This window comes from Rattus norvegicus, chromosome 7 (assembly GCF_021556685.1).
Source record: "Rattus norvegicus strain SHRSP/BbbUtx chromosome 7, alternate assembly SHRSP_T2T, whole genome shotgun sequence".
Lineage (NCBI taxonomy): Eukaryota > Metazoa > Chordata > Mammalia > Rodentia > Muridae > Rattus > Rattus norvegicus.
This window is the reverse complement of record NC_141540.1, coordinates 21,465,929-21,590,000: the sequence shown is the minus strand read 5'-3', so window position 1 is coordinate 21,590,000 and position 124,072 is coordinate 21,465,929. Positions and strand designations below refer to the sequence as shown.

At 43.6% G+C, this 124,072-nt stretch overlaps 3 pseudogenes across 2 annotated transcripts; 1 reads left to right on the top strand and 2 right to left on the bottom strand.

Moving 5' to 3' along the window:
• Positions 1–38,331: 38,331 nt before the first annotated feature.
• Positions 38,332–56,639, bottom strand: LOC148004503 (putative sperm motility kinase W pseudogene; annotated as a pseudogene). Of its 2 annotated transcripts, XR_015624450.1 has the most exons (13): positions 55,054–56,639; positions 48,503–51,193; positions 48,224–48,364; positions 47,747–47,964; positions 47,390–47,518; positions 47,188–47,302; positions 46,220–46,373; positions 44,900–44,937; positions 44,006–44,299; positions 43,482–43,689; positions 43,208–43,410; positions 39,004–39,192; positions 38,332–38,840 (listed from the first exon to the last, which is right to left on the bottom strand). The product of XR_015624450.1 is annotated as a putative sperm motility kinase W pseudogene, transcript variant X1 (transcript). The 2 variants fall into 2 exon arrangements; XR_015624451.1 differs by lacking the exons at positions 38,332–38,840; positions 39,004–39,192; positions 43,208–43,410; positions 47,747–47,964 and having other exon boundaries at positions 43,586–44,299.
• A 618-nt stretch (positions 56,640–57,257) lies between these two features.
• LOC148004502 (nucleolar RNA helicase 2 pseudogene) lies at positions 57,258–63,321 on the bottom strand (annotated as a pseudogene).
• An 18,291-nt stretch (positions 63,322–81,612) lies between these two features.
• Positions 81,613–103,587, top strand: LOC148004501 (RNA-binding protein MEX3A pseudogene; annotated as a pseudogene).
• The last annotated feature ends 20,485 nt before the right edge of the window (positions 103,588–124,072 follow it).

The window sequence follows — 124,072 nt, the reverse complement described above, 5'->3', positions numbered from 1 at the left end:
TTTGACCCCCCAAAAAATTAATGCTTCCCTGAAAAAGCTGTAGTAGTGTAGATGGAGCCTTCCCCCCTGTAGGGTAACAGGAGGGTAGATTGAAACGTTGTATCCTTTGGGAAAGCTCCTTCAGCAATTTAAAACAATTTTAGGATATCCTTGAAACTGATTCACTAAGCCCCTCCTAACTGCCCTGACCTCCCAACAATTCATCCTGTTTTTTAATTAAAACATTTTCCAGAAGCTCCAAAGAGAGCTGTACCCAAAGGAATCGGAAAATATCCCGCAGGGACGGGGGGGGAGTGGGGCGTGCCTGAATCCCGAGGCTGAAGGTGGATGATGTAGAGCCACCCCAATAGATAACCACGCAGGAGCCTCAGGCCTTAGGAACAGCGGCCCATGGTCTGCCCACAGTACTCCTGATTCCCCAGCCTGGAGTCCAGAGCAGGGGCGGGGCTGTCGTGTCTTGGGGCGGGGCCATGCGGGGGCACGCGCTGGACGGGGAGGGGAGACGGTGCATCCATGCTCTGATTGGGCCTTGGTTAAACAAGGGGCGGCAAGTTAGGCTACTTATGCCTGCTTGTATTGGATCCTGTTGAAGAAGGGCGTGGTTTTGTGAAGTCTGTTGAAGTCGGTTAAAACCCACCAGAGTGGCGGTGAGCAGGCTTCAGAAGGTTTTTGATGCTGGTGGGGAGACGCTCTGGTCCAGCTGTGCATGAGTGTAGGAGAGCCCAGGCCACGGCGACCAGGCCAGGGATGGCGGCCACCGGCAAGCTTCTTGTCTTGCTGCTACTCAGGCTCTGGGCGCCCATTGTTCTTCTGGCTGGCTACATCAAGGTGAGAACCAGGCGAGCTCCGGTGCGAGGTCGCCTCCCATAGTCCGGGAGCACCATCTGTGGGCAAGCATGAGACCGTGGTCGGGGGTGCGGCTTGAAGTTAGGCACAGAGGCACGTGGCCTCTCCTTCAACCTTCCCATGCGCCTCAGCTTTGCACAGAGCTTAGCCCTGAGGTCGGGCTGACTCAGTTGCCTGAGAGGCCAAATGAAAGGCGTGTGGGTGTCAGGGCTGCGAGGCCACCCAAGTCCCCTACCTGTGGCAGCACAGAGGCGCGGCTTCATCCTCTAGGACACCGCACTGCGCGCCCTCCCTCCACGGTGTCCCTGCTCGCCAAGGCCGTGCGCCCTGCGGTCCTGTGGCGCTCTAAGTGGGCGGGTCCGCACAGGGTCCCTCGTGCCTGCAGCGGTCGGGGAGCCTGGGCTTCAGGTTCACCTGACGGTTGGCTCGCAGCCTTCTTTGCCCAGTGGATTTGGCAGCAGGGTTGCAGCTCCAGCCCTGGCGAGTGGCAGAGATGCCAAGGGAGACGGGAGAGGAGGGGCCGCCAGGGCAGCTGGGCACTCTGCACCCTCCTCTGCCTCCCAGCCCTTTGCACAAGTCTGGCAAACTAGGGAACCCGGCTTTCCTGCTCCCGAGGAACGTTCAGCCTTTAGGGAAGCTATGCACCAGTACATTTGGAAAACTTTCAGGGGTATTTTACTTGCGTCAGGATCACAGTGGTTTCTCTGCACCAGAGGTCACGCCCCCCCCATCCAACCCGTGTTAACCTGGTGAAGTTGTCCAGTGTCCCTGGTGGGTGGCAGAAATTCAGGCAACTGGAAGAGGCAGAATGTTGGGTGTTGAACATGTATTGGGGCATACTCTGCACCTAGCCTCCCCTCAAGAACCGTCTGTTGCCTAGGGAGATGTGGGACTTTATTTTCACTTTTCTCGAAATAGTGCTTGAACTGTAGGACTGGAATGTGTGTTTCTGGTATAGTTTATTTCTTCTTGTGCCTGCTCCTATTAAAAAAGAAAAAAAAGCACCGTGGCTTTCTGTAGATTGAGCTTGTTCAGAGATTGCATTTGATTAAATAGACATTACCTGAGAATGATCCCGTTAAAAAAAAATTCCTTGCTTAGAATGAATTAATTTCTACAGAATATGTAAATATTTTTTCTGGTAAGAAGATCTAATGAGGAAAAAAAATCCTCTGGATGGAACAGCTCAAAACAATCTTAGTATTTGTCTTGCTTTAAACTTTTTGACTGAGGTGGGAAAAAAGGTCAGTCCTTAGTAGAAACAGCGAATGTTTATACCTGAACTTTTAGATTCACCTTCCACACAGTCGGTAGGGCAGTGTCTGTGACCCCTGGTAAGATGATGCTGGGAAATAGCTACATTGAGCAGGATAAGAAGAGAAGGGACTGAAGTGGGGAAACTGAGTTTTATTTATTGGGTGGGACTTAATGGGTCAATGTCAAAAACCATTGTTCACACTCAACCTCACTTCCCAGTGGTGTGAGAGAGTTAGGTGCTAGTAAATTCACAACAAAGGATTCTTCAGTTTTGAAGAATCCATTTAACATTTAATGCCTCCAGGTGGGGAACTACCAATATCAGAATTAGTTGTTATGGATTAATTTTGACCGTTTGCCACACTGTACAATTGAAAAGTTTGGCTAAACAACATGAAAAACATTTTTTGCCATATTCTTTTAAAATGGAGTTTTGTGGACACCTCACTTCCTTGGAACATTATTGTTGTTCACATTGTCATTGTCTCAAGTGCTCTTTCCTTTTGCTGAGTGGCAGAAAATTATTCACATGTGTACTCTTTGTTTATTTGCTGTCAAGCAAAGGATCGCTAAAGCCGTAATTCAGATGACAATGGCTTAAATCATGATGTCTTTGAGAAGGCCTTATTGACATTAGCCAAGGGGATTCTGGCGAAATCCCTGATCAAGTTGCTTGGCACAGAATTATTGATTGGTGGATCTTTAGTGTTGACTAAATTAATCTTTTGCACCTTTTTTTTTTAAAACACCTCTCTGCTCTGGGCACTTCCAGGGCCTTTTCTCTTGTGTGCAAGTCCCAAGTGTGTGCCTAAACTGCTCCGTTTCCTAAGGATGTTTAAGCTTCTGAAAGGCAGAACTTGAATCTCCTCTGCTATGTCTGAAAGTGATCTTTTGATGGTCACTATCCAGGAAGCTCAAGAGTGACAACTGAGGTGGAAACTGCTTTCTGAGATCCTTGTGAAAGGTAGAGTTGTGTCGGAGTAATGTTTCTATTACAAGTGCATTTTAAAAGACACTGCTGGCAACAGAGAAACTAAACTAAGTGTTACCAGTCTGGTCCTCTTCTGTAGAAGAATTTCTTTCACTCCCATCTAAACTAAGCAGTCAGCATAATGGGACTTAAATGGTTGAGGAAGAAATTCTTCATTGACGTTTATATTTGAAAGTTGGGGGAAAGCCTTTAAAATATTTTAAAAGATGTATTTTATTATCTATGCATGTGTGTATATCTGTGTTGAGTGTATGGCATGTGTGTGCCCTTGGAGCCATAAGAGGTTTTGGATTCTCTGGAGCTGGAACTGCAAGGGACTGTGAGCCACTAGATGTAAATTATAGGCTCCAGACTCAGGTCTCACTTTGGAAGAGTGGGAAGAGCTTTCAAACACTGAGCCTCTCCAGCTCCCTCTGTAAAATATTTTAAAGATATATTCCTTTATTTATTTGTATGTCGAGGCCACTGTGGTGGTCATGGACAAAATATAAAGCATCGAGTCACTTCTCTCCTTCCACCCTGTAGGCCCTGTAGAGCAAACTCAAGGGGTCAGGCATGGCAACAGTGCCTTTGTACATCCCACCGCTGGGGAAACAAACTCTGAAGTAACTTAAGCTTTTGAATCTGTTTTGTGTGCTTTGTTTTGTTTTGTTTTGTTTTGTTTTGTTTTGTTTTGTTTTGCAGACAGGGTTTCTCTGTAGACCAGGCTGCCTGAAACTCAGAGAGCCACCTGCCTCTGCCTCCTTTGTGCAGGGCCTAAGAGTACATGCCACCAACCAGTCCAGAATCTTTTTTTAAAGTCTATTTTTTTAGATTAAGTGCCAATCAAGTATTGTTCTTTGAAAATGTGGCTTCTGAATTGAGATGTGCTATGAACTGTACCATACAGAGCAGGAGGTGAAGATAGTATGAAAAAATAAAGGATCTTAACTTTTATATTAGTGCACTGGCTACCATGCCTTTATATTATTTTTCAGTCTCTTTGTGCTCTGGTCTGTCTGCTAGAGAATTGAATAAGCACCACCTATGTCAGCCTTTGTATTTCTCGGGCACAAATTTGCTCACTGGCGGTCCTACATGCATCGTTAGCACCATTTTTGAGTATACTCAAGTTATACTGTCATGTTTCCCCCCAATAGTCTGGCTTCAAGTTGTTGACCTGAGGCCTAATTTTGTTTGTGTTATTTTTTAGGTGAGAAGAGGTGAACGGTACCGGAGGCCTCCCCCCCCCCCCTTAAAGCACAGTTTTTAATGTTATTTTTTCCTTGTTAGCTTTTTCTTCAGTTCAAATTGTTTTAGAAATGATTTCAAGCCTACAGAAATGCAAAGCTGTTCAAACGACTCTGGTGGAATCTCCCCGCACTCAGCTTTGACATTTGAATGTTTAGAATTGGCTTCTACGTGTCTGGGGTGTACTCAGTGCAGAGTGCCCAGCACCCTGGAGTGGGGAAAGCATTAATCATTTGCTCCGTTACCATTATTGTATTTGTTGCTGATCTGCCTGGAAGTCAGTTGTGTACACCACCCTCGTTGCCCCTGAAGACCCACAGCAAAGGCATTCTCTTATGTAACATCAGGACAGTTATGATCTGGGAGATTTAATATTGATATATTATTCTGTGTTGTGTCTGTGCATCAGTCTGTTAGTTGATCTGGTCAATTTTGTAAAAAAAAAAGTAATATGTTTTTGAGCTATTGGCATTAGTATGTGAAAGGTTATATAATTTTTCCAAATATAAAGATCAGATTTTTAAATTACCTGATAGTTTCAACTTTAGAAAATGAAAACATAACTTTTCAAGATTCTTAATGTACTGAGTTCTCAGGATGTCACACTTCTTGCGTATTTGAGATGTGGGGTCTTGTATTCCAGGCTGGGCTAATGTCATGATTTTTTCTACCACCCCCCACCCCACTTGGGGCTGCCGAGTGCTGGGACTGCCAGCCTGTAACCACCACAACCGGCTTGCATCTTTTCCCTTTGAAAGAAACACAAGAGAAATTGTGTAGGTAATGCATAGATAGTCATTGTAAGATGTAAAAAACAAAACAAAAATAAATGAGAAATAGCTTGAAATTATATCATTCAAGGAGGCCTGGACAACATTCTGGTGAGGCTTCTATTTCCAGATGTAGGATGTGTAGAAGTTTTGTAAAAGTGGCACACACTGTGTATTGATGCCGATATCAGCACTTGTTAATTCTCTTAAAATGAACTACTCACAGAAAATGACATTTCTGTGTGACTCAAAGCAGGCGAATCTCAGTTCAGATTGCAGTTGCTATGGAGGGACCAGCTGAGAAGAGGATTCTAAATGGCCTCTAATTCCATTTTCATGCTGTTTTTTAGTGAGATAAACTAGATCCCTTCAAAATCTAATTGAGTTTAGTATACTGGACCTTGATTTATAGCTTAAATTGGAAAGTAGACCTTTTAGCTTCAGATAGAAGGGATTCCAGTCCTGTACATCAAGCATAACAAACAATTTCTTTTCTGTCCTTTTGTTTTGAGAAGTGAGGGTTTTTTTTTGTTTGTTTTTGAGGCAGGTTCTCACTATGTACCGTATAGCTTTGGCTAGGCTGGAGCCTTGCTATGTAGACCAGGCTGGCCTTAAACTCCCAGAGCTCTGTCTGAAGGCATGCTACTACAGCCAGCTGAGGAGAATCTTAAGAATATGTAAAAACATACTAAACAAGCATTCTACTCCTCATGTGCATCTCTAGCTGAAGCTGTTTTTAAAATGAGGTTGTCTTAAATACGACTGTAATCTACTGTTTTTATTATTATTACTATTGCCATGTGTGTATGGTAGTGCCTGAATGTATGTCTATACCACATGTGCTCCTGTACCCGAAGATGCCACATTAGGGTGCCAGATCCCTGGGAACTGGGCGGCTGTGCGTCACTCTGTGTGTGCTAGGTATTGAACCTGGGTCCTCCCGAAGAGTGACCAATGCTCTTAGTTAACCTCGAGTCACCTCTCCAGCCCCTGTAACCTATTTTAAAAAGGGAGATTAGGAAGCTGATGGTTCATTTCCTATTTGTCCAGCTAGTGCTAACCTTATTGGTTCAGTACAGAATGCCAAATGGTGCAGCGGTGGAAGCTGCATCGGTTGCTTCCTGCTGCCAGGTGTACTCCATGTGACTAAGGATTTCAGTGGCCGCATCAGGGTTGCTGTTTCCAAAAGCTCCTCAGGCTCCTGAGGAATAGAGAAGAAACTAGGAGAGGAGTGTTGCTCCCACACCAGGGTAGTCTGGTGAAATAGTTGTTCTTACTGCCCCCAAAAAGTGCGGCCAGTAGATGAATCTGTCTTATTCCAAGTTCACTGCTCTTTTCATTCTTCTCAGGGAGTCTCCTGTTGTTATTGGCTGTAGGTTTCTGTAAATTCAATCAATTTATGTTATGGCCTGGTTCACACCAAACTTACCTCTTTGAAGTCATTGTCACAGTACTGAAGACTGTACCCATTACATTTTCCACTGATTATAAAGATCTTTTAGTACAAGCTCCCTTTAATAGTAAGCTTGTTTTATCTTTATTTACTTATCTATCTACGTTCTCTGTTTGCATGTATGCCTGCATGACAAGAGGGCATCAGATCCCATTATAGATGGTTGTGAGCCACTATGTGGTTTCTGGGAATTGCACTCAGGACCTCTAGAAAAGCAGCCAGTGCCCTTAACCACTGAGCTCTGGTTCTAGCCCTTTGTATTCCTTCAGCCCTTATCTTTGTATTCTAACAATAAGAAAATAATTAAGACATAATCCCATGTCGGGGGTTGTAACAGAATTGGGGTTATGCCATTATTCTGAGAAGAGGCTGCCAGATTTTTACAAATCTTCATCATGTGCTGTGTAATTAGTAGACTGAGGTTCAGAAAAAAAGTTACTTAGATTTTGATAAGGGACAGCAGTATGGCTAGCTTATTAACCGAGCAACTCGCCACCAACCTTTTCACTTGGCCTTCCTGAGACTCACTTCTCTGAGGATGGTAATGTCCACAGGAAGAGCACATTGCCTTGTATATCTCCTTTTGTGTTGAGGAAACATTTCCTAGTCGGGTGGCACAAGACTCTGACCAATGCAAGGCTCCTCTGTTGAGGAGGGATAGTCCCACGTCAATGTCTCAGGTCCCTAGGACCTGCCATGGAGGAGAATGGAGCAGCCTTGAATCAAGTTGGCCTTGGTTTGAAGAGATATTGTTGGTAGAAACCCAATGCCTGTCTGTTACTCGAGCTCTCTCCATTGGGAAGCTCTGTACATGAGTTGGCTTAAAGAGAAACAAGCGATTCCTACCTACGGAGTTATTCTGGGTTAAAAGTTACCTGATGAGCTTTACCATGTTCCACTTCCTTCTAAATACATGTGAGTGTGTGTGTGTGTGTGAGTGTGTGCGTGTGTGTGTGTGAGTGTGTGCGTGTGTGTGTGTGTGTGTGTGTGTGTGTGTGTGTGTGTGTAAGCCAGAGGTCAGCATCAGGAATTTTCCTGATGGTGTGGTCTCCAATACCTCAACAAAGAGACATTGCCTTAAAATCTTTTAGAAGCCTGGTTTCTAGGATAAGATTTCCATAAAAATATTATCCCAATTTAGACCTGTTTTCCTAGACTGGCTCATGCCACATGTTGGCTAGAATGATTCTATCCAAATTTACCAGTTTTATGTCAACTTTCTGTTACCAATGTTACATTTTTTAACCATATCCAATAACTTAAAAGTCCATAACCAAGGCATGTAGAGAATATTTATACATTTAAAACCAATCAGAAACAAAATTGAAGTGGCTACACATATCTTAAATATTTAAACCAATCACCATTTTTACTTTTTCTAGCTGTAGTTTTAAGAGAAACACCTCGTCACCTGTTGAGTCCAATAATCACGGTCAAAGATTTTTCTAAGAGAAACAGCCATCAGTTCCATTACCTTAGAAGCTGTGAAACTCCTGGTGTCTTTAGGATCGGCTAGTATAAACATTTAGCCAGCCCCCTGGGGAGCTTGCCCAGGCGACTTAGGCTTCTAGCTACAGATGCAGGCTCCAAAAGCCAGTTGAAACTTTTTATTTATTTGTTCCTTTCTTGAAAGGAGTTAAAGCTGCATCAATGGGTGAATCAACCAGCATTTAAAATTTTAACCTTTTCTTTTAAACATGAAACACAAAACATTCAAGCAATGAGAAGCAAAACCCAGACATAAATTGACATACATGGACAGCTTGGTGCACCAAGGACAGACAATAGACATAGAGGAAAAGAACTAGATGGTGTTCCACCAAAGGGACCCAGACATCCTACCTAAAGAACCCAGAACCAGAAATAAGCACTTCTCCAATAGGAATCAGCAAGGCGGCAAGACGTCTCCCACCTCCTTCTGTTCCCAGGAGAGCTCCAAAAAGTTTAAGCTCATTTCCTTCTTTTGCCAAAGCATCTGTGGAGAGTTCGGGAGGACTGTTTTTCTCAACCCCATTCTCTCTCTTGTCTAGGGTGTAAACTGTCTCTAGTCAGGGTCCAAAGACTAAAAGCATCTATGAGAATCGACTTTGCTTCTCTAGATTTTAACATAATTCTAAGAGAACACATACACAAAAACATTTTACCATTATTACCTTGTCCCCTTTTGACCACTACCACTACCCCAAATCTTTATCTTTGTACATGCTTTCAATTTCTGCGATCCTTCTGAATTCTGCTTACTGGGTCCTTTAAAATCTCTATCCACCACCTGAGTTCCCATTCGATGGGTCAATATGAGTCTGGTGGTGGAACTGAGGTTGAGTCCTGCGCTTCCTTTTGTTGCTCTGCAGGGCGGCCCCAGACCCAATGGTTGTACCTTTAGTTTCACTTTCTCTAAGCTGTTGGCATTGCTTTCTAGATTGTCTGACATTTCTAAGGTCAAGGCTTTTAAAGAAGAATATATCTTATTTGTTTCCTGGTCCTGATTATCCTCTTTTTTACCTCTGCCTTCTCTCTGTTCCTTTTATCTCCTTTTCTTTTCTTTTTTTCTTTTGAGACCTTTTCTCCCTCTGACATACTTTCTTGTTGCTCTGCAAGGACCCTCTGACCTGTCCTAAGGGCTTCCCACACAAAGAAAAAAAATAAACAAAATTACAAGCCTTACCTACAAAGGATCCATTGGAAACAACATTGCCTTAGTTTACAAACCTTTTGGCCTCTATACCAAGACTTTCATCGTCTCTGCTTACCTCCAGAGAACTTTATTCATCGTCTCTGCTTACCTCCAGAGAACTTTATCGTCCCTTACCCGGAACTTTCGGACGTCGCCGTCCTGGAGCTGAAGAGTTCAGAAATACACGAGGATGTCCTCGGGTCTCCGTGCAGGCCACCACTTGTCACGCCCACCTCGGCCGGCAAGGAAGACGCAACACGGTCTGATTCTTCTCAACAGCCTTTACTGCAGGACCACTACATTGTTGACACAGGGACCATGAGCGGCAAAGTCGCTCGCCTTATATACACAACAGTATGCTAATAATCCTTCAGGGATTGGTGTAGCACGAGTCACCCCACTATCATCCCAGCTACTTGTCCTCCAGAGATTGGCGCAGCATGAACCACCCCATTAGCATAGTACCGCCCCAGCCAGACTGACGCCAGGTGCAAAACCCGTGCATGCGCAGTACTGTTGTTCACCATAGGAGGGCGCCAGATCACCTCATTATCCTACGGCTGCCCTAGCAAGGGGACAAGTCTGCGCATGCACGGTAAATTGTTTACAATCAGACAGGGCTGGATGTCGGCACCCTATTTGCTTTACCGCGCCGCTCCCTACACCTACCAAGTGTGTTTTTCTGTGACTGAGTTACCTCACTCAGGATGATATTTTCTAGTTCATTCCATTATCCTATGAATTTCATGATATCATTGTTTTTGATAGCTGAGTAGTACTCCATTGTGTAGCTGTACCACAATGGCAACCCCAACAGTACCCACTGGGTCCTGAGAGAAAGAAGGATAAGCCCAGGTAAGGCAGAAGTTCTCACAGGGACCTGGCATAGAAAGTGAGCAGAGGTGCTCTAGGCAACTCCCTAAAGGCTCTCCCCAGTGACAAGATAGAGGTCACAGCTTCCAGTACAGTGAGAGAAAAGATTAGAAGCAAGCATCACATGGCAGCATTTCCCTGCCTGAATTCATGCCCAGAAGCCAGGGTTACAGGGCCCTGGCCAGATAGTCAGCCTTAACTGGCCAGAGTCCTGCTACTCAAGTTGCCCAAAATGTAGCTGTTTACAGATTCCTAGCTTGTAGATACCAGCCTCCATCACTGTCCACAGGACCAGCAGAGTGGCTGTTGGACCAACTGGAATTATTTCCCAGCCTCCTTCATCGTAGGATAAGAGATTCTAAGTTCGGCATCTTCCTTTCTTTTGCTCCAATAAGACTCCATGACCAAGGCAACAAATTTATAAAACATAGCGTATTCAGACTCATGCTTACAGAACAAGTCCACTGTGGTACAGCAAAGGCAGAGTGAGAGGAACAGCTGAGAGTCTCTAGGGCCACAAGTGGAGACAGATTGGGAATCACTTGGGCTTTTGAAAACTATAAAACCAACCTTAGGAACACGCTCTTCCCCAAGAAGCAGTGCCTTATCCTTCTGAAACAGGTTTACCAACTGAAGCGCCCACCTCGACCAGCAAGAAAGACGCAACCCTGTTGGATTCTTCTCAACAGCCGTTATTGCAGGAATACCTCATTCTTGATACGGGGGACCACAAGGAACAAAGGCACCAGCCTTATATACAAGACAGGCTGTGGCTGTAAACTTGTCCTCTGGGGATTGGTGGAGTATGAAATACCTTATTAGCATGAATATCACTCCAGTCTGATACCTGCCAGAGAAATGCCAACACATGCGCATTGCAGGTGTTTATCACCAACGACCACCAGATGTCGGCGCCATGTTTAGCCGCTCCCTACAACCAACTAGGAACAAATACTGAATCACATAACATAAACATTCTAGACTTCATGGAGCTCTAGACCAATGCACATTTTGGCTAGCCCCTCCACCTTGCACTATATGTCCTTACTGCAAGTCCTGGTTCTACCTGGTAATTTGCTGCTTTGTTAGCTTCTTAGATTCTGGCTTCTTCACTTCTTTCATCTGCATATAAAAAGTCTACCTGGAATAATTCTGTCCCTGATACCTCTGCCTCCACAGTTTTCAGGCTGGAAACTCTGCAGTCTCTACATCTCTTTATTGAATAGAGACTTCCCAGTCTTTCAGAATGCATCAGTACCCACTAACCTCTTGCAGTTTGCACTACACCACACTGCAGTCCCTCTTATTCTGTCATTCCTGTTAGGCCCCAGGAACTCCTGGGATTCCTTTTAGGCCCCTACAGATGAGCATAGTGTCTGGCCTACACCCAAGTAAATCATGAATAAATAACCAGGTATCTCTATCGGTGTTAGTCTGTGTTCCTAGTCTGGCCAGGAAAACGCTCCAAGGTTTCTTCCTTTGCTTCTGGATAGCTGGACATAGAAGACTGCGTAAAAGATCTGAGTCCCAGACCCAAGGCAAGGCAACAGGTCCTCAGGGACCAGCACACAGCAGGTTCAGGGATCCAGTGTAGATCACCAACACCTGCTGTGGTCTCAGTTTTCCAGAGATAGCTGGTGGCCAGACCCAGTGCTCCCATGATTCCTACCTGTTTCTCTACGTTCATCCTTCTGGCTACCCCTGCTCCTCACAGTACAGTTGTTGTTTGTTTCTTTGTTTGATTGATTGATATTTTGAATCTCCATCCGTGCTTGCATCCACTTTCTTGCATTAGTCACCCAATCATTTCTGTTGCTTTGTTCCAAGACCTTGATGGATTCAGGAAACAAAGATTGCCTCATACAATAGCAAATGAACAGTTTAGATCAGGGATCTGTGCACAGGCAAATGCCTACCTGGTAACAGGTGTACACATCCCATCCTCACTCCATAAAAAAATCACACCCCAAAAGATGGTGGTAGCAGTAGCATCTGAAAAGGATAGTTAGAACCTTGAATAGAACCCAGAAACTGTTCGTAATCAGGTCTAAAAAGTGAGCTGGCTCTTTAACAACAAACTATTCCAGACCCGAGCTCTCTAGTGTAAGGTTTACAGCTTGCAAGTATTTCACATTTCATATGCACAGCTTGCAATTGACAGAGCTGTGACTGGAGCCTGGGTTCTAACTCCTAACAGGTCTGGGTTTACTGGGCTATATCGTGGCTTGGCTTGTCAGAAAAGGTAGAATTGTTCTGTTTTCTATACATGGCAAGAGTTTTAAGATGATAGGAAGGTTTTATTTTTCAATATTTATTTTAAAGATCTACCTGACTACAGATGAATTATGGGATGGGGAATTGGGTTAATGAATAGAGCACTTGCATGAGGACTTGGATCAGCATCCTCAGAACTCAGGTAAAATTCAGGCTCGGTAGCACTCCTGCAATCCCAGGTCTTCAAAGGCAAGATGTGAGGTAGAGACAGGAGCAGACCCAGAATCTAGCCTATGTGAAGCAGCAAAAAACAAAGAGACCTTATTCAAACAAGGAAGAAGGAGAATATGGGCCGACACCTTAGGTTATCTCCTGAACTCAATGTGTCCCCCTAACATGCACACTGTAGTATGTGCCCATACCGTCACAGGGAATTAAATAAGACTCATATTGAAAGCTTGGAAAACAGTGAGATTGGGAACAAACTTGGTCGGGATTCTGGGGGATTAGAGTTGCTTTAGCAATTGGAGGGATACAGAAACCAGGAGCTTTGGAGTCTATACAAGGAGGATCAGTGGTGCAAGAACTTTTCAATTCCATCTGCCCCCATGCCTGTTCCACCTGGATAGGTGATTACAGTGTTTCACTTCTGAGCCCTATGAAGCGGAGGGTATAGCAAAGAATCCCAAAGTGTGTGGTTATTTTGTTGAATTTCTGAGTCAAGGCTCCACAATACAATGCTTGAGGCTAAGACTGAGAGAGATTCTGAGCTGAAGACTTGGAGGAGGCTTCTGCTAGCTTGTGTGTCTTGTGGAGTATTTCTGCTGACACTGCAAAGAATTGCCATGGCAACCAGTAAAATAAATTTCTGAGTTCTTTCAGTCTCCCCTCAAGGGAGGCAGATGCCAGTAGGTGTGGCTGTGTCATTAAGGGTGCTAGGAAGTCTCAGATGATCATGTCCCTCTGAAGGTCTAATAAATTGTCCTCCAGGTCTCAGGCAGAAGCAGCTCCAGCATGGTAAATGGGGGAGTCCAAGGCTATGGGACAGGAGATGGAAATAGTTTACCAGAGATTCATTCCCATAGCAGGCTGCACATGTCAACCACCTTCCAGTTTAAAATGCAAGATGCATGGATTACTCATTTCCTTACATACAAATAAATAAACTGACAGGGGTGTGGCCAGGACATCAGCAGGTAGATATTTTATCAGAGTCAGTCACTTTTCTGTTGCTGTGAAGAGACAACACAACCAAGGTAATTTATAGAAGGAAGAGTTATTGGGGAATACAGTTCCATAGGATTAGAGTCCAGGGCCATCATGGTGGAGAGAATCCCAGCAGCACGGCAGACAGAGATGGTGCTGGAGCAGTAGCTGAGGGCTAAAACCTTATCCACAGTTGCAAGGCAGAGGGAGGTCACGGGGAACTGTATGCTCCTTGGGAACCTACAAAGCCCATTGTAAGAAGCAATACTGCCTCCAACAAGGCCACACCTCCTAATCCTTCCCATATAGTTCCACTGATAGGTGAGTGAGTGTTGAAATACATGAGGTTACAGAAGCCATTCTCATTCAATCTACCACAATCAGTATTATGTAATCAATGTTGAGGAACCCCGAGTGAGAGAGTCCATATCCAGAGCATACTGTGTCGCTGTGTCGTCTTGGGCTAACGTTCATCACTTCTCCAGGCTTTGGGTCCTTTACCTGCAAAGTAATGTCCTTGTGATGTGCCATCAGCCTTGTCACCTGACACAACACAGAATCACCCAAGAAGGACAGCATGCCAGTGAGGGACTGGGTCCATTGGTTTATCCTGGAAGCGTGACTTAAGGGGATTGCTTTAATGAAATTAATTGTGTAGGAAGATCCGTCCCGTTGAGAGTAGCAACGTTCTCTAGGCAAGGGCTACTGAACTAGGTAAGTCAAGAGGTTGCACTGAGCACAGTCAATCCAATGCGCAACTGAGCACACACAAATCCATTTGTCTGTTCTTGGCTGTGAATGAGACATGGCCAACTGTCTCGAGCCCTTGCTACTAAGACTTTGCCACAAGGATGGATTTTAACCTAGAATTGTTAGTGAAAACGAACCCTTTCTCTCCCAAGTCTCTTTTTGTCGAGATATTTTATCATAGTAAGACAGAAGGCACTAGGACAATCATCCAACTCACTGTGACTCTTAAGCACAACATTCCACCCACCACCTATCATGCCCTCTGTCAGTTATGCTCTGGATCAACCCACTGTCATGTACAGACCCTACCTCTCAAGACCCACTGCCTGCTTGTATCCTTCCTATTGATGGTGAGTCTGTTTTTGACATCCTGTAATTCTTCTTAGTTCAGACTATTATTTTGCCTCTGTGATCCTTCACTTTCTGTGTCTCTCTTCTGCAACTGGGCATTTCCACTTCACAGGAACCTTCTAATAGCCCTGGGACTTTTATCAAAGGAGTGCTTCTCTCACAGGAGCTCTTAGATCCTGTTGTAGGAATATAAGGCTTATATTTTGAGGTAGGACGAAGGGCACGAATCAAATTAATTTCTTTGTACACAAGCTTATGGCACTTCTGGCATGATTTACAATACCCATCTGTGTTTGTGAATGAGGCATTATTTAACCAAGAAAATATTTTCTCTCATTTCCACTTTGCTAATGACAAGTTTGGCAGGAGAAACCCCAAAGAGATGAGGAGGCACCAAGACCATGTTGAGCCCATGGCAGCCTGGGAAATGCTTGCAGCTCATCCCCCATCTCGTTTATCTCTAGGAGTCTCATTATATGGCAGGGTCAGTGGTGTGCTGAAGTATGTGTGCCTGTGGTAAGGACTTACTTTGTAGCGCTGTTTTAAACCATCTCTGTTCATGGTTGTTAGAATGGATGAGTGGGCAATAGCAGGTCCATGCCTGTGCAGTAATATAGAACTGAAAAGGATGCAGTTGATTTCTATGTACTAATAAGTATTGGCTCATATTGCAGTACATATGGTACATTTTATAAAAAGTAAAGGAAAGTGCTACAAAAGATTGTCCTCAAGGGTAGGAAGGAGAGACTTACTATGTGTGTATTTGCATAGGTGGGTTTCAAAATTCTTTAGCTTTATCCATTACACGTAAGTGATTATGGGATTGTGTCAATTTTATTGATATAATTAAAGTTGACTTCATCTAATCAAAGCTTCAAACTCTTGGATTTTTCTTAATTATGACAGTGAAATATTTATAAACAGAAACCTGAAAATGGTGCAGTGTAGAAGGAACACTAGGTTGAGAGACCTCTGCAATCTTGGTTATCTTCCTGGATTCTCAGTGGCTTCTCTTCGAAATGAGAAGTTATCTGTCCGTATATACAATTCCGTGAGCCTACCCTGAGATAGATCAACGGTCATTGTAATGTGTGTGTGTGAGTGTGTGTGTGTGTGTGTGTGTATGTGTGTGTGTGTGTGTGTGTGTGTGTGTGTTGGTGGGAAGAAGCACTTTGGCAGGACATCTCTAACTTGTCACTCATCCTCTGCACTAACACTTTCTGCCCGATATCCTGTCATATAACTCTCACTGGGATCCCTGTGTTGGACTCTAGAGATATGGATGTTTCCTGTCTTTAGTGTTGAGTAGAACAAACATGAAGAACATTCAGACCACTGATCCTTCTGATCACTTTATGAGGTTTGAGTCCAGTAACTGTCACAGTCACCTTTCCTATCAGCTCCAAAGATGGAGTTTCTTCTTTCGAATCTCATGCCCTTGGCAGAACAGAGCCTGACATCTAATTTCCACAAGCAGACATTTTTCCTCCATTAACAATTTCCATCTGGATATTAGAGCCTGGACCATCCCTTGCATGCCTGGCAAAGTGCTGCTTGGCTGTCAAAGTGTGGTGTAGTTCTGATAGGTCTGTCCCTTACTACTTTTAATATTCTTTATTTGGAGCATTTAATATTCTTTATTTAGTGCATTTGGAGTTTTCAGCAATTTTATGGTCCAATTTATTAGGCGTTCTGTAGGTTTCTTGTATGCTTATGGGCATTTCTTTGTTTTTGGTAGGGAAATTTTTTCTATAATTTTCTCGAGGATATTTACTGGCTCTTTAAGTTGGGAAACTTCACGCTTCTACACCTAATATCCTCAGGTTTGATCTTCTCATTGTGTTCTGAATTACCTGGATGTATTGGCTTAGGATATTTTTGTGTTTTGCATTTTCTTTGACTGCTGTGTTAATGTTTTCTATGGTTTCTTCTGTACCCAAGGTTCTCTATTCTATCTCTCACTTTCTATTGTGATGCTTACGTCTATGACTCCTCATCTCTGTCCTAGGTTTTCTATCTCCAGGGTTGTCTCCCTTTGTGATTTCCTTATTGTTTCTATTTCCATTTTTAGATCCTGGGTGGTTTTGCTCCATTCCTTCACATGTTTGGTTGTGTATTCCTGTCTTGCTTTAAGGAATTTTGGTATTTCCTTTTTAAAGTCTTCTACCTGTTTACCTGTATTGTCCTGTATTTCTTTAAAGGAATTATTTATATCCTTCTTAAAGTCTTCTAACTTCATCATGAGGTGTAACTTGAAATCAGAATCTTGCTTTTCCAATGTGTTTGGGTATCCAGGACTTTCTCTGGTGGGAGAACTGGGTTCTCATGATGCCAAGTGGCCTTGGTTTCTGTTGCTTAGGTCCTTACACTTGTCTGGCCATCTGGTTATCTCTGGTGTTAGCTGGTCTTGCTGTCTGTGACAGTGGCTTGGCCCTCCTCTAAGCCTGTGTGTCAGCACTCCTGGGAGACCAGCTGTTTCCTAGTAGGATCTGGGTACAGAGAGCTCTGGCACAGGGTCAGCTCCAGCTGCAGACCGCAATTTCATTTTGAATAAAACTTGCATTCTGAACAGGTGTCAAAGGTTCACTTCCCAAGCCCTTCCTGAATGAGTGTCATCTTGGTTGGCAAGTTGAGATATGAATGCTGGGCAAACCACTCTCCCGCAGTTGAGCAAGCCAACCAATGAGACAAGCATAAATGTACCAGGAAGAAAAGTTCCTAGTATAGTCCTGATTGACAGACAATGAAACTGCAATGTGGCACAGATGATTACAGCCATTGTTCATATTTGATTAAAAATTCTATAACATTCTGACTCAGGGTCAGAGTTTATCTCCAGATTCCTGTCCACATCTCTGCAGTGGCTCATTACAATAAACTTTTCTGCATTAACTTTATGATTACATTATGTTAGATACAAGGGGCCACCATAACAATACTACTTTGGTAAGTTGGGGCATATGTAGGACCATAGCCTAGCTGGAGAAAACAGGTATCTTGGAGGATAGACTTTGAGTTATAACCTGGCTCTGATGCCAACTTGAGCCTTCTGCTTCCTAAACAAGGCTCAGGTAAACAATCTCCTAAGCTTTGGTTCCCATCACCACAGGCCACATGCTCTAACCACTGTGTCTTCCCTGACACAGTACCGAACCTTTTGAAACTGTAAAGCAAAATAAATCCTTCCTCATTAAGGTGCTTTTGTCATAGGGATAAGAAAAGCAGGCAACACTGACTGAAGGACTCCAGAGTCATTGTATAAGCTGCCTGTTTCTGAAAACACTTCTCGGGAAGTGCCGATATAAAGCATGACTTGATAGGTGCTGGCCTGATGTTGGTGTGCTCTCGCTAAACAGCCATGTGAACTGCTATCACCTCAGTTTTCATCAGTGTAGCATTGACTCTCTTCATGTTAATTCCTAACTCTTGTTCAGCATCGCCTGTCCCACGCTGTATTTAATAATCCACAAATCTATAATCTGTTGACTCAACCCTCAACAGGCCCGAGCAGTAAATACTGTTCAAGAGAGCCCTGGGTCTGGACCGTTTTCAGCTGAACTCCCTGACAGTACTCTACACAGACATTTCTGGACATAGAAGATAATCAGATTTTTCCCCCTGCAGCGGTCTCAAGGGATCTGTACTTACTGCCATTAGAGTTCATATTTTTATCAATGGTGGGAGCATGATGTCAAGTCTCATCAGATTGAAACAGGTCATCTTCTAACCAGCACTTTGCCCCACAGGATATAAAATTCGTGGTGAAATGCCTCCTATGCCTGTCAGGAAACAGCTGAGTATTTGGGTATATTCTCCTTAAATTTTCTTCCTGAAGCTTAAATAAACATTCCTGACCCTTTTGCTGTTTTCTTTCACTAACAGAGGAGAGAGACAAGTGTCTCCATCTCTGTTATCAAGCAAACTGGGCAGATATCCTAAAGGGCACCACACATAAGAATCCCTGAGGAGAGAACCTGAACCAATAGACTCCTCTTGGCTCTTTTTGTTTCTTTTTCTTCTAGAGCTTTCAGGTGTGGCCTTACATTGCTAGTATGAGATCTCTCCATTTTCCTTATGAAGGCACACAGTGCTATTACTGTTCCTCTTACCACACTTCTTACTGTGTGCTGTAAGTTTGGGTATATTGTGCTTTCATTTTCATTGGATTCTGAAAAGTCTTTCATTTTTTAATGTTTTCTCTAACCAAATGATAATTCGATACAAAGTCGTTCAGTTACCCTGGGTGTGTGTTTTTGCTGTTTCTGTTGTTGTTGACGTCCACACTCAGTCTGTGCTGATCTGATAGAATGCATGGGGTTATTTTAATCTTGTGTCTATGGAGGTTCCTTTTATGCTCAATATATTGTTGATTTTGGAAAGGTTCTGTGAGTGCTGAGAAGAAGGTATATTCCATTATGTTCGGGTGAAATGTCCTGTAGATATTTGTTAATCCATTAGGTTTATAGTCTCTGTAATTTTCATTGTTTCTCTGTTTCACTGACCTGTCCATTGATGAGAGTGGTGTGTTGAAGTTCACCGTTATTATTGTGTGCTGTTCAGTGTGTATTTGAGCCTTAGTAAAGTGTCTTTTATGAATCTGGCTGCCCTTGCAATTGGGCATAGATGTTCAGAATTGAGATTTCATCTTGGTAGATTTTTCTTTTGAAGAGTATGGAGTGTATTTCGTCCTCTCCTTTGATTATGTTTGGTTGGAAGTCTATTTTATTACATATTACAATAGTAATTCCATCACATTTCTGAGGTCCACTTGCTTGGAAAATCATCTTATAGCTTTATAGTCTGATATAGTGTCCACTGTTTTGCTGCGTTTTGTTTCATGTATGGAGTAGAATGCTCAATCTTGTTTTAGGTTTCAGTCTGTTAGTCTGTGTCTATTTTTATTGGTGATTTGACATTGAGAGATGTTAAGGACCAATGATGGTTAGTTGCTATTATTTTGATGTTGATGTTGGGGTTGTTACTGTGTGTATGCAATTCTCTTCTCTTCTCTTCTCTCTCTCTCTCTCTCTCTCTCTCTCTCTCTCTCTCTCTCTCTCTCTGGGTGTGTGTGTGTGTGTTTGTGTGTGTATGTGTGTGTGTATGTGTGTGTCTGTGTTCGTTTGTGTGGGTGTGTGTGTCTGTGTGTGTGTGTGATCATTAATCTCTTGTATTTTCTCAGGTGTAGTTATCCTCGTGTGTTGGAGTTTTACTTCTAGTACACTCTTTAGGACTGGAATAGTAGAAAGATATTGTTTAAAATTTGCTTTGTCATGGAATTTCTTGGTTTCTATATCTATGATGATTGAGTGTTTTGCTGAGTATTGTATTTTGGGGTGGCTCCTGCCTTCTCTTAGGATCAGAAGGAATATGTCCAGAATTTTTATCTTTTAGAGTCCCTTTGGAGAACTCAAGTGTAATTCTGATACTGTTATTGCCTACTTGTCCTTTGTCCTTTGCAGCTTTGAGTACTCTTCCTTTGTTCTATCCATTTAGTGTTTTGATTATTATGTGGTGGAAGGACTTTCCTTTCTGGTACAATTTCTTCCTTTAGTTTGGGAATGTTTTTTCTAGGATTTTGTTAAAGATATCTTCTGGCAGTTGGTACTGAGAATCTTCATCTCTTCTACTCCTATGATTCTTTGTTTGATCTTTCCAAAGTGTCCCAAATTTCCTGGATGTTTTGAACTAGGAAATTTTTTTTTACATTTATTTATTTTTTTTAAAAAAAAGAAATTTTTTTATTAACTTGAGTATTTCTTATATACATTTCCAGTGTTATTCCCTTTCCTGGTTTCCGGGCAAACATTCCCCTCCCCCCTCCCCTTCCTAATGGGTGTTCCCCTCCCCACCCTGCACCCATTGCCGCCCTCCCCCCAACAGTCTAGTTCCCTGGGGGTTCAGTCTTAGCAGGACCCATGGCTTCCCCTTCCACTGGTGCTCTTACTAGGATATTCATTGCTACCTATGAGGTCAGAGTCCAAGGTCAGTCCATGTATAGTCTTTAGGTAGTGGCTTAGTCCCTGGAAGCTCTGGTTGCTTGGTATTGTTGTACATATGGGGTCTCGAGCCCCTTCGAGCTCTTCCAGTTCTTTCTCTGATTCCGTCAATGGGGGTCCTATTCTCAGTTCAGTGGTTTGCTGCTGGCATTCGCCTCTGTATTTGCTGTATTCTGGCTGTGTCTCTCAGGAGAGATCTACATCCGGCTCCTGTCGGCCTGCACTTCTTTGCTTCATCCATCTTGTCTAATTGGGTGGCTGTATATGTATGGGCCACATGTGGGGCAGGCTCTGAAGGTGTTCCTTCAGTCTCTGTTTTAATCTTTGCCTCTCTATTCCCTGCCAAGGGTATTCTTGTCCCCCTTTTAAAGAAGGAGTGAAACATTCACATTTTGATCATCCGTCTTGAGTTTCATTTGTTCTAGGCATCTAGGGTAATTCAAGCATTTGGGCTAATAGCCAGTTATCAATGAGTGCATACCATGTGTGTTTTTCTGTGATTGGGTTACCTCACTCAGGATGATATTTTCCAGTTCCAACCATTTGTCTATGAATTTCATAAAGACATTGTTTTTGATAGCTGAGTAATATTCCATTGTGTAGATGTACCACATTTTCTGTATCCATTCCTCTGTTGAAGGGCATGTGGGTTCTTTCCAGCTTCTGGCTATTATAAATAAGGCTGCTATGAACATAGTGGAGCACGTGTCTTTTTTTATATGTTGGGGCATCTTTTGGATATATGCCCAAGAGAGGTATAGCTGGATCCTCAGGCAATTCAGTGTGCAATTTTCTGAGGAATCTCCAAACTGATTTCCAGATTGGTCGTATCAGTCTGCAACCCCACCAACAATGGAGGAGTGTTCCTCTTTCTCCACATCCTCTCCAGCATCTGCTTTCACCTGAGTTTTTGATCTTAGCCATTCTCACTGGTGTGAGGTGAAATCTCAGGGTTGTTTTGATTTGCATTTCCCTTATGACTAAAGATGTTGAACATTTCTTTAGGTGTTTCTCTGCCATTCGGCATTCCTCAGCTGTGAATTCTTTGTTTAGCTCTGAGCCCCATTTTTTAATAGGGTTATTTGTCTCCCTGCGGTCTAACTTCTTGAGTTCTTTGTATATTTTGGATATAAGGCCTCTATCTGTTGTAGGATTGGTAAAGATCTTTTGCCAATCTGTTGGTTGCCGTTTTGTCCTAACCACAGTGTCCTTTGCCTTACAGAAGCTTTGCAGTTTTATGAGATCCCATTTGTCGATTCTTGATCTTAGAGCATAAGCCATTGGTGTTTTGTTCAGGAATTTTTTTCCAGTGCCCATGTGTTCCAGATGCTTCCCTAGTTTTTCTTCTATTAGTTTGAGTGTTTCTGGTTTGATGTGGAGGTCCTTGATCCACTTGCACTTAAGCTTTGTACAGGGTGATAAGCATGGATCGATCTGCATTCTTCTACATGTTGACCTCCAGTTGAACCAGCACCATTTGTTGAAAATGCTATCTTTTTTGCATTGGATGTTTTTGGCTCCTTTGTCAAAAATCAAGTGACCATAGGTTTGTGGGTTCATTTCTAGGTCTTCAATTCTATTCCATTGGTCTATCTGTCTGTCTCCGTACCAATACCATGTAGTTTTTATCACTATTGCTCTGTAATACTGCTTGAGTTCAGGGATAGTGATTCCCCCTAAAGTCCTTTTATTGTTGAGGATAGTTTTAGCTATCCTGGGTTTTTTGTTATTCCAGATGAATTTGCAAATTGTTCTGTCTAACTCTTTGAAGAATTAGATTGGTATGTTGATGGGGATTGCATTGAATCTGTAGATCACTTTTGGTAAAATGGCAATTTTTACTATATTAATCCTGCCAATCCATGAGCATGGGAGATCTTTCCATCTTCTGAGGTCTTCTTCAATTTCTTTCTTCAGAGTCTTGAAGTTCTTATTGTACAGATCTTTTACTTGTTTGGTTAAAGTTACACCAAGGTACTTTATATTGTTTGGGTCTATTATGAAGGTTGTCGTTTCCCTAATTTCTTTTTCGGCTTGTTTCTCTTTTGTGTAGAGGAAGGCTACTGATTCATTTGAGTTAATTTTATACCCAGGCACTTAGCTGAAGTTGTTTATCAGCTTTAGTAGTTCTCTGGTGGAACTTTTGGGATCACTTAAATATACTATCATATCATCTGCAAATAGTGATATTTTGACATCTTCTTTTCTGATCTGTGTCCCCTTGACCTCCTTTTGTTGTCTGATTGCTCTGGCTAGAACTTCAAGAACTATATTGAATAAGTAGGGAGAGAGCAGGCAGCCTTGTCTAATCCCTGATTTTAGTGGGATTGCTTCAAGTTGTTCTCCATTTAGTTTAATGTTAGCAACTGGTTTGCTGTATATGGCTTTTACTATGTTTAGGTATGGGCCTTGAATTCCTATTCTTTCCAGGACTTTTATCATGAAGGGGTGTTGAATTTTGTCAAATGCTTTCTCAGCATCTAGTGAAATGATCATGTGGTTTTGTTCTTTCAGTTTGTTTATATAATGAATCACGTTGATGGTTTTCTGCATATTAAACCATCCCTGCAGGCCTGGGATGAAGCCTACTTGATCATGTTGGATGATTGTTTTGATGTGCTCTTGGATTTGTTTTGCCAGAATTTTATTGAGTATTTTTGCGTCGATATTCATAAGGGAAATTGGTCTGAAGTTCTCTTTCTTTGTTGGGTCTTTGTGTGGTTTAGGTATAAGCGTAATTGTGGCTTCATAGAAGGAATTCGGTAGTGCTCCATCTCTTTCAATTTTGTGGAATAGTTTGGATAATATTGGTATGAGGTCTTCTATGAAGGTCTGATAGAATTCTGCACTAAACCCGTCTGGACCTGGGCTCTTTTGGGTTGGGAGACCTTTAATGACTGCTTCTATTTCCTTAGGAATTATGGGGTTATTTAACTGGTTTATCTGTTCCTGATTTAACTTCAGTACCTGGTATCTGTCTAGGAAATTGTCCATTTCCTGCAGATTTTCAAGTTTTGTTGAATATAGGCTTTTATAGTAAGATCTGATGATTTTTTGAATTTCCTCTGATTCTGTAGTTATGTCTCCCTTTTCATTGCTGATGTTGTTAATTTGGACACACTCTCTGTGTCCTCTCATTAGTCTGGCTAAGGGTTTATCTATCTTGTTGATTTTCTCAAAGAACCAACTTTTGGTTCTGTTGATTCTTTCTATGGTCCTTTTTGTTTCTACTTGGTTGATTTCAGCTCTGAGTTTGATTATTTCCTGCCTTCTACTCCTCCTGGGTGTATTTGCTTCTTTTTGTTCTAGAGCTTTTAGGTGTGCTGTCAAGCTGCTGACATATGCTCTTTCCTGTTTCCTTCTGCAGGCACTCAGCGCTATGAGTTTTCCTCTTAGCACAGCTTTCATTGTGTCCCATAAGTTTGGGTATGTTGTACCTTCATTTTCATTAAATTCTAAGAAGTCTTTAATTTCTTTCTTTATTTCTTCCTTGACCAGGTTATCATTGAGTAGGGCATTGTTCAATTTCCACGTATATGTGGGCATTCTTCCCTTATTGTTATTGAAGACCAGTTTTAGGCCGTGGTGGTCTGATAGCATGCATGGGATTATTTCTATCTTTCTGTACCTGTTGAGGCCCGTTTTTTGACCAATTATATGGTCAGTTTTGGAGAAAGTACCATGAGGAGCTGCCAAGAAGGTATATCCTTTTGCTTTAGGATAGAATGTTCTATAAATATCTGTTAAGTCCATTTGGCTCATGACTTCTCTTAGTCCGTCTACGTCTCTGTTTAATTTCTGTTTCCATGATCTGTCCATTGATGAGAGTGGGGTGTTGAAATCTCCTACTATTATTGTGTGAGGTGCAATGTGTGTTTTGAGCTGTAGTAAGGTTTCTTTTACGTATGAAGGTGCCCTTGTATTTGCGGCATAGATATTTAGGATTGAGAGTTCATCGTGGTGGATTTTTCCTTTGATGAATATGAAGTGTCCTTCCTTATCTTTTTTGATGACTTTTAGGTGAAAATTGATTTTATTTGATATTAGAATGGCTACTCCAGCTTGCTTCTTCCGACCATTTGCTTGGAAATTTGATTTCCAGCCTTTCACTCTGAGGTAGTGTCTGTCTTCGTCTCTGAGGTGTGTTTCCTGTAGGCAGCAGAATACAGGGTCCTAGTTGTGTATCCAGTTTGTTAATCTATGTCTTTTTATTGGGGAGTTGAGGCCATTGATATTCAGAGATATTAAGGAATAGTCATTATTGCTTCCTGTTATATTCATATTTGGATGTGAGGTTATGTTTTTGTGCTTTTCTTCTCTTTGTTTTGTTGCCAAGACGATTAGTTTCTTGCTTCTTCTTGGGTATAGCTTGCCTCCTTATGTTGGCATTTACCATTTATTATCCTTTGTAGTGCTGGATTTGTAGAAAGATATTGTGTAAATTTGGTATTGTCATGGAATATATTGGTTTCTCCATCTATGTTAATTGAGAGTTTTGCAGGATACAGTAACCTGGGCTGGCATTTGTGTTCTCTTAGGGTCTGTATGACATCAGGACAGGATCTTCTGGCCTTCATAGTTTTTGGTGAAAAGTCTGGTGTGATTCTGATAGGTCTGCCTTTATATGTTACTTGACCTTTTTCCCTTACTGCTTTTAATATTCTTTCTTTATTTTGTGCGTTTGGTGTTTTGACTATCATGTGACAGGAGGTGTTTCTTTTCTGGTCCAATCTATTTGGAGTTCTGTAGGCTTCTTTTATGCCTATACGGGTATCTCTTTTTTTAGGTTAGGGAAGTTTTCTTCTATGATTTTGTTGAAGATATTTACTGGTCCTTTGAGCTGGGAGTCTTCACTCTTCTATACCTATTATCCTTAGGTTTGATCTTCTCATTGAGTCCTGGATTTCCAGTATGTTTTGGACCAGTAGCTTTTTCTGCTTTACATTATCTTTGACAGTTGAGTCAATGATTTCTATGGAATCTTCTGCTCCTGAGATTCTCTCTTCCATCTCTTGTATTCTGTTGGTGAAGCTTGTATCTACAGCTCCTTGTCTCTTCTTTTGGTTTTCTATATCCAGGGTTGCTTCCATGTGTTCTTTCTTGATTGCTTCTATTTCCACTTTTAATTCCTTCAACTGTTTGATTGTGTTTTCCTGGAATTCTTTCAGGGATTTTTGTGATTCCTCTCTGTAGGCTTCTTCATGTTCTCTAAGGGAGTTCTTCACGTCTTTCTTGAAATCCTCCAGCATCTTGATCAAATATGATTTTGAAACTAGATCTTGCTTTTCTGGTGTGTTTGGATATTCCATGTTTGTTTTGGTGGGAGAATTGGGCTCCGGTGATGCCATGTAGTCTCGGTTTCTGTTGCTTGGGTTCCTGCGCTTGCCTCTTGCCATCAGATTATCTCTAGTGTTACTTTGTTCTGCTATTACTGACAGTGGCTAGACTGTCCTATAAGCCTGTGTGTCAGGAGTGCTGTAGACCTGTTTTCCTGTTTTCTTTCAGCCAGTTATGGGGACAAAGTGTTCCGCTTTTGGGCGTGTAGTTTTTCCTCTCTACAGGTCTTCAGCTATTCCTGTGGGCCTGTGTCTTGAGTTCACCAGGCAGGTCACTTGCAGCAGAAAAGTTGGTCTTACCTGTGGTCCCGAGGCTCAAGTTTGCTCGTGGGGTGTTGCTTATGAGCTCTCCACGGCGGGAGCAACCAGGAAGATCTGCGCTGCCCTTTCCGGGTGCTTCCGTGCACCAGGGTTCCAGATGGCGTTTGGTGTTGTCCTCTGGAATCAGTAATGTGTGTAGAGTGCAGTCTCTTCTGGTTTCCCAGGCGTGTCTGCCTCTCTGAAGGTTTAGCTCACCCTCCCACGGGATTTGGGTGCAGAGAACTGTTTATCCGGTCTGTTCCTTCAGATTATGGCGGTGTCTCAGGCGAAGCGGTCCTCCTGCTCCTGGGCCCTCCTCTGTGGGAACCCAGTTTCCGTTTGGGCCCGGGATGTGGGCAGGGGTGGGCACTGTTGGTGGTCTCTTCCGCTCTGCAGCCTCAGGAGTGCCCACCTGACCAGGCGGTGAGGTATCTCTCCCATGGTGTCTGGGAGCAGAAAGCTGCTGCCGGCCGGGATCCGCGGGTTTGGGGTTCCCGGTAAACACAGGCAGTGCCCGGTCCTAGAGGAATTCTGCCTCTGTGTGTCCCGAGTTCACCAGGCAGGTCTCTTGTAGCAGAAAAGTTGGTCTTACCTGCTGTCCCGAGGCTCAAGTTCGCTCGCGGGGTGCTGCCCACGAGCTCTCTGTGGCGGGAGCAACCAGGAAGTAAGTTATTTATTTATTTATTTAGTATACATCATACAGCTTTCTGCCTATATGTATGCCTGCAGGCCAGAAGAGGGCACCAGACCTGGTTATAGATGGTTGTGAGCCACCATGTGGTTGATGGGAATTGAACTCAGGACCTCTGGAAGAGCAGACAGTGCTCTTAACCACTGAGCTATCTCTCCAGCCCCAGAGCTAGGAACTTTTTACATTTGGTGTTTTCCTTTACTAATCTATCATTTCTTTTTTTTTTTTTTTTTGCACATCACTCCTTTATTATACTGATCTGGAAAGAGAGTTAGTTGTTATGCCCAAACGAGTTCTGAACCCACACATCCTCCTGGTATGCATAGGAAACTGTGGACTGGGACTTTGTGCACTGCTTATAGCTGCAGGTGCAGAGGTTAGAGGTCATTCACTGGGAATCAGTTCTCTCCTTTTGTCTGAGACCTGGGAATTGAAGTCATGTCTTCAGGCTTTGTAAGAAGTGAATGTCTTTATGTGATGAACCATCTTATTAATCCAAGTATTTTAGGGTTTGGTGATGTTGTTTTCTGGTACTGGAAACTGAATTTAAGGCCTCATATATATTAAGCAAGCCGCCTACCACCAATCTATGTTCCTAGCTCTGTATCCTTTATATTCCTTTGAGTTTGCATAATAAATCTATAAGAAGTGCGACTACAAGTCAAACTCCAAAAATTCTGGACAAATTTTTTTTTTAAAAAAGAAAAAGAAATAAAGAAGAAAAGGTTTATTTTTCTTACAATGCAAGTTAGAAAATATAAAAACTGTCCCCACACTATAGTTTTTAAGTATTGCCTCCTTTGTGTGTGTGTGTGTGTGTGTGTGTGTGTGTGTGTGTGTGTGTGTGTCAGGAGAGCAGTGTGAGCATCACAGAACATAGCCCTCAGACTGCCAGGCCAACAGTGTTCCCCAACCTTCATAGGGCAGCACTGTCTACTTCCATTCCTGTTAGGAGCTTCTTTCATTGTCTACCCTCCTACTCCCTCTTAAAGTTCATCCCAACCGTTATCTAAAACTGTGGTGAGTCATATTGTGTATCTATGCAGGGGAATGATGTCACCAGGGACTGAATGTGTCTCGTTGAATCCTCTGAGGTTGAACTTAGCACATGAAAACGCTGGAAGAGAGTACATGCTTGGGGTGCATGCCCCTGTACTCATGTACTCAGTCTTCTTCCTTGTATCCAGAAAATCTTCCTCTTTCAATAGGACCCTTGTCTACCTCTTTCTTCTCCACGAAATTGCAGGGTTTAATGCATCATTGTAGTGTGGAATAAGAGTATTGACATGATTTTTCCAATGGATATTATCAGAATAGATGGACAATTATACAAGACACCATCTAATAGCAAGTAGATCTACAGAAATGATGCCTCCTTTCGGGAAAATAAAATTTATGCTTTTTTCAATGGTCTGTTTTGGTGCTATTGTATACCAGATAACATTCTAAGCAGTTTTTCTCAACTTCACTTTTAATAAACAAAACCTCCTTGTAAAATTATTTATAATATTCTGGTTCTTCAATGTGGCATTTCAGGCTTGGAGCTCTTACATAACAATTAGTTAATTTTTTAATTGATGTAATAAAATCCCTGACAAAAGAAAACTCAGGGTTTCTTTGGGTTTACAACATTACTATACATTTTATATCTCAGGGAAGGATATGTTGGCCAGACAAGGAGGTAGTTGCTTCTACTGTGTCTGCAGTCAGGAAGCAGAAAGATAAATCTATTCACTTTCCCCTTTCCTTCAGTCTGGGACCCTGTTCCATGGAATGGTGCCTTTGCATTCTATCTAGATGTTTCTATTTCAGGCAAACACTTTTCACGAATTCATGAATATGTTCAGAGGTCAGTCTCTGACTCAGTTACTTTAGCATTGTTATAATATGACACTATGACCTCGGCAATTTAAATAAGAAGGAGTTTCTTTGTGGCTAATAGTTTTGGAGAGTAGTACCTGACCATCTTGTCAGGGTGTATGGCTACAGGAAGGCAGTTATGGCATGTGAACAGTAGCTAACAAATTATTTCTTGAAGCACAAGCTAACTGGGAAAGATTTAGGCTTTAAAAACTTTTCAGGGGAGGGTGGGGAGGGGAACACCCATAAGGAAGGGGATGGGGAGGGGGATGTTTGTCCGGAAACCGGGAAAGGTAATAACACTCGAAATGTATATAAGAAATACTCAAGTTAATAAAAAAAAAACTTTTCAACTGGCTCTTAATGACATACCTCCTCCAACAAGGTCACCCTTCTGATTTAATCCTAAACAGTTCTACTGCCTGGAGACCAACTATTCAAACATGTGAGCCTTTATGGGCTGTTCTCATTCAAATGACTACAGCTACTATTTTATCTGAAACTCAAATAACTCAAATAACTCATCTCAAATAACTTTTCCCAAATGACTCAGATGAGTGTTGGAACTAGAATTTCCATTTAGACCATGAATGAACCTGTCTTATTAACCAGTACAAAATACCTACAGTATTAATCCATGTAGTATATTGATTATATCAAAATAGTGGTTACAATATCTTGTGACTAAGCTGACTCTTTATAATCTAGAAATGATAGCCAAGCAAGACGAGAAACATGGTAGCTGACATATGACAAGAATAGTGCTGAAACCAGATTCCACTCCACATACTTTGATCTTAAACGATAGGAGAGTTAGAGAATTTCATTAAGATGACAAAGAAAATCCTGTCTGCCTATATGGAGATTTCCTTCATTCTTTTTCCCCCCAGAAATAGGTCCAGCTCTCTTAGTTGATTCTCATTTTTAGACTCCCATTATATGACACCACGTAATGTCAAATAGTCTTGTTATCCCTCAAAATGTCTCAGTGAGGTTCCTCAGCATATGAATAGGGTCACCAAAGCTTAGAACTGTCAGTAACTTTTTATGATTATGTAGATAATAGGCATTAGAATCCAAATGATTATTGAAGGGATCTTAGAGAAAACATACATCAAAAGAGAGTGCCTTGGAAAGGCTTACAAGGATTAGTGCCATAAATATGGATGTGCATGATTAAATATATGTCATAACTTTTCTTTTCCAAAGATACCTCTCATGACTGCTTTAATGGGTGTACCAGAGCTGTGAAGCGAATGAAACATTTCCTTCTGTGAACTCTGGGTATTCTTCCCCTAAAATATACCACCCAGACAGGAGGATATCAACCAGATTACACAGGTACACAGAGAATGCTTGACATGCTCACTTTGAGTGAATCACCTTTCTCTGGATGGCAGAATTAGGCAGGATCAAATCCAATAAGCATTGAAAGTCAAGAAAGAATTCTGACGTGTGTAATGAGGTCAGACAGGTTCAATACCTAGGGCAACTTGGATCTGTTTCTCCTTTAATTAACCTTGAGACTTTATCTTATATTACAATGGTAGTAAATTAACAAAAATGCAGGAAGTAGGAAACAATAATAACATGGGGGGAATATATCTCGTAGTAGAGCTTAAATGATTGCCTTATTTCTTCATTTACCCTGTCTTAAGAACTATAACAAAAATGCCATTGTCTTCCAGGTATAGCCAGTGTGTCCCTGCATGATGTCAATCATGCAATCATTTTTCAGGCAGATGAGCTCAAGAACTTGATTCATGGCTTCAAATGTGGCTCTGTGGATGCAATTCTCTCTCATAAACGCTAGCATTTCTGTAGGAAAATGCTTTCTTTTGTTTATCGGTATTCATTTTGTTCATAAGTATAAATTGCTTTGCTAGTTAATAGGCTTATAGATCTCATTGGTCCCTAAATATTTTGATTTGTTTATCTTACTAGTTCCTGCCAGTCATATCGGCATCTTCAGAAACTTGGACAGGCTCCACCAGCCTTAAGAAAGTTTCCTTTTTCCCCTTTAGTGAAAATTGTAAAGATCTGTTTCTTCAAGATATGAAAACAGGGACTGGAGAGGTGGACAAATGCTGAGAGCACTGACTGCTCTTCCAGAGTTCCCTAGTTCAATTGCCAGCAACCACATTGTGGCTCACAACCATCTGTTATGGAACCCGACACCTTATTCTGTTATGTCTTAAAACGTCAGCATACATTGTTCTTTCATGAAACAAATATATATATATATATATATATATATATATATATATATATATATATAGAGAGAGAGAGAGAGAGAGAGAGGTTTTTGTAAAAAAAAATGTAAAGACGCATCTTGTCTCAAGACATACATGCATGTGTGCTCCCCTCACATCAACTTAACAATCAAAAATTCTTAAACAGCGTACCAGAAGTCACCCAAGAAAAGTCCCCAGAACAGGGTCAGGAACCTCCCATATAAACAAGAATTTCCCTAGAGTCACAACATAATTTAACAGATTTAGGACTTGTTCCCATCATGCCACATAATTTCCATGATCTTTTCCCAAACAGTAACAAGATATGTGGACTTCTTCCCATGTGGGTATCCAATGAACAGAACTGTTTCTCCTGCTGTTTCATTATATCAAATGTCTCTCATGTGGATTCCAATAACAAGGCTACTTCCTATACGGGTAGATGTTCATCTACAACATGCAGGAATTTCTGGTATGTGGATTTGTGATATCTAGGAGTATCACAAACACACACACACTCACACACACACACACACACACACACAATATAAACAACTTCTTCCTATTCAAGTAGCAAACATCCAAGACTGCTTTTTATGTGGGTCCCTGATATGCAAGAATTCTTTCCATGTGGGAATATGATATCCAGTGCCTCTTACCATGAAGGTATAGTATTTCCAGGACTTCTTTCACTGTGGGTGAGTGAGATCCAAGACTTAATTTCATGCAAGTAAAATATATACAGGACTTTATCATTTTGGGTTTGAAGTAAACAGGATTGTGCCCCACCTTTTTGGATGATATCTATTGCTTCCGTCCATGAGAGTACCATATCCAGGATTGTTTTTTTACATATGTGGATAATATACACGGCCTTTCCTATGTAGGACTGTGATATCCAGAGTTTTTATCCATAAACGTTCCAAATTTCCAAGACCTCTTTTCCTTCCATTGCAGGTACATGATACATAGTATTGCATGAATTCTTCCCATGCACTCCTTACCATGCATGTACGAATATTGAGGAATGATTCTCACACAGTAACATGATATCTGCAATTACATCCCATGTGAGTGCATAAATTTAAGGACAGCTTGCCTTATTAGTCCAACATATCCAGAGCTGGTTCTTATGAACGTATATGATATCCATGACTGTTTCCAATGCTTATACAAGACATATAGATCATTGTCCTATGCAGTTGTGTAACATCCTGGACTTCTGACCATACACATACACTATAAGCTCTCAGAGGCCAGCCCTGATGATGACCAGGTCCCACAGAGGAGGTAAGGAGTCAGAGAGAAAGAAGTGAGTCAGTCATGGTGGTTTGGAGGAATCTTGCAGCCTGACTGATTGGCAGTCTGGTTGCTTCTTTATTTATAGAGAACTCAGTAGGCAAGGATAGATTCACGTTCCAAAACATAGAAAATATCATTTTTATACCCAAACACGTTTAATCTCTATTGGCCAGAAGTTAGGCAACATTCATAAATCATGACAGAGCAGAGTTATTTTTTACAATTATTGTCCCTCCTTAACCCCAGAACCCAACAGTTAGGATATTGTGGATTCCACAGCACTGGACAGAACAACATCGATGCCGGCCTGGGTGTCATGTCCTGAGCAGTGGAGCAGGGTGCTAATCGTCATTAGGCCCAAGAAAAACTTTGAGCCAAAGCTAATGCAATTATTATTCAATTTCCAACATAGTACGATGTTTATATTTATTTATTTGTAGAATTTATTCATATGTACAATCTTGTTCTTTGGACATAGGACACCACTTCATGAGAAAACTTTTCTAAGAAATGGAGGTCTTGACACCTCAGTATCCTATCATTTTTTTCAAACCATCCTCTGTTTGTCAGAAGAAGCTGGAGATGACTCCAGGCCATCTAACTTTCTTGCTGTATCTTTTCCTGCAGAGTCTTGGTATATGTGGCCACCAATCTTTTATGCCACATGAGTGCCTGAGGGTATAGTAGTGAGAGGCTTTTGCCTGTTCTGCTGTTAAATTTTCTAGTCCACTGAATCTTGTTCACCTTTTTAAGTTTAGTTTGCTCTGATTACCTTGCTGCTGAGTAAGTACAGGGCAGATGTTCCAAGAATATCTATGAGCCAGAGACCCACTACGTGATCTCTGTTGTCTTTGTGTTACAACCTTCAGAGTGCAAGGATATCTTTCGAGTAGGGCCAGAAAGGCTAGCTCCCTAAAAACAGTAGTAATATGCTCAGGACTGTTGTGGGAAATCTTAGAAACAACTGAGATATCCCTCAACAGAGGAATGGATACAGAAAATGCAGTACATTTACACAATGGAGTACTATTCAGCTATTAAAAACAATGACAATGAAAGTTGCAGGCAAATGGAAGGAACCAGAAAATATCATCCTATGTGAGATAAACCAGTCACAAAAGATCAAATGCGTGCACAGTAAGTGTATATTAGGAGAAAAAGCTTAGAATACCAAAGATACAGCTACCAGACCATGTGAAGCTCAAAAGGAAGGGGGATTAAAGTATGGATTCTTCATTCCTACATAGAAGGGATAACAAAATAATCACAGGAGGTAGAGAGAGGTAGACACATGGAAGCGAAAGGGAGGGGGTGGGGAAAAGGGGAGCAGGATCAGGTGTGAGAAGAGACAGAGAAATACAGAGGAACAGAAAATTACAAGAATGTGTGCAGCAATGCGGAGTGGGGAACTAGGGTAGCCACCAGAAAGTTGAGATTCTAGCAAAGCAAGCGGCTCCCAGGACACATGGGGATCACATTAGTTGAAATACCCAACAGTGGGTTTCGAGATCCTGTAGAGATCATATCCAGAGGTTAGGCATGGTTCACCCCTCGGGTATGGGGCCACCCACTCATCTCAAAAATATTAACACGGAATTAATTGTTCCTACCTGAAGGAAATGCAGGGACAAGAATGGAGCAGAACCCTTGTTCCTTAAGTACCTTGCAGGGATCCCTGCCCCTAGTTGAGAACACTGTCCTGTATCAAGGCTGAACTGCAGAAACATGCCACACAGCTATTCCACCTAAGTCTGGGGTACTCATCCAGTGGGTTCACAGGAGCTCCATGCTGAAGTATGCACATGGAGTCAATTATGGGAAGGAGTGACTCAAGGGCTGCTGATGTCCAAATGTCTGACTCAGCTCTGGCTTCACCTTACAAAATCTGTATTTCTGGAGCCTCAGGTAACCCGATATTAGCCATGCTGGTCATTGTTTTGGCTCATAGGCATCTCAGATGGCTGGGACTATGCATCGCCTCTCTCTTCAACTACCTACTGTTCATCAGTCTGAAATGAGATGATAAACTCAACAGCAAAGGACACTGAAGTACCTATAGGCTTTGACTCAATGAGTAAATGTCAGCCTGCTTGATCCATGAAAGCAAGAGCTTCTAGTTCTGCATCTTCCTTTCCTTTGCTCCTTAAGACTCCATGACCAAGGCAACAAATTTATAAAAGATAGTGTGTGATGCAGACTCACGTTTACAGAAAAAGTACATTGTGCACAGCAAGGGCATAGTGATAGGAACAGTTGAGAGCTCTCTGGACCACAAGCGGGAGGCACATTGGGAATCACTGGGAATGACTTGGGCTTTTGAAATCTATAAAACGAACCCTAGGGACACAGCTCTTCCCCAAAAAGCACTGCCTTATCCTTCTGAAACAGGTTTACCCATTAGGAACCAAATACTGTATCACATGGTTCTATGGGCACCAAACCCCTAAAGAGATCCTTAGCATCATCAGAAGGAAGGAAAAGGCCCTGACGCAAAAGTCTAGACCAACACTGTGGAGATGTGCTGAGGGCACTGTCCATTTCATGTTCGCATGGAGCATTTTTGCAGAAGTTATAAGGGAAAAGGAACACCATGTATATAAGTCTGTAGTCTGGGTTGGGGTTTCATCCCTATTGTCCAGGGAGCTGTTTTTTGCATCCAAAGGACTCCTATGTACCAGTCTTGGTTTAATTTCTAGTCTATGTGTCAGAATTTTCCCTGGACCTGTCAGCAGAGGCCAAGGAAAGTACTCAACCTCGCTGCATGGCCAGCCTCTTCAGAAGGACAAACCTCAGGAGTAATCATAGCTCCCTGGGCTTTACATTGTAACATTAGCCTGTCCTGGCCTTGCAGGGACCTGACAGGCATAATCCTACCACCCTGGAAACACAGAGGAGCATCAGTACAACATTTGTCTCGATATTGCTGTTCTCCAAAAGTAAGAGCATCCAAATTTAATGTTCACATTCCACGTCCTGATGACATCTGTGTTTTATGTTAATCTTTGATGGCTCCTCCTGGGAAAACATTCTTGCCACATCTGTGAAGAACATGACCAGAAAGTATCTGAACAGAACCTAACATCAAATAATGCCCCCAAATAAAGCCCAAACCACTTATTAAATGCAGGAAACACTGGACACTTACTAGAGCAGTAAGGAGTGGACCAGTTCTGAGAGGGGAAGACAAGAGATATATTGGCCAAAATCAGTAGGCATAGTGTCTAATGTTTATGACCCAAGGTTAGAGTGAGGAATGGATGGAGACCCACAAATCAGTGTCAGGAAATAAAAAGACCAAGGGTAAGAGAAAGCAAATAAGACACATTGCATGCACAAGTGCATTCACAGAAGCTTGCACATACACGCATACACACACACACACACACACACACAGAGAGAGAGAGAGAGAGAGAGAGAAAGAGAGAGAGAGAGAGAGAGAGAGAGAGAGAGAGAGAGAGAGAGAGAGAGAGAGAGAGAGAGAGAGACTGACTCTACAGGACATGGTGACACTTATGGTGTGTCATCCTGGCTGGTTCCTTTTCTGAGCTATAGTGAACAATGCAACAATGATGCTGGATGTCTGAGGATCCCTGCATCACATCGATGGATCAGACAGCTGTCCTATTTTACTCCTTCTGAGGGACAAAATAGCTGGCAGCCAGTTGGGTGGCCCCAGTTTCATTTCCCACTATCAATGTGTAAGCCACCATGATTCTCCCTGTCCTACCCGTTGTTTGTTGACCTTGGTTTCCTTGTTACCTGTCATGGTGGACAGGGCACAGGTCACATAAAGCACTTTAAATTCCTCTTCCAGGATGATCAGGATGGGGAACACTTGTTTATGTATCTACATTTGAGGGTCTGCTTTGGAGGACCATGTCTTTAGTTTTCTAGCCCCTGTATTCATTTGATGACAGGGTTGGTGTGTGTGTGTGTGTGTGTGTGTGTGTGTGTGTGTGTGTGTGTGTGTGCATGTGTGTGTGTGTGTCCACATGCGCACTCACGTGTGTAGTTTTATGTGGGTCAGTGGTGTCTGCCACAAGACAGAAGAGCTGGCACGGATGAAATAGGTTTAAAAAATTCCAGGAATTCTCCTAATTGAAAAGTGTAGGCATTAGTTACAACTCAGGCCTACTGGTCTCAGAACAAGTGACATGACATTTCACCAGGATGATGATGTCACTTAGGGACAACACCTGAGATCCTCCCCCCTGCAAATGAAGCATCCTAACTTCTCAGATTGAGCCAAAGGGCAGCCTTCTTCCCTGTATCTCACCTCACCTCACCTCACCTCATGATGTTTTGAAGTTCCCTGTTCACAAGGAAAAGGTCCATGAGTTATTTCACCGAGAATCGTGAGAGCATCCATTTACTGGGCTGCAATTCTCCCAGGAAGAGTTTTCTCTTAGGAAGTGTTCCTTACTGGATCTTGGCACCATCCAGCAGGCTGGGTTTGAGGTTTCTCTGCAGGTTCTTAGCTTGCTACCGAAGATTCTGTTGGCTATTAATTGCACACTATATCCTGCCCCTGACGTTGTAACTCTGGCTCTGGTCCTGGGGATCCATATAATGTGTAAAACACTCACTGGACAAGCACTGTCGAGTCAGGAACCAAATTCCTGGCCTATGTCAGCTTTGATAGACTTTTCTTTGTGGTGTAACCCGTGTGGTCCTCTTGAGCAGCTCTCAGGTCAGTCTTAAGTGCATCTCAGGGTGTGAACTCAGCATGCAGGCTTAGGGTGACTTTGAGGTCCATGCTTAGCACCAGGAAATAGGCAGCAGAAGGGTTGAGTAAGAGGCCTGGCTTAGATGAATCCCAGAGTATCATTCTTGATAAGACTCCCGGACTGACAGGTTTATTTTGGCCTCTAAGAGCAGGAAATCCAAGGTTAAATATTTCCCTGATACACTATGGGAATGGTCAGAAGTCCAGGCCTAGGGATCTGGTCTCCTGTCCCTAGTCCAGCACATAGGTAGGAGGAGAATACATTCTTGCATGCTCTGCCTTTAACGTGAACAAAGACCATGTGATTTCGGGAACCAAGGCAGTTGTTTCATGATGCTGTGAGTTGCAAGAGAAAGAAGCAGCTAGAGCCAAGGTACAGGTAGAGGCTGAGGCAGGCCATGCTTTGGTTCTGCTTCAGAGCAAGAAAGCCCATCAGGCCAGCTGTGTAGCTACATACATAGCTCATGATACCTGGCACTTGATCTCAGTGTGTCCTATACTTCTGCTGGCTTGTCAGCCATCCTGTGTGGTACTCAACCTATCCTGTATATTCCAGAGATTTCCCCTATGCCCTTGGTGTGCCAGTTCGTATAAGGACAAGCTATCTTGTGGCTGTTCTGGTGTAGTGCAAGATGTCATGTAAAGCACTTTCCTCTTGTGAGCATTGACCCTTTGTTCCCGGTCACATTCCTGACCTGAATCCTCCATACAAGGGAGATGTGCCCTTCCAGACTGATAGCTGACACCTAGGCTGCTTTGGGCCAAGAATACAATCACACACTCCCTCCCGTGTTCCTCTTCCTTTAATTCTAGATGTAGAGGGTGGTGTCATGTCAATATCTCCTGGAACCACCCATGACACCACCCTATGGCCACTGTACTGCTCTGCTGCCCTGCACTAGTATTCTACTAATGGTGACATCCTATGGAGTTTGACAGAGAGCATGGCAGTCACAGCACTGTGGGTCATGGAGGCCATGATATGTCAATAAGAGTCTCCAGTGGTCATTTCAGTGAATGGCAGCTCCCAAATTCTAATGTTGGAATCCCTGAATGATTCCACGTAGGTGTAGTGTTGGTGAGTCCTGGACCTTTAAATAAATCTGTAAGATTCTCATGTCAGACACCTTGTCCTTGGATTCATTTCTGAGTGTTATCTGTACTGCTTTGAGCTGTGGGTTTCTGAATTTGTAGGGGAGAATCTTGGAAATATCAGGCTCTGAGCCTTGTTCCCAGTCAAACAAGTTTTAAAAGGGCCAATAACCACAAAGGACAGAACTTCAGTTTTAATGGTAACTGTGAGTCCAGTCTATTTCCAGCCCCTTCAAGGGGTAAAAATCTTTCTTGGACTATATGTCAAGTGAGATAGCATAAGGACCCAACACTTCCAAAGTCAGGACTTGCAAAGTTATACCAAGGAATGTATGAAAAAAGGCCTGTGGATACCTGGGCACAAGATTCGTGAATCTGTTATCCACAGACACAAGTTTCACAATCATAGTCCTGGTTGCAACAGCATCAGCCACAGGCTTCTACTGTGGAGTGGGGCCTTCTTCATGATCTAGGCTTCAGACGTAACCTTTGACCTGAGTCTGTCAGAACCTCTGAATGCTGGAAAGTCTGAGGAGACTTTGGTCCTTGCACCTTTATCCTGTGCACACATGCTTTCAAATATTTCTTAAAGATGTGACTTGGCCTTAGATGGGCCAGGCTTCTTGGATGTAGTCCATCTTCTAGGCCTGGGCTCATCAGGTAGAACAATCTCTTCAGTATCAAGAAGCTGAATGTGGAGAACAAAAGGAAGGAGATTGTGTAAATGGAGGGAATATTTTTTTCAGAAGATATGTTCCCAGCTCTTTCCCAATAGTTTTTGAACATACCAGACATTCTACCACTCTACCAATGAATAAGAAAACCCTCATTGCCATTCCTGTCCCTCTAACCTGATGTCTGAAGGATCAGAAGCTCTGAAATGTTAGCCAAGGAGACATGCAGGAGCTGAGGGAGTCCGACAGGGAGCTTGTGTGTGCTCTATCCACTGTGTCATCAGCAGCCTTTTTTTTTTGTTGTTTTTTTTTTTTGGAAAGAGTTGATTTCTGCCATGCTGCCTGTCCAGAGGCTTGCTAGACATCCTGTAGAAAATGACAGGGTTTGAGCACTCAGAAATTCTGCTATTGGTTGCCCAGTTTTCTTCTGTATGGCCTGTACTATGGAACAACATGACATCTCCAGGTCTTTGTTCTCCTCCCTACAATGGGGTAAAAACTGGAAGCAACCTGTCAGGGGTGTCCTCAAGTACACATCAAATGCCTGGTCACTTGTGGACAGACCATCACTGGGGATCAAGTTTTACAAAACTTTGAGAATGGGGTGAGCACAGAGAACATGAAGATCCTGGGTACTGAGGGAGAGAGACACAACTACACCTTCAGGGACCTACGCCGAGTTATAGAAAGCATCACCTGTGCTATCAATGTACAGAAGACAGTCAAGGAGACCCACTGCACATCCTGCAGTAACATAACCAAGATTCCCCCTGGAGACTCAAAAGCTCAAGTTCTGTGACACAAATATAAACACATCCAGAGGTGAAGATGATGGCCAAAGGGTTTTTCTCCATAGCTGAAAAATGTTCAAATGGTATTTCTGAAGAATGACCACTCTACTGTGCACAGCCCAACAGTCATACAACAGAGTTTATATTTTAATGTGATTGTGTGCTCTCTCTTTTTCCTGGTCTCATAGGAGCATCGTGAAGATGTAGGGACACATTGCAGATATGCCACTGTCCAGAGTTTTCTTCGCAGAGCAGTACCTTGCTAAGGACGCAAGCAGGGCTCTAATGACCCAAAAGACTTCTATAGACTTCTTACGCCTTTTGTGCAAATGTGGGTGAGGAGGGTAAAATAAACTTTCTGAGCACTTACTTAACAAACAAAGGGTCTAGATCAACTTAGTACATTTGATAAAAGTCGCCTGGAATCTGCTCATCACGAACCAGAAGAGACTCTTTCCTCCAATGACGGACAGATCTCTATCCTCCACCAGGATTGGCTTATGAGGGCCCAAAGATGTCATTGCCATCCAACAATGATCTACTTTCTGGAAAATGAATTCTCAGAGATGGATGGAAGGTTTATACATGATGATAAATGTTGGGAAGAAGTCTGGAGGGATCACATGACTTGGTGATGCCAAAGGCATGGCTCAAAATGAAGGCACACAATGGTCTACAAAACAGTATCCGTTGAGAATCCTAACTCATCAACCAACCCATAGAGAGAAACTTATAACACACTAGACTGTGCCTTGATCAGAACCAGTGTGGTCCAAGATGAAAACCTGTGAGAGAGTAGTGAGGAGCAAGCCAGCTAAGCGTCCAGTTCTCGTTCTGTACTGCCACCCACAGTAGAGCAGTGTACATATAAAGCTTGACCAGATTCCAGACTGTGGGTACTTGTCCTGCCTCACTCTACTCAGGTACCTTGAACTCAGGAAATCCCCACAACTCAATCAGCTTCTATTTAGGGCATATGCCAGCCGACCCCTCATTGCTACATCATCCAAACTTTGTAATGTTCCAGATTATGGGAAGGCTGGTACTTCAAAGAAGGGAACATGACATAGTCTTAGAGACAGCAAGGACACATGACAGATTAGGTGATAAAACCCTAAAAGATGACAGTTACCTACAATAAAAGGATCATTTGTGACATCCAGTAGGACCATCTGTCTTTACACAGTTCTGGGAATGACAAAGGCTTTTAGTAGATTTGTCTTTCAGTACTGGAGAACAACTGTTTGGACTCTGCCTGGCTATGCCTGAGCCTAGCCTTTTAAAAAGGACTATTTAGGCTCCACACTAACAAATGAGTTCTCCAAATCTTAAGCACCATCTTGAGCATCACACATTTGAACACATCACTGGGAATTTGATAGAATTTCACAGTTTTTTTTTCTTTACTCACGTCGGTCTCATGTCTACGAGTTTCCTTAACAATTAAGCCCATGACACAACATTACAAGTGGTCTTTTCAACTGCTTCTTGCAAGCTATGTTATACTGACTGCACATCAGACAATACAAGTGAGAGGGCCTTCACAACAACCATCTGAGAAAAAGGACATAGTCTGCCTGCCTAAAGCAGCAGGGTCATTGCTAGGAACCAGGAGGAGACATCCCCAGGAAACACTGGCCAGATGCGACAGAGCCAATCTTGGGGGTTTGATAACTCATAGGGATGGAGCAGTGGTTCAGGAGTATAATGGCTTAGAAAAACAGCATTTACTGTTTTTGAATACATCTTGTATGTAGAGTTTTGTGTTGATTTTCATGAATGCTCATATGTACCAAACAATAGTAAAAGCATTTAATGGCATTATGAAGAGCACATGGCATTTCAGGATGCAACCTCCAAAAAAAGTGGTAGTACCAAGCCAGATTGAGTCCACCCTTGAGACTGGGAAAGCTTAGAGTACAGCGTAGCATTCTGTGAACCCAGAGAGCATGGTTGCAATGTAGCCACAATGTCAGCAAATGGAGGCACAGCTACGTTAGAGACCACACTGACCTGTATCCCAGTGGCTGCCTATGTTAAACTCAGAGGATCCTGGGATTTCCAGGGACCAGAAAGAATCAGATATGTGATCCACAATTTCTTCTTGGGACAGAAGAAATTGACAACCCTGCTCACCTCTATAGGAGAAGGAGCCCACCTCTCCCCCGAGTTTTAAATAGACAGAAGCCTCTGCTATGAAGAGTATGGGGCGTTGCCCCTTTAGAGACATCCCAATGTCATTGCTTCATGTCCCGAGAGGATATGTTGCTCACAAAGGTCAGCTTGCAGTCATGGTCTCCCTCTATTTTGGTCTTAATAGCTAAATTCTCTGAGGATCATCATGAGAGGATCTGTCACCTCTGCATTCCCTTCAAGTGCCAGCTCATAATCTGGACCTCAGAGAATTGAGAGATGGATTAAGTGCTCTAAATAGTTTGGAGGTGAGATCTGGGCCATGTCTGGAAAGAATGGGGTATGAGTTACTGCCTTTTGCAATGGATGGAATTGCTGCTTTGGCTCACCTCAAAAGGCCAAGGACATGATGGAGAAGCTGTGAAGACTTACATGGTGGAGGGATATCCTGAGATATCATTCCGTTGTCTACTATACATGGAAACCATACAGAAGGAAGATGATGTCCACACGGCTCACAGTACAGCCTGCTGTGACAGGCCTAGTTGAAGTGAAGTGGGCTCATTCTAGCGTTGTTAGGACACTGGGCATGGCCGACATCTGCCCATGTTACACAAGAACGAAGCCTGCTGTGACAAGTCTAAATGTGCAGTAAAGCAGGCTTACTCTAGAATTGTTAGGACACTGGGCATGACCAAGAACTTTCCCTGTTACACAAAGAGGGTGGTATGAGTTGGAAGATATCGAGACTGTGTCAAAGTGATGGCTGTGAGAATGACTGAAATGGCTGTGTCTGGGGAGGAGACTGTTTTCAAAATAAGCCAGGAGGGAAGGAAAGATCCTGAGTCTGTGGCCTGTCAAGCAGGGACTCAAATGTGGCCCTTTCCTGTGAGACTTGATGAGTTTCACTGTTGTTGGGGCAGTCACTGTCAGGAGAGACCTCAGAAGGGCCTTGGTTTCCCCTTCACACAAGGACACAGTGTATTACTTAACTCAGTCATGGACAGACTTGGGTACATTTACCAAGACACAACCAATACCCTGTCCTTCCATATATCAATAATTTAGAATCATTGAGTTGTTATTCTAGTCAGTATCTAACTCACACCTGCATCACATAGGATAAAGATGTACAGGGAACATCCCTTACAACAGTTGCAGGGAGAGTGGTGGCTCTTGTCATTTGCAACAATGTTTCCAACCTCACTTGCTTAAGATGTGGTACAATCAAAGACTCAGCTCTAATTACAGGGACCTCAGACTGTTCGTAACAGTTTCTTTTTACATGAAATAGATACATGTCCTCCATGCCTCCTGAGAACAGAACCTCAGGACATCAGCTATGTGTGGTATGAGAGGCAGGACTGAGCTCCACTTTGTACCCTCTCCTCTCAGAGTTGTTTGGAATCCCAGTATCTCAGCAGCAAAGACTAGGTTTCCTAAGATGATCATCTTACCTGCATCTAATAGATGAGGTCCATAGTGATGGTCAATTCTGATTGCAAGGGGAGACTATGGAAAGACCATATGAATGGCAATCTCAATCTTGTCCTTCCGATTTGTGGTGAACCTCTGAGAGCCTCATGTCAACAATCATCCTAACTGTAACACCTTCACTCATCTTCTGGGAGGTAGGACTATATAGATTTGTTAGTGATGCCTAGAAGACAGAGTTGGAAGCATTACGGTGTTAGCCCTCAGACCCGTTTCCTTCTGAGGACTCCCTTCTACCTTGTTGTCCTCATGTCAGAGGCACATTGATCCTTGAACAGGTTGTTGGTTATTTACAGGAGATGGAGGTCCCAGCGAGAAGTCATGTGATTTTCAAAGCATCATTTGTCCATCTCAAACTCTCTGTCACAGTCAGAGCTTGGCCTTCACTCTTTTGACACTTGCTCCAACTTCGTCACTGAGTGCAGCACACTAGAATAGGCATGACCTTTGGAGAGATGTGGTATATTAAATGCTAAAGGTGGAGATGGAAGACAGAAAACCCAACATGGGTCAAGATCATGTGAGAAAATCCCGCCCTTTGCTTTCTGGACTCCCAACTTCTACAGAAGTTGTGAATGATACTAACAAGAAAGGAATGAAAACAAGTCCTGTTCTAAGTTTTAAGTTCCTTCTCACCACTGAGTTAAGATTGGGGTTACTGGCTTGGACTTCTCAGGTAAATAAGAGTACATTGTGTATGGGCTCTGGGTACCCTCGTGTGGGCTTACACATCATAAAGTGTTATAGATGGAATAACTTACCCATAGAAAATTCTGGAAAAATAAAGGTAGAAAGAACAGTGGCAAATAAAGTACTATGCTAAGAGTCGACATGACTTAACATTAGAGAACTAAGCTGAGAGATTGAGGATCTCCAAATCTACAACCAAGACAACTCCAGTAGACAGAGAAGATTGTGTTGTTGCGACGGGTATCCAAAGGAGAACAGTACATCTGTGGGCCAATGCCTAGGCTCCTACACCCGAGTCCAGTCAAGTATTTCTCCAGCATGTACTGGCACAGCCTCAGATCCTTCGGGTTCTTCACCTACAAAAGCTTTTCCAATAATAGGTAGTAGAGTTCAGTTACTAGGTCCTTTATGAGTCTGAGAAAGACCTCACTTGAGTTAAACTTTGACCTCCACAGGCTCTCCAGGAAATATACATGCTACCTGCCCCCACATGCATTCACACAGAGAGAGAGAGAGAGAGAGGGGGGGGGGGAGGGAGAGAGAGAGATAGAGAGGGGGTAGGGAGAGGGAGAGGAAGAGAGAGAAAGAGAAAGAGAGACAGAGATAGAGCAAGGGAGAGAGAGATAGACAAAGAGGCAGCTAGGCAGGAAAAAAGAGAACGGAGAGAGTCAGAAACTGATGCCAAGAATGAGAAAAAGACGGAACAAAAGATATAAAAACCAGAGAAGAGAGAGAAGAGACAGACTACAGACAGGATGTAGGGGAGAGTGAATAGGTAAATGAGAAAATATGTAAATAATTTAAAATGCTTTGCAGGGCTACATGTTCTCAGTGCCCACACCATCTGTTTAAATTAGGGTAAGGTGTATAAGCATCATACATACCTAGTAGCACTGATTTGGACTTACTATAAGAAGCACAATCTAGCTGCCATAAATGCCATGAAAGCCCAACAAGTTGCTAACCTTTATTGGTGGGAGGGGCTCCACAACTGTCAAACGACCTGGCAGAGGAAACAGAAAAAGAAAAAGATCAACCTGAAGGCCAACAAGTCTGCTGTGAAATTTTTATCTCTGCCTAGAAAGTACTAGTCAATGACACAGTACATACATCATAGTGTTGAGCTGATGGCTGAATGGAAACACTGTCAGGTATCATATGGGGAGAAACTGAGAGGGCCAGAAAGGACACTCTACAAGATGTCAGCTTTGACCCTAGGTAAAATGAGAAGCTAAAGCCTCTAGTCACAAGTCTGACAGTTTTCAATGTTGAGCGGCGAGGTGGCCACTGGGAGAAATTTATGATCTTTATTTATAACTGTCAATTAGTACAGGAAACGTGACCTGGAGGGAGACTCTTCACAAAGGAATTCTCTAGATGATGTTCTCCTGTGAGCAAGTCTATAGAGAATCAATTTCATGATCTTAAATGACATGGGAAGTAACAAGAACTTTAGCAGTGCCATTCCCTAGGCTTAGGGAAAGACTTCATAAGAGCAGAGGCCTTTAGATGAGCACTAGCAAGCAAGCCTACATGCATGCATTAATTTCTCTACACTCCTGCCTGTGGATAGAACATGGGTAGCCCCTTTGTAGTGCCTTGGCTACACTGTGCTAATGCAGTATACCAGGAAGTGTTAAGTCACTGGATTGAAATGAAACTAAGAATATTTTGTTTCAGATAATCACACTGACACTTAAAAACAACAACTCAGACAACAGTGAAAGTTATCTGGTGGTTCTCTTAGTCAGTCAAATTTATCAAACGGTAGCTCCCAACTCCTGCTCGGTGGGACCAGGTGGGCATGGCTTCTCTCCCTATGAATGTCTGATCTCCATTCATATTCTAAGAACCGCATTCAGGGTGTCCTCTCAAGGGTTAGAGAGACTGTCAGTGCCTGTCATATGTCAGACGACAGCAGAGAGGAGTTGTCAGAACTCTGAACATCTCTCCACTAATGACCTTCTAGGAAGTACCAATAATGTCAAGAGGCATTCTGATACTAAGCTCATTGCTTCCTGTGTGCCACCATGTTGCTGAGAGACAATTAGTGAGCAGCATCCTTCCTAAAGCATGGGGGAAGAGCAAGAGAAGAAGGCACTCTGCAACAGTTGGATACACAGATTTCCCACATTTAAGGAATAACCAAAAACAGAAAACACCATCACATTTGCACTTGGACCTTTCCCAAGCCCTAACCAGCAGAGGAATTCTAAATCTTGGCACTGAAATGGATGACCTATATGACACTTGATGGTGGCAACCAGGGAAGGGAGGGGCCATACCATGTTGATCATATATCCACACTGCAGATGCTTGTGACGATGCAAATGAGGTTGCTTGACACATTGTTGGTGCCCTCCTGTCTGCAGACACAGGCTTATGTTTGTCCTGCCTGGTAGCCACATTGAGCAACTTCTTGTGGGAAAGCACCAGGATCTGCAAGGGACAATTGAGAGTATGGAATACCATGGGATGATAAGGACAGCGTCCCCACTACTTCTTCACATAATGACACTGTACTGAGACTCTGGAGAGAAGATGTGTAAATAGACGAGAGGGTGAGCATCCCAGGAAGACAGTCACAGGGATCAAGTGCCCAGAAGTAGAGGACAGCAGAGGGTGTGTATATGGTAGAACATTAGAGGATATTCCCATGTTCCTACACAATCAGGTCAGTTCTGGTATTGAGTATTTAGTTCTAGTATTTAGAAAAGAATCAGAAAAGATTTAATCAAAGAAAAGTGGTTTTCTGTGCTGATAACTAATCACAAATTCTATGGTGCTGAAGGATACAGGGATGACTGTGTCCAGTGGCCCCATCTTGTGCTGCTTCTAGGCATCACAGAAGACCAGCTAATCAACACACTGTGTTAGTCAGATTCCTGTTTTACAGCACTAAGCACACTCTATAGAAAAGGAAGCTGGATCCCAGAAGTCAATCAGAGTGGGAGAACTTTCCTGAAGTGCTAGGCAGGACTGCAAACTGACCAGTGAATATCGGAGTGTTCAGGGAGAGCATTCATAACCTATGATGTTCAAAGAGTGAGGAGAAATCTGCCCACACCAAAGATCCTGAAGGGTCTGTTCATGGGACACGCCACCCAGGGAGCCCTCAGTCTCTATCAGCACTTCAGGGCTCTATTCATGCTAGGCCTACTAATTTGATGCTGTAACTAAAGGAACTTTGGGAAGTGGGTTGAGATCAATCACATAGTGAGAAATCCACATGGGACCTCCCCATCTTCCTCACCTGGTCTTTCCTTTGAAGTGTAGACACGGTCCTCTCTGAGACAGAATGTTCCAGGAGATTGTAAAGTGTATTTTTCCCATATTGAACTAGATTTTTAAATCAATAGCAGCAGTACCTACAATTGCAGTTCAAAATCAGAGGTCAAGTGGTTTTGCCTTCACTGAGAGATCAGGTCCAGACTTTCAGGTCAGACTCTGCTCACCAGTGACAAACAGGGAAAGACTTTGGTGCACAGCCTCGGGATTTGGGCTCCAGGCTGTGTTGCTTCAGTCAGAAAAGCATCATGGCCCTCGACTGCTTCATTGGATGTCAGAGTCATAGTTGGTGATATCTAAAAAGAGGACAGGGATAGAATGTAAGAGAACAGAGGATTCGGCTAGGTCATTCGACCTGTAACAACCCAGTGTGTTATTTGTAGAGGTAAGAAAATTCCTGGACAGTAAGAGGGTGTGCTGAGGGAGACTGAGTGTCTGCATGGGAGATAAAGCCAACTACAGTGCTGGTGTACAACCAAGGTTCAGGATTACCTCTGGTGACAGTTTTTATCTGCACTCCTTACCGGCTTAGAAACTGACATGCAAAATCAACGATGGTTAGCCACATGCAGCAACATGGGCTGTTGTTTCTGGGATTCCTACACTGTCTCTATCAGGATGGCCTCCTCATCTTCTGACAATCCCACCACCAGCACAGCAGTAGTGCACACTTCAGGCCTTTGGCAGGTAGCAATACCCAACACTCCCAGGGTCTGTGCTCTGCGTGGAGAACATCATTTCACTAAGAGATGAAACACAATAAATTTCCTTTTAGGGTGTCCATAAATATCTATCACAGTATCACAGACACTCGTCAGGTCCAGTCATTCATGATGGCTGCCTGTCACATGGCTGCCATTGCCTTCCTTCTCATGCCTTCTTTCTCTCCAGGCTCAGTTCGACAGAGCTGTCTTCTCAGGGACAGTGTTTCCCAACAACCTGTACAAGGATGGGAACTGACAGTTTTATTACTGTTTTTACCTGTTTTGATGCAGACTTACCTCACCACCTCTGTCTTCCTGGATGTCCTGGACTCTGCCAGAGTGTCAGCAACTTGGGCACAGCTTGTTTGTCACACTAATGCCACTGGGATCTGGCTTCTCCTGAGAGCCTTACACGTCACAATGCTTACTGAATGGCAACTGACAAAAGGACAGATGACACCAATTCACATAGACAGTTTACAAGCTGTGCTCACATCTAGAGTGAATCTACATCCTTACTCCTTGGGGGTAAGAATGACAGGACTGTGGAGAGAGTAATGGCTTCCATGATAGTACCTGAGGACTGGAGCCGGCAAAGTCCAGGATGTGAGGAACAGGTTGCATAGCAAAACGTGGAACCCAGCTTTCTCAGACATCCCACAATTTGAACACCATCCCAAGTAAAAGCAGTGGTAGTGGTCAATGGTCCAGAGCCAGTGACTGACCTACAGAGGCCCTCCTCTGTGCTCTTCAAGTCTCAGGACTGGGAAGCAAGGCTGGGGAAGAGTCAGGGAGAAGTTGTCATTCGCTAGCAGGGCTGTCACTAGGAAGACACCAGAATAGAATGAAGGTCTGAACAGGGCCTCAGGGATTGTACCATGTAGCTTCCAGGTACATTTTTGGCCCCGCATCACTTTTGCCTGCAGCCTCCCACGGTCGCATTCCTCCTCTGCTTTCTGTTTCCTTGGTGACAGAAGGCTAGGTCTCCTACATGCACAACCATCATATGAGCTTGAAGGGCAGAACAACCTTGTCAAGGATACATGGGCTTTAAGAGGAGATGGTGACAACATTGCAGCTTGAACTGAAGGCAAACAGATCCAGCTACACTGTTCATGTCGAAATTCACTCATACAGGCATTAGAGTGTTCAGCAGCCTCCCTTGTCTTCGGGCTCCACATCATGGCACCCTGTGTTCTATATGTACTCGGGCGTTCCTCTTGTATCTTTTTGTCCTAATGAGGACAAACTTCATTCCTTAGACCCCAGAGTCCATCCAACGTACTCACATTCTCGCACACTGAAGTCCTCCAGAGCTGGATTCTGGACAGAATTCCTGGAGAGGCCTCAGAAATCTCTGTACAGTCTTGGCTTCTGATCACCAGAATATTAATTTGATTGGATCAGAGTTCCAAATATCTGTTTTCTTCTCTTGACTCAGTTGAAGAGTACAGGAAACAGAATTAGCAGAGTGTTCCAGGCAGTTTAAGAAGTCTGTAGGAGCTAACCTGTTCAAGCTCCCTTAAAAGACAATGACAATGGGAAGGAGGAGGCCTCCTTGGCTTTCCTGTCTGCAGGGTTTCTCAACAGGGTTTCTCAGGAGTGACCTTCACTGATAAAGGTTATGTTTGGTTTAGCAGGAGGTGACCCTTGGGGCTCCTGATGGGGTTACAGGTCACCAGAACTCCTGTCTCTTTATCCATCATAACTTTTGGCCTCTAGTGGTTTGGCAGTGTCCCTTGCTCTCAGGAAGTGTTCTAGTACTTGCAGACAGCATGTTTCACAGTGATTCAGGCCTTTGATGTTCTCTTTCAAACTGGGTGCCCTTCAAGAGTTCAACATATGTACATGCTCTGGGCCTCTTCCTTCCTGATGAAATTCTCTACTCAGGAAAGATTCTGGTACAGGCAGACATCCTATTTCACAGTCTTTCGAGCTCAGAGGTTCTCTCAGAAAAAGCATGACTTTTAAGTGGTCAGGATATATACACTATTTTTCTCATTTGGGCACCAATGTCCACATGGACAAGACTATTTCATTTCCTGGGTAATTACACAGAGTGAGGGATCTTTCCGTGCATGCCAGAAACTTACTACTCCCCTCTTCCGGTCAGATGCATCGTCTGTCCAATCCTGGTGGATTCCTGCATGCTGGTGTTGACTCATATCCAGAAGGAACACTCAGCTCTCACCCTTGCAGTCCACCTCCTTTGAGGCCTGAGCATCTTAGTCAGTATTAAAGGGAACTCATTGTTTTTTTGCACCCAGCATCCTACTCTCATAGTCCTCATGTCCTTAGTGTTCCCGCAGCGACATTAGCACAGTGTTGAGGTAGGCAGGTTGGTTCACATGGAGACAGGGGAATCCTCACTTCATTGTTAAGGGCAGGATGGCACTGTTAGGTAGTCTATTGGCTCAAGTGCTTCTGCCGTAGATATGGACAAACACAGCTGCTCAGCCCATCCTGCAGCTGTCACAGGATCTTCCAGAGACTGTCCATCCTGAAGGTCCATACGGACAATGAGGACATGGAAGTTCAGATCGACTTTTCAAATGTGTTCCATGAATTGCGGAACAAGATTCGATCAGAGCATGGGAAGGAAAGGTCTTCATGCGGATAGGAGATAGAAGGAATTGGGGAATGAAGATAAACGAGGACCAGCTCATGTATCCTATCAGAATGAGTGTTATTTGGTCTTGAGGTACAGGGATCGAAGGCTACTGCTCACGTCTTCTTGCCTGATTTCAGATGGTTTGGGTGGCTACCAAAGAGGCCCTGTTCTTGTAAATCAAGTTTGTGTGGAGAATCCTCTATCATTATGTACATACCTCATTAGGGGATAGGATGTTGTTTTACTGTTTGGGCGTGCAGAACTAAAGTGTGGGAACCAGTCTCTCCCTGGTCTACTGATGCTGGTGTCCATTCTTGGCAGATGCTCCACAGTGATACAGGAATCACAGAGCTCTGGACATTGGTGTTCTTCTGAGATGCAGGGAGACTTTGAGGGGGCCCATTAGATAGTTGACCATTGTTCCTCTGCCAGGCATAGATCATCACTATAGATTCCATATGGACACTTGTCCCTGAAAACAGCAGTCTCTCATTTTTTCTGCATACCTTGCTCAGGTAGGAGGATTTTAGTTTGTGTTTTCAGTCCAGTGTTGCTAATTTGAGTTGGGATCCTTAGCAACAATGAGCCACTTTCCTTGTACTCAGGAATCCATGAATGTCCTGGCCTCAAATGCACCATTATCTGCAGGAGGGAAGCTGAAGGAGGGAAAGAAATTAGTTGTGAGGGGGACTTAAACCCAGGTGCCCAGGACAATGGCAGAATCATCCTTTCTCAGAACCTCCGACTGAATGAGACCTCCCTTTGTAGATTATAACTAGGGGAACTGTGAAAGCACTCAGGAGGGAAGGACACTAGAGCAAGTACAGAGAATGGAGAAGTTATGGATCCTTTCCCTTTTCCTGAATGACTAAAGACTGCATTTGAGAGGGCCAGTGGCCATTAAGAACTGCTAAGGCCATTGACTGCTGGATGTCAGCATGTTGTGTATCCGGAAGCTAATGGATCAGCATGTCCTTTAGGGTGAGAGGGAAGAGTCCACATGTGTTGTTGAGCTTTGTCTCATGCTGACTCTGGGATACAGAGAGTGCAGACACTCTATGTGCTGTCTGAATTTAGGTTCCAGAGGGACTCTATTGACCATCATCTGTAGATAAACACAGCAGCTACAAATCCTAGAACTTAAACAAATGGAGGATAGAATTGATGAGGAGATGGTGAGTGGCTGAGACACCTAATAGATACCTGAGTGAAAGTGTGACAAAAGACAAATTCAAGTTTTCCACAGATCCAAGTGACAGGACAAGTGCACACTCTGACGTGACTGGCATGCAAGAAAGGGATTGCCCCTCCCCACATGGGTTGGACACTTTCCTGGAAATTTGGTCAACTTTAGGCCATTTGAGATTTAAATGTTTGTTTACATTATGCCACTGTCAGATTGTCCACTGCATTTATAGTACATTTTCATGATTAATAACTAAGTGTTTAGGGAAGTTATGGATGGTAGCTCATCTGGCAATAGGAAAGAAGTCAAGGAAATCATTGTGAAGAAGCCAGTAAAGAGCACAGGTCATGACCTCTATTCTTGTTTCTTCCTCTAAATATCTACTTTCAGTTACTATGTCTTCCCTCATAATAGTTACATACATCAGTTTTAAATTACACAACAGTTTCCTCCACAGCCAAGCAAGACCCACTGCTCTCTCTGTTCCTGGCAGCAATGAAGACAAAAACATTTGGTGAACACTTGTTGGACTGTGGCTCCAGCTTAGGGCAGCCTAATCCCAGAAGACTCATAGTAGCTTCCTAACTTATTGAAAATTCTCAGCTGGAGAAATCTAAGAAGACCAGGGATAGATGGTGAAACATGAGAGAAAAAGCCAAGTCAGTATAGCTGGGCTGCTTTTCAGCTATACTTTAGAGTAGAAAGATATTCCTGTAACACTGAAAATGTTGTCTCGAGGTTATGGAGCCTTTGATTTGGATAGGAAGGGTGCGCGCGCGCGCGCGCGCACACACACACACACACACACACACACACACACACACACACACACACACACACACACACATCCATAGATGTACCTGGTGACACTTTTTACTTAGAACCACCACTGAGTTTGAAACACCTACAGGTGCATGTGAAGGAAGGTTGGGGCCTCTAGACTCTGGGATGCCACCATGAGCCCCATTTCTATTTGACTCTGTTCTTTCCCACTGATCTCTTCACTATCTTGTCCTTTCCAATCCTCAGGACTCAGGAGAGTGCACCCCTCAGGTCTTTTCCATGTGTGGACCTTCAAGACTGTGAGAGCCTGAAAGTCAAGAGGAATTTCAGGAGTTTTCACCTAAAGGAGAAACTTGCAGTTTATTCTTAAGTGACTCAAAACACCGCACTATCAGAAAAAGACACCGTCATATGCATCATATACAGAGATTGATGCTGGCTGTATGTCACACAGCTTCCTCCATGGCCCTCTGTGCCTTCTATTAGTTTCTTCCAGGGTCTCTCCTGCTGTAACTCTCACAAAAGTGTCTCTTCTGATGCCCTGGACTACCATTCATGCTCTTTGGTCTCTTACCAAGTTAGTTGTTTTCATGCAGAACTACACCATCATTTTTGTCTTCCTGATTTTCCTGTACTCTGCCAGGTTGTCTGCTGCTTGGGGACAGATAGGTCGTCAGGCCTAAAGATCCCTGGACTCAGCAGTGAGTGAAGGCTTGGGACAGAGCACGTTTTTATTCAATGACTTCTGACTGGATAACTGATCACAGCATGACACAGAGTAAACCTAGAGCACAGGATTGAATCTCAGATCTCATTTTGACACTGGAAGACTTGTTCCAGTTAGGAAAGAATGACGTGAGGCCTATGAAAGAAGACTTAACTCTAGCAATGAACTGGACACACAGATGCTGTAGGAGAAGAACTTGAACAGGCTCCGCCCAGAATGCAAAGATCAAGCTGGATGGCTAGGACACTGAACCCTAACCATGACGAAGAGCCCACACCCCATGGAGCCAAAATCCCATGGAAATGCAGGGACATATGTCATGAGGCTAACCTCTGACAAATGAGGAGAGTCCCAGCTCCAGGCTCTTCAGATGTGGAAGAGGACTGAGTGTCAGAAAGATGGCAAATGCTTAGGGAGCAACCCTTCTAGTTTCCCAGGCTTAGCCGCTTTGAGGTTTACTCACAAGTTTTGCATCTTTCTTGGACACAGTGAGAGAGATGCGCTGGGTGCCTACTCTTATCCTTCTCACAGGAGAGCAGGTCACACAGGCTGAGTGATCTCCATGATAGAAGCACTGTGTTTTGTTCTCGAAACCTCAGTGTGGCATCCTTCAGCCCAGTACTGAGACTCACACCAGACATGGTAGACAGAAGCCTGGACTTTCCAAAGCTGGAGCATTTTTGGAATGTGGTGCACGATCACATCCTGGAGGCACTTAAGCTCTCACACCTGAAGTCCACTTCCTATGTCCCTCAAGTCTGCTGCTGTATGCTTCATGCAGTGCACCAAGCCTACCACAGTAGATTCTCAAGGGGATGGCTATTTCAAAGAAATTCGAGCTTTAGAGTGAGACCGCAGTGAGCTTGGTTTGTATGAGATACTGGGAAGGTGTGTCCTAGGTATGTAGCACATGTGGGAACGTGAATAGATGTCACTTTGAATGCCCAGTGGCCTGACCAGGAGCTGACCAAGCCAGCACTTGCACTGAATGCCTAGCAAAAGCAGCAAGAACAGAGCTATGGAGGGAAACTTCCCATTTCTGCTCCTTGTGAATTCTGGAGCAGGCATTTGCTGTACTCGCAGGGAACATAGGTCTCCTTGTTGGTAGCATACCAAATGATGGGAGGAAAAGAAACCTAGGAGCCCTCAGGTCTGTGTCCCGGGACATTCAGTTTGAGGTTTAGTTGCCTGGACCCTTGTAGCAAGGAAGATCCCCTACCAGCTATTCAGCCCTGGTTAGCAGATGGTAAGAAAGACTAGCACAACTGTACGACCAGTCTCTGAATGCCAGATTGGAACGTCTGGTGACACTGACCCCTCTCTGCTGCATGCAGGATACATAAGAACTGGGTATCCACAGCTGAATCCCAATGTATTCATTCAAGCAGCATTGTCAGACCTCACAGGACTCAGTACACTCTGCCTGTCCAGTTCAATTGTAGGGAGACATGGAGGTGGCCCCTTAGTACTTTGACCACTGTCACTCTGCCAGGCACTAGGTCCCTAAGCAGAGTCTCTATCTGAATATGTTCCCCATAGAGAACAGGCTAATATGCCCCCTTTCAGACTGGCTGTACCCACAATCACTTGCTGATTATAGCTAGTTCGTTTACATCAGACACCACCTAGGCATTCTCCAAAAATATTTCTTCCTCAGATGGTACGGAAATGAGCAGGGTTTTATCCAGCTGGAGTAGACATACTTCTCCCTAACCCAAGAGACCCCATGTATACTCTCTGATATTTCCAGTGAGAATACATGAATAAAGACAGAGAAAATAAAATTCAGAGTGGAGGTGCACCCTCCCACATTAGCTTACCTTTTATATGGTACTGCTTGCTGCCTTTTTCAGGGGGGCCACTCTCTTGGAGGATCTATGCTGGGGTTTTTTCTTTGGAGCCCGAGGGAGGCAGCAAAGTCTTGAAATGCAGTCTCTGATTCCTTTGCGGAGTCTCTTAAACCATCCCATCGTCTGAGGGGGAGATGACGTATTTATCTCAATGTCCTGCTTAGGTGGCAGGATTATTTCAACTCCCGACATGTTGTTGTAGACACATGGGGAGGCCACAGGTGTTGAGTGGAGGGCACGGGTAGAAGTGCTTCTCTCCTTCTTAGGATAGTATACCGAAATGGGAGGCATGGAGACACACCTGCTCATCTTGAGTCCTGATAGAATCAGGTCAAGAGGATTCTGTTCTCTTGAGGGAGGTCTGTGGTGGCCAAAGATGGGTTCACTGGCCCTTCTCCTGAGAGGAAGGACAAAGACAGAGGGATGTGCTGGTGATGGGGGTGGCGGAGGGCACGGATCCCCAGGCTTGGCTGGAGTGATATATCCAAGATCATACCCTTTGCTTACATGATCTTTTAAGCTCAAATATGCCCCCATTGGTTCATCGTATCTTTTCTTTTGGAGGGATTCCAAGATGTCATTGGCATTATACCCCATCGCACAGAGCATTTCTATAATTTTGTAATCTGGGTCAGTCATTGTCGGGATTTTAAACTCGCATTTCTTGATCCATGGGTGATTTTCAATTTCCTCTATAGAGGGCCTCATCTCTGGGGAAACCGTGAGGATTTGATGTATCAGGTTTTCGAGTTGCCCAGACAGGTGATGTGGAACGGTATAGGTCCCCGTTGTAATCTTTTGCTCAATCTCATTGATGGTGTTTCCTCTGAAGGGAAAGTAGCCAGTGGTGATGAAATATAGGAGTACGCCCAAACTCCACACATCAGAACTCTTGCCATCATATGGCTGCTGTAATACCAGTTCAGGGGCATTAAAGCCCCTGGTTCCACAGTGCCTACTCAGTAATGTACCAGGTCTGCATTTGACTGCCAGGCCAAAGTCGATCAGCTTAACATTGCCCTCTCCATCTATCAGTATATTCTGTGGCTTGATGTCACGATGGACAATGTCCAGACTATGGCAATATCTTATGGCAGATACGATCTGTCCGAACATTTTCTTCGCCTTTTCTTCTGGCAGCGGGCCCTCCTCACTTATTAGTTCTACTAAGTTGCCTCCTGGAGCATATTGTAAAATAAAATGAATCTGGTTCGCTGTAACCAGGATCTGGAAGAGGGAAATTATATTTGGATGGTGCAGTAACTCCAAAGTGGTCATTTCGGACAGGATTGCCCTGATGGTCTTCTTACAGATCTCTACTGTTTTGATGGCAACCAGGGCCTGCGTTCTCCGGTGCCAGGCCAATCTCACCCTGCCATATGAACCCTGTCCAAGAAAGAAAACCACCCTATACTGACTGCCCAAAGTCTTCTTAATAGAAGTGATGTCCATCCCTGTGATCTGGTGAACACAAGTTGTGAGGTACAATAACCCGTCAACTAACAAAATACACAGCTATCAAGGAGTCCCACAGGTCAACCTTAACCGGCTCCCCAGTCCTTATGGATAAATTCAACAGGCTGGTCCACTGTCTTATACAGAGGACACTCATTCTTACATCACAGTGGTTCTTTGTGAGGTCACAGCATGAAATGTACCAAACAGACAAGGCTGTAAACCATAGTGGCTGTCTCCACTCTGGGCCTCAGGGAACTTTCCATTCTTGTGAAAAGGAAACTAGCCTCTCTGAGCTTCTTCTTCAGCAGATCAAAGAGACAGATATTTACTGTTTAGCAATTACAGGCAGTACTGTGCTGCACAGGGAAGTGCATTAAAGCTGCAACCTGAGAGAGATTTGATCACCTCCCCAGCTGCTCTATTGGCTCCTGAGACTCCAGTTAGAGGAGCAGCACCTGGGAAGTGCATTGAGGGCCCAATATCAGATCGATTACTTTGTCGTCCTCACATTATGCATTCATTCATTCATTCACTCATTCATCCATCCATTCCTATTTCTTTCCAAAAGGAAGACAGAATGACGGTTACTCAGACAGGTCAGAAACCTCTCTGCAAGGAAGGGGAGCTGGTAAATCATCTAAAAGGAATGAAGCACTGGGGACTTTGAGAGCAGGAGGGACCCTGGGGTGCCCATTGTGAAGAGTTTCTTCTTGGCTCTACTCATTGACCAAATACTTTACTATAAACTCCACTTCTGGCCTTTGATTGTGGATCTGGTACCTTTTGTTGTCACCTCTTGGTCATTGTCCTCGGAAGTTTCTACTTCCTCCTTGTTGTCCCTGCCCTGATCCAGGAAGTTCCTGCTTCCACCCTGCTGTCCCATGAAATCACCATGGCTGCCATCTGCTGCCCCTGCCCCCTTGATATATTTCTGGGGGTCCTTTCAACTCTGGCTCCTCAGTGGCCATGGTGAGCTGCCAGCATCTCCAACCATGCCACTTCACCTGTGTTTCTGTGTCTGCTTCAGTGCAGACATCAAAACAAACTCTTGGTTTTCCTTTGAGGAAGACCATCCCCTTCATTTTGGCATCGATGCTCTTGCCTAGCTACTCCTCGAGTTCCTTCCAAGCATAGCTCAGTTGGACATCTCAACAAAGCACTGCAGTATCACGGTCTCAAAGGCTGCTGGGCAGTGGATCAGGGAGCACTGGTCGACCGATGTGGCCCCTGATCTGTGGAGATAGAGCAGCTGCCAAGGTCTCTACAGCTCCTTTCTCCTCAGTCAGCGTCTCAGCTGACCGCTTGAAATGGCCAACAGCAGTGGGGACACAGTGTCCAATAGTCTGATGGCATCTTTGCTGGAGGCTTTCATTATTTGTTTCAGAAGGAAGACCTATCCACTCAAATTTAGTGCTGGGTTTCCACTCCACCTGGGGTAACTGGTACTCTTCTTTGGTAAAAGCAGTTCAAACCCCTATCCTTCCAGCTCTGCCTCTTCTTCTTGAAAGATCAAAGACTCCACTTCCATTGGTGTACAGCTGTGAAAAACCAGGTCAACCTCGGGGATGTCTAACCCACTTGCAGCCAGTAAACCCACGAAATTGCCATTTCAGCACGTTTCAGGGTGATTTCCTTTTGCTTCTGCAGAATGTCCCCATGTAAGGACTGGGCATTCCTGCTTTATGCATGTTTTTTGTGACAGCTCCTGCCACTGTTCTTGGTTTCACAGAAGTTGAACATGTCCCCTTGATGACCACTGTAGCCTCGGAACACATCCCCACTCACCACTGTCCTCTCTGTCTCCTGTGCTCCACAGTTAAGGCTGCTTTCTGAGTCTTTTTCCAATCAGGTCCACCGGTTCATATGTTGGTTTTGTGTATTTCTTAGCAACATTAAATACTCAATGAGAGCAGATTACAGAGAAAAAGCAATGTTTGCGGGTTGCCTTCAGAATCGTTCTTGTATGCTATACATAAAATTTCTTCCACTTGATCTTCAAACCAATATCTAACATCTGGTCATCTTCATCTAGGACAACATGTTAAAGGTTGGTGAGATCTAGCTTGCCATTCCACAAGTGATCCTCAATACGAGCTGGGGTCCCAACCAGGATATCAATCCCACTCTGCACTTGTTCTTGTTGACCACCATAGGGAGTTTCACCATAAAAAACACTGATACTTTTATTGATGTCACTGAAGTCTTTGCTCATTTGATTTGCTAATTCTCTTGTAGGTGCAGCACTAGTATCTGATTGGCTTGGCCTCTCTTCCTCTCTTGAAGTCCACCTTTAAGTTACCCAGTCAAAGGGATGGCAAAGGAGAAGGTCTTCCTGCTTACTGTCCATGCCTGGGCAATGAAGTCTGTCTCACTGTATACATGATGGAATGTCTTGGCTTTTAGAAAAAACGGGTAGTTCACCCCTCAAGCTTTGAGCTTTGAGAAGCTTGACAGTCTCTTCGCGTATGGGAAAATTAGAGAGAATCCTTTCTTCTCCATGAGTATTTACTTTTCTATCTCATTACTATTTTCTTCCCCAGGAGCATCCCTGGAGTTGGAGTTTGGTTCGGAATGGGAGAGGACATTCTTGAGCCTGGGCTCTTCTCTCCCATGTCTCATTAACTTCTTTCCCTTTCTTCTCCTTGGGCTTGGGCATGTCTGCCTCTGCTTCAGAAACTTCCTGGTTTTTGTCTCTGTTTTATTTTTTTCCCATTGGCTGTTTTCTTCTCAAGGGACTCCTTTTCTTCTGGGATGTTTTGCTTTTACAAGCATTGTGGTCTTGAGGCTCATCCTCCTTCTTGGCCTTGTTGGATTTAGCAGAACACACATCAACTTCAGAAGGCCCTTTCTCTTTCACTGCTTTTGCTTTGGAGGAACAAGTCTTTTCCATTCCTTTCGTTGCTTCTTCTGTCTTCGATTTTGGCTTCTCCTTTCTACTTTTCCTCCTGCTTGCGTTGGCAGCATCTCCTTGCTCTCCTCAGCCCTGTCTTCTCCCTACTTGGATGCACTGGGGAGTTTCCTGGAATTTTTCAGTGTGAGCTATGCAGGTTTGACAGTCCTTCAACTGTGTGCAAAGGAGAGAGAGCGACACAGCAGCCTTCTACTTGTGATCCACTCTGCATCTCTCAATAATTTCTTCCCTTGGAAAGAGATGATGCTTACTTCCCCTGCAATTTCTGTTAGAATTTCTACTACTGTAAAAACACGCCATGACAAAGGTAATATATTACTGCCTTGTCATGTACAATATTTTCTTGTGGCTGGCTCAATGGTTGTGAGTTTCCGTCCAAATCATTATGGTGGGAAGTTAGGCAACTTCTAGACAGGCAGCGCAGTTGAGGCGCTGAGTGTTGTACATCATGCTCCAAAGGCAAACGGAAAACTCCTTCCAGGCAGATAGGAGGAGAATCTCCAAACACACGCATACAGTGACACACGTATTCCAACAAGCACACACCTCCAATAGTGCCCCTCCATTTGCCATGCAAGTACAAACAAACACACGCAGTTTCCAAGCTCTGTGCTCTGTGTCCTCCCAGCTCCTTTTTTGGTCAGCATTTGTCTTGATCAAACAATAAACTTTCTGAACGTAAAGTACTTCTTTCTATGGGCTCCTTAGCTTCCCAGAAATCGACCTTCTTGGTGACTGTGACAGGCGCTTAGGTGCAAACATTTGGGCAAGTATCTGTGTTTTTGAGATGTTTTTCTCTAAGGAACATAAGGTCCACCCTGCATGATTTTTGGAACATTTCCTTGGGGTTTATTTCCAGCTGCATCAAACTGGGAAAGCAACAAGATTCTCAAGCATCTGCTGCCTGGGATTCCTGACCATGAACACAGGGAAATCAGTTGCTTTTTCTGCTAATACCCTGCTTTTCCCACCTTGAGATACTATATCGTAATTATATCTGAGCCAGGACAAACCATTCCTTAAGTTATTCATTATTTAAGGCTTCATTATTTTCTCACAGAAGGAGAAATGGAAGTCACAGAATTCCCTATCAGCTCTAGAGTCATTCCATTAGTCATGTGTCTACTCTCCTTTCCAAGTCACATAAGTATTACCAATGCCTGCCACACTTTTCAGAGAAAGCAAGTCTTTCAGACCACAGACTCTTCCAGTGATTTTTGTCCCCTCCCCCATCTCCTTCAACTGAATCTAAGGTAAATCAGCTCCGGGTCCTGACTAGAGCCTCAGTGGTGGAGGTGACCTGTGAATCTACATCTCTAGGTGGATTCCCCTACCAGACACTGTGCTAACTGGGTGTGATGGTCTCTGCACCTGTGGTTGAGCATCTTACAAGTTCTGATCCTCTAAGTATGGATAAAAGCTGAACCACTGGGAACAAGAATTACACACAGCTAGTGTGGTTTCCTTCTTCTGCAATCAAATATTTCCTAGTGAGACATTACATATGGATCACAGTCATGATGCAGATGAAGACATAATGCTAGGCACACTGCAAAGCTGAAAACACTCAACCTGTCATCAACGAGCTCTATTAAATCACAGCCGTGAATGGAGTTCTAAGAAACGATGAACCCTTCTTCAGTGATGGGAGTCCTCAAATGCCCCTTAGTCCCCTATTAATCCCATGTGTGCCCTATCAGTCACAGCCCTTGGGGATGCAGGAGTCAGAAGATGTAGAAAACAGGGCTCCAGCTGAGTAAATGTACGTAATGGCACTGTGCCTCTGAAAGTGTCCTAAGGAAGCATCAAGAACAAAACTAGTCAACAGAGGTTGGTTTGTCCAGACTGAAGACCAGTCTCACTCTCCTTTTCATCCCCTCTGATCCTCCTCCTCTTCTTCAACCTCTCCCTCTCCCTCCCTTCCCTGTTTTGCTCCTCCTCTGCCTCCCCTTCCCTTTCCCCCTCCCTCCTCCTCTCCCTTTACCTTCATATCTCTCGATCAGGTCCAGTTTTTGTTACCCAACTAATCTCAGTCATGAAGTGTGAGTTGGAGAATCATTGACCTCTCAGGGTTTGGCATCAAAAACAGCCTTTCCCTCTCCCAGCAGCTGTCAAGTGCCAATGGTCTCTCACTTTGTAGTTGGATTTCCAGTCCTTATCCCCACTTCCTTGTTCATAAGATTCCCTCTGGTATGAGCTTGCTTACTCTCATGCATACGCTGACAATCACTGTGAGTTTGTATTTCAAACAACACCGCCATTTCTCAGACATTGACTAGTTAACTACCACTTTGGCTTTAAAGATCTTTCTAGTGCTTAACATTATTCAATTTCGCCTGCTCACTTGTCAGTGTGCTCTCTCTCTCTCTCTCTCTCTCTCTCTCTCTGTGTGTGTGTGTGTGTGTGTTTGTGTGTGTGTATATATTTCCCTTCACAAGACACAATCTCACTATCTCCCTCTCCTCTCCTCTCCTGTCCGTACTTACCCCATGCCATCTTCCCCAATAATAGTGGAAAATGATTGTTGTGGAAGCTATACTATGTCACCATGGCATTCACACCTTCTCATCTGCAAATTTTCATTATGGTGGTTGTTTGGTGTGGTATGAGGCTTCAGCTACTCTATCAACACTGGAATTTCAATGGACCTCTTCTCAGACATTTTGTTGTCATGGTGGTTATCTGTATCATAGACATTCTGGACTTTTAGATCTATAAAACTGGCCCTGCATGCACTCCAGAAGTTCACCAATAGCTAGATATTGGTGTCAATTAAAAGTCCTGGATTTGTGCCTGAGAAGTATCTTGTCAGGCTGATGGCTTTAGCACCCTTCAAGGAGACTGCTTAACTTGTAGTCCCTGAAAACATGGCCAGTGACACCCTACTCTTCAGGTGAAGCGCCAGTTCCTGTCTCTTGAGTATTGCAGCGAGTGAGGACATGGCCAGGTCTGTTACACATGAGCACAGGGCCAGCTCTCCTGCCTGCCACAGACATCATGATGAATAAGGGGAGAGGGGTTTCTCCATCATCCTCACCACTGCCTAGCAGACAAGAGACAGAACCCTTGGGGCCTTTTCATACACAGCCCATTTATCCAGGGCTAGATCTATTGTGCTGCCCAAGCAAGGTTAAGGACCTGAACTCCTGAGTGTTCTAGCAGGTGAATGACAGGGGCTGCTCTCCTGTTCTAGTCACACCAGAGTCAAGTGTCATGCATGCCATAGGTGGTGAGGTACAAGGGCAGAGGAGGGTGTCTTTTTCTTGTCCACACCACTGAATGGGCAACAGGTGGCAGTGCCAGGCAATGTTGGGCAGTGTCTGACATGCCTCATGGGAGTTTTACTGGAGAGCATGCTTATGTTGTCTCTTTTTTAGCATGAAAACCTCCAGAGCACGTCTGAAATACAGTGTCCTTGTTTTGGAGTCAGGTAGCCAACTAATGGTCCCAGTGCTTTGGAATCTGGTGACTAAGATAACCCAGGTGCACTGACCACTTTTCCTGTGTTGAGGAGCAGCTTTCTTGTGCAAGACAACTCACACCTGCACTGAACACAGCTGACTAAATATTTGCCCCTCTTTCAGGGCACTGGTAATTTTGGATTGCTCATACCACTCATGAAAAACAAAACCAGTATCTGTGTTTTCAGCCCCACTCTATAAATCTGACCTTTGTCCCTCCTCTATGGTGAGCTCTGGTTCCCAGTTATTATTATTTGGTTGCTGTCTTGTTTTAGACAAGAAAGTCAAGCTCAAAAATATACCTACACCTTTCTCCAGACCTATTTCCTTCTAAACTGGTTAGGTACCAACACTTACTAGGACCATGAGGCCCTCGACAGTGTTTGCCAAGCTCATGGTAGAATTCATGGGACCTAGTAGGAAACTTTGCTGTTGTTTGCTATTTCCTCAGATCTTGGAAAAGAATCTAAAAATGGTTAAAAGATGTGAGTTTAGAAGTAGTACCTGATTACTGGAGACTGCTCAAAAGGGTTTAAAATAACCATGACTATGTAAGAGAAATGCTACTAAAATTACGAGAGACCCTAGAGTGCAAGCCAGAGACACCAGGAGAGGAACAGGGATGAATGATGTCTGGTCCTATGTTAGTAAGATTACAGAGAAGGTCCATGTTCCATGCTGTATTGGCCTTTCTCTGGGGCAACAGAGGTGGAAGTACAAAGCTCAAATAATTAGGCAGTTATCCTGGACTAGCACCACATTCAATACGGTTAATTTCAATGCTGCCAGCCTGCTGCCTGACTCTACGCCAACAGAGTCTCTTTCAGAGAGCAGAGAAGTTGTGGTCATGACTCTCTCTCAATCTAGATGGAGGGACAATAGGATTTGACATGGTGATGCTCCAGTGGATGCAGACAAGATGTCTAGCCATGAACCAACGTGAGGACAAGGTACATTCTAGGTTCTTTCCTTGGTCGTATCTCTTATGGACATTGGAGCTCAGCTCATCCAGATGGACACTAGGAGTTCGGCTTCAGCTTGTAGTGGGTCCACAGGACCTCTGAGTGAATATCTCATTTGTGGTTGCAGGTGGAAGGACCCTTTTATTTGTACCTCATGGAACATAGGATCTGAAGAGGTAGAATGCTTCCTCCCCTAGGTATATGCACACTGGTACAAGACTGACATATCCTGTTTGTCAAGGAAAAGGTGTGTGTGCCTCTGCCTGTTTAGGAAGACAGTGCTTCTGGTAGCTTTTCCCAGGGTTCCTCTAACTTGTTAACTCTGCATAATTTGAATCAGGGGCTCAGTGGAATGGGCTCTACCTGCTAAGGCATCCATAGGGTCAGTAACCATATGAACTGCTTGGAGTCTGTCTTCTTTTGCTAGATTATTTGCAATACCTCTCCATCTGTCTGTGTATATAGAGAAGTACGAAGCCATGATTTGTTTTGTATTCTGGTCTTCACCCTTGCTTGGACCTTTAATCTAAAGCAACCATTCCAAGTGGTAACTCCATAGGGAGATCCAGGGGGCCATGAAAGTTGGACAAGGGATGGGACACAGATTAGTGGTGAGAATGTATTCTCAGAAAGCAAGAGGAAAACTCGTACCCCAAGACTGATTCTTAGCATAGTGCCTAGCTCCGGTTTAGCTTTCTGTCTGGATACAGGATGCTGTACAAGCAGGAACTTTGTGACTCTACTGAGGTAAGGCCCACCTGCCTTGTGGGGAGAAATTTTGCCTTCTTTTATGAATGCCTGACTGTCTGCTAGAGTCAATCAGACCGGGGTCTACCAGCAGATTTCCTGATTTGCTGCTTCATGGAAGGTTATGAGGGACACACTTGAAGCTCATGTTAATGGGATCAATGTTTGTTGATCTTAAAGGAAGGAACTGGAAGAAAAAGAGAGGCCTCCATATGCTTAGAGATACTGAATACATATCAGTCATCATCTCTGTGGGCTGGGGACTTTGATTCCCATGATACTATAAACTATTGTCAAGTCCAGGAGAACCTTGAGACTCGTGCGGTACGGACTCAACAGCCCTGGCCATTGCTTTTCTTTGTTTCATTTCTTTTATTTAGTAAGCATTCCATTCATTCACATTTCAAATGCTATCTCACTTCCAGGTTACCCCTCCACAACCCCTGTCCCACATCTGCCCTCACACCCCTCTGCCATGTCTATATGAAGGTGCTCGCCCACCCTCCCATCCTCTCCCACTTCTCCAGTTTCTCCCTATGCTGGGGAAATCAAACCTCTACAGGACCAAGGGGATATCCTCCCCTTGCTATCAGGAAAATATTTTCTTCGACAAATAGGTACTTGTGGCCATGGATCCCTCCCTGTACACTCCTTATTTGGTGGCCTAGATTCTGGGACCACTGGGTTGTTTGTTAGGCCAATGTTTTTCTTCCTATTGGGTTGCAATAACCTGTCCTTCTCTACTCCCTGTGACAGCTGCTCCACCAGGGTCCCTGAGTTCAGTCTGATGGTTAGCTCCAAGCATCCACATCTGCATTGCTCAATTGCTAACCAGGCCTCCCAAGAATCAGTCAAACCAGGTTCCTGTTGGCAAGTACTTCATGACAAAGACAACAGTTTCAGGTTTGGTGTCTGCACACAGTGTGGATTCCCAGGTAGGAAAGTTCCTTGAGGACCCTTCCTTCAGTCTCTGCTCCATTTTTTTGTCCTTGTTCTTCCTGTGGACAGGAACATTTCTGGGTAAAATACTTTGAGATGGGCAAGCTCAGCCCTCCATTGGGGACTGTGCCTATATACTGGAGGTGGTCTCTTCAGGATCTATCTCCCTGTTCTCTGCATATTTAGGCTAAAGCCATTCTCAGTGGTCCTAGGAGCCTCTCATTTCCTGGTCTGTGGACCCTCTGGTGGCCATCTCCAGTTCATCATGCCTATTACCTATTTTTATCCATTTCCTAAACCTCTCTTCCTCTTTACCATCTCCTCCACTATCTTATATTGCCCCTTTATTTCCTCCTCCTCCTGTCTCCCTCCCTGGTCCCCTTATTCCTCCACTTCCTGCAATAATCCTGTAACCTCCTCAATGCAGAACTGAAGCATCCACACACTGGTCTTCCTTCCTCCTTAGCTCCATATGGTCTGTGGGTTTTATCATGGGTATTGTGAGCTTTTTGGCTAATATCCTCTTTTCAGTGAGTACAAAGAGTGTGGGTTTTTTTGTGTGACTGGGTTACCTCACTCAGCATATTTTCTAGCTCCATCCATTTGCCTGAGAATTTTATGAAGTCATATTATTTAATAGCTGACTAGTATTCCACTGTGTAAATGAATCATTTTTTTTTTGCATCCATTTTTCTACTGAGGGACTTTTGGTTTGTTTCCAGCTTCTGGGTTTTATAAATAAGGGTGTTATCAACATAATGGAGCACGTATCCTTGCTGTATGTAGGGGAATTTTTGTGCATATGCCCAGTATTGATAAACTTTGTTTCTGAGTCTTTATTTTCTCTCTTTCCAATAATCCCCTCTCCCCACCTAGAAGACTACTGGACGTTTTGCCAGACAGACCCACATACTCTGCTCTCCTTTTTAGGGGTAGTTAGGTTTTATTGTCTTTTCACTCTCATCACAGACACAGATGTCCCAATTTCAAGTTTATTTCCTGTCCCAGTCCAGGAGGATTTGGATCTTTCTTGCATGAACTCTGTTCTCTCCTCCATTAACCATGTCCTGTTTCTTCAGCCAGCTGAGAAGATGCCAGAGCCACTACATGTACCCTAGCCTTAGCAGACAGGCCTTGCCATGCTTTCAGAGTCCTCTGCCTATCACAAAGTCACTTGCTGTTGTTGTTGTTGTTGTTGTTGTTGTTGCTGCTGTTGTTGTTGTAGTTGTTGTTGTTGTTGTTGAGAAATATCCCTAGCTCACCTGTTGTTGTCCTCCCTCAGTCACCTTCTCTTCACTGCGACCGAAATGGCAGGAGGAAAGTAAACACTCTGCTGAGCCATCTGTGTCTGTCCACCAAGTTTACCCTTCTATTCCTAATGGGTGAGGTCTGCAGTTGCCATTCTTTACTGTTGTGTCTCTCCGTTCTCAGTTCTAACAAGGCTACATAAAGTACACTGGGGTGGAGTAGGTAAGGCAGTAACCTGAGATGTGGAGCTGAGATACTGTGGCCTCAGCTCATGCTCCATAAAGGATGCAGCCACTTGGCCCCATGGAGAACAGGAGCACTAGATGTTGCCTTGTCCAGCAACCCCTCAAGCCTATTTCTGCTGGAGTAAGGGAGGCCCCAGCCTGCCTATGGGGGATGTGGTTCAAAATGAACATCTTTTATATTATGGTTCCATAAAGAGTCGGTTCATATATTCAAATGTTTGGAAATGAGTGGTCAGAATTGTCAGCTCAAGTTACTCAATACATTTTGAGTCCCTTAAACTTAGGCAAGGAAAATCAGACCTGTATATTCCCTGAGGTCTTCAGGGGTCCCAGTGTCTGTCTAATGGAAAACATTCTACAGGAACATGGAAGGATTTCTAGAGAAGGTATGTATATTAGGAGGGTTAATTTAGGAATATCTGAATACAGAGGGCACTTAACTACTAAAATTGGGAGTAAGTCTTCTACTATGTAGCAGTTCTCTCCGCAGGTATTTTCCCATCTCCTTGGTTGATGCCTCCATTAGTGAGACAAACTTAGCGACAATCCAAGTGTCAACTCTAGACATTTGTGAGAAGAGCTGCGGAACATCCAAAATTGACACCAACTGCCATCTCATCTGTACATTGGCATTTCTCTCCAAATGCCTTTTTATTGTACAGTGAGCATCTCTTTCCAACTGCCTACCTCCATGTACATATGAAATCTGTTTTCAACTGCCTTTCTTTTTTGTAAATAGACTGTCTATCTCCAATTACGTTCCTGTCCAAATAGAGGGCATCCCTCACAAACTGCCTTTCTCCCAGAATGTAGAATACCTCTGGGCAAGTGCTTCCCTGACTTCCTCTAAAATTCTTAACTGGAAGAAAAATACTCTTGGGGCCCAGAACCAATATCTCAAAATTGACATCTCTCAAAACCATTCAGATGAAGTGTGAGAACAGTAGAAGATAGGAAAATTCAGTATAATTATATCAGGGTAGAATTATCCCCAGTTTCTTATAAAGTTAGGTAAGGGTATGTCAGGTAGTGTCTTGGAGATATTTGTGTAGATATGGGAGTATCTGATGGAATCTAAGTTATGTCGAGTTCTGAGCGACCCTGTCTGACAAACGAGCAAAGTTCAATGATGAGAACATACATAATTGAAAAATTAATAGATCAGGAAGAAGGTGGGGATGCAAGCCTTAAATTGTGTAAAGTACTGTCAGGAACCATCCAAGAAACCTAGCCTTAGGGCCAGCACCACAGGAAAAAAAACAACTCAGGAATCATTACATGATACTTTTCCCAAATGACCAGCATGCATTTGAGACCATGAATCCAGCCTGCAACACAAAACCACAGGCCTTAGTGATCATAAAACTGTAGAGGTCATGAAATATCTCATTGGAAGGATCCAGCCACAAATACCAACAGTGGAAACACTATACCATTCTAATATCAAGAGCTTCTAATAGGTTCTAGGAACATCAGAGAAGATCCATCTACTTTCTGAGAATGCTCCAGAAGGAAACGTCTTTGACCAAATAGTGGAGGGGGGCATGTTGCAGAAGGAAGATCATAGAAAATACTTGGTCACTTATGGGCATCAATAAAGTACTGCCACAAAAATTGAACTTGTCCATCCAGGCATAAAATTCGAGAATACCCAAAAAGATGCAGTGGATTATGTAAAATCATAGACGTCACCAGCCCATCACCGCAGACACTGCCCCTCACTGAAATGGCAGCATAGGACCAAGGATTTTATGCTCCAGAACTGATACTACGGGAACCACAGGATGGCAAGGAGGCAGAAGGGTAGAGTGTGGACATGCTACTCCATTATATCACCACAGGGTCCCCTTTCTTCAGTGGAAGGACCACGAAAGAGATCAGAAATAGATTGTCACAGAGACCTATGACATTGCAACTCACTTCTGGCAACCAGAAACCTAATCCACCAAATCCTTACAGTTTACCCAGAAATAAGGCCCTCCATTGAGAACATTGAGACATTTTTGTGTAATGAGAGGAAATGTGAAGTACTTAGCTCGACTGTCACCTATCCAGATTCTCAAACTGTAGACATGCTCTGAGGTATGGAATTTTATAGTTGCAAGAAATTAAATCCTTGAACAAGTAAAACTACAGCAAAATGATGGGGGACATATTTAAATTTAAAAGAACAGGAACAGAGGGCACTTGAGCATGGGTCTAAGACTTTTGTCATTACTGGGCTTACATGCCCTATGCCACCCAAATCATGAGCACATCCCTTTATTCTCTTCCTCCACCAAAGAGAAAGGGGAGGAACCCCAACTTTGGCCTCATCCATATCCAGCCCTAGGAGAGCATTGGCCTGCTGCCCTGACACAATAAGGCCAGTAGTGGCAAGAAGTGCTTCCATGCCTGCCACTACATTACAGTGTCCCAAGAGAAGGAACACAGAGACTGCCATTCTGGAGATTTGTCTACCCACTGAGTCCACATCAGCATACCAGAAGAGCAAATGCCCCTGCGATCTAAGGAATTCTTAGACAAGGAGCTCTAAGTAAACCCTCAGAGGATTGAGTGCTTCAAGGGACTAGACAAGAGTATCAGGGTTTTCCTGTCAAGAATCTGTTGTGTTAAGGAGTCTCTGAAGATGAAAGCCTACTATATAACTTTCAAAATATGGGTCCTATGAAAGAAGCAGGACCCGAACCCCATGAGTTTCTAGGCAAGTACGGGATGGTGCATCACTTCTTGACCTTCTTCACTATACCATGCTACACCAATTAGCCTCTTCTAGGACCTAGTAATGCCAAAGTGTGTCCATGTAGATACTGAGTGTGCTCCAGCAGGGGACATTCTGACCTAAAAATGGAGAAGGACCCAAGCAGGAAAAAGAGGCAAAGAAATATTTCTGCAAATAGTTGAAGCCATTACGTACTGCCAGAACCTTGACATCCAGATATAAAGCACCAGATTGTCCTCAGAGATTCAGAGCTTGATTCGAAATAAAACAGGCATGTCCTGAACCTCGTTGCAGACTGCACATCTTACTGAAAAGGCAGCACGGGACCAAGGCATTTTATGCTTCAGAGTTCACATTAGGTGAGACATGTAATGGCAAGGAGGCAGATGGGTAAAGTCTAAGCGTGCTCCTTTATTTTATCACCACAGGGACCCATCCCTTTGCTGGAGTCACCATGAAAGAGATGGAGAAGACGATTGTCACAGGAGTCTATAACATTAAACCTCACTTCTACTGGCAACTTGAAATCTGAATCACCAGATCCTCACAGTTTGGAAAAAGATGAGGCCCTCCATTCAAAGCATTAAGAAAGATTCTTGTGTAATTAAATGAAATGTGAAGTAAGTATCTCGACTGTGATCTATCCAGAATCTCACATTGTACACATGCACTGAGGCATGGAGTTTTCTATTTCCATGAAATTGGTATCCTTGAAAAAATAAAACTATACCAAAGATGGGGACAAATTCAAATATACAAGAACAGGTACAGGAGGTACTTGATCATGGATCTAATACTTCTATCATGACTGGGGATCCATGCCCTATGCCACACCTATCATGAGCACATCTTTTTATTCTCTTCTTCCAGCAAAGAGTGACCCCAAATTTGGCCTCTTCCATAACCAGCCCTTGGAGAACATGGGCCTGCTTCCCTGACACATTGAGGCCACAGTGTGGGAAGAAGTGCTTCCATGCCTGCCATTGCTTTACATTGTCCCAAGATGAGCAGAGATACTGCCTGTGCCCTTCATGCACAACAGAGGTCTGCCCCATGTGTCTGCACACCAGAGGAGGAAGTGCCCCTGCCATCTAAAGAATACTTGCACAAAGAACCCTTATTAACACCTACAGAATGGGGTGATTCAAGGGACTGGGCAAGAAAAGGAGGGATTTCCTGTCAAGGATCTGTTACATCAAGGAATCTCTGAGACCAAACCCTGCTATATAACTTTCAAGAATATGGGTCCTGTGAAAGAGGCAGGATACAGAACCCCATGAATGGGTAAGAAAGTATGGGAGTGAGCACCGCATTGTTCACATTCTTCCCTATACCATCGTAACAGCATTAGCCTCTTCTAGGGCCTACTAACATCAAAGGGGTCCATGAAGATACTGAGTGTGCCCCAGCAGGGGACTCCTTGACCTAATAATGGAGAAGGGTCCAACCAGGAAAAAGAGGCAAAGAAAATATTTTCAGCAATTGTGGCAGCCATAAAGTAGTACCATGCCCTTGACCTTCTCCATTCAGATATAAAATGCAAGAATATCTGAAAAGATGGAGATGATAATGTGAAATTTATAGCATCTCACCTGACCATCAAGGCAGACCCCGCCCCTTACTGAAGTTGCAGCATGAGACCTAGGATTTCATGCCTCAGAGCTCACATTAGGTGAACCAGGAGGCACATGTGGCGAGTCTGTGCAGGTTACTTTATTTTATCACCACAGGGTCCCACCACTTCAGAGCAAGCAGCATGAAAGGAATGGAGAAATAGATTGTCACAGCGACCTATGACATTGCAACTCACTTCTGTTAACCAATGAAAACTTAATTCTGCAGACCCACAGCGTTTCTGTAAAAGAAGCCCTCCATTCAAAATATTGACATTTTTGGGTAAAAGAAATGTGAGTAATTATCTCGACTGTGACCTATCCAGATTCTCACATTATAGCCAGGTTCTGAGGATGGAATTCTATATTTTCAAGGCATTGCATTCCATAAAAAAGAAAAATTTAGCAAAATGATGTGGACAAATAAAAATTCACAAGAAAAGGGACAGAAGACATTTGAGCGTGGATCTAAGACTTCCGTCAGCCCTGAGATCCGTGACCTATGCCACACCTATCATGAATACACCCCTTTATTCTCTTCTTCCACCAAAGAGACTGGAGAGTGACCCCAACTTTGGCCTCCTCCATATCCAGCCCTAGGATAGCATAGGACTTCTGCCCTGACACTGTCAGGCCAAAAGGGGGCAATAAGTGCTTCCATGCCTGACCTTGCTTTGCATTGTCTCAAGAAGAAGAGCAGAGATACAGCCTATGCCCTCCATTCTCAAGATGTGTCTGCACCTTGTGTCTGCATCAGCACACCAGAAATGACAATGTCCCTGCCATCTAAGGAATCCTTGCACAAGGAACCCTCATGAACCATTCAGCGAATTTGGTGCTTCAAGGACTGGGCAAGATATCGGTGATTTCCTGTTCCTCTCTGAAGGAGTCTCTGAGGACAAAACCCTACTACATATGTCTCAAGAATATGGGTCCTCTGACAAGGCAGGACAAAGAACCCATGAGTTTCTAGGCAAGTACGAGATGGTGCATCACTTCCTTGACCTTCTTCACTATACCATGCTATAATCATTAGCCTCTTCTAGGACCTACTAATGACAAAGGGGGTCCATGTAAATACTGAGTGTGCTCCAGCAGGGGACTTCTTGAACCAATAATGGAGGAGGCCCCAAGCAGGAAGAAGGGGCAAAAATATTTGTGCAAATAGTGACAGCCATAAATTACTGACATAGCCTTGACTTGGTCTGTGCAGACATAAACACCAGAATATCCTCAGCAAGTCAGAGGTTGATGAGAAATAGACAGAGATGACCTGAACCTCAATGCAGACTTTGCATCTTCCTGAAAAGGCAGCATGGGTCCAAGGGAATTATGCTCTAGACCTCACACTAGATGAGCCATTTGATGGCAAAAAAGGCAGATGCGGACAGTTTGGGCATGCTCTTATATTACCTGACCACATGTTCACAGGCACTGAGAGTAAACACCATGGAAGAGACAAATATTGTCACAGGGACCTATGACATTGCAACTCACTTCTCCTGGCAAATTGAAGTCTAAATCCTCAGATACAATTTCCCCAAAGTTGAGTTCCTCCATAGAAAACATTGAGGGACATTCATGGGTAATGAATGTGAAGTTAATATGTAAACTGTGACTTCTCCAGATTCTAACATTTTGGAAAGACTTTGAATCATGGAGTTTTATGTCAAGTAACTGGAATCCCCAGAAAAGTAAATGGAAAAGATGGGGCCCTAACTACTCTAGAAGAACAGACACAAGATGTGAGCATGGATCTAAGACTTCATCCAAGCCTGTGGATCCAGGTGCTCCACCACCCCGACTCCTGCACACCCCTTCATATCTTGTATTCCACCCAACGGAGGGGCCTGTGAGCCCAACAGTGTCCTCCTCCTTTACCAGCCCTCAGGAGAGCATGGACCTGCTGCCCTGACTCTGTCAGGACACAGGAGGGCAAGAAGAGCTCCCATGCTTTCCATTGCTCTACACTGTCCCAAGAGGAGGAGCAGATACTGCCTGTGCCCTGTATTCTGTAGATGGGTCTGCCCCTGTGAACACATGAGCACATCAGAACAGGAAATTCCACTGTTGCCTAAGGAAGACTTGGACAAGGAAACCTTCATCACCCTCTCAGAAAATTGGGTGTCTCATCAGAATGGGCATAAGAGAGAGCTTCCCTGTTGTTTCCTGTTTCCTTTCTGTTATTTCAAAAGTCTCTGAAGAAAAGCCACAACCCCCCACCCACCCATATCTTCCAAGAACCTAGGTCCTCTAAAACAGGCAGGAAGCATTAAGAAATGAAATGGTATGCTTGTATGGCAGTGTTCATCACAACATTGACCTTGTACATTACACCATCCTATTACAATTAATCTATACCAGGTCCTCGTTACATCAAAGCCTTTCCACCTAGATACTCAGTATGTTGCTGTAGGAAACTTCTTTGACCTCAGAATAGAGGAGGGCCTGCTGCAAGTGGAGGAGTCAAAGAAAACTATTTTCGCAGAGAGTGCCGGACATAAAGTATCGCCACTATCTTGACATTGTTTATTGAGACATTAAACATCAATACATTTTGCAAATTGCAGACTGACATATGAAGCTAATAGAGCATGATAACTAGGATCTAAATGAAATATTCTTATCAATATTCCTGTATCTTTTTTCTTTAAAGCATTATATGTGCACCAAGGTGGCATTGCCTGAGAAGACGTAAACAAATACCTGTGTAACCCAGATGTGGAATTAGCAAAGACCACAGAATTAGTCTACCTGAGTCTATCTTATTCAACATTGACTTCACAGGTGCTCCATGCTCAGGAGAGCGTGTGGGGTCACTTAGAAGAAAGGGTTACTTGGGCAGTTGTTCTCTATTTGCTTCAGCCAGCACTGGCTTCAGCTTGGATAAGCTGCATTTCTGAAGCCTCTGATAGCAGGATCACCGCTCATGCTTGTCATGGTTGAGATTTATAAGTACTCCAAGTGTCCAGGACAGTGGATCGCCCTTCCCTTCAATAACATGCCTTTAGCATTCACAAATATATATTAATGACTCGACAGCAAAGGGCACTAAAATATCCACTGGCTTTGACTTTTGAACAAGTAAATTTCAGTGCATTGGATCCACTAAAGCAATAGCTACTAAGGTCTGCATGTTCCTTACATTCGCTGCAAAAAGACACCAGGACCCAGGCAGCAAATGTATAAAGTGAATGTGTGCTTTAAACTCATTTACAAGTTGAGTATCTACTGGGATCATCAAAACCATTGTGAACAGAACAGCTGAGAGCTCACTTGGACCACAAGTGGGAGGCAGAGAGGGAATCAATTCGAATGGCCTGGGCTTTTGATACCTGTAAACCCAGCCCCAGTGACACTGCTCTTCCCCAGACTATACTGCCTAATTCTTCCTAAACTGTTGTCCCAACTAGGAATTGTATTGAAGCACGTGACCCTAGGGGGACCAACCTAATTCAATCTCCTACATAGGTGCTGATCTTTGTCACTAGGAAGAAAAAGGCTGTGAAGGCAACAGTCAAGACAGGCACTGTGCTGAGGTATTGAGAGGGACACTCTCCACCTCTCCAGGTCCTGTTCTCATGGATCATTCATGAGGGAAGTATAAGTGAAAAAAAAGGAAAACACCGTGTGGTTATGTTTGTGCTTTGGACTGGGGTTTGGTTCCTATAGTCCAGGGAGATGTGGTTTTTTTCCCCTGTAAAACGAAATGACTCTTATGTACCTATCTTGTCTCAATTTCACCTCCATATGGTGGGATTTTTCCTGTATATCTCAGCAGAGGTCAAGGAAAATTCTCAACCTCAATTAATGGCCAATCTCTTCAGAAAGAAGAACCTGGGCATTCAGTACATGCTGCTTTCCTGTATAGCTGTGAAGGCTTGACTCTGTAAATTATCCTACCATGGCCTTGCAGGGACCTGAAAAGCATATAGTGGCAAGGAAGGCACAGAGAAGCTTCTTACTACATTGTTTTGATATTGATGTTCTCCAGCATCTGAATTCAACTTTCAAGGGTTGTGCCATGAGAACATCTGTTTTCTTAAAGAAAAGTAACTGAATATTAATCCTGGCAGAAGAACCTTGCTAACTGTGTGAAGAAAGGGAACAGAAACTATCTGAAGAGACCGCAGTGGCATTCAATACTACCCCCAACCCCCAAACAAAGCCCAAACCAGCTGCTTATGCAGACAGCAGCATCAAGTGTTTGACTTTGTTCTTCTCAAAGGCTAGAGCCGTAACTTGTGAACCTGAACCCTTTTGGTCCCCAGACCTTGTCCTGAGGGAGTCATGCAATGGTAATGTTGAGTGCAGTCTGGGCAGGAAGCTGTCTGGGATAAGAGAACAGGGCACATCCTCTGTATAGGGAACACACAGGGTGAGCTGCAGGACAACATCCTAACAGGAACCCACAAAGTTCCATGTCCCTTACCTTGCCAGATAAACCCCCTCATGTACCAATTTTTGACCAGTTGCCCCAGAGAGGCCTCTGCTAGAAGATATTGAGAAACCAAAGATGAGTGAGGAAAAGTCACAGACTATTCCAAGTGAGAACTATGCAGGCCAAATCACCTCAGCCCTCCATGTGCTGTGACTTCTATTACACACATATCATATGTGCAGAAGTGACAGTATGAGAAAATAATGAAGACATACTTAATACTACTGGATCATGCCATAAATGTGGGCTTGGCTGAAGGCCTTCACAAAGACTTGGTCCATGGCCATATATTTTTCTATCCTCAAAATTTCTTTTCCTTCAATTTTTCCCAATAATTTAAGAAGCACTGATTCTGTTCATGCCTGTTCAGGCTGCTGTGTTTAGAACCACACCTATCTGAAGAAATGTCATGGGGAAAACTGTCTCCATGCTTAACATTTTCTTCTGCTGTCCCATGAATGAGAGCCCCAGATACAGTGAGGCTTCCCAGTGTCACTCTGTGGCTGTCCTTTATGCGAGCTGCAGCAAAGTTCAGGAGCAGATCCCTTGCCATTTTGGTAATAAGGTGCTTGCAATCTGTTTGCAAACTGCAGAGGATAGAATGAAGGCAGGACTCTCAGGGTTGTTTTACCTCTTGCAGTTCAAAAGAGTTCCATCTTGATTCTTCCAAAGATTGAAATGGCAAACCGTTTCACACCTAGGAATTGTGTTTAGAGACAGGCCTCCTGTCTGTAGCTTGTGAGTTTAGCATGCACTGAAGTGCTGATAGAATGAAGCCCCCGTCATATGAAAAGCAAGAGAAGGACAGCCTCTGTAGTTCAGGGATGGATGTCCCTGGGCATCGGCTCATGTGTCACCTGATGAGTACTAATTGCAAATGCATTTTCCTCTGGTCCAAGGAGAAAACCTGAGGATGTAAGCCCAGGACACATAAAAGGAAAAAGAGGCCTGAACAAACCCCATCCACACTCAGAAGCAAGCAGTCCTTTAGAGAAAAAAAAAAAAAGAATGCTTGAGTCTACAAAACTAGCCTACCACAGACAAAGTGATTTCTATTGTGGACATAAGTCAGACTCTGGAGAGGGAAAAGTACATATTCTCTATGAAATGCCAATATTCCCAGGCTTATATCCTAGGCATATCACTCGTCATAACTGATTAAGATAGCATTTCAAATTACATCCATTTCATGCTGGAGTATGAAGCAGTCTACTGGACGCAGTGGACAATATGAAACAGAGATTTGTCTGGAAACAATGTGTAGTCTTTAAAAAAGAATTGCGAAGATGCAATGGGAGGAATAATTGATTCAGGAGATCAAAGGTGGCAGCAGGCTGCTGAAAGAGGAGACACAGAAATCTCATTTGTTGTGTGACCTCTACCCAGATACTGATTTGAACCTGCACTCCTTAGAATGTACATTGCTCTTCAAAAATGCTTGCTTTTCCTCCTGTGGAATTCGTAGGGCAATGTCACTGAACTCGTTATGGTGGACTATTAACATAAAAGTCAGAGAATGTCTCTGAGTATCTGTATTTATACTCAAACCCAGAAGTTGAAGTGCCCAGCTCAGTCCTAAACACTCACTGACTCTAAGTAATCCCTCCTCCCTCTTGTCCTATAAGTGCTAAGAGACAGCATTTCGGGGCAGGCTTCCTCCCTTTATTTTCAGTGTAACCCTGTACTTCTTCCTGAGTGTCCCTATGTCATCCTCTATGAGGGCTAAACCTGGACCCATGTCAAAGGATTCTCAGGGACTAATATGACTACTCTTGGGCACACCCTGAATATAGTGGGATCTTTGACCTTGGTATCTTCCTAGGTGTCCACAAGGAGGCCGTCCTCTTCTGCCCTTGCAATACAGCTTGAGTCTCCTCATGTCTAGAGAGGGCAATCTGCAAGAAATTCTTGGCTGCTTTCCTGAGGCGTCCCAGCTATTCCAAGCTCTCAAGTTCTCAGTAATATGTGAAGACTCACTTAGCTATTCTTCCAGGGTCTTTGTATAGCGCAATAGGACCTTAGTGAATATAATGATGTCTATGGCTCACTTAAACAGGATCATCTGGATTTTGGAGTTGATTAGGAGAAACAATGCACAACTGTAGAATAGGGATCCCAACAAAAGAAACAAACCCATGACCACCCAAGTGCAGAAGAAGTAAATATACTGCATGTCAGTTGGGTGCTCTGGGAGGCAGCAGGCTGCCATCGTTTCTGTGACTGCCATGACACACAGAATTGAGGTCAAAGAACTAAATCCAAAAGAATCCTGCTATTGTAGGCTGGAAGCACAAACTGTGTTATTTGGAAAACTGGTTCGTGGGTAGGGGACACTAGGGACATTGTAGGCACATTTTACTTCAGTGAAGAGGGAAGGACAAAGGTGTGAGAGAAACAGGAAGAGAATGACTAACTGAATGAATGAATGAATGAATGAATGAATGAATGAATTTTTGCTGTGGGACATATGATGAACTGGAGGTCTGACCCTAAGTCAGTGCTCTCTCATTCCTTCAGTGGCATTGCCATATCCCTTTATAGAAAGTACTTTTGGAAAGTTATAGGAGAAGTCCCAGAGGATGTTTAAAGTCTTTCTCTCTCTCTTCTTCCAAATGGGAAGCATCCTGCCTTGATGATTAATTGTTCTCCTGACGGAGAAACCTATCATGGAACTCATGATGAGAAACCTATTTCTCTTTAGATGTAACAGATCCTCACCACATTCTTTGGAAGCAAAAGCCCATTAGGAAAACCCACCTTCCTCTCATTCCTTGAGATACTCCTCCCTGCCTCTATAGGCCCAGCAGACTTAGGATACCACCAGCATCACAGCCCCCAGAAGGTTTCACACATTTTTGGGGTCTGGTTGTAAGCCTCTGCCTCCAGGAAGGGTGGATTTTTATGACCCATGCATGGTACAGGAAAAAGGCAGTTCTGGATACTTGGAGAGGGCCAAATAAGACAGAATTTTAGTTTTATTAAGGACTACCAAGACGCCAGCATCAAATTCATATTCACAGAACAGACATCCTAAATGTCTTCCTTGTACCTGGAGGTATGTTGATCCTGCTGTCCTGAGGACTGTGCTATCTTTTCCTAACCCTCTGAGGTCAGTGTAATTGTCCTAGGTCTGTGCTTGCATATGGCCTCCCATACAGCAGAGTGTGTTCGCTGTTGGATTCAGCTAGGTCAGTCCTCCCTTGGACAGAGGTATCACATTCTCAGAGCCATGGAGCTATGCAGCAACTAAAACTATGGTCACTATAAATGTCTCACTCACACCTGTAATTCTGGACGATAGGACAGTACACCTATTCTAGTGTTCTTTCACTAGACCTTACAGCAGTACTTTCTAGTGTCTGATGCCAAAGGCCTGATGTTGTTTCCCCTGTGTGTTGTCTGTGACTGGCGTGTTGACACCTGGCATAGAGGCCACCTTCTGTCCAGGCTCCTAGTGAAATTTCATTCTTTGGTACACTCAGTTTCCATCATCTAAATCATAGGAGACAGGAATGTCTCCAGAGTCCTGTTTCAGTTTTGTTGACGGCCTTCTAGAAAGGTCAAGTGCACTCCTAGATCTGCCTCCTCAGGACACCTTCATATTCCTTCCCAAGTTATTCTCAGTGACTGTTATCCAGTGCAGGACCTTCATCATGGGCCAGGTCAACTGCAGCCTCAGTCCTTCCTGCCTCTTCACTGTTCAACTGTGGAGGCCAATAGGCTGGGGCCTGCACACAGAATATGGAGCCATTAGGATTTAACTCCAAAAAGAATCCAAACATGGTTGATTCCCTTCCCACTTCCCTCAAACCAAGGGGGTTATGTCTATCTGTGCTTTTAGGATTTAACTCCAAAAGGAATCCAAACATGGCTGATTCCCTTCCCACTTCCCTCAAACCAAGGGGGTTATGGCTATCTGTGCTGCCTATTTAATGTGCTACGGGCAAAAGAATCCTTTGCTCTGAACACCTTAGGGGAGATTGCTGTAGAAAGACCATCACCCTGCTGTGTAGAGTGTCTAAATGTATTCCTCCTGCCCCTCTGAACTTTGTTCCCTTGGGCTACTGGGCCTGCTTCCCATTAGCTGCTATCCCTGTGCCTGGTGCCTGGGGATGGTCACTAGACCCTCCACATTTGGTAGTTGAATGATTGCAAATGCCTTGAGGAAGCCTTGTGGTGGAGGTGCACACCTTTACTTCCAGCAACATAGGCAGGTGGATCCATGAGTTACTTGCCAGCCTGGTGTACTGAGGGAATTCCAGGATAGTCAGGGCTACACAGAGAAACCCTGACTTGGGACCTCCATGCTCCAAAGTGAGAAACCTCTTGTGGAGATAAAGGCAGAGTATCTGAGTACCTCATCTCTGGCAGTAAAGTAGGCAATGTAAGTTAAACTACAGTTTCTGACAGTTAGGCTTGCCCATCCCCCAAGGTTCTGCCCAACAATACCCTTTCTAAAAGTGGGGGGAGGGTCTATCAGCCTCCCTTCCTTCTTGCTCTGCCACAAAACAACCACTGCCTGATGTGGACCAGTGTACAAAAATGTGTGTCTGGCATAAGTTACTTTGCATTGATTTGACAGACACTATGACCAAAAGCAAGAAGGAGCACAAATGATTTAATGTGGCTCCTATATCCTGACCATTGTCAAGATTTAATGTGGCTCCTATTTCCTGACCGTTGTCCATCTGTGACGAGAAGTCAAGGCAGGAACTCAGACGAGGCATGATCCTGTAGGCAGGGAGTGAAAGAGAGCTGGCAGAGTGGCAGAGGAGAGCTGCTGACTGGCATGCTGACCTGACTTTCCTGCTCAGATAATGATGCCTTCTATTGGCACATCTCCAGATGGGACACCATGCTCCCATAGTAGTCATTGATGAAGAAACTCCCTATATACCATCCTATAGGATATTAATGCAGGAGTTAACTCATTAACATTTTCCTCCATTCAGATTTCTTGTGCTATTGATGTTGACCAGTTGACTATCGCACATGAGCACCATACAAATAAAAAGTGCAGTGCTACGGTCAAGTGAAATGTCATCAGAGACAGAAAATGACCTAGAATGTTTAAGCATTAGATGCAGCTGGCTGTTCCTCTTATCTTGCTGTTTTAAGATCTATTTGAAGCAGAAGGGAGGGCCTGCAGGTGTGGAGGACTGCAGGCTGGAATTCAGTGTTCACTAGGTGGAGGGGATCTGTCTGTCACAGTTCTGAGAAGAAGCTTATGGCTCTGACCTTCCCACTCTAGAGAGCCATAATCAGAGACAGGTCGTGACTGGAACTCACTCCTGTCAGTGAAATGGTCACTAACCAGCCTTTTGGTGGGCATGGAGAAAAAGAATTGCTCAGAAAACGTCCACCATAATGTTCTGCCCTGGATATTTGTAGCCGGAAGACTGCTCCCCTACAGAGAGTACTCCTACCAAGACTAGCTAAACCTGTCTGCTTGATACAGCCATGACCCAGAAACCATGCTACCTTGATCTGTGTACAAGAGCCCAGTCCTTGTTCAGCTGAATGCAGTCACCCTGCCTCTCTTCAACTCTATACTGAACACACTGAGCTTCCAGGGTGCTGAGGTTTCTCCAGCAGTGAGTCTGGACCACATTATCACAGCTTTCTGTCCATGTGCCCATCTGTCTGTCTTCCGTCCTTCACCATTCTTGTCAAGTCTAAGTCCCCAAACCATGCAAGGACTTGGCAGTGAGCAATGCAAAGGAGACAGACAGAGCACCACAGAAAATATATGTGCACCAAGGTTTCTCCAGAGAGACGGTCTATGTTGGCAATAAGTAAGAAAGCCCGGCTATTTTTCTGGGAAATATCACAGAGATTCCTGTTAAATGTCCACAAGACTGGTCGTGTTAAATACCGAGAAAGATTCGGGGCAGGTAAGCTAGAGTAACCTACCAGAGGAACGTGAGATGGCCTGACAGATTAGGAAACACTTGACACCTTTTAAAAGTTTTTTTTTAAAGACTTATTTTTAGGAGCCTGTCTGTGTGACTGTGTGTGTGTGTGTGTGTGTGTGTGTGTGTGTGTGTGTGTGTGTGTGTGTGTGTGTGTGTTTGTGAATGCTCATGTGAGTACAGCTGCCCTAGCTGACCAGATTTTCCTGATACTGGCATTAGAAGCAACAGGGATTCACCATACTTGAGAGCTTGGGGACACTGTCTATACCTGGAAGACAATGGCATTTTTTCATAGTCCTTAAGACAGGGTAAATGAAGACAATCATGTAAGCTCTACTATGAGATATATTCCCCCCATGGTATTATTGTTTCCCACTTCCTGCATTTTTGTTAATTCACTAACATTATAATATAAGACAAAGTCTCAAGGTTAATTAAAAGAGAAACAGATCCAAGTTGCCCTAGGCATTGAACGTGCCTGACCTCATTACACAAATCAGCATTCTTTCTTGACTTTCAATGCTTATTGGATTTGATCCTGCCTGATTCTGCCATCCAGAGGAAGGTGATTCACTCAAAGTGAGCATGTCAAGCTTTCTCTGTGGACCTGTGTAATCTGGTCGATATCATCCTGTCTGGGTGGTATATTTTAGGGGGAGAATACCCAGAGTTCACAGAAGGAAATTTTCCATTTGCTTCACAGCTCTGGTACATCCAATTAAAGCAGTCATGAGAAGTATCTTTGGAAAAGAAAAGGTATGACATATATTTAATCATGCATATCCATATTTATGACACTCATCGTTGTAAGCCTTTCCAAGGGACTCTCTTTTGAAGTATGTTTTCTCTAAGATCCCTTCAGTAATCATTTGGATTCTAACGCCTATTAGCTACATAATCATAAAAAGTTACTGATAGTTCTAAGCTTTGGTGACCCTATTCATATGCTGAGGACCCTCACTGAGACATTTTGAGGGATAACAAGACTATTTGACATTACGTGGTATCATATAATGGTAGACTAAAAATGAGAGTCAACTAAGAGAGTTGGACACATTTCTGAGGGGAAAAAGAATGAAGGAAATCTCCATATAGGCAGACAGAATTTTTTTTGTCATTTTAATGAAATTCTCCAACTCTCCTATCCTTTAAGATCAAAGTATGTGGAGTGGAATCTGGTTACAGCACATTCCTGTCATATGTCAGCTACCATGTTTCTCGTCTTGCTTGGCTATCATTTCTAGATTATAAAGAGACAGCTTAGTAACAAGATATTGTAACCACTATTTTGATATAATCCAATATACTACATGGATAAATACTGCAGGTATTTTGTAATGGTTAGTAAAACAGGTTCATTCATGGTCTAAACAGAAATTCTAGTTCCAACACTCATCTGGGACATTTGGGAAAAGTTATTTAAGATGGTTAATTATACTAAGGTTTCAGATAAAATAGTAGCTGTAGTCATTTGAATGAGAACAGCCCATAAAGGCTCACATGTTTGAATAGTTGGTCTCCAGGCAGTAGAACTGTTTAGAATTAAATCAGAAGGGTGGCCTTGTTGGAGGAGGTGTGTCATTAGGAGCCAGTTGAAAAGTTTTTAAAGCCTAAATCTTTCCCAGTTAGCTTGTGCTTCAAGAAATATTTTGTTAGCTACTGTTCACATGCCATAACTGTCTTCCTGTAGCCATACACCCTGACAAGATGGTCAGGTACTACTCTCCAAAACTATTAGCCACAAAGAAACTCTTTATGCTTTAAATTGCCGAGGTCAAGTGCCATATTATAACAATGTTAAAGTAACTGAGTCAGAGACTGACCTCTGAACATATTCGTGAATTTGCATTCAAAAGTGTTTGCCTGAAATAGAAACATCTAGATAGAATGCAAAGGTACCATTCCATGGAACAGGGTCCCAGACTGAAGGAAAGGGGAAATAAGTAGATTTATCTTTCTGCTTCAACCACCCAATTAGACAAGATGGATCAAGCAAAGAAGTACAGGCTGACAGGAACCAGATGTAGATCTCTCCTGAGAGACAGACCCATAACACAGCAAATACATAGGCGAATGCCAGCAGCAAAACACTGAACTGAGAACAGGACCCCCGCTGAAGGAATCAGAGAAAGGACTGGAAGAGCTTGAAGGGGCTCGAGACCCCATATGAACAACAATGCCAACCAACCAGAGCTTCCAGGGACTAAGCCACTACCTAAAGACTTTACAGGGACTGACCCTGGGCTCCAACCTCATAGGTAGCAATGAATAGCCTAGTAAGAGCACCAGTGGAAGGGGAAGCCCTTGGTACTGCTAAGACTGAACCCCCAGTGAACGTGATTATTGGGGGGAGGGCAGAAATGGGGGGAGGATGGGGAGGGGAATACTCAAATAGAAGGGGAGTGGGAGGGGTTGGGGGGATGTTGGCCCAGAAACCAGGAAAGGGAATAACAATCGAAATGTAAATAAGAAATGCTCAAGTTAATAAAGAAAAAAAGAAAAAGGAAAAAAATAATTTTACACGGAGGTTTTGTTTATTAAAAGTGAAGTTGAGAAAAACTGCTTAGAATGTTATCTGGTATACAATAGCACCAAAACAGACCATTGAAAAAAGCATAAATTTTATTTTCCCGAGAGGAAGCATCATTTCTGTAGATCTACTTGCTATTGAACGGTGTCTTGCATAATTGTCCATCTATTCTGATAATATCCATTGGGAAAATTATGTCAATATTCTTATTCCACACTACAATGATGCATGAAACCCTGCAATTTCGTGGAGAAGAAAGAGGTAGACAAGGTCCTATTGAAAGAGAAAGATTTTCTGGATACAAGGATGAAGACTGAGTACATGAGTACAGGGGCATGCAGCCCAAGCATGTACTCTCTTCCAGCGTTTTCATGTGCTAAGTTCAACCTCAGAGGATTCAACGAGACACATTCAGTCCCTGGTGACATCATTCCCCTGCATAGTTACACAATATGACTCACCACAGTTTTAGATAACGGTTGGTAAGAACTTTAAAAGGGAGTAGGAGGGTAGACAATGAAAGAAGCTCCTAACAGGAATGGAAGTAGTCAGTGCTGCCCTATGAAGGTTGGGGAACACTGTTGGCCTGGCAGTCTGAGGGCTATGTTCTGTGATGCTCACACTGCTCTCCTGACACACACACACAAAGGAGGCAATACTTAATAAGTATAGTGTGGGGACAGTTTTAATATTTTCTAACTTGCATTGTAAGAAAAATAAATCTTTTCTTCTTTATTGCTTTTTCTTTTTTTTATAAAAATTTGTCCAGAATTTTTGGAGTTTGACTTGTGGTCGCACTTCTTATAGATTTATTATGCAAACTCAAAGGAATATAAAGGATATAGAGGTAGGAACATAGATTGGTGGTAGGCGGCTTGCTTAATATATATGAGGCCGTAAATTCAGTTCCCAGTACCAGAAAACAACATCGCCAAACCCTAAAATACTTGGATTAATGAGATGGTTCATCACATAAAGACATTCACTTCTTACAAAGCCTGAAGACATGACTTCAATTCCCAGGTCTCAGACAAAAGGAGGGAACTGATTCCCAGTGAATGACCTCTAACCTCTGCACCTGCAGCTATACAGCAGTACACAAAGTCCCAGTCCACAGTTTCTTATGCATACCAGGAGGTCTGCTCCAACCCAAGACACCAAGTTCAGCCACCAACACAGACAACCAGAGAGAAACAGGCAAGTTCAGGAAAATAATCCACAGAAGCCACTGCAATATGCCACCACTGGAATACAATTCTCCTACTTCATCAAGCCCTGAATATCCTAAAACCCCTGAAGAGCAAGACTATAACCATAAACCCCATGTCATGAAGACGATAGAGGCCTTTAATGGAGAAAAAAGAATTCCTTTAAAAAATATAGGAAAGCAAAAAGAGGTGTAAGCCTATAAAGAGAAAACAAATAAATCCCTTAAAAATACAGGAAAATATAAATAAACAGGGAAAGGAAATGAATAAAATGGTCCAGGACCTAAAAATGGAAATAGAAGCAGTAAGGAAAATAGGTATGGAGACAACCCTGGAGACAGAAAACCTAGAAAAGAGAACTGGACGTACAGATACAAGCAAAAGCAACAGAATACAAGAGATGCAATAGAGAACCGCAGGCTTACAAGATACTAAAGAAATGATAGATTAGTAAAGGAAAACACAAAATGTAAAAAGTTCCTAGCTCTGGGGCTGGAGAGATGGCTCAGAAGTTAAGAGCAGTGTCTGCTCTTCCAAAGGTCCTGAGTTCAATTCCCAGCAAACAACTTGGTGGCTCACAACCATCTATAATCAGGTCTGGTGCCCTCTTCTGGCCTGCAGGCATACATGCAGGCAGAAAGCTGTATGATGTATACATGCATACATACATACATATATACATACATACATACATACATGTAAAAAAAAAGTTCCTAGCTCAAAACATCCAGGAAATTTGGGACACTTTGGAAAGATCAAACAAAGAATCATAGGAGTAGAAGAGATGAAGATTCTCGGTACCAACTGCCAGAAGATATCTTTAACAAAATCCTAGAAAAAACATTCCCAAACTAAAGGAAGAAATTGTACCAGAAAGGAAAGTCCTTCCACCACATAATAATCAAAAATGGATAGAACAAAGAAAGAGTACTCAAAGCTGCAAAGGACCAAGGAGAAGTAGGCAATAACAGTATCAGAATTACATTTGACTTCTCCAAAGAGACTCTAAAAGATAAAAATTCGGGACATATTTCTTGCTGATCCTAAGAGAAGGCAGGAGCCACCCCAAATTACAATACTCAGCAAAACACTCAATCATCATAGAAATAGAAACCAAGAAATTCCATGACAAAACAAATTTTAAACAATATCTTTCTACTATTCCAGTCCTAAAGAGTGTACTAGAAGTAAAACTCCAACACACGAGGATAACTACACCTGAGAAAATACAAGAGATTAATGATCACACACACACACACACACACACACACACACACACACACAAACAAACAAACAAACACTCAGACACACACACACACACACACACAAACACTCAGACACACACAGAGAGAAAGAGAGAGAGAAAGAGAGACAGAGAGACAGAGAGAGACAGAGAGAGACAGAGACGAGACGAGACGAGAAGAGAAGAGAAGAGAAGAGAAGAGGAGAGGAGAGGAGAGGAGAGGAGAGGAGAGGAGAGGAGAGGAGAGAAGAGAATTACATAAACACACTAACACCCCCAACATCAACATCAAAATAATAGCAACTAACCATCATTGGTCCTTAACATCTCTCAATGTCAAATCACCAATAAAAATAGACACAGACTAACAGACTGAAACCTAAAACAAGATTGAGCATTCTACTGCATACATGAAACAAAACGCAGCAAAACAGTGGACACTATATCAGACTATAAAGCTATAAGATGATTTTCCAAGCAAGTGGACCTGAGAAATGTGATGGAATTGCTATTGTAATATGTAATAATATAGACTTCCAACCAAATTTAATCAAAGGAGAGGAGGAAAGACATTCCATACTCTTCAAAGGAAAAATCTACCAAGATGAAATCTCAATTCTGAACATCTATGCCCAATTGCAAGGGCAGCCAGATTCATAAAAGACACTTTACTAAAGCTCAAATACACACTGAACAGCACACCATAATAACGGTGAACTTCAACACTCCACTCTCATCAATAGACAGGTGAGTGAAACAGAGAAACAATGAAAATTACAGAGACTATAAACCTAATGGATTTAACAAATATCTACAGGACATTTCACCCGAACATAATGGAATATACCTTCTTATCACTCACAGAACCTTCCCAAAATCGACATAAAAGAAACCTCCATAGACACAAGATTAAAATAACCCCATGCATTCTATCAGATCAGCACAGATTGAGTGTGGACGTCAACAACAACAGAAACAGCAAAAACACACACACCCAGGGTAACTGAACGACTTTGTATCCAATTATCATTTGGTTAGAGAAAAAAATTAAAAAATGAAAGACTTTTCAGAATCCAATGAAAATGAAAGCACAATATACCAAACTTACAGCACACAGTAAGAAGTGTGGTAAGAGGAACAGTAATAGCACTGTGTGCCTTCATAAGGAAAATGGAGAGATCTCATACTAGCAATGTAAGGGCACACCTGAAAGCTCTAGAAGAAAAAGAAACAAAAAGAGCCAAGAGGAGTCTATTGGTTCAGGTTCTCTCCTCAGGGATTCTCATCCCTTTAGGATATCTGCCCAGTTTGCTTGATAACAGAGATGGAGACACTTGTCTCTCTCCTCTGTTAGTGAAAGAAAACAGCAAAAGGATCAGGAATGTTTATTTAAGCTTCAGGAAGAAAATTTAAGGAGAATATACCGAAATACTCAGCTGTTTCCTGACAGGCGTAGGAGGCATTTCACCACAAATTTTATATCCTGTGAGGCAAAGTGCTGGTTAGAAGATGACCTGTTTCAATCTGATGACACTTGACATCATGCTACCACCATTGGCAAAAATATGAACTCTAATGGCAGTAAGTGCAGATCCCTTGAGACCGCTGCAGGGGGGGAAATCTGATTATCTTCTATGTCCAGAAATGTCTGTGTAGATAGAGTACTGTCAGGGAGTTCAGCTGAAAACGGTCCAGACCCAGGGCTCTCTTGAACAGTATTTAGTGCTCGGCCTGTTGAGGGTTGAGTCAACAGATTATAGTCTTTGTGGATTATTAAATACAGCCTGGGACGGGCGATGCTGAACAAGAGTTAGGAATTAACATGAAGAGAGTCAATGCTACATTGATGAAAACTGAGGTGATAGCAGTTCACATGGCTGTTTAGCGAGAGTCCACCAACAGCAGGCCAGCACCTATCAAGTCATGGTTCATATCGGCACATCCCGAGAAGTGTTTTCAGAAACAGGCAGCTTTATACAATGACTCTGGAGTCCTTCAGTCAGTGTTGCCTGCTTTTCTTACCCCTATCACAAGGTACATGACAAAAGTGCCTTAATGAGGAAGGATTTATTTTGCTTCCTAGTTTCAAAAGGTTCAGTACTGTGTCAGGGAAGACATAGTGGTTAGAGCATGTGGCCTGTGGTGATGGGAACCAAAGCTTAGGAGATTGTTTACCTCATTGTGACTTGTTTAGGAAGCAGAAGGCTCAAGAGGGGATCAGCCAGGTTATAACTCAAAGTCTATCCTCCAAGATACCTGTTTTCTCCAGCTAGGCTCTGGTCCTACATAAGCCCCAACTTACCAAACTAGTATTGTTATGGTGGCCCCTTGTATCTAACATAATGTGATCATAAAGTTAATGCAGAAAAGTTTATTGTAATGAGCCACTGCAGAGATGCAGACAGGAATCTGGAGATAAACTCTGACCCTGAGTCAGAATGTTATAGAATTTTTAATCAAATATCAACATCGGCTGTCATCATCTGTGCCACATTGCAGTTTCATTGTGTGTCAATCAGGACTGTACTAGGAACATTTCTTCGTGGTACATTTATGCTTGTCTCATTGGTTGGCTTGCTCAACTGCGGGAGAGTGGTTTGCCCAGCATTCATATCTCAACTTGCCAACCAAGATGACACTCATTCAGGTAGGGCTTGGGAAGTGAACCTTTGACACCTGTTCAGAATGCAAGTTTTATTCAAAATCAAATTGTAGTCTGCAGCTGGAGCTGACCCTGTGCCAGAGCTCTCTGTACCCAGATCCTACCGGGAAACAGCTGGTCTCCCAGGAGTGCTGACACACAGGCTTAGAGGAGGGCCAAGCCACTGTCACAGACAGCAAGACCAGCTAACACCAGAGATAACCAGATGGCCAGACAAGTGTAAGGACCTAAGCAACAGAAACCAAGGCCACTTGGCATCATGAGAACCCAGTTCTCCCACCACAGAAAGCCTGGATAACCAAACACACTGGAAAAGCAAGATTCTGATTTCAAATCACACCTCGTGATGAAGTTAGAAGACTTTAAGAAGGATATAAATAATTTCTTTAAAGAAATACAGGACAATACAGGTAAACAGGTAGAAGACTTTAAAAAGGAAATACCAAAATTCCTTAAAGCAAGACAGGAATACACAACCAAACATGTGAAGGAATGGAGCAAAATCACCAGGATCTAAAAATGGAAATAGAAACAATAAGGAAATCACAACAGGAGACAACCCTGGAGATAGAAAACCTAGGACAGAGATGAGGAGTCATAGACGTAAGCATCACAATAGAAAGTGAGAGATAGAATAGAGAACCTTGGGTACAGAAGAAACCATAGAAAACATTAACACAGCAGTCAAAGAAAATGCAAAACACAAAAATATCCTAAGCCAATACATCCAGGTAATTCAGAACACAATGAGAAGATCAAACCTGAGGATATTAGGTGTAGAAGAGTGAAGTTTCCCAACTTAAAGAGCCAGTAAATATCCTCGAGAAAATTATAGAAAAAATTTCCCTATCAAAAACAAAGAAATGCCCATAAGCATACAAGAAACCTACAGAACGCCTAATAAATTGGACCATAAAAATTGCTCAAAACTCCAAATGCACTAAACAAATAAAGAATATTAAAAGTAGTAAGGGACAGACCTATCAGAACCACACCAGACTTTGACAGCCAAGCAGCACTTTGCCAGGCATGCAAGGGATGGTCCAGGCTCTAATATCCAGATGGAAATTGTTAATGGAGGAAAAAATGTCTGCTTCTGGAAATTAGATGTCAGGCTCTGTTCTGCCAAGGGCATGAGATTCAAAAGAAGAAACTCCATCTTTGGAGCTAATGGGAAAGTTACTGTGACAGTTACTGGACTCAAACCTCATAAAGTGATCAGAAGGATCAGTGGTCTGAATGTTCTTCATGTTTGTTCTACTCAACACTAAAGACAGGAAACATCCATATCTCTAGAGTCCAACACAGGGATCCCAGTGCAAGTTATATGACAGGATATCGGGCAGAAAGTGTTAGTGCAGAGGATGAGTGACAAGTTAGAGATGTCCTGCCAAGGTGCTTCTTCCCACCAACATGCACACACACACACACACACACACACACACACACTCACACACACATTACAATGACCGTTGATCTATCTCAGGGTAGGCTCACGGAATTATATATACAGACAGATAACTTCTAATTTCGAAGAGAAGCCACTGAGAATCCAGGAAGTTAACCAAGATAGCAGAGGTCTCTCAACCTAGGGTTCCTTCTACATTGCACCATTTTCAGGTTTCTATTTATAAATATTTCACTGTCATAATGAAGAGAAATCCAAGAGTTTGAAGCTTTGATTATATGAATTAAACTTTAATTATATCAATAAAATTGACACAATCTCATAATCACTTACGTGTAATGGATAAAGCTAAAGAATTTTGAAACCCACCTATGCAAATACACACATAGTAAGTCTCTCCTTCCTACCCTTGAGGACAATCTTTTGTAGCACTTTCCTTTACTTTTTATAAAATGTACCATATGCACTGCAAGATGATCCAATACTTATTAGTACATAGAAATCAACTATATCCTTTTCAGTTTTATATTACTGCACAGGCATGGACCTGATATTGCCCACTCATCCATTCTAACAACCATGAACAGAGATGGTTTAAAACAGCGCTACAAAGTAAGTCCTTACCACAGGCACACATACTTCAGCACACCACTGACCCTGCCATATAATGAGACTCCTAGAGATAAACGAGATGGGGGATGAGCTGCAAGCATTTCCCAGGCTGCCATGGGATCAACATGGTCTTGGTGCCTCCTCATCTCTTGGAGGTTTCTCCTGACAAACTTGTTCTTAGCAAAGTGGAAATGAGAGAAAATATTTTCTTGATTAAATAATGCCACATTCACAAACACAGATGGGTATTGAAAATCATGCTAGAAGTGCCATAAGCTTGTGTACAAAGAAAAGAATTTGATTCGTGCCCTTCGTCCTACCTCAAAATATAAGCCTTATATTCCTACAACAGGATCTAAGTGCCGTGAGAGAAGCACTCCTTTGATAAAAGTCCCAGGGCTGTAAGAAGGTTCCTGTGAAGTGGAAATGCCCAGTGGCAGAAGAGAGACACAGAAAGCGAAGGATCACAGAGGCAAAATACTAGTCTGAACTAAGAAGAATTACAGGACGTCAAAAACAGACTCACCATCAAGAGGAAGGATACAAACAGGCAGTGGGTCTTGAGAGGTAGGGTCTGCACATGACAGTGGGTTGATCCAGAGCATAACTGACAGAGGGCATGATAGGTGGTGTGTGGAATGTTGTGCTTAAGAGTCACAGTGAGTTGGATGATTGTCCTAGTGCCTTCTGTCTTACTATGATAAAATATCTCGACAAAAAGAGACTTGGGGGAGAAAGGGTTTGTTTTCACTAACAATTCTAGGTTAAAATCCATCCTTGTGGCAAAGTCTTAGTAGCAAGGGCTTGAGACAGTTGGCCATGTCTCATTCACAGCCAAGAACAGACAAATGGATTTGTGTGTGCTCAGTTGCGCATTGGCTTGACTGTGCTCAGTGCAACCTCTTGACTTACCTAGTTCAGTAGCCCTTGCCCAGAGAATGTTGCTACCCTCAACGGGACGGATCTTCCTACACAATTAATTTCATTAAAGCAATCCCCTAAAGTCAAGCTTCCAGGATAAACCAATGGACCCAGTCCCTCACTGGCATGCTGCCCTTCTTGGGTGATTCTGTGTTGTGTCAGGTGACAAGGCTGATGGCACATCACAAAGATATTACTTTGCAGGTAAAGGACCCAAAGTCTGGAGAAGTGATGAACATTAGCCCAAGACGACACAGCGACACAGTAAGCTCTGGATATGGACTCTCTCGCTCGGGGTTCCTCAACATTGATTACATAATACTGATTGTGGTAGATTGAATGAGAATGGCTTCTGTAACCTCATGTGGTTCAACACTCACTCACCTATCAGTGGAACTATATGGGAAGGATTTGGAGGTGTGGCCTTGTTGGAGGCAGTATTGCTTCTTACAATGGGCTTTGTAGGTTCCAAAGGACCATACATTTCCCAGTGACCTCCCTCTGCCTTGCAACTGTGGATAAGGTTTTAGCCCTCAGCTACTGCTCCAGCACCATCTCTGTCTGCCTTGCTGCTGGGATTCTCTCCACCATGATGGCCCTGGACTCTAATCCTATGGAACTGTATTCCCAAATAACTCTTCCTTCTATAAATTACCTTGGTTGTGTTGTCCCTTCACAGCAACAGAAAAGCGACTGACTCTGATAAAATATCTACCTGCTGATGTCCTGGCCACACCCCTGTCAGTTTATTTATTTGGATGTAAGGAAATGAGGAGTCCATGCACCTTGCATTTTAAACTGGAAGGTGGTTGACATGTGCAGCCTACCACGGGAATGAATCTCTGGTAAACTATTTCCATCTTCTGTCCCATAGCCTTGGACTCCCCTATTTACCATGCTGGAGCTGCTTCTGCGTGAGACCTGGAGGACAATTTATTAGACCTTCAGAGGGACATGATCATCTGAGACTTCCTAGCACTCTTAATGATACAGCCACACCCACTGGCATCTGCCTCCCTTGAGGGAGACTGCAAGAATTCAGAAACTTATTTTACTGGTTGCCATGGCAATTCTTTGCAGTGTCAGCAGAAATACTCCACAAGACACACAAGCTAGTAGAAGCCTCCCCCAAGTCTTCAGCTCAGAATCTCTCTCAGCCCTAGCCTCAAGCATTGTATTGCGGAGCCTTGACTCTGAAATGCAACAAAATAACCACACACTATGGGATTCTTTGCTATACCCTCCTCTTCATAGGGCTCAGAAGTGAAACATTGTAACCGCCTATCCAGCTGGAACAGGCATGGGGGCAGATGGAATTGAAAAGTTCTTTCACCACTGATCCTCCTTGTATAGACTCCAAAGCTCCTGATTAATGTATCCCTCCAATTGCTAAAGCAACTCTAATCCCCCAGAATCCTGACCAGGTTTGTTCCTAATCTCACTGTTTTCCAAGCTCTCAATTTGAGTTTTATTTAATTCCCTGTGTCGGTTTGGACACATGGAGTTCAGGGGATAACCTAAGGTGTCGGCCCATATTCTCCTTCTTCCTTGTTTGAATAAGGTCTCTTTGTTTTTTGCTACTTCACATAGGCTAGATTCTGGGTCTGCTCCAGTCTCTACCTCACATCTTGCCTTTGAAGACCTGGGATTGCAGGAGTGCTACCGAGCCTGAATTTTTACCTGAGTTCTGAGGATGCTGATCCAAGTCCTCATGCAAGTGCTCTATTCATTAACGCAATTCCCCATCCCATAATTCATCTGTAGTCATGTAGATCTTTAAAATATTGAAAAAAAAACCTTCCTATCATCTTAAAATTCTTGCCATGTATAGAAAACAGAACAGTCCTACCCTCACTGACAAGCAAAGCCAAGCTATAGCCCAGTAAACCCAGAGCTGTTGGGAGTTAGAACCCAGGTTCCAGTCACAGCTCTGTCAATTGCAAGCTGTGCATATGAAATGTGAAACACTTGCAAGCTGTAAACCTTACACTAGAGAGCTCGTGTCTGGAATAGTTTGTAGTTAAAGAGCCAGCTCACTTTTTTAGACGTGCTAAGCACAGTTTCTGGGTTCTTTTCAAATATAACTCTCCTTTTCAGATGCTACTGCTACCACCATCTTTTGGGGTGTGATTTTTTTATGGAGTGAGGATGGGATATGTACACCTGTTATCAGGTAGGCATTTGCCTGTGCACAGATCCCTGTTCTAAACTGTTCATTTGCTATTGTATGAGGCAATCTTTCTTTCCTGAATCCATCAAGGTCTTGGAACAAAGCAACAGAAATGATTGGGTGACTAATACAAGAAAGTGGATGCAAGCACGGATGGAGATTCAAAATATCAATCAATCAAAGAAAGAAACAAACAACAAAAGTACTGTGAGGGACAGGGGTAGCCAGAAGGATGAACGTAGAGAAACAGGCAGAAATCATGGGAGCACTGGGTCTGCCCACCATGATTCTGGACTACATGGTCCAGTCTCTTTAGAATGCTGCAGCTGTCACTGTCACCCTGAGTATCCTCATGTCCAATCTCTCTCCCTCTTTTGTTACTATTGGTTGAGCTATCATTCTGCTCCTGTGGATTGGATGTGAATGGTAGATGGGCAAACTGTGGAGGGTTCTGCCCCATTGGGAATTGCCAGTCTTTCACACACTGAAAATTTACCCTCAAGAAGATGTGGAGGTACAGGGACTGCTAATACAGTTCAATGGTTAAGAGTACATACTGCTCTTGCAGAGGCCCTGAGTTCATTTCTAGCACCCAATTGTGGTGGCTTACAATGGCCTGTAACCCCTGCTCCAGGGAACTCCCTTCCTCTGGTCTCTGCAGGAACCTATACTCCGGTTCAGAAGCCTACATACACATAATTAAAAATAACTAAATCTCCTTTGTAAAACATATGGAAATAAAATATAAGTGACATTTTCTAGAAAGCAATCTTTTAACTAGTGCTCTTTTTCCTGCTGACAAAGTTTCAGAAGCAATGATTTGTCCTCTTCTACCTCAGAAGTCCTTGTACAACCTACAGGTCCAAACCCAGTGATTTATGAAATCTGCTGTTTCTCCACATTTAAACACCCTGTCAGGTGAGAACAGTAGGAATAAAGGGATTGTTTCTTCTGAGGGTGATTACTGTTTGCAGACCCCTTTCCTTATTTGACTTTAGTAGATAAAAATAAAAATTCTAGGTGGTGCTGATCTCCGGTGCATAATGCAAGAATAACATTAATGCAAAACACTTTGTTTTGTGTACTGAACACTGGCCACCATACATTGATAATTCAATGCAAAGCACCACATGCTCCTGCATCTAATCTATACCTTTTAGATGTATAGTGCAATTAAACATGAATACTTGCGCAGGAATTTACCCGGCTTCTCATCTAAACCTTTGCCCCATTTCTTCTATCCTTAGAAATGTAAGGTGCTTTAGAATTACCTGTTCTGGCAAGAATTCCCCTTCCAGTTTTCCCCAGCATTTTAACTACTCATTTTGAACACCAGTAGTGTTTTTACAAGTAACTCTATTTAAAGGTCCAGATATTGAAGTTAGAAGTGGATGTGGAGGCACATGCCTTTTAACTCCGAACTCAAGAGACATAGGTAGGTGGATCTGTATGAATTTGAGTCCAGCCTGGTCTTCATAGTGAGATCCAGGCCAAATAGCTACATAGATAAATCCTGTCTCTAAAATCAAACAAAATACTGGAGGACAGAGGAACCTTGAGGGAGATCTGCTTTGGCCTTGTGTAGGACCCTCAGACATAGAAATGACACAGGAGACAGGGCCCTGTCAAATGCCCTCCTAGTCTGTTCTAGATAAGCTTTCCAATTGCCTTGTTTTCTAATACGAAATTTCTTTTAACCTTGTAGTCTTAATTCAAATCTCACAAATCTCCTCTGTACAGAGTCCTGTCATGGTCCGGGCACCACTTTTGTGTTCTTACTACACATCCCTCTCGTTGATATTATCTTTTGGCTGTGTCTTGTATGTAACCAACTCCCATGCCATCCCCATGCCAGGGTAAGATCTTAGCTCTTTGTTGACCTTGTGCTTGTACTCCTGTGACTTTTGCTCACAGCTGCCTCACTGGTCTCTCAGAAGCCCCTACTAAGGACCATGGGAGTCAGGTGACTTTCTCCAAGCTGGCTTCCTAAAATACTGAACTGCATTATTCCCACTCCTGAGAGGCATCTCACCCCTCTGGGGATGGAGAAAAGGCGTCCATTTGGCCACTCCGGGACAAGAAGAGCAAAACATATACACTGTAGCAACTTTCTCTACCTGGCTGCAGAGGGAAAGCCCACAGGGTGAGAAAGGAGGGGCTGGAGAGGCGGGCCTGGGGGCAGGGCCCTTGTCGCCCCAGCCAATGGGCTTTGCAGCATAAGGAGACATGGCTGCCCAGTGGAGGTGCTCTCATACTGTGCAAGGCAGAGACATAGCTCTGAGGCTGCAGCACTTTCACTGATCCTGTATTTGGCTTTGCCAATCCGAGGTACATGCGGGCCACCTTAGCTGGCATGGTCGGTAAGCCACAGCAAAGTCGACTAGGTGGGTTTTCTGGCCATAAAGAGCACTCAACCTTGAATCCGGGCTGCAGGCGGGCCCTCGCTTGGTGCCACGTCCCTATAAGCTTGCTCTTTTGATAGAAGAATGTTGATAATGCATGTTGGCAGGATGCAGGTTCTCCCTGGGCCCGGAATCCCACTCTCAGGTCCCAGGCTGCTGCTGCCTGGCCCTAGCTCTACTCCCTGAAGAGCTCCGGAGCCCTGGGGCTCACAAAGCTATGACTTCTGTGGTTTTTAACCCAGCATCCAGACCTGTCCCCAGGAAAAGCTTCCTCTGGGATGCTGAGACCACAGCAGGTGTTGGTGATCTACACTGGATCCCTGCACCTGCTGTGTGCTGATTCCTCAGGACCTGTTGCCTTGGGTCTGGGGCTCAGATCTGTTACGCACTCTTCTATGTCCAGCTATCCGGAAGCAAAGGAAGAAACCTTGGAGCGTTTTCCTGGCCAGACTAGGAACACAGACTAACACCGATAGAGAGACCTGGTTATTTATTCATGATTTACTTGGGTGTAGGCCAGACACTATGCTCATCTGTAGGGGCCTAAAAGGAATTCCAGGAGTTCCTGGGGCCTAACAGGAATGACAGAATAAGAGGGATTGCAGTGAGGTGTTATGTTATTCAGTATTTGGTTCCTAGTTGGTAAACCTGTTTCAGAAGGATAAGGCACTGCTTCTTGGGGAAGAGCGTGTTCCTAAGGTTGGTTTTATAGTTTTCAAAAGCCCAAGTGATTCCCAATCTGTCTCCACTTGTGGCCCAAGAGACTCTCAGCTATTCCTCTCACTATGCCTTTGCTGTACCACAGTGGACTTGTTCTGTAAGCATGAGTCTGAATTATACGTTATGTTTTATAAATTTGTTGCCTTGGTCATGAAGTCTTATTGGAGCAAAAGAAAGGAAGATGCAGAACTTAGAATCTCTTATCCTACGATGAAGGAGGCTGGGAAATAAGTCCAGTTGGTCCAACAGCCACTCTGCTGGTCCTGTGGACAGTGATGGAGGCTGGTATCTACAAGCTAGGAAGCTGTAAACAGCTACATTTTGGGCAACTTGAGTAGCAGGACTCTGGCCAGTTAAGGCTGACTGTAAGGCCCTGTAACCCTGGCTTCTGGGCATGAATTCAGGCAGGGAGACGATGGAGTAAAATTTCTCCAGGAATCTCTGAATGCTCTTATCTCTTTGCCACGAACCTGCACTGGTCTCCTGCACTGTCCCCTGTGTCCCCAGTGCTGCTCTTGCTGCACAGCCCTCTGAGGCTCCTCCACTGGCCTCCTTCACAGCCCCCTACAGGCCACAGCGCTGCCCAACCCTATTCTAAGACATCCAAGTGCTGAGCTGTGGGTCAGAGTCACCCGTGTTCTGCACAACCCCTAGACCCCCAGGCTTGCTGTTGGACTGTGACAGCTACCTGAGCAGCTCACTGAGGTTGGGCATCCTCAGTGGCTCCGAGTCTCACAGCCTGGACCCTGTCCAATGCCTGCCCATCTTCTGCTACCTCTCCATCTCTGAGGACCAAAGGAAGGGGGCGCCTGCGAGGGCTTGGGAGAGGTGCTACAGTGCATATTGATTGGTGGGTGACACTGCAGCAGGCCTACTTGCAGGCCAAGCTGAGCACTTATACTGGAATTCTTTCAGGAGGGGCTCCTTCGGTTCTCTTTGTTTCCAAGTTTCTATTATTATTATTATCATCATCATCATCATCATCATCATCATTGCTGCAAAGTGTCATTCTTGTTGAAATGAATGCCAGTGAAATTTTCTTTTGAATGAACAAAATATCCATAAGAGGGCAGTTGTGATGTGGAAAGAACAGAAAATTCCAAACACTTGTTTAGGTTTCAGATGAGTTTGAAACTCTAGTTTTAAAAGAAAAAAGAGCCAAGCACCAGCAGCTATCAGCCACCATTCCATCTCTTCTCTCACCTGACAGCCTTAGTTACAGTCCAGATGTGAGAACTCTTACATTGGAAGGGTTTCCAAGACCAGTGTGAGCCAGCAGGCTGCCACCTCCCTAAACTATAAGTTTCTAGAATTGAAATTAATGCCCAGAACTTACCTTGATAGGAGTATCTCACAGCCTACTTCATGGTGGTTGTTTACCTTGTTTATGTTTTTTAACAAAGTTCTATATGTTTGGGTATGGGGGAGATCTTGCATTCCAAAGTTTCATTATAGTCTCACTGCCAGCACTCAGTGGGTGTTTAGCTTAGAACCATTTCCTCTGCTCTCTGGAAGCCTTGGGTAGAGTTCAGTTCATAGTCGTTGGGAAATAAATGCTTCATTTTTAGCTGTTTTTAGTTGATCTGCACCTCAACTAATATGAAAAAAGATTTAACTTATTTATTATCTTGTGAAAAGTATACACTGAGGATACTGTTCAACTGTGTTTATCAAGTATGATGAAAGCAATAGATATATGTTTTTTTATGTTAAATTATCATTGCCATTATTAATTGGCAAAATGAGGAATGTGTTCTTTTCACAGTAATATATGCATTTTGTAACTTCACTTGGTTATTTTATTGGAAATGAGTTAGAAAAACCTTAATTTAAGAGATTGTATGCAATATTTATTTCATTGATTTTTTTACTTCTTTATGTAAACTTTAAAAGTTTGAATGGTTTCTTTACAGAAATCTACCTAGATGCTGTGGAAGTAGTTTGAGGAACACTGTATGCTCTTTTTCTTCTTTTCTTTTTTTGAATGTATAATGGCTGTAGCTTATCCAACTTTAAACAATAAAAGAATGGCCACAGACTCTGCAGTCAGGTCACGTGGAGAATGCTTCTCTCATTTGAGCTTTATATAGAAGCAAGGAAAAAAAGTTTCTTGATTTTACCAGCTCTATTGTGATGTTGAGGCTAAGACAGGTAGCAATAATGCGGAAATGATCTCAGTGCCTTCATTGGGCCTGAACTTACCTTAAATCTTCCTCAACCAAACAAGGACTTCATTGGTGCTTGACAATTTGAATGAGGGATGTGTTCACCAGCAAAAGAGGAAAAGTCTTTTTTACCACTTTTTACATAGCTATGAGGGGAAGAGACCAGGTCTTTGCACTGAAATGTTGGTGGTACACACATATACCTTGTTTAGTGACAGCCCCAAACTTGTACAATAATATTTCAAATGTAAAAAGGCAGGAAGGTCTCAAGATTTCCCAGATGGCAGATGACCAAGCAATCCCTTAGTTTGTATGTAGGTACAGTTGGAGCACTACATGTGCACTCTGGATTACTTTGACAGAAGTAGGGTTTTGAAAATCATGATATATAATATGTTTAATATAATATAACATATTATATAATATAATATATAATATATTTTGAGGAATCAGTTCACTACAAATTGTGACTGGAAACATTGTACTATACATGTTTGTAGGTTTCCCCCAATAAAGGTTTTTGGAAAAAAATATAAAGCTGGACCTTGCTTGTATTGTCTGTGTGTCTTCCTTAGTGCTCCATCCCAGCAGACTATGGAGTAAAATTTCTCCAGTTATTGCTGAATGCTCTCAGGGAGTTTATCATGTTTGCCATGAACCCTTAGTTCACTGACCCCTGAGTTACAAATGTCCCTGAGAAAATCTGGAGCATTCGCTGGCTTTTCAGACTGGGTTCCCAGGGGATAGAGAATGCCTCCATCCTTTTATACTGTGGATAACACAGTTTTGTTGTTTTCTTGTCTGTGTGTAATGAGCTATAAGTTATTTAACTGTTTCCAAAGTCAGAAGCCCTCCCTCCCTTGTCCTGAAGGCTTCCAGTGCACACGTGTCTGCTTCAGTGGGTAAACTAAACAGAGCACAGGGCATGCATGAGGGGAGCATCTGAGAATGCTACTTCCTAAATATTGACTTTCACCTCAACACAACTTCAAGACTCTCATACCTCATACACACATCTCATATGCACACTATGACACTTTCTGCCTAGGACAACCCTTATCCCCAAGCAGAGGGAAAAAGTTCAGCTACGCCTCAGAATTTGGTCACATAGGAAAGAAGTTCTGAATTTCTTTATGGAGTGTGTTGTCTATAAAGGGTCCTCTTTGCATCGTGTATAGCACTTGGTATCGGTCACCTTGTCTAGGCCAGGCTCCTTGATGACAAATTGCATGTCATTGAGCTAAGTCACCAATTTTTTTCTGACCTCAGTGCTTTTGTTTTCCCATCACAGAGATTGAAAGAGGATTGATTTTTAAAGCATTTGTAGCTCCAGGTGCTTGGGCCTTAGAGAGGAATGAACTTCAGAATGAATGGGTGGGTTCAGGTTGATGTGGACACCATGTTCAAATAAAGGGGCCTACCACTTCTGTTTCCTTGGGGACTGGGGTTCACAAGGTAATCTCTTTATTTTTTGGATATTCCCTAGAATGTACAGACAATGTCCACTGCACAGAGGTTAACGTCAAGGCTGTCACATTGGAGTGACTTGACAGCGTCACCCATGTACTGAATAATAAGGCTGACATCTAAACTCATCCTGTGGACACAGTGGAGGGCAGCAGATGCACTTGGAGTAGGAGTTGGAAGCAGCTGGAGAATCAGTTGTCGGTAGGGATGCATGGGGCTGCTACTGTCTTGCCTTCAAGGTAACTAACAGGCTATGAGCTGGTATGACTGGGACTGGGGAGTTCCCAGGCATCCTTGCTTGCAGGGTTTATGTCATTCTGCTTGTATACACAACCACAGCACCTGCATGCGAGCTGAAAGTGTATTAGACAATCTTGATAATCAAATGATAGTGCCTGAGGGAATTCCTCTCAGCCAAAACCTGTTAAAAAGCTGATGCTCAGTATACATTTGTGGACATCTAAATCTTGCTATGACCGCTTTGACTATGCCAGTGTTTGAGAAAATTCAGAGGAGAACTAGGCCATCGTAGAGTTGGTGCATCCTGCCTGACTCCTCTGACATTTATTCTCATGAATAAACATTGCATACAAAATCCTAAGTGCATAAAGAATAGGGCTGAAGGCTGTAAACACCTGAGTAGAAGATACACCAGGTGTTGCCTACCTCTGTGTGACTTGAGTTTGTTCCTGACACTCTGTGTGTTTAGTGTCCTTCAGTTGTAGGGCTCACTCTGCTGACTCTGAGATGACCCAATGAACCTGTTGTGTGGTAGAGGTGGTGGTGAAGACCTTAATTCCAGCAGTCAGGTATAACAGGCAGGTGAAACTGTGAATTTGGGAGCAGCCTGGTCTCCAGTGTGAGATCCAGCACACCCAGGACTACACAGAGAATCCATCTCAAAAAAGAACAAAATAACCAATCAGCCTTTAAGAACAAAATAACCAATCAGCCCTCTGAGGGGTTAGGGAGAATGGGTAGTTCAAGGAAAGATATCTCCAGAGGTCGCCTGATTCACTGTGCTGTTCTGGGCAGTTGTGGAAATAAAAGAAGGAAGACAGGGCCCTTATCTCTCCTCCTCTCCCTCCCACCACCTCTCTCTCTCTCCCCACAACTTCCAATTCCCCATGCCCAGTCTAGTGGTATCTGGAATAACAGGAAGAAATGTGGCTTTGGATAACTAGGATGTTTCAGAGGAAGCACAAAGAACCAAAGGGCTGCTGGAAAGGAGTGTTCCCTTCAGCTGGCTCTTCATCAACTCTGCCCCCTGGGTTTGGGGGAGCCCCAAGTCCCACTCCTGGTGCCCAAGTTGGGGTAGGACTGGGAGTGGGGATGGCATCCCTGAGCAGCCTACAGATCCTGCCCTGCTGCCCCTCCCCCGCAGCCAGCCAGGCCTCTACCAGGCCAAGTGATGATCCCTGTATGAGTGCTACCATGTGGTGGGACTGATGGTTTGCCCAAAGGGAGCGACATTAAATGCATCCAGCAGCAGACCAACACTTACATCATAACTTCCAGCCAGGACTAAGACCTGGTGTTTGAGATCACCAGTGCCTGGGCAACCTGGAATGTCGGCAGGGCTGCAAGGAAGGAGATAGGGAGGTACATTGCCACACATAGTGGCGAGATTCTTGAGTAGAACAGGGATGGTGACTTCCTGGGTGACAGTAAGATTGACTTCATGGCTGTCAGACTCCATGCAGCCCTGGATAGCCTCTACTCAGATGCCTGGCCGGTGTTTGCTCCAGGCTGTAAGCCACTCTCCACCTTCAGGCACAACAACCTGGGAATAGGTGAGTGTGGCATGAACTCATCTCTGAGGCCCAGCACTTAGGCTAGCAGGGCAGGGACATCAGCTAAGGTAGATATCTGTTTCCAGCTATGGTGTGGGCAGGCAGGATGTGTACTATGGAGTTAGAGGTGAGCCTGCCTCCCCAATCTCTGTGGAGGGCCAGGAACTCCATCTTCACACTGGTGCACTTCTCTTCTGCCTCCTCCTCCTTTTCTTCAGTCAAAGCATATGCAGAACCCCCAGGTGAGCATTGATCTCCTGCCACCAATGAGGGGTCATAGGCTAACACAGAGGCCACCCACGTAGCCACTACAGGGTTTCTCTAAACTGAGGTAAGAGGGCCTGCATGCATCGTCTGCTTTGAGAGAAAAGTGACAGCAGCCCTGGTGCCCAGTGGACATAACCTTTTCTGCATGGCGGGCGCAGTATGCATCTGTGAGAGGACAGACCAAGATTGTCCTGTCTGTCACATCACTGCCACACAAGCAATCTGAATATTTTTCCAAATTCCATGTCCCTGGACTCCTGTGTCTGCTCCCTAGGGTACAGCCATGGACCTGTAGTAAGGTGCTGGGCAATAATCACCTCAGTGGGGTGGGGAAGGAGAGGCCTGAGTGGCTACGGGTGGGGCAACGTCCATAGCCTCTGGTTACACTTTGGGAGTGGGCTATACATTTTACTAATGTACAACTCTGATACATCAACAGACCCTTGAATCCGGAAGCAGCTAAGAGAAGCTTTTGTTTAACTTGAAGTGGCCACCAGGACAACCTGACATTCCCTTCTCCCTATCTATGTGACATTAGGTCCCTTCCTCTACAGGGTAAGGTCAGGGAGAAATGCCATCTGTAGCTAGAGGTGCTCTTAGTGATCCCCAGTCCTCTGCTCCTGACCTCCCATCTCCTAACTTGACCCCTTACCTCACACCACCCTTTTCCTGAGTTCCCAACAGATAAGGAGAGGGGACCTAATAAAGTTCTAGGTACATCTTCTGGGATAAAGGAGGATGTCAATCAACAAAGGGCTCACAACTCACCTGTCTCACACAGCTGAGCTGAGAGATCTGAAGGAGGCTTCTCTTTTCCCTCCAACTTTTTGCTTGTCCCTTCATCAAATTTTCTTCAAATTGCTATGGACTTGCCCTTTCCTTTTTTTGTCTTTGTTCTTTTTGCCTATCCCTTCTATTCCCCTTTTCTATCCAGCTGTTACTTGCAGTCCCTGGTTCCTCTTGCCTCTTCTAGCCCAGCTTTGGGCATGTCATCTTCCTGGGAGAGAAGTCTAGAGAACATTTTGATAGCCCCCTTCCCAGGTTCTGATCCTGTAGTGGACAGCCCCTTCCCCACTCCTGCAAAGAGTCAATTCCAATTCCTGATGGAATGTAGTTTTAGATCCAGACAGTTTGAGACTAGAAACTAATAATGGGGTACATAGTGGAAATTAGTAGCGGGGTTCATAAAAGGTTGGAAACCAACCTTTATCTTCTGTGAGCGTTATGCTGAGGGTGCAGCATATCCATATCACTGATCACCTGCCCGAGGGAAGGGGAAGCAGATTGTAGGAAATATCCTGGATCGGGAGAGGTGTGGTTGGGAAGTGTCCCCTCCTCCTCCTTAGCAGTGGCCCACCCCTGACCTCTCTGCACCTAGCTGAACCACTATTGAATCCTGATTATCCAGAAATCATTATGCTCTGTCTTCCCCACTGCCTGAGGAGAGAGCTCAGCTTCTTGGTGATGGGTTACGCCAGGGCAAAGCAGGGTTGGGGTGCAGTGGAGCCTCTTCCAAGAATCAGGCATTGTGAGAGGTCTAGCACCCTTTGTGCTCCTCTTGCTCATTTATGTCACTCAGCAGCCTTCTACCCTCCTGGTTCTGCTGGCTGGGCCAGGAGCAGGTGGGAGACCAGGAGGCCAGCAGATGCTTGTGTGTAATAGGGAGGGAATACTCTGAGCTCTAGCTCAGGAGTCCCACTCTTCCTGGCTGGAGAAGGGATGTGGGAGGAAGGCAGACGGAGGTCTCTCTCTTTTGCCTCTTGTCAATTACTTTGCCTCTCCTCAGCCTTACTCTCTGGACCACCAGCCTGAGAGGGGAGAAACAGGAGGTCACAGCCCAGAAAACTGGCCTGTGACAGCTTCATTCCTTTCCACCAATGTAAGCCATCTTGAGATGTCTGTAGGAGAAAAACCAAATCAAATGGGAGCCTTGGGTTGCCCATGTGCAGGGGATGGAAGTGGGGTGTGAAGAAGAGATCTCTGTCTGTCAATTCCCTCCCCCTCTGTCTCACTAGGGACTCCACAGATCCAATCCATCCCTGCTAGGTGAGCCTTTCCTAGAAACAAGCACAAACAGGATCTAGAAGGAAAACAAGCACTGAAGGAGGGAGCGAAATGGGCTACCAAGAGAGGAGAGGAAACAAAACAACAATAATGAAAAGGAACAGGTCCTCGTAATTAAATCTTCTATTTTAATAAAGGCATTTATTACCATATATATGTAGCAAAGAACCTGGGATTATATGAAAAATGAATTTTATTAGGTAATTGATGATATAAAAATTAATTTAGAAGGTTTACTATAAATGTAGCATGGCACTCTATGTAGCACACGGTAGGTCTGTGTCTACAGGGAGGGCTCAAATTGGTCTCTCAGGACAAGGCAGGCAGGTGTCAGAGTCTTCGATGTCAGAGGAGTAGCAGGAACAGGTAGGTAGGTTTGAGGCTGGGGCTACTCGTGCCTGACCCCAGGCTCTCTGGCCATTGGCCACAGGGGTCTAAGAGGAGATAGATGGGGGGGAATTTCCTAATACTTGCCCATCCTTGGAAGGAAGGTCTGATTTTCCTGTCAGCAGCACACTCTTCTGCAACAGGGGCATGTGAGCCCTTCCCCTATTCTGGGGGATCAACCTCATGTTGTCCAGGCTCCCATAGTAAGCACCATGCCCACCAAGACATCTTGCCAGCTCTCTTTTACCTTAAAGATCATATTTTGGAATGGGGAGGGTGGACACACCTTTAAGCACTTGGGAAGGCAGAAGGCAGAACTTTGTAAATTCAAGACCAATCTGGTCTGTGGAGCTAGTTCAACCACATTCAAGTCTACACAAAGAAACTTTGTCTCAGAAAACAAAATGAAACAAAAAGATCTTATCTTTTTTATGGTTAGTGAAGGTTTAAAGTCACTTATTGGGTTTAGCTGTTAGGATAAGATAATTCTTTGAAGAGGATCTATGGGCCTTTTTTCTGGTTAAAGCTTTTCTTCTTGATTGTTTTCAAGCATGAGGAACACTTGTTGAATCATGACAACTCATATAACACATGCTTGTAGTCCCAGCACTGGGGAGCGAAGCTAGAAGAAACCCTAGGACTTACCAACTAGCCAGCCTACCCTAAACTTTAAACCCAGGGCCCCAGTAAGAAAGCCTATCTCAAGACAAGGTGGCAAGCACCTAAGAAATAACACTTGAGAATGACTACTGGCACACATGTGAACAGACACATGCATACATATACACACATGTGCAATAGATATTTTTAAACTGATAAAGGTAATTAATAAGTAAAATGTCAAACCCATTTGGGGGGCATGGAGATGAAATCCTAAACAAAACTTTAGCAAACCAAATCCAAAGGTAATCAAAGTAGGGGGTGAAAGGAGGATTATGAGACCATAATAATTTGGGGGAAAGAAATAAATGACATTCACAGGGCTGGAGACTCAGTTTACTTAAAAGCACCAACTGCTCTCCTAGAGGACCCAGGTTTGACTCCCAACAACTACATGGTGACTCACAACCATTCATAACTCCATTCTGGGGAATGAGACACACCATGCTGGTCCTTGCAGGCACTGAACAGGTATGCTCATATGGTGCTTGCATCACACACACACACACACACACACACACACACACACACACACACACAAGCAAAACACCCATGTACATCTAAAAAAGACATTGAAACCAAGCACTTGTGTTAAGTTTACAAAGGCCTCTCACCTGACCCCAGGTGGGACTGGTTAAACATCACATAAAAGGGAACCACAGCTTCATTCTGAGACCAATAACAGAAGGTATCCTGCCAGCTCTAACAGTTTCAGCTACACAGAGCACTTACTAGAGCTCTCTCACCAGTGTGACCAAGGGGGAAAAAAAGGAATGTTCAAATGGACTGGCTATGAAAAAAGCAGTCATCAATCATAGAATAAATTATTCAAGTCTGGACACAAGAAAAGTTGTGGACAAAAGGACAATTTGACAATATCAAACTGCAATTGGGGAAATGGCAAATTGGATATTTCCCCAACTAATCTATAAACTTGTGCAATCCCAAACAAATTCCAACAGGTATGTTTTTGGTGACATGCGGTAAACATACAAAGAAGTATATTTAAAAAAAATAGAGAAAATAACCAAGGTGCAAGGGCTAACTCTAGTAAATGTAAAACTTACTGCTTAGAGCAAGAGCAGAGAGGTCAATGGGACATAAGAAATCTAAAACAGGTTAACAAAGTATAAAATAAAAAATAACAAAATTGGCAGAGTGGAGCAAAGGGGAAAGACTTCTGGTGGCACAGGACTGTAATTCCAGCACTCAGGAGGCCAATGCAGGAAAATCACAAGTTCAAGGCTGACTGGCCTGGGTACCTTATCATCAAGGGCAAACATATATGAAGGCAAAACACTCATATACATAAAATTTAAAAATACATCCTTTGATGAGGTTGGAGTGATAGCAGTTAAGAGCACTGGTTACCCTTCCAGAGGACCAGAGTTCAATTTCCAACACCCACAGGGCAGCTCACAACTAATGCCAGTTTCCAAGGATCTGGCACAGACATGCAGGCAGAACACCAATGCATATAAAATAAACCTTTAAAAAATCCTTTGGGGGGTTTCTATTGATTAGTTCAACCGTAAAGTGCATGTTTAGCATGCTAGAGGCCTGGGTCATTCCCCAGAGTCTACGAAAACAAACCAAAATATTTTTAGTAAAGCACAGAGAGAAAGCACATCTTAACTCCACGTGAAAACAACTCAAGTGTCCAAGGGCAGAGTACGTTGTGGTTTCATTCATAAAGGACGGTAACAGGAGCCCCAGCTATGCTCAGTACAAACAACTCTCAAAAACATGTTTAGTGAAAGACACCAAATACTCAGGAATACATTGAGTAACTCCATTTACGTTCATCTTAAACATCAAAACAGGGAAATTTTCATGAGGACGCCTGTTAAGACTACAAAGAAAGGCAAAGAGTAAATATGGAAAAGCTGGGGCACAGTTCCTTCTGGAGGACAGAAAGAAGGCCTGGCTCTGCTCTCTGGACCTCGGAAGTGATTCGTGCCAGTAACCATGCTTGGCTACTTTCTTTTGTGTGGTTGCAAATCTTTAAAGCTCAAAAATAAACAGCAGACAGCTAGGAATTTATCTCAGTTGGTAGAGAATGTGCCTAGCATGGTCACAGCCCCGAAAAAGTATAAACCAGGCATGGTAGCACGCAGTTGTAATTCTAGCAAAGAGAAGTAAAAGGGAGTGGACCGAAAACTCAAGTCAAACTGAGGGGAGGGTTGCACATCTTTGAGGCAGAGGCAGGTGGATCTCTGTGAGTTCCAGGCCAGATAGGGCTGCACAGTGAGACTTACTTTCTTCAAACATAACATAGTTCAAGGTTCTCCTCTCCTACACTTGCTATGGAATGTAGGATCCACATGCTGAAAGAGAACTGCTTCTTGCTCTGCACACACATGTACACATGCAATCTCTCTCCCTCTGCTTCTCCCCGTCAACAATGTTAAAATAACAAAAAAAGGCTTATGAAAAGCCTGGTTAAGGAGGACAAGAGTGAGTAGGCACATGGACATCTGAGTTTCACATTCTTACCTCATGAAATCCTCACAGCAGGCTCAAATAATGAGTCCTGCATCAATGAGCAAAGGATCACAGCTCATCAGAACCCTCAGGACCTCTTATGAAAATGTAAATTGGAATGGGAGTGCTAAATAATCAGCTCAAGGGAAGAATTACTTCTGGGAAGTCCAAAAGCTATTTCCTCGGTGCTTTATTTCTGCCTGAAGTGTGTTAGCCTTAGTTTTGCTGTTCGTAGCCCAGGCCAGCCCTGAGCCCCTAATCCTCCTGCTTACATTCCCTAAGTCCTGGAGTCACGGAGGTATGCTATATATATATCCCTGACCTTGTGGGCTTTAATTTCCTATCCTCCTGCCTCAGCCTATGGAGTGCTGAGATCACAGGAGTATGCTACCATGCCTGGCTAATTGTTTTTAAGTCTAAAACAAGCATTATAAATGTTAAGAGAAACAAAAACAGATGTTGACTAGATATATTTTTAAAGATGGTTGGCTGTAATTAATTAAAGGAGGTAAAATAAATGTTGCCCAAACATTTCATCTCTCAAAATAAAAATCCTATTTCTGCCCTTCCAAGTCATAAATTTAGCGTTCTAGGAGAAAAAAGGTATTTAAAATAGCTCTTACCACACTACTAAATCTACCATTATTCTTCTCCAAGTCATTTTTTTATACTCTTCCAACCATTCTGGTGTGGGTTACATCTCTCACAAATGAAGTATAATATCACAAGTCTTCTGCCCTGCTAGCACGAGACCTGAGTTCTCTTCCTCATCCCCCATGTAAAAGTCAGGTAAAACAGTGACATCTACAGTCAGCTTGGGATAGGAGAACAGAGAGGGAGCCTCAAGTTTGCTGGCAAACCAGCCAGGAAGTCGAGCTCTGGTTTAATCAGAGATCTTATCTCAAAAATAAGTTACCAACAACAGGAAAATTCCTGATGCTGACCTCTGGCTTGCACACCCACACACACACACACACACACACACACACACACGCGCGCGCGCGCGCACAAACACACACACACGCGCACACACACACACACTCACACACACACACGCGCACACACACGCACGCACACACACACCCACACACCCACACACACGCACGCACACACACACACGCATGCACACACACACACGCACACACACACTCACACACACACACACGCACACACACACTCACACACACACACACGCATGCACACACACACACACGCACACACACACACGCACACACACACTCACACACGCACACACACACACGCACACACACACACACGCACACACACACACACGCACACACACACTCACATGTATTTAAAAGAAAGTGGAACATGATAAAGCTCATTAGGTAACTTTTAACCCAGAATAACTCCGTAGGTAGGAATTACTTGTTTCTCTTTAAGCCAACTCATGTACAGAGCTTCCCAATGGAGAGAGCTCGAGTAACAGACAGGCACTGGGTTTCTACCAACAATATCTCTTCAAACCAAGCCCAACTTGATTCAAGCCTGCTCCATTCTCCTCCATGGCAGGTCCTAGGGACCTGAGACATTGAAGTGGGACTATCCCTCCTCAACAGAGGAGCCTCGCATTGGTCAGAGTCTTGTGCCACCCGACTAGGAAATGTTTCCTCAACACAAAAGGAGATATACAAGGCAATGTGCTCTTCCGGTGGACATTACCATCCTCAGAGAAGTGAGTCTCAGGAAGGCCAACTGAAAAGGTTGGTGGTGAGCTGCTCAGTTAATAAGCTAGCCTTACTGCTGTCCCTTATCAAAATCTAAGTAACTTTTTTTCTGAACCTCAGTCTACTAATTACACAGCACATGATGAAGATTTGTAAAAATCTGGCAGCCTCTTCTCAGAATAATGGCATAACCCCAATTCTGATACAACCCCCGACATGGGATTATGTCTTAGTTATTTTCTTATTGTTAGAATACAAAGATAAGGGCTGAAGGAATACAAAGGGCTAGAACCAGAGCTCAGTGGTTAAGGGCACTGGCTGCTTTTCTAGAGGTCCTGAGTTCAATTCCCAGAAACTGCACAGTGGTTTCCATCTATAATGGGATCTGATGCCCTCTTGTCATGCAGGCATACATGCAAACAGAGAACATAGATATATAAGTAAATAAATCTTTAAAAACACAAAGATAAAATGAGCTTTCTATTAAAGGAAGCTTGTACTAAAAGATCTTTATAATCAGTGGAAAATGTAATGTGGTACAGTCTTCAGTACTGTGACAATGACTTCAAAGAGGTAAGTTTGGTGTGAACCAGGCCATAACATAAATTGCTTGAATTTACAGAAACCTACAGCCAATAACAACAGGAGACTCCCTGAGAAGAATGAAAAGAGCAGTGAACTTGGAATAAGACAGATTCATCTACTGGACGCACTTTTTGGGGGCAGTAAGAACAACTATTTCATCAGACTACCCTGGTGTGGGAGCAACACTCCTCTCCTAGTTTCTTCTCTATTCCTCAGGAGCCTGAGGAGCTTTTGGAAACAGCATCCCTGATGCGGCCACTGAAATCCTTAGTCACATGGAGTACACCTGGCAGCAGGAAGCAACCGATGCAGCTTCCACCGCTGCAGCATTTGGCATTCTGTACCGAACCAATAAGGTTAGCACTAGCTGGACAAATAGGAAATGAACCATCAGCTTCCTAATCTCCCTTTTTAAAATAGGTTACAGGGGCTGGAGAGGTGACTCGTGGTTAATTAAGAGCATTGGTCACTCTTCGGGAGGACCCAGGTTCAATACCTAGCGCACACAGAGTGACGCACATCCACCCAGTTCCCAGGGATCTGGCACCCTAATGTGGCATCTTCGGGTACAGGAGCACATGTGGTACAGACATACATTCAGGCACTACCATACACACATGGCAATAGTAATAATAATAAAAACAGTAGATTACAGTCGTATTTAAGACAACCTCATTTTAAAAACAGCTTCAGCTAGAGATGCACATGAGGAGTAGAATGCTTGTTTAGTATGTTTTTACATATTCTTAAGATTCTCCTCAGCTGGCTGTAGTAGCATGCCTTCAGACAGAGCTCTGGGAGTTTAAGGCCAGCCTGGTCTACATAGCAAGGCTCCAGCCTAGCCAAAGCTATACGGTACATAGTGAGAACCTGCCTCAAAAACAAACAAACAAAAAAAAAAACCTCACTTCTCAAAACAAAAGGACAGAAAAGAAATTGTTTGTTATGCTTGATGTACAGGACTGGAACCCCTTCTATCTGAAGCTACATGGTCTACTTTCCAATTTAAGCTATAAATCAAGGTCCAGTATACTAAACTCAATTAGGTTTTGAAGGGATCTAGTTTATCTCACTAAAAAACTACATGAAAATGGAATTAGAGGCCATTTAGAATCCTCTTCTCAACTGGCCCTCCATAGCAACTGCAATCTGAACTGAGATTCGCCTGCTTTGAGTCACACAGAAATGTCATTTTCTGTGAGTAGTTCATTTTAAGAGAATTAACAAGTGCTGATATCGGCATCAATACACAGTGTGTGCCACTTTTACAAAACTTCTACACATCCTACATCTGGAAATAGAAGCCTCACCAGAATGTTGTCCAGGCTTCTTTGAATGATATAATTTCAAGCTATTTCTCATTTATTTTTGTTTTGTTTTTTACATCTTACAATGACTATCTATGCATTACCTACACAATTTCTCTTGTGTTCCTTTGAAAGGAAAAAGATGCAAGCCGGTTGTGGTGGTTACAGGCTGGCAGTCCCAGCACTCGGCAGCCCCAAGTGGGGTGGGGGTGGTAGAAGAAACCATGACATTAGCCCAGCCTGGTATACAAGACCCCACATCTCAAATACGCAAGAAGTGTGACATCCTGAGAACTCAGTACATTAAGAATCTTGAAAAGTTATGTTTTGATTTTCTAAAGTTGAAACTATCAGGTAATTAAAAAATCTGATCTTTATATTTGGAAAAATTACATAACCTTTCACATACTAATGCCAATAGCTCAAAAGCATATTACTTTTTTTTTTTTACAAAATGGACAAGATCAACTAACTGACTGATCCACAGACACAACACAGAATAATCTATCAATATTAAATCTCCCAGATCATAACTGTCCTGATGTTACATAAGAGAATGCCTTTGCTGTGGGTCTTCAGGGGCAACGAGGGTGGTATACACAACTGACTTCCAGGCAGATCAGCAACAAATACAATAATGGTAACGGAGCAAATGATTAATGCTTTCCCCACTCCAGGGTGCTGGGCACTCTGCACTGAGTACACCCCAGACATGTAGAAGCCAATTCTAAACATTCAAATGTCAATGCTGAGTGGAGGGAAATGCCACCAGAGTCGTTTCAACAGCTTTGCATTTCTGTAGGCTTGAAATCATTTCTAAAACAATCTGAACTGAAGAAAAAGCTAACAAGGAAAAAATAACATTAAAAACTGAGCTTTAACGGGGGGGAAGGCCTCCAGTACCCTTCACCTCTTCTCACCTAAAAAATAACACAAACAAAATTAGGCCTCATGTCAACAACTTGAAGCCAGACTCTTGGGGGGAAACATGACAGTATAACATGTCAGTATACTCAAAAATGGTGCTAACGATGCATGTAGGACCGCCAGTGAGCAAATGTGTGCCCGAGAAATACAAAGGCTTACATAGGTGGTGCTTATTCAATTCTCTAGCAGACAGACCAGAGCACAAAGAGACTGAAAAATAATATAAAGGCATGGTAGCCAGTGCACTAATATAAAAGTTAAGATCCTTTATTTTTTCATACTATTTTCACATCCTGCTGTGTATGGTACACTTCATAGCACATCTCAATTCAGAAGCCACGTTGTCAAAGAACAATACTTGATTGACACTTAATCTAAAAAAAAAAATAGACTTTAAAAAAAGATTCTGGACTGGTTGGCGGCTTGTACCCTTAGGCCCTGCACTAAGGAGGCAGAGGCGGGTGGCACTCTGAGTTTCAGGCAGCCTGGTCTACAGAGAATCCCTGTCTGCAAAACAAAACAAAGCAAAGCAAAACAAAACAAAACAAAACAAAACAAAGCACACAAAACAGATTCAAAAACTTAAGTTACTTCAGAGTTTGTTTCCCCAGCGGTGCGATGGACAAAGGCACTGTTGCCATGCCTGACCCCTTGAGTTTGCTCCACAGGGCCTACAGGGTGGAAGGAGAGAAGTGACTCCATGCTTTATACTTTGTCCATGACCACCACAGTGGCCTCGACATACAAATAAATAAAGGAATATATCTTTAAAATATTTTACAGAGGGAGCTGGAGAGGCTCAGTGTTTGAAAGCTCTTCCCACTCTTCCAAAGTGAGACCTGAGTCTGGAGCCTATAATTTACATCTAGTGGCTCACAGTCCCTTGCAGTTCCAGCTCCAGAGAATCCAAAACCTCTTATGGCTCCAAGGGCACACACATGCCATACACTCAACACAGATATACACACATGCATAGATAATAAAATACATCTTTTAAAATATTTTAAAGGCTTTCCCCCAACTTTCAAATATAAACGTCAATGAAAAATTTCTTCCTCAACCATTTAAGTCCCATTATGCTGACTGCTTAGTTTAGATGGGAGTGAAAGAAATTCTTCTACAGAAGAGGACCAGACTGGTAACACTTAGTTTAGTTTCTCTGTTGCCAGCAGTGTCTTTTAAAATGCACTTGTAATAGAAACATTACTCCGACACAACTCTACCTTTCACAAGGATCTCAGAAAGCAGTTTCCACCTCAGTTGTCACTCTTGAGCTTCCTGGATACTGACCATCAAAAGATCACTTTCAGACATAGCAGAGGAGATTCGAGTTCTGCCTTTCAGAAGCTTAAACATTCTTAGGAAACGGAGCAGTTTAGGCACACACTTGGGACTTGCACACAAGAGAAAAGGCCCTGGAAGTGCCCAGAGCAGAGAGGTGTTTTAAAAAAAAAGGTGCAAAAGATTAATTTAGTCAACACTAAAGATCCACCAATCAATAATTCTGTGCCAAGCAACTTGATCAGGGATTTCGCCAGAATCCCCTTGGCTAATGTCAATAAGGCCTTCTCAAAGACATCATGATTTAAGCCATTCTCATCTGAATTACGGCTTTAGCGATCCTTTGCTTGACAGCAAATAAACAAAGAGTACACATGTGAATAATTTTCTGCCACTCAGCAAAAGGAAAGAGCACTTGAGACAATGACAATGTGAACAACAATAATGTTCCAAGGAAGTGAGGTGTCCACAAAACTCCATTTTAAAAGAATATGGCAAAAAATGTTTTTCATGTTGTTTGGCCAAACTTTTCAATTGTACAGTGTAGCAAATGGTCAAAATTAATCCATAACAACTAATTCTGATATTGGTAGTTCCCCACCTGGAGGCATTAAATGTTAAATGGATTCTTCAAAACTGAAGAATCCTTTGTTGTGAATTTACTAGCACCTAACTTTCTCACACCACTGGGAAGTGAGGTTGAGTGTGAACAATGGTTTTTGACATTGACCCATTAAGTCCCACCTAATAAATAAAACTCAGTTTCCCCACTTCAGTCCCTTCTCTTCTTATCCTGCTCAATGTAGCTATTTCCCAGCATCTTCTTACCAGGGGTCACAGACACTACCCTACCCACTGTGTGGAAGGTGAAAGAATCTAAAAGTTCAGGTATAAACATTTGCTGTTTCTACTAAGGACTCACCTTTTTTCCCACCTCAGTCAAAAAGTTTAAAGCAAGACAAATACTAAGATTGTTTTGAGCTGTTCCATCCAGAGGATTTTTTTTCCTCATTAGATCTTCTTACCAGAAAAAATATTTACATATTCTGTAGAAATTAATTCATTCTGAGCAAGGATTTTTTTTTTTAAACGGGAACATTCTCAGGTAATGTCTATTTAATCAAATGCAATCTCTGACACAAGCTCAACCTACAGAAAGCCACGGTGCTTTTTTTCTTTTTTAATAGGAGCAGGCACAAGAAGAAATAAACTATACCAGAAACACACATTCCAGTCCTACAGTTCAAGCACTATTTCGAGAAAAGTGAAAATAAAGTCCCACATCTCCCTAGGCAACAGACGGTTCTTGAGGGGAGGCTAGGTGCAGAGTATGCCCCAATACATGTTAAACACCCAACATTCTGCCTCTTCCAGTTGCCTGAATTCCCGCCACCCACCAGGGACACTGGACAACTTCACCAGGTTAACACGGGTGGGATGGGGGGGGCGTGACCTCTGGTGCAGAGAAACCACTGTGATCCTGACGCAAGTAAAATACTCCTGAAAGTTTTCCAAATGTACTGGTGCATAGCTTCCCTAAAGGCTGAACGTTCCTCGGGAGCAGGAAAGCCGGGTTCCCTAGTTTGCCAGACTTGTGCAAAGGGCTGGGAGGCAGAGGAGGGTGCCGAGCGCCCAGCTGCCCTGGCGGCCCCTCCTCTCCCTCTCTAGGCATCTCTGCCACTCGCCAGGGCTGGAGCTGCAACCCTGCTGCCAAATCCACTGGGCAAAGAAGGCTGAGAGCCAACCGTCAGGTGAACCTGAAGCCCAGGCCCCCGACCACTGCAGGCACGAGGGACCCTGTGCGGACCCGCCCACTTAGAGCGCCACAGGACCGCAGGGCGCACGGCCTGGGCGATCAGGGACACCGTGGAGGGAGGGCGCGCAGTGCGGTGTCCTAGAGGATGAAGCCGCGCCGCTGCGCCGCCACAGGTAGGGGACTTGGGTGGCCTCGCAGCCCCGACACCCACACGCCTTTCATTTGGCCTCTCAGGCAACTGAGTCAGCCCGACTTCAGGGCTAAGCTCTGTGCAAAGCTGAGGCGCATGGGAAGGTTGAAGGAGAGGCCACGTGCCTCTGTGCCTAACTTCAAGCCGCACCCCCGACCACGGTCTCATGCTTGCCCACAGATGGTGCTCCCGGACTATGGGAGGCGACCTCGCACCGGAGCTCACCTTGATGTAGCCAGCCAGAAGAACAACGGGCGCCCAGAGCCTGAGTAGCAGCAAGACAAGAAGCTTGCCGGTGGCCACCATCCCTGGCCTGGTCGCCGTGGCCTGGGCTCTCCTACACTCATGCACAGCCGGACCAGAGCGTCTCCCTATCAGCATCAAAAACCTTCTGAAGCCTGCTCACCGCCACTCTGGTGGGTTTTAACCGACTTCAACAGACTTCACAAAACCACGCCCTTCTTCAACAGGATCCAATACAAGCAGGCATAAGTAGCCTAACTTGCCGCCCCTTGTTTAACCAAGGCCCAATCAGAGCATGGATGCACCGTCTCCCCTCCCCGTCCAGCGCGTGCCCCCGCATGGCCCCGCCCCAAGACACGACAGCCCCGCCCCTGCTCTGGACTCCAGGCTGGGGAATCAGGAGTATTGTGGGCAGACCATGGGCCGCTGTTCCTAAGGCCTGAGGCTCCTGCGTGGTTATCTATTGGGGTGGTTCTACATCATCCACCTTCAGCCTAGGGATTCAGGCACGCCCCACTCCCCCGTCCCTGCGGGATATTTCCCGATTCCTTTGGGTACAGCTCTCTTTGGAGCTTCTGGAAAATGTTTTAATTAAAAAACAGGATGAATTGTTGGGAGGTCCGGACAGTTAGGAGGGGCTTAGTGAATCAGTTTCAAGGATATCCTGAAATTGTTTTAAATTGCTGAAGGAGCTTTCCCAAAGGATACAACGTTTCAATCTACCCTCCTGTTACCCTACAGGGGGGAAGGCTCCATCTACACTGCTACAGCTTTTTCAGGGAAGCATTAATTTTTTGGGGGGTCAAAGGTCTCCAATTGTAGCCTGCTGGGGAAAGAGCTCACACACCACCAGTTAGTAACCCCTTTTCTACCCTCTGTAAGGAAGTGCAATAAACTCCCTGAGGCCCCACAGTGAACTCTAGCCTCATACCTCAGTTTGTCACTGTGACTTTGGGAATGGAGAATAGACCTTGTTTACCACGACCCAAGGGAAGGAATTTTAGCTACATGTGTTTAGCTCAGTACACAGTCCTTAAGTAAGTGCCTGGTTCAGAATGGTAGGATCATTGTTTAGAAGATTAGAAAAAAGGGACCAGAGATGGCAATAGGACAATAGTAGCTCACTATTGAGCAGCGATTTTTAAATTTACAAATTTCTTTTGTATACATTCTCTGGTTTCATATTCATATGGACCCTGTACAGCTCAGTTACTTCATTCCTAGGAAAATAACCTAGGCTGTGAATAAATATTTTAAATGCATTTGAGGGATTAGTTATTTACTTACATACTTTGAAGTTGAAGACACAGCCCAGAGATCAGCATGCCCTATGCGAGTCCACCGCCTTCTTCATAGTCCTTGGTTTCCCTGAGACACAAGTCCTGCTGTGGAACCAGGCTGTCCCTGAGTTTACTATAAAACTCAAGCTGTCTGTTCCTCCTGCTTCTGCCTCTTAGTGCTATGGTTATAGGAGTAGTCACCATATCAAGAAAGATAAGACAAATTCTTTTAAAATATAATGTAAATTGTAAACATATAGTAATTTTAATTGTGCGTTTAAAGTAGACTAGAAGAAAATAAGCCAACATGTTAATTTTTCTGGATAATAGGATTAAAACAGTTGCTCTAGTCTTCTCAATATATTATATTTTCTATAAGAAGCATGTATTCCTCTTATAATGCAGGGAGTAATGGATCCCTCCTCTTTTGTCTTTCTGTGTCTTATTAACAGTCCATCGTTAAGTAGATATGGTACCTGCTATACTCTCACTTAAATGACTAATGCTTCCAGCAATGTAATAGCTATAACACTTTTAAAACTTTCTCAGGCTAGTCATTATAATTTTTTTAGAATGAATTCCTTAAAATCATAGCTAGCCCTGCCTCATATATACATATATATGTACTGTTTCAGTATAAAGAGAAAAGTCTGCTCAAACTGACTTAAACAGGACTACATGCTGCAGTGTAGCTCATTGGTTCAATCATGGGTTCAGTCCTTGGTACTGGAGAAAAATAAAAAGAAATCCTATTTATAGACTTACTTGCTGAAAAAGTCTTACCTGAAGGGGAAGAAAACAGGCTTGATTCCCATCAGCACGTTTGTTTACATCTAAAAAAAATAAAATTATTACAGGGACTGGAGAGAGGGCTCAGCAGTTAAGAATACTGGCTGCTCTTCCAGGGGACCCAGGCTCAGTGGGCCCAGCACCTACATCAAGGCCCACAACCACCTGTAACTAGTTCAGGGGATCTGATGATGCTGTTTTTTGGCCGCCTCAGGCACGAGGCATACACAGGCAAAACACGTATACCAATTAAATAAATACACGATCAAATAAATAGAAAAATATAACTTTGTTACATTTAGCAATTGTGTGTGTGTGTGTGTGTGTGTGTGTGTGTGTGTGTGTGTGTGTGTGTGTGTGTCTCAGAGCACATACTCATTTATGGTGGACATGTGAAGGTTGGAAAACAACTCCAGGAATGGTCTCTCCTTCCATCATGTGAGTCCCCCGAGTTGTTTTCAAACAGTCAGGTTTCTCTTAGTAAACACGTTTACCTGTTAGCCCCCTCCCCAAAAGTCCATCTACATCTATTCTGATCCCCATGTCCTCCTGATGTGGCCCCTCTAGGTGTGGCAGTGCCTGGTGTAGCAGTCTGTGGTCAGTTGCAGGCCCTGTTTTGTATCCTCACAGGAAATTGTACTCGAGAGATGGCTTCTTCACAGCCTTCTGAAGAAGTCCTGAGATTTTTTCTGGCTGATCAATTTAGGTCCCATGATTCCCCCCAATTAATTGCCAGGGTATGGGGTGGGAGTGAAAGGTGGGGATAGAATGTACTCTGTATCTTAAGCCATCTAGGCACTCTTTGGAATTGAGGGAGACGCTGTGGGGGAAGGGTAGATTCAGGATTGAATATCAAACAGACTCATTGGGAAAGAAAGGAATAGACCATGTCCCCGCTCAATCTCAATATTCTGCTGAATTTGGCATTTAATGGTCTAACAAACATCTCTCCTGCAATCCTTGTCTTTTAGTTTTACTCTGTGATCATTGAATATACATGATTTAAGTAGAGCTTATGAAATTCCCGTGCTTAAATCACCTTAGTAAAACTTCAACTTGAAGATAAGGCAGAATTTTTTTTAAAATTTGGTTTATACGGTCAGCAGGTTATTTGTTAGTTATTTTTATATTAAGCCATTTTATTATGTTTTATATTAAAATATATTTATTATATGCATAAGGGGTGTTTTGCCTGCATGTATGTCTGGGCCCTATGTGCATGCCTGATTCTTTCAGAGGCCAGAAGAAGGTGTCAGATTTCCTAGAACTGGAGTTACAAATGGTTCTGAGTCACCATATGGGTGCTGAGAATTGAACCCAGATCCTCTAGAAGAGCAGTCAGTGCTCTTAACCAAGTAACCATCTCTCCAGCCCAATTGTTATTTTATTTTATTTGTGAGTGTGCAAGTGTGTGTGTGGGTGGGGGGAAGAAGGGGTGGGTGTGCATGTATAGACAGAGATAGAGAGAAAACAAAAGGGAAGAAGTGTGTGAGTGTGTGTTGTGTGTGTGAGTGTGTGTGTGTGTGTGTGTATGTGTAGACAGAGATAGAGAGAAAAGAAAAGGGAAGAAATGTGTGTGTGAGTATGTCAGTGTGTGTGTGAGTGTGTCAGTGTGTGTGTGTGCATGTGTGTGTGTATGTATCTGTAGACAGAGATAGAGAGAAAACAAAAGGGAAGAAGTGTGTGTATGTGTGTGTGTGAGAGAGAGAGAGGAGAGAGAGAGAGAGAGAGAGAGAGAGAGAGAGAGAGAGAGAGAGAGAGAGAGAGAGAGAGAGATCAGCATCCAGTGTGCGAGAAACCTATTCCAGCATCAGCTTTTTAAATCTCCTGATACATTTTACACTGCCGAAGCTTCAGGAGACTTGAGCTGTTTCCAGTTTGACTGCGGTAAAACGGATGTGACTCCAACTGGGGAGAGCTGTAGGTTAGACAAGTGTTCAATTCCCAGCACCCCACAAGGCAGCTGACAACCGTCCCTAACTCCAGTTCTGGGGAATCCAACACTCTCACACAGAAACACATGTAGGCAAAACAACAACACACTTAAAAATAAATAAATGTGTGTGTGTGTGTGTGTGTGTGTGTGTGTGTGTGTGTGTGTGTGTTTTAAAAGAACAGCCTGTGAGGTCTGATAGGAATTATTTGCAAATGATTTGCATGGAGAGCGGTACAGGCAGACTATGAGGCCCGTGTAAGAAGAAGCATACACGTTTGGTGATGACACAGAAGGCTTTGGGAGGTAAAAGTATTCTGTATTGGTTGTCCAATATGGTCTCACATACCTATTATCCCGGCACTTGGGAGGTTGCAGCCGAGAGAATCAGGAGTTCAAGGTCATCTTTTGAACTATAGAGCAAGTTGAAGGCTTGCCTGGACTAAATGAGAATGTTTCAAAAAACAACAAAAATTCTACATTTTTATTGTGATTATACTTCTTAAAGCTTAAAATTGAGACACATCATCTGATAATGAGATGAAATATTCTAAGGTGTAGTTATTTGAATTTTATGAGTATGAGTGCCCTGTTTGTATGTAGTATGTGTGTGTGCCACATGTATGCCTGGTACCGGTAGGGGCAAGAAGAGGGCCTCAGATGCTCTGGAACTGGAGTTATAAATATTTGTAAGCTGCCATGTGGTTGCTGAGAATAGATTCTGGGTCCCCTGCAAGAGCAGCACGTGCTCTACCCACTGAGCCACCTCTCCAGTCTGAAAGGAGACGCTTTAAATCAGAACACTTAACCACCATGCGTGCTTGACAGTTAATATAATATTTCCCCAATATGCTCCTTGTTTGTAATTGCTTCTATTATTGTGTATTCAGCAACTTTGGCCTTAATCAAACACTTCCACTAAGGGGGGAATCAATGAAATGAATAATGAATGTTTGTAGATCTGCAGGCTATCTGGGAGTGAAAGACTCCCAAACTTGGGGAGACTCTCGCTCCAGTCACGGGTTGGTGTACACCCAGGAAACACGAGTAGCCAGTCCTGATGTAATGAGCAAGAGGCAGTTTTATTTACGAGATCTCGGGCTGACACGTATCCCACATAGGAGACTGAGTCAAGCCCTGAGCCTCTCTAGGCAGGAGCTTATATAGGGAAAACCAGGGGTTTCGTGTGGATACACATAAATGGCTTATACAAAGGGTGCACAGTTACTTTTGGCACGGAGTTACATCAACAAAGCATACGTGTAATCTAGCATCTCAGCAATGTGGGCAGGGCAACTCATCTCACTGCAGCAGGGGGATGACCCATCCTCAGGGAGTGAAGGAAGGGGAGGGGTGGCTCCAGATGGCCAGTGTCCTTGGGAGCTGATAGTGGGGCTGGTGAGCCCTATCTCAAATTCTCTCAGGCATGTCTGGACTTTGTTTAAGAATAACTTTTTGAAATTTAACTCTTCATTCCCCTCTACTTGTTGTGAGTAGTTCTAATCTTAGAACTACATGGAGAGCTCAGCTTCATCTGGCATAACAGCTTGGTACTGTTGTCTTAACATGAGGACGTATACAGCGCTAATTCGCTCTCTGACAAAAGCTAAAAGGCGATTAATGATGTAGGGTCCAAAAGTGAGCAAAAGGAGGAGGATAATCAAGGGACCACCTAAGGCTGACAGCAGGGTGGTAAGCCATGGGGACCTATCGAACCAGCTTTGAAACCAGTTATCAGTGGTTTCTCGTTCTCGTCGTCTCTTGTCCAACCTCTCCCTAAGTTTAGCCATAGAATCTTTAATGGTCCCGGAGTGATCGAGGTAAAAACAACATTCTTCTCTCAAAGCAGCACATAGCCCTCTTTCTTTAAGGAATATGAGGTCTAATCTTCTCCTATTTTGAAGGACTACCTCTGAGAGGGAGGTTAGGTATTCTTGGAGGTCAGCTAAAAAGTCTTTAGGATTCCAATCTGAACACTATCTAGACCTAGACACCAAGGTCATGACTATCTTAGAACTTTTAAACTTATGGTCCCTGAGGCACAGTCCCAAGAAGTGTTAGGAGTATTAACATATGTCATGTTACATCATTTGTAATAGAAATCAAGCCTATCTCTATATTTTTCTCGATGGAACCCAGGGCAAACATGAAATTCTTGTTTCTAAAGCACACTCCTCAAGTGAGCATTATAACAACCTCCCAGTCACTTATCTGATGTGTAAATCTAAGGAGCTTTTTGAAGATCTGAGTGTCCCTCTAGGTCCCAGCTCTCAGCCCCAACAGCTAGTATGCGGCTGGTGAGGGCTGAGAATTGACGGCTGTGAGGGTGGTCAGCAGCACCAGGTACGGTCCTTTCCAGCGAGGCTGGAACGGATGAGATGTCTCGGGGGTCCCCGGAGCATAGGCTGCTGCCAGCTGTGAGCAGATTTCTTTCTGTATCACCTGTAGGTCTTTTAGCCTGGCACATAAATCATTATTACTATGACATGTTGGTTCAGTAACATCATCTAATACAGTCAGAGGATCTGAGGCCCCATATAAGATCTCAAAGGGGGTAAAGCTGAATCTGGAAGGGGTATTTCTTGCTCTGAAGAGAGCAAGAGGGAAGGAGTGTCACCCAGTCGGTACCAGTCTCCATGGTCAATTTGAACAGGGTCTCTTTTAGAGTCTTATTTATTTATTTTACCTGTCCTGAACTTTGAGGTCTGTAAATATAATGTAATTTTCAATCAACCTCTAAATACTTGGCCACACCCTGGCTTACCTTGGCAACAAAAGTAGGGCCATTGTCTGACCAGATTACCTTGGGCATTCCAAATTGGGGGAAAGATTTCTTCCAGTATCTTCTTGATGATTGTAGAGGCCGTCTCTTGTTTGGTGAGGAAAGTTTTTGTCTATTCCTGGAAAGGTATCTACAAGCACTAGGAGATACTTGTGATCATATTTTCCTGGTTTTATCTCAGTGAAGTTCACTTCGACTTTTTACTAAACTCTCTAGGTCTCTTTGTCCTGTTTTCTTGTTAAGCATTTACTTACTGACATATCTTTCTGTGAGGAATATAGTTTTTTTATCAAGTGTGTCATTGTCTTTTTTTTCTTCTTTTAAGCAATTTGGGCCTTTTCTTCTGTTGTACATTTTAAGTGAGGCCATCCCTTAGTCCAATCCCAGTTCCTAGTGGCTGTCT